Source organism: Camelus bactrianus, chromosome 10 (genome assembly GCF_048773025.1).
Source record: "Camelus bactrianus isolate YW-2024 breed Bactrian camel chromosome 10, ASM4877302v1, whole genome shotgun sequence".
NCBI lineage: Eukaryota > Metazoa > Chordata > Mammalia > Artiodactyla > Camelidae > Camelus > Camelus bactrianus.
In genome coordinates, this window is record NC_133548.1 from 60708559 (window position 1) to 60833757 (window position 125199).

General features: G+C 39.9%; 2 protein-coding genes, 1 long non-coding RNA gene and 1 other non-coding gene across 4 annotated transcripts; 1 reads left to right on the plus strand and 3 right to left on the minus strand.

Annotated features, from left to right (window-relative positions):
* Positions 1-21674: 21674 nt before the first annotated feature.
* On the minus strand, positions 21675-62364 carry LOC105083513 (aldehyde dehydrogenase 1A1). Its single transcript, XM_010973371.3, has 13 exons — positions 62207-62364; positions 49562-49666; positions 48570-48710; positions 45775-45904; positions 43620-43681; positions 42005-42133; positions 40604-40717; positions 39524-39626; positions 37763-37947; positions 33662-33826; positions 27276-27433; positions 26275-26349; positions 21675-22409 (listed from the first exon to the last, which is right to left on the minus strand). The coding sequence occupies exons 1-13, from the start codon at positions 62267-62269 to the stop codon at positions 22337-22339; spliced, it is 1503 nt and encodes a 500-aa protein (XP_010971673.1). The 5' UTR covers positions 62270-62364; the 3' UTR covers positions 21675-22336.
* LOC123613787 (uncharacterized) lies at positions 52222-112379 on the plus strand. The gene is made up of 6 exons (XR_012509775.1): positions 52222-53439; positions 65762-65916; positions 77408-77559; positions 98715-98855; positions 100624-100783; positions 107864-112379. It is a non-coding gene; the product is annotated as an uncharacterized LOC123613787 (long non-coding RNA).
* On the minus strand, positions 83869-85207 carry UBTFL1 (upstream binding transcription factor like 1). Its single transcript, XM_010973504.3, has one exon. The coding sequence runs from the start codon at positions 85072-85074 to the stop codon at positions 83869-83871; it is 1206 nt and encodes a 401-aa protein (XP_010971806.3). The 5' UTR covers positions 85075-85207.
* TRNAA-CGC (transfer RNA alanine (anticodon CGC)) lies at positions 107556-107629 on the minus strand. Its single transcript has one exon. It is a non-coding gene; the product is annotated as a tRNA-Ala (tRNA).
* Positions 112380-125199: the final 12820 nt, after the last annotated feature.

Genomic DNA, 125199 nt, shown 5'->3' on the forward strand with positions numbered 1-125199 from the left:
TGGAGGTACGGGGACGGCCGGGCCCCTCTCCCCGTCAGGCCCTTCGTCCGCACCGGCCGCGCGTGAGGAGGGCCCGGCCGGGCGCCCGGGACGCCTGCCCCGAGGGGCCCTTCCCCGTGGCCGCAGACCTAGGGTCCTCCGTAGCGTTGCAGCTCCTTCCTCGCTCACGTAGACTCCTCGTGTTGTTTTGTATGAAGAGCATGTCAAATGCACATTTTGGTTTTTCTTTCCATTTATTGGCAATAAAATCTTCCCTGTAGCCATGTGTCTGGAATATCTGATGTGGGTGTTCACCTGTTTTGTGAGCTTGCCGGACCCCCACAATATGAGGGTGTGCCTCCCGCTTCCTGGTCCCCAATCCGGGAACACAGGGCTTGCACAGCCTGGGCAGACTGGCCACCTACCAGACCTGGTCAGCCTGCAACCTGCTCCTCCTTCCTCTTGAGCCGGTCTGTCCTCACAGCCACTCACCCTCGGGGGAAACTGATTTGACAGGGAAATCTCCACTGACCCTGCGACTGGGATAAGCCTTTCTTTTGAAGAAACCAGAATCTGCAGGGCCTTTTATTTTACAATCGTATAAGGGACAAGAGGTAAACAGGGAGTGCCTCTTGTAGTCACTGCTGCCTTCTCAGCGCGTTACTCGTGGGCTGGGACATGAGGACCACTGAACCAATCTTTGGCTGAATCATTAATAAATGGATGAGACAATTATGTTACGGGAGAGGAGCTTTGAGGTCAAATTAGGGACCAGAATCTAAAGTTAAAATTTTCAGGATTTAAAGGTGGCTGTCAGACACTGAGCTTGAGCCTCATCAATTTTATTTTACTCTACTTATTTTTTTAATTTGCATGTATGTACTGTTCATTGTTTCTCAGAACTTTTATAGCTTTAGCTTTTTAAACTTACATAGTTATCAGAGGAATAAAGCCAACCACAAAATACGAATTAATTCAAAAAGATACATACACCCAGCTAATAACAGCAACATAATGTATAATTGCCAAGATACGGAAGCATCCTAAGTTCACATCAACAGCTGAATGGATAAAGAAGATGCAGCATATAAATGTGATGGACTACAACTCACCCATAAGAAAGAAGGATTCTGTGCTGAGTGGAGCTCTAAAATTTATTTTAACAACCCCTCTAGGTGTATTAGTGCCCAGAAACGTTCACTTACTCCTGTCTCTTTAGACTAACAGGGCTGATGAATAAAATTAGGTCCAAGAAGAGATGGAGTTAGAGGGACTATAAAATTGCTTGGACAGTTGAGCTTGTGCTAAGAATCTCAGTTGCCAGTGCTGTAGAACCTGTGCCAAATGGTCTCTACCATCAAGGTTATAAGAGAACGTTTCACATCATGAAATACTGCAAGTACTCTCCTCCGGAGAGGAACTGCTGCCTGACTTCCAGTGCAGTCGTGATTTGACAGAGTGGTAGCTGGGCTCGGCCGGAAGGTCCACTGGCTGGGATGCTTTGTAATGTTTTTAAGTCTCTCTGAGGTTTATATCATTGTAATTGCAACTCAGTATTTCTTTTTCCTTTCTTTTAATCTCTCCAAAGGCTGTTGCAACATCTACTTACATTTAACCATGTGTACAAAACCTGTGAAAACATGGTATATCAGAAGTAATAGGGTCCCTGAAATTCATGCTTGCTTTGAGCTATAAGCTGAAAGTAGAATTTGTTCCTAGATTAAACATCATATTTTTCAAAATGTGTATTCTATTTGATTCCTATAATTGAATATATAGTTAGAGGAAATAAAAAATTTCAAAATCTGATTCTGATATGTAAGGCCAATTTACAAAACCATGTTTACATAATTTGAGAAATGGAAAAGGAATGGGATTAACAGTGCTACAATTTTGGTATTATTTTCCTCCAGTTTTTAATCCATGTGTTTCATAATGTTGTCATAATAGTTCTAAATGCTACCTTTAAAATAATAAGCTTACAGCATAAATTTTTTTCATGTTGCTATACACTATTTTAAAAATATTTTTAATAGAGGGTTAATTTTCCGTCTAATGAATAAACTGTAATTTGCTTAACCAATTCCGTTTAAGTGGACATGCAGGTTGATTCTCATTTTTGTTGTTGTTGTTGTTTTGCTTCTTTTTCATTATTACTTAAGGCTGGATTCCTATAAGGACAGGCAAAGCTTATGAACATGTTTACAAAACATTGCTAACTTCAGTTCCAAGAGTTGCATCAATTTACTTTCCCATCAATAATACAGGAGCCATAGTTTCTGTCCTCCCTTTCCAGCATTTCCAGGATTCACAAAATGTTACCTTCTCAATAATTTATTCAAAAACAGTTATTTAACACTCTACTATGTGTCAGAGTCTGTATGTACAAAGAATGATATCTGAATGAGTTTCTGATTAAGTAGGAGAGACAGTTATTTTTAAAATAAATGTTCCAGTTCAATTTTAAAAGTCCAGTAAGAGAGATTTTCAATCAAGATGGCACTAGATAATCATGGATGGCAGTGCCCCATCTGCTCCACATATGTAACAACAATAGGTAAAATATAAAAATATAAAATTTAAAAGACATGGCTATTAAAAGCCAAATACAGCTGAAGTTCCAGCCTACTAGGCTCCTGGTCTCTGATAATTGTCTATGGTGTTGGTGCTGGAGGAGACTAACGTGTTGACAAGTCCCTCCCCCAGCCCCAGTGAAGAATGCATCCTTCTGTCAGTGTGTGATGTTCTACAGAGAGAGTCAGAGAGGTTCTTAGATCTTTTAGCTCCACCTTCTCCTTTTGCTTTGTTTAATGCTTAATTCATTACACTTAGAACCTTTTTGTTATAAACATTCTCTTAAACATGGAACGCTCACAGTCTCTCTAAATATTTTTATTCCACTTATGTCGACACTTACTGAGTTCAGTTAAAAATAACTCAAATATTTAAACAATTATGAATTTATTTAATTTTAGTCTTCTGAATATTTAATTGAAATCCAAACATGGAAATATGAAATTCTCCTAAAGACTTTAAACAGTTTGAAGAACAGAAAACCCACACATAAAATAGTACACCAATTACAAATATTACAGTAAAATTAAAATAGTTTTAAAAGTAAGGATGAAAACATGTAGCTACATTATTCATGATTTCATTTTATATTTATAGTCTTGTTTTTGGTCTTCCTCTTTACTGTCCCAATATTGCAGTAATTTTACCAGATGCTGACTTTTATACCTTTTTAAAGGTAGTAATAATCTTTCCAAACCCCAAATTAAAAGAATACTCTCTCAGACTTGCCAACGTCTAGGGTTACATTCTTGATAAGTTGATTCTTAGTTGAGTTGAAGAAGCCAAGCAGTTCAAAGTGATGAAAAAATACAAAACAAAACAAAACTAAGCCACTTACTGAGGATAGATCCTTTCTAATAATGCCTCTCCCTTGTTAGGTTATGAGCATTTAAGTCCATGAATTTTATAAAACGTTATGGTTTTGAAATTCCAGGAACAATGTGCACTTTAAAATGGACAATAATTACTAATTCATTATCCTGTCATTATGAGAATTTTTTGGCATCACTGGAAATATGTTTTTGTAAGTGTTTTGTTATCATTAATAGAGACAGTAGGGGTGTCAATTTCCAGAATGAAATAAATGAAGCAGTGTGGGAGGACCAAAACTTTGTTTTACATTTAGAATTTCTGAGAAGCACTTTTTTTTTAACATTTTTTATTGATTTATAATCATTTTACAATGTTGTGTCAAATTGCAGTGTAGAGCACAATTTTTCAATTATACATGAATATATATATATATACTCATTGTCACATTTTTTTTCTCTGTGAGCTACCGTAAGATCTTGTATATATTTCTCTGTGCTGTACCGTATAATCTTGTGTATCTATTCTACATTTTGAAATTCCAGTCTATCCCTTCCCACCCCCCACCCTCTTGGCAACCACAAGTTTGTGTTCTATGTCTATGAGTCTATTTCTGTTTTGTATTTATGTTTTGTTTGTTTTTTTGTTTTTAGATTCCACATATGAGTGATCTCATATGGTATTTTTCTTTCTCTTTCTGGCTTACTTCACTTAGAATGACATTCTTCAGGAACATCCATGTTGCTGCAAATGGCATTATGTTGTCATTTTTATGGCTGAGTAGTATTCCATTGTATAAATATAGCACATCTTCTTTATCCAGTCATCTGTTGACAGACATTTAGGCTGTTTCCATGTCTTGGCTATTGTAAATAGTGCTGCTATGAACATTGGGGTACAGGTGTCATTTTGAAGTAGGGTTCCTTCTGGATATATGCCCAGGAGTGGGATTCCTGGGTCATATGGTAAGTCTATTCCTAGTCTTTTGAGGAATCTCCATACTGTGTTCCACAGTGGCTTCACCAAACTGCATTCCCACCAGCAGTGTAGGAGGGTTCCCTGAGAAGCACTTTTTTTAAAATTCAGATTCATTTTAAGGAGTAGATATTTGGCAAAAACAGTATAATCCAGATTTACATAGACTTTTGTCTTCTCTATGGCTTGAAAAGAGCTGCCTCCAAGGGACGCTGTTATATTAAAGTCCACAATAATATTAAAGACCAAAAATTAGATTCTAGATATATCCGGGTGGTGGGGATAGGAAACAGGTTCTTTTAACCTCTCTGAATCGGTTATAGTCAGGTAACTCTATGCTAAGTAGCTGTTGGGAGCAGCAACAATTCCTCTGAAGGAATAAATGAAGGCAATGGGCTCACCAGACCCCAGGATCATGGAGAAGGGCCTGCTTGAGCCATTGTTGAAGTCACAACTGAAGCATCACCTAAAACAGGTGCTGGGACTGCTGAGAGGCTGATATTCAGCAAGTGATGAGACTCTTTGCTGCAGGTGACTGAAGTGCTGGAAGACAAAGATGGAGTGCCATCACTCTTGCTGCTGGAAAATGCTGACCGAATGCAGAACAAGAAGCAAATTCCTCTTCCGCATTCCTGCCTTCCAAACTCCTGTCAGTACTTCCCACTGGTAGAAACTAACCAGAAGCTTGCTAGCAAGTAACTAGGAAAATGGAATACGCTGGTCCCTGGGCTCTTAAAACACATGGCAGAAAGTAGAAGGGCAGAAGTGGGACCCAAGAGCGACAGGCAGATGATCGCTCCAGCCTTTTTCTCCTCAGGGACTGCCAGTGGGTAGAACACATCCCAGGAGGTCACCTGTTTCACTTTTTGAGCATAGATCTATTCTCTTTGAGAAATCAAGTAGGTGTGGTGCCTTTTTAGCCTCACTTGGACTGGTTTATTTCCATAGGTTTCCATATCTCCACCAGGTGGCGTTAGAGGCCAGTTTATCAAAGGGTTAAATTTAAGGAGTCAATTTGGTTGAGGGCTCCAGTTTCAGGATGGATGAAGCAAAGATAAACCATACCAAGAGGACTACTCCTTTTCTCTGCTGTTTCCTTTTGGAGATATTCCTTTTTGACTATTTATGCCAGTGTGTCCCATTCTCTGGCTGCGACTTAGCATATTTCTGTTGCAAGGAAGAGAGACTCATTCCAACAGGCTTGAAGGAGAAATAATAAAATGGATGCACTTAGGCTGACAAATTCTTGGCTTTCTGCTTGCTCTTAGAACAGTCAGCAAACCTGACCGACCCGTTACTCCTCCCAGCTCCAGGCCTATTGTTGAATCAAAAGTTATTGATTTACTGTTTTTACTTTACTCTGGCAATTAAAATTTATAATCATGTTTGGCTTCTGAGTTGTTCTCCAAGAAGAAGTTCATGGAACTGTAACCCTGCAAAATAGGCTAATTTTTCAAAAACAGACATGCCTCAAGATAAAAAGATTGGAAAAGTAACAACTACTAGTCTCTATAGAATTGTTGCCTGAAGACGTCCTGATGCCAAGAAATATTGTGACAAGAAAAATCATTTTGTTGATTGTTATTTTTGTTTGAGCTACGACTTTATAATCACCCCACCCCATCCCCAAGGTGGGTTCACAGTTTTGAAGGCACCAGCCTGCTGTGAGTCGCCTTTGCCCGGCAAAGCAACAAAGCTGCCTCTTTTCTTCTAAGCTCCAAGACCCTACCTCTGAGTTATTTGGTTTATCAGGGCTGGGGGCCGACTTTCCACAACAGGCTCAAGAAAAAAGAATACTATTGTAAACATACAAGAAGGAATATCACAGACATTTTTCGAAGAGAAACAATATACAGCCAAGGCCGACCAACAGCAAAGGCTGCTCTTTGCTTTCTCTTAGGGAAACCACAGTCGCTCTCATCTCTGCTTCTCTTTTATTCATTATTCATGCATTGAGTATACACTGAGTCTCCACTCTGGTGCTGAGCATTTGAAATGGCAGTGAGGAGGGGATCAGGCATTAAATGGGAAGAGAACCATTAGACAAATAAATATGCATGCATAAAAAATTATAAATTGTTATAAATGCTATGAATAAAACAGGCAGCCTTTAAGATAGAGTGTAACATGGAAGTTTAATTATAACTAAGAGGTTAAGGGAAAAAAATTTAAATGATATTTAAGTATAGACCTAAAAAGACGGCCAGTAATCAGCACAATCAGAGGGGAACAGAAAGTTTGCTCAGCTATAAAGTGCTTGAACGAGGAAGAATTTAGCTATTTCCTATGTGTACATGAACCCTGGGCTTATTATTTAAATAGCTTATTGTTTTAACATGAGTAAACATATCTGCGGTAAATGGGGGAATTCTACCAAGTCCAAACTTGCTCTGCTCACGGCACGACAGGCCAATAAATCAAGAGAAAAGGTATTGGGGCCACAAAGAATAACAACTTTATTTGGAAAGGCCACAGACCAAGAGGATGGCAGATAAATGTCCTGGAGAACCATCTTATCCAAGTCAGAGTTCAGGCACATTTTATACTAAAAATGGGAGGAGGTGGTTGTTGCAAACTTCTTCTTATCAGAATCCTTTGTTCTTGGGGCTGTCCACCTAAGTTGGGTCATGATGTTCCTGTAAATCTCCAACAAGACAAATGTTATTGTCTGTCCTGCAACTTTTAATCTGTATATGAATGGAAAAGTGTCACACCCTTAAAGGTGAGAGCCTTGAGAATAGGCTATCCAGGCTGTAGGCAACTGTCAGCTGAGGGAGACTGACATGGGGTTCTAGGAGGTGAGTGGCCCAAACGAAAAAATGCACGAGGAGTTGCCATACCGTCAGACAGACTTCAGCAGGAGACACCATGCGTACTTCTGTTTTCTTTGTTCTAAATCTTATATAATTGACACATGCGTACAGCAATTATTTACTGCATACTACAAACATGCTCTGATCGTGGACTTAGGTCCCACGGCCTTAACTCATCTCAAGGCCAGCTCACAGCAACATTCTTTTACAAAAGATGCAGAATCAGCATGACTCAGCACAGGAAACAGAGCACAGGGTCAGAGCCAAAGAAACGGATCTAATACAGAGGCTAATTTGTTATCCCCTATTCCAGGAAGTTGTCTCAGAATTAGTGGAAAACCTTAGTTGCGGAAAAAAGTGAAATATATGTAGTTCTCTTTCATTTAAATTGATTCTTCGTTTCATATTTGCTTTATATATAAACTGAAGGTAGAAATCATAAACTTGTTATTAGTGCAATGCTTCCCAATGTTCGTTCCTAAAGTAATTTAAAAGCACATGAAAATGCCTTGCATTTCACGTTGACCAAACTCCCTGCTTCTTAGGGGAGATTTGATATATTAAACTAGCTATTCTGGTTTTTTTTTTCCCTCTCCTGAAATGGCACAGAGGCAAACCTGAGCCAGGCATATAACCAATGTCCCACCTACAAGTGACTTTTCTTCTAAGTCAAGTTGTTGAGAGCCCCCAAACTCTCCCTGACATCCATCTGATATTGCTGTAGACGTGGCTGTCAGAGATCTGACGTAGGGTCCTTGTCCACCCTACCTCTCACGTGCAGCTGGCTAATTATGATTAGTGAGTTGGCCACCCTGAGTCAGAATGTTGCTGGTGGCTTTACTCCCCGGGTCCTGATTTTACAGAAAAGAATCTCAGTGAAATCCATTGATTGAATAAAGCTTCAGTGACAATTCTGATTCACAGGTTGATGTTTCTGTACTTACTAGAATCGGGGTAGTGTACTAATAGACCATAAATACAAAGGAAAAAAAAATACCAAAGAGAAAATCCTAGTAGTCTACCGGCGTAAAAGAATGGCTATAAAATGAACGCTATTCTTTCCTAGCTATCTAAGCCTCGCAAAAGGTCTATTTACAAACTTTCTATAAAGGAAATATTCCACTCAGAAAATTTCCGTTTCCTGAGAAACACCTAGAAATTATAACTAATGTAAATTTACTTGCATTGCTTGAATGATAGACTGGTGATGTAAACAAAAACTTATTTAAAGAGGAGGAGAATTCCAGGTCGCTTTTTTGCCTGTTGTGAAGCCATTCTGATGAAAATAGCTGAATGTCTTTAGTCTCAGTCAATATCATTTTATTATCTTCATGGATTTTTCTGATCTCCACTGAGTTAGAGATTGGACTGCCAAAAAGATACACCAAGATATGAAATCTGTTCTATTCTTCAGAATTAAAACATCTGTTCTGACAAGTTCTGAGAATGTCTGTGGTGCAGTAGTCAGAGTGCATGTTTTAGAGTCAGCAAGACCTAGGTTTGCATTCTGCCCTGAATTTACCATTTAGCCGGTGACTTTGACCAGTTATAAAAGCATCAGTAATCATTCATTCATTCTATGAACGCTATGAAGATTTCACAAGATAGGCAGTGTGAGGTGCCTTGTTCGGGACAGTGGCTCCTAGCAGCCAGGACATCCTATGACTTTGGGCTAGTGCCCATCCTCACTTCCTCAGCCCACAGCCACAGTCTTCATCTATAAATTGGAGATAATAACTTCCTTGCATGAGCTCAAGGAAGAAATGAAACCATGACGTTCTTAGCAGAATTTAATAAATAGTAACTATTATTATTATATTTTTATTTCAGTGGCAAAAAAACTCAAGAAAAGAGACAGTTCTCTCTCTCTCTTGTCCTTTTCGCTTCTGCCATCTCCTTCATTCATACTCCCTGAGAGTGCAGGAAGGAAACAAAACAAAAAAAAGGAAATCAAAGAGAGATATTTAAAAATATTTTGACACATTGCAAAATAGTGGATGAATTTAAAGTTTCTTCAAAAAAAGAGTTGAATGCCCTTGTTCTTGTAGCTACATCGATTGGAAAAGCACTGAGGATATGTGACAAGAAAAAAATTAAGTGTGATGATTACTGTCACCTCCTGCCCCTGTCTCTTTTTTTATGCATAGAAGAAGCTGCCAAAACATTGAGAAGTGGCATATTCCAAACACATGGCAGTGCAGAGGAGAACAAATAGTGTGGGAGCTTTGCAGCCGTATTTCCATCAATATAATATGGGAATATTTCCTATTTGTGAGTGTAGATGTGAGTGTGCAGGTGGGAGCCTGGGTGTGAGAAAGGGAGAAAGAGAGAGGGAGAAAGAACGAGAAAGAGTTTATGTTTTAATCGCTAGGTCAGAGCTGCAACTTAAAAAGAAACTTCTTGGCTCACTGAGCCGTACCTTAGGATGGACTCTGTTTGGGCTAGATTGAGTTTTATGTCAAACCTGGGGAAATCTCAAGGAAGTCGGATGGAATATTGTTTTCATCCCATCAGGAGACTGGAGTTCACCACTGTGCCCAGAGGGTCAGATACGTGGTAACTGCGAGTTCCCTCAGATCAATCCGCTTTTAACCCTTCTTTTCTCTTTTCTTTCTAATTTTGTTGTGGGATGAGACCCAGTTTATTATCTCTCCTATGGGATCTGTTCTTTGCAAGAAATGGGAAATTTTAAAACATCATAATTTATCAGTGCATCTAAGAAGCTTACTAAATGATACCACCAAGTTGCTTTTGGTGACTCTGAGGCCAGTGTCTAACACATGGAGTGGCCCTCAGGGACCCTGGGCTGCCCAGGCAGCCACAACAGCCACAAAGCTTCCTGAAAGAAACTTTTTAAAGGGACTTTGGGGGCCTAGAATCCAGTCCCTGGAAACCAATATTAAAAGATTCACACCAATGAGGGCAGATTTATATTACTCTGTCTTGTTTAGAGAAGACGTCCTGTTGGTCTCAGATTCACCTGCACGGTATGTTCTCAATAATTAATTGCCTGTTGATTGAAGGAAGACAGAGTGAAGCTAAAGTCATGACTCCAATTTGAGATGTGGGCTTGGGATGTAAATGGTCCTTTGGACACTGAGTCATGCCACTGTGAGCGTGCAAGTCTGTTTAATGGAGGGGGGCTGTCATTCCAGTTCAGAAGTATTCAGCCTTTTCTATACCTTTTGCAACTAAAAACCTCTTATTGAAGCACACTGTATAAACAGATGCAGCAGGATTTGTTCTGGCTGGAGCCTGAGGGAGTGGGAGGTGTTCTCCCAAGCTCCAAATCTGACTCATTCATGCCTTGCCATGCCCCAGAAACAGCCCCTGCCCTGCTCCACCGAGAGGGCATGTGGGCAGTTTGCACAAACCAGAACCAACCCACTAAAAAACAGGGTTGTCACTTTAAAACAAGACTCTATCCTAACAATAATCCCTTAGAAGCCAACATATCAAAATTGAGACCACAAGGCATTATACTAAAAATGCAAGACTGGTTCCGCACAGGGTGAGCAGTCACCTTCAACTGGACCAAAATTAAACAGGTTATCGGTGTAGGGACCACGGCAGTGGAGAAAGGGGTGGGGAACCAGGCGTATGCAGTAAGCAACTGTATGGGCACAGGGCTGACTTTTTAAGGCCATGGGGAAATAAGAACCAGGCAGACAGTGTGGGGAAATGTTAGTGGCTCCTGGGGCCTCAGGACTCACTAAAGGGTCCCTGAAGGCTGAACACTCCTGACAGGTGCCCCAGACAGAAGGAAGTGAGGGAGGAGATCAAGAGGCATTTTCTTTGTATAGGGAAACCTCACAAGGAGACACCAAGCAGGATGCAAGGGTGCCATCTTTATGTCCACATTACAAATGACAACTTTAAACTTAACTTGATCAAGGTCCCACGATCAGAACTGGTAGAACCAGGATTTGAACTCAGAGTTGCCTGGATTTAGAGCCTTCAGCCTTTTAATCTTACATTCTTATCTACAAAGTATCAACTGAATTAAAACCACTTTCTTGATGAAGAGACTCTTTCCAAGTGCTCTATTGCCATTTGGTTTTGTGCCACTCTCTTGCCGTAACACACGTAGTGGTTACGGTGGCTGGGGAGCTGGGTGTGGTGTGTGGGTCCAGACCCCTGAGGAACCAGAGGGCTGGGCAGGAAGATTCTTCTGAGCTCAAGAGTCCCTCTGGGTGTGGAGGTTTGAGTAAGGAGTGAGTAAACCAAAGGCTATTCAGAAGTAGGGCAAATAATAGCAGAACAAAAGAGCTGAGTTAACAAATGAGTGAGAACACAAACCCATGAATGAAGAAAGAAATGAAATTTGTTGGTGGAGGGAAAGCATGTAAGGACAGAGGGAGCGCATTGCTTCATTCTTAGTAACTGGGCAGGGTTCTTATTCAGGGCTCTGATGCCACAAGAGAAAAGCCTCAAGCCTCCCATCCTCTCATTATTTTTTTCAGCTTCCTAGAGGTATAACTGACAAATTGTATACCTAAGGTATACAGTGTGATGATTTGATATGTGTATACATTGTGAGCAGATGACCGCGTTCAAGTTAACACACCCACTACCTCACACAGCTGCTTTAACTACAGTCACCATGCTGTATGTTAGATCTCCAGGACTCGTTCATCTTATAACTGGAAGTTTGCACCCTTTGACCAGCATCCCCCCATTTCCCCACCCACCCCCAGCCCCTGGAAACTACCACCCTACTGTCTGGTTCTGTGAGTTCCCTCCACGCTGCACCCCCATTCTCTTGGCTTCCTTCCGCCACACGTTGGGTGGTCATGGTGGAACAGGGTAAGTCTGTTTGTGATGCTTTCAGAGGCTTTGGAGGAGGTCTTGTGCAACCCTTTTTCAATCTGGTGAGGAGGACTCCCTTTGAATTTATCCCAAATAGAGTCTGAATGCCAGCTTCACAAGCTACTAGACTTATGACCTGGAAGAACAAAGTGCTTAAACAGCAGGAGTCTATTTTCAACAGTTCTGGAGGCTGTGGTTAAGACGTGGACAGGTTTGGTTTCTCCTAAAGCCTCTCTCCTTGGCTTGCTGATGACTGCCTCCTTGGCTGTGTCCTCACAAGTTCTTCCCCTTGTGTGTCTGTCTCGCAATCTCCATTATAAGAAGACCAGTGATGTTCGCCCACCCTAACAGCCTCATTTTAACTTAGTTGCCTCTTTAAAGCCTCTTTCTTCAAATACAGTCACATTCTGAGGTACTAGGGGTTAGGACTTCAACATATGATTGCGAGGGGGTGGGAAGGGGGGCTGCAGGCACAATTCAGCCCATCACACAATGTGATGGGAGGGTTGTCAGGGCAGCTGTCTTAGATTCTATCAAAAAGAAAGGTTGACTTGCTGACATTTTATGGCTATGGGTAAGAATAACTTTCCAGGCATAAAGAAGATAACATTCATCTTGTTGAGGGCATGGGCAATCTGAGAACCCCAGCACTGGAGTTTTCTAAAGAACCCACAAAATGTCCACAAGAGAAAGTCAGAGGCAGAGACCGCAAAGCCAGAGAACCACAGTAGGAGGCAGGTGAGAACCTTCCTACTGCCACACTGCTCCCTCCTCCCTTCTTGCCCCATCCTGCCTCCATCACTAAGTAGTTATGACTTTGACTGACTAGCGGGCCTTAACATTCTAAATCCCGAATGTTTCTTAAAAATATAAAGATGGTTTTTTTTTTCTCTGAGAGGGAAAGAAATTCATCAGTCTCTTGAAGTTCTCATGCAGGATCAGAAGATCTTCTGCCACTAAATATATTTTCAGAGGAGAGTGGGAGAGTTAAAAAAAAAAAAGCTACACAGACTTAGATCCCTTGTCTCACTTAGTCTGCAGGCTACCTGTCTTAGGGATCATTCTCTAGTTCCAGCTATTGTCTCAGATAGAGGTCTGATTGGCTTCGCTGTGGACCAGGTATGTAACTTGACACCAGTCCCCAAGCCTAGGAAAATAAGAGCTTTGACTGACCAGACTTGGATTAATGCCCACCCGCGAAGTGAGAGGAAGTGCATGGCTTCCCACTTTCCCAAACCAGACGGAGAGTGGAGAAGAGTTACTTCTTCAAATACATACCAAGCTGGCAGAATGAAACAATGACCAGAAACTCGCAAGGCAGTGCCAACTGAAGATGCAAATATTTTATGGTTAGAATGTGACAAGCAGAATGAGAAATGTCCCCAGTCTACAAAGCAGCGATCCTGCTTTCAGTCGTGATGCTGAAGGAAGATTAATAAAATGGCCGCACTTAGGCTAACAGATTGCTTATTCTTATGCTTGCCCTTAAAATGGTCAACTAAGCTGACCGACTGGCTGCTATTCGCAACTGGAGGCCTGTTGTTAAAACTAAAGCTATTAATTTTACTTTTTCTACTTTATTCCGGTCATTGGAAGTATTAATCATGCTTGGTCTCTGCGGAGAAGTTCACGGGACTGTAACCTTACAAAATAGCCTGAATTACCAAGAAGACCACGCCTTGGATTCATTAGGTAAAGAGATCAAAAGAGCTACAATCACTAGCCTCTATGGACGTGGTCACCTGGAGACACCATGACACCACTCTGATCTTATGAGAAAAAAATGATTCTGTTGATTGTTATCGATGTTTTATTGTTTGAGCCATGGCTATGTAACCACCCCACCCCGTTCCCAAGACGGGTTCACAGTTTTGAAGGCACCAATCTGCTGTGAGCCCCCTTTGCCCCGCAAAGCAATAAAGCTGCCTCTTTTCCTCTAAGCTCTAAGACCCGGTCTCTGAGTTATTTGGCTCATCAGGGACGGGGGCAGATCTTCCGGCAACAACGCTGTCACTAACTAGCTGTGTGACAGCAGCCACCCCACTTAGCCTCTCTGAGCCTCAGTATCTTCACCTACACAGTAATAGGTATGTGCTAGATCCTTTCCCACTTACAACTCTATCTATGGCAGAAATGGAAAGATTTTGTTTCTGGAGGAAGGGGTCTGACTTTGCAGCCAATTTATGCTGACTCAAATCTGTGGCAAACAATCTGTCACAATCCAAAAATAAAACCACAAACTCTGGAAAGTTAACTGAAATGTGGATGACTTACAGAAATGTAATTTCAGTGCTTCCCTTTTACCTGTTGGATATAATCATGTCATAGCTGCCTACATTTTTTTCTTTTTTGCTTCTAAAACATTTTATAAACCAGGAGAAGGTCAGACACTTTTGTAAGCCCAGCAAAACCGCTGTCTTTCTTTAAATTGCATCATCTGTCCCCCTCCAGAATGTGATTCAAAATGACTGGAGAAAAAAAAAAAAAATAATGCAACAATGGAGAGAATATCCTATAATCTTTTAACACCCTCTGCACAGTCATTTTCTGCCTATTCCTGCATCACAGATTCTTGACACTTCATGCCATTAAGGCAGATACTGCCTTTTTGTTTGATATTGTTCGGAACATGCGATTTTCCCAAGGGCAGGTTGTAGCTAAACATTTTCATCTACCCCACCCTTTCTTCCTGAGAAAGGCTACGGCAGACCTCTCAGTTTCAGTTACATGAACTAGCCTGGGATTTGCAAGGTTCAGAGATTTTACCTTTCAGAATGCTCAATGCCGTAAATCCTGTTGGAGGAGGCTCTTTGGCTCTTCAGTAGTGACCATTTTGCTTCCAATATTTTTTTGGGTGAAAGATCCAGAAATGACTCTAGCTTCCCACCTCCATCACCATTTAAACTTTCTTTTGAAGCTTCTGTCCATCTTTTAGATATAAAGGTTTACGATCAGATTCTCAGGCCCCCAAGAAGGAGCTCTCTGTGGGATGGAGAGATGGCACTGTGCAACATGCTAGCCTTCCATTCTTACGCTGTCCTCACCCATCCTGATTATTATTAGAAATGGTAAGAGAACAAAAAGGAATTAGGAGGCCAGCCTTTTGAAGGGAAAACAAACATCCCTTTGGGAGTGATGTTATGGGGCTGTCATTCCCGTGGCACTGAGCCCTGTATCCCTTCCCCATGCGGAACTAACCCCACGCAGCCCTCCTTTGATGTTCATGGGCCAAATGAAGGAAGAATATCCCAGCGCCTCTGTGCAGAGGCCCCACCTTCCTCCTTTCCACCCTTTCCCCAACAGTGAACTACTGTTCTTTGCCACAGCTGCTTCTCTGGCAGCCTCTGACCTTAAAAGCACAGTGGGATATAGAAGGATTACTGATGTGAAGGTGCTGTTAGGGGCCTCAAGTACTTACATGGATTAATTTTCACAACTCTCTGAAGTTTTCACTTTTATGTCCCCGTTGCAGTCATGAGATGAAGAAAGTGAAAGCTAGACTCGTTATTCCACCCAAAGTAGCACGATTATTCACATCAGAGTTAGGAACTGGCTCTTTGATGCAAGTCTGAGTGATGCTAAAGTCAGCTCCCATGTGCAGGATCTTTATGGCATTTCTTGTGAGGGTTGGCGAGCCTGCCTGTGGTAAGGAGGCTGTATTTCTGATCTGCTTTGATGATTCTTCTCCACCTGCAGCCGTGCGATGAGCAGGGGTCTGGCTGTCTCCTGGCTTCCATCCCTGGATCACTGGTGTCCATACCTTTTCCGTGATCCCCAGATTTAGGACTGGGAAGAGCAAATGGCAAAGTCCAGTTGTGGCAAATCCAACATCAATGTTTTACACATAAAACACATTTTTTGAAGTATAACCAGGGCTTTCAAAAGACCAGGGAGACAAAGGGCAAATTCATTCTATAAGTTTTATTTGAATTCCAGATGAGTACTCAGCACCGTACTGGATCAAGGAATGTAAAATAAAAGCACAGCTTCAAATCTCAGGTTGCCATTTCTCAGTCCAGTGTGTGAAACAAGCAAGTAAGTGGCAGGGGGAGGGGGGCGGTTAACAATTGAAAACAATGCATTCTAAGTGAGAGATTCACTGACTGAGTAGCTACAGGACACATAGGAACCAACTGACTAGAAGAGTGGTAGAGAGATGTGTGTGGTAAGACTTCTGAATTGAGGCGACCACTGACTTACGTCGTAAAGAAACAATCACCAAAGTTAACATTATAAAAAAATATAGTTCTTCCTCCCCCTTCAGCGTCTGTGCCTACAATCTCCCTGGACTTTCATTCTTTATTTCTCCAAATCTTCCTTTGATTTTTCCCTTGGCCATAATTGCACTGTTAAAAATTTTTTAGATCTAAAGTTTTCTTCTTCTACCCTATTCCTTAAGATTTGATTTGCCTAAAAATGGGCATGTCCTTTGATGTTGGAGGACATGAGCCCTAATAAAACTATTTTATGTCTGAAAATCAGCTGAGAGTGGCTTAGAAATCTTGAAATGTTATAAAAGAAGCATAATCACTCCACTTGGTCCAACAAGACCTTGAACACCAGAGCTCAGGAGATCATGGATCTGATCATCACCAGGCAGAGAAATATTTGGGTAAATTTTTGGCTGGTAGGGCCAATGAATGAGCGAGATGACAGCTTCTTGATTGCCTGACTGAGCCTGGTGCCCAGTTATTATGGTTCACTGGTTCGGAATAAGGAGGATTCTGTAGCTAGACTGCCTGGCTGTGAATCTTCATGCTACTAGCTGTGTAACTTTGTCAAGTTAGTTACATTTTCTGAGCTTCAATTTTCTCACCTACAAGAAGGGGAAAGTCAAACTAGTCTTGTAGGGCTATTGAGAGAAGGAAATGAGATAAGTCATTGAGTGCGTTTAGAATAGTGCTTCGAGTGAACTAAATGTTCTTGGAGGGATGCTGCTGTCCTGTGGTGTTCTGTGGTGTATGATACTGTTCCGTGATATTCTGTGGTGCTCTGTGATGTCCTGTTGTCACCGAGTCCAAGCTTGTTCTGCTCACTGCCCGACAGGCCAATAAATAGGGAGACGAGGTGCTAGGGCAAGGAATAACGACTTTATTCCGAAAGCCAGCAGACTGAGATGGCAGACTAACACCCTGGAGTACCATCTTCTCCCAAGTCAGAATTTAGGCTCCTTTTATATCAAAAAGGGGGGGGAGTGTGGTTGACTGTTGCAAACTGCTTGATGTCAGAATCCTTTGTTCTTGCAGCTGTCCTTTTAGGTCAGATCCTGGTGTTCCTGCAAACCTCCAACAGGACAAGTGTTATTTTCTATTCTAAAACTTTTTATCTTTATATGAATGGGAAAGTGTTACACCCTTAAAGGTCAGAGCCTTGAGAATAGGCTATCCAGGCTGTAGGCAACATTTTTTTTTACAAAATGTGCAGAACCAGTATGACTCAGCACAGGAAACAGAGCACGGGGTTAAAGTCAAAGGAAGAGATTTACTATGGAGTCAGATTTGTTCTATTACACTCTGGTGCAAGTAAGTGATTGAAATTAATTTGCATCATTTGAGGGCTTTAAAAAAACTATCATTTAGAGTTTTTCCTTTAAAGACAAAAGAAATAAATTCCAATAAATAAAATACATACAAACAAAATGTCACAATGCATATTATATAACTTCATTTTTTTTAGACACAAGGAATAAAATATAATAAATGAAATAAAATAGTGTATGCTACTTTTTTAATCAAGTTTCAGTTAAACATCTACAATGCCACTTGGGACCCAGGCAGTAACACAGAACTGGGAGACAGAATACAGAGGACATTAGCCACACTCTGCCAATGGTAATTTAGCATCCATTCAAGTGTTTCCATTTCTTCATGCCTCTGGGAAATGAAGTTACTGGACTAGAAGATCACTAGGTCCTTTCCCAACTCTGACATTCTGTGGTTACATGAATTTGGGATGACTGAACATTCAACACAATGCTAAGCCATGTGCTCTTACGTCCACTAATTCTCACTGAATTCATACAGGCTGACTCTGAATCAATCACCAGGTAACCAATGTCACTGTGGGCTCCTGTCCTGCATTTGAAATCAGTCTTCTCTGTTTGTCCCTCTGTCCCTGACTATTAGCTTAAAGATTAATCATGATGTCTGGCAACTCAGGGGTGAAAGGCAATTTAGTTCATATAATTAGCACCAACTCCACTTTGGGATTAAATACATTCAAATTTCTAACCTCAGCTCTAAGCCAAGTTTTTTTTCACATTCTTCTCCATCCTGTTCTGTCATTGATGGCAAATTTTAACATTTATCTGATGGAAATGATTTTTTTTTAATAATGTAAGGGATGGGCAAATCATAACTATGGAGTTCTTAGATTAGCTATGTCACTGAAAGACTGAGAAAAAGAGCATATGGAAAATTCAAAGTCAAGGTCAAGAGAAAGATACTTTCTTTGCTGTCTAAAGATACTTTTGTTTTTTACAACAATGACAAAAAATAAAGACACTTTATTATTTTTGTTGATATTGTTATTATTAATCTAAGACATTCATTAGTAGATCAGAAATGTGATGGACACTCGTTACATCCTAGGAACCCTGTGAAGCATTTTACAAACATTATTTCATTTAAAGAGTAATGCAATTAGTTAAGTTTCACTATTAATTCCTTCTTAATGATAAAGAAACTGAAATTTAGAAAGATTGGCTACCTTGTACCAAATCACACGGTCAATGAATACAGAACAGGGATTTGAAACCAGATTGCTGGGTTTCAAGGGTTTATGTGATTATGTAGAACATTATGTTTGTTTTTGCTGTTTTTAATTTTATTGAGGTACAGTCAGTTACAGTGTGTCAATTTCTGGTGTATAGCACAATGTCCCAGTCATGTATATACATGCATATATTCATTTTCATATTCTTTTTCATTAAAGATTATTATAGGATATTCCCTGTGTTATGCAAAAGAAACTTTTTTAAAATCTATTTTAATATATAGTGGCTAATATTTGCAAATCTCAAACTCCTAAATTTATCCCTTCCCATCCCTTTTCCCCGGTAACCATAAGATTGTTTACTATGTCTGTGAGTCAGTTTCTGTTTTGTAGATGAGTTAATTAGTGTCCTTTTATTCTTTTTTTTTCAGATTCCACATATGAGTGATACCATGTGGTATTTTTCTTTCTCTTTCTGGCTTACTTCACTAAGAATGACGATCTCTAGGTCCATCCATGGTGCTGCAAATGAAAGTATTTTGTTCTTTTTTTATGACCAAGTAGTATTCCATTGTATAAATATACCACAACTTCTTTATCTAGTCATCTGTTGATGGACATTTAGGTTGCTTCCACGTCTTGGCTGTTGTATATAGTGCTGCTGTGAACATTGCGGTGCACATATCTTTTCGAATTAAAGTTCCCTCTGGATATATACTCAGAAGTGGGATTGCTGGATCATATTATGTAGAACATTATGTTGCTATCAATAGCCACCATCAGCTGTTTGAAAGATTGCTAAATGAGAAAAGTTTAAAAATTGATCTAAGATAATACCCTTAGTAAGCAGTGGAACCAGAATTTAGACTCTGACTCCAAAGGTCAAGAGCTTTATACCTTTGCACTTTGAAAGGGAAGTCATTTACAGTATTGCTATGTGGCAATGGATTTGTAACTAGTTAAAATTTAAGCACCTCCCCAGGTGTCATCAGAATGTAGGCAACCTGTTATTAAGGAAAAATATTCAAATAAGTAAGCTAGGAAGTAAAATGAAAAGGCACAATATTTCAAAAATACAGACAAGGGACAATCACTGATATCTTCAAGGGAACATAAGGCTTTTCTTCAAAATCGTCCAAGGGAGAAGGTATCGTTTTCAGCTTATAATATCCTTGTCAGTTTATCATGGAGGATGGTAATTAATAATCAAATCATGACGTACTCATTATTTAAAATTATTCAGCCTCCTTTTCTCTGGTTCTTGTTAATTCAGTAACTGAGTTTTGTGTGTCCTCTAGAATTCTCTCCAGGCCAACAACACAACTTGACTAAATATTAGGCACTTACAAAGTACAGTACCATTATTAAGAAACAGTAAGACAAAAGGAAACCATGGTAAATAAATACAATGCATGATCATGAATTAAGTTTTGGATCATGGGGGGGTGTCATAAGGGATATTAGAGGGACAATTGGAGAGAATTGCATATGGATTTTTCATATTAGATACTAGTATTTTATCAATTTAAGATTTTCTAAATGAAATAACTATACTGGGGCTTTGTGAAATAATTATATTGTTTTTAGGGAAAAGATACTGAAGTATTTTGGGGTAAAAGTGCATGATATTCAAGAGTTACTCTTATAAGTTTGTCTTAGAGAAGAAATGAATCTATACAGAGAATGAAAATGAAAATGACAATGTGGGAAAATGTTAAAAATCAGTGGGTAAAAGATATATGAGAGTTCCTTGTATTGCTATTAACAGTTCCCTAAAAAAGTTTGAAATTATTTTAAATAAGTTTAAAAAATTAGTTGGCAGCCTAATTAGACTTTTATTTTCATATTTAATATATTTTTCTAAACCTGATGAATCTTTAAATAAGTGACTTGAGCAAAAGTAAGAAAAAATTAAAATCCTGCAACTGTAGTGAAATCACTTCAGGCTAGTAGCATGTCAGCTTTCTACAAACATTTGTATAAAACTCAGAAATGTCCATTCAAAATAAAACTGATCAGAGAGGCCGGGGCTCACCTCCTCTCACAAACACACCAAAATCACAACTACAGAACAACTATCGATAAAAAAGACTGGAACCTACCAGAAAAGATCTTCCACAACTGAAAACATAAACAAACCACAACAAAATGGGTAGGAGGGGCTGACTGGTGATATAATCAAACCCCATACCCGCCCCCCTAGGGTGGGCAAGCCACAAGCTGGAGCATAATTAGATTGCAGAGCTCCTCCCACAGGAGTGAGAGTTCTGAGCCCCACACTAGGCTCCCCAGCCCAGGGTTCAGCGCTGGGAAGAGGAATCCCCAGAGTGTTTGGCTTTGAAGGCTAGCAGGGCTTAACTGCAGAACTGGGAGATGTAGACTTCACTCTTAAGGGAAACATGCAAAATCTCGCAGTCACCTGGACCAAGGGCAAAAGCAGTAATTTCAAAGGAACCTGGACCAAGTCTATCTTTTGTTCTTGGGGGGCCTCCTGGGGAGGTGAGAGGTGGCTGTTGCTCACCCCAGGGACGTAGACACAGTGGTGGACAGACTGGGGAGTATTCATCTGCATGAACTCTCCATCTTGGAAGCAGACATCTTGCTTGGGTCATTATCGCCAAGACTTGACCCCATCCAATAGCCTGCAGGATCCAGTGCTGAGACACTCCAGGCCAAACAACTAACGGTGAGAACACATCTCCACCCACAGCAGATAGGCTGCCTAAAGACTTCCTGAGCTCACAGCTGCCTCTAGACACGCCCTTAGACACAGCGGTGCCCACCAGAGGGTCAAGATTCAGCTCCACTCGACAGTGGTCAGACACCAGCCCCTCCCACCAGGAAACCTGCACAAGCCTCTAGACCAGCCTCACCCACTTAGTGCCCAGAACTTTTTAGGAATTTAATAAATGCTTGCTGTAGGACCGAAGTCGTCTCTCTGAAATGCTGGCTATTGTTTTCAAGAATTCCTCTAGAAAATAAAATTGGTTTCTTTACCCATTTGAGAATGAGTGGATTAGCCTTTTATTTTTAAACAGACATTTATGCTCAATTTAACACTTGTTTTGAGTAACAGGGAAAGTACATCACCATAACCAAATCTCCACTTTAAAAACTCACACTGAGTAAGAATCATGCAAGATTGTTATTAAGCTTTACGATCAGATTACAGCTAAGTGTCTCAGGCATTACTTCACTGACAAGCAGACAGGCCATTCTAGGAAGCATTTCAGCAAACTCCAAGGACCTCACAACTACGGGGAGTAGAGCACATCAACGCTGCAGTTAACAGGTACGGTGAGTACTCAAGGGGTCATCAAGGGAAAGACACTAAATGACAACTGGCCTTCTGTAAAATGATGCTCCTAGACAAGTAGCTGCAAAGAAAAGCACATGACTATGACAGAGCTAGAGAGATCTTTTATCCAAATCCATTCTTTTCATTACAGGTAGGACATGGGGGTCACATATCAGAAGGCAAATGATTCTTTCAGAATAGGCTACATGGCAAGTTTCTCTGTGTAGTATTAATGTTAATATGATTCTCTTAAGTTTAAAAAAATCAAGGAAGGATCAATTTGTCATTTAAAGCCCACTAATGACATATTAGCTACTGTAGAAGCTGCTTAGCCATTGAGGGGTCGTCTCTGCTCTCTTGTCGTTTATGAGTTCTTCTGAGAAATTTTCACGGTGACCGTCTTGATTTCTGTGTATTCGTGGAGACCATATTCTCCGCTAGAGAGAGGGGGGGAAATGCACAGAATTTAGCACAGCAGTGCAAATGTACTATGGTCAATGTTTTGGTACAAGTTTGTTCCTGCCTATCTGGCTAGGGTCAATGGAAAGTTATTTTCTGTGTCCAGAAGCATTTCAAATAGTAGCTGGCCAACGATAAGATATCTGGTCTTACATAAATACCCCTCTGGGAAAATTGTTGTTTTTGCATCTACTTTGGTTATTTCAACCTTCTAGTTATTTGATCTTCAGCATTCCAAGGGAAATGTGTTAGAAGCTGGGCCAGCAATAAACTAACTGTCCTTCAAAATAATCTAATCTTTGCTACAGTTTCTTGTACAAAATAATTAGTTCTGCCAAGGGACTCTCCAGTAATGGATATTATAAAGGAAAGGGACTAGGGAAGGGTGAAACCATTTGTTGAGTCGCCACTTTGTGACACTTGCAATGCTAGGGAATAAACATGCAGTATATACTTCAACTCTATAACCACTTTAAGAGAAATATTAACATCTTCATTTTAAATGTGAGAAAATAGAGGCTCAAAAGTTAGGCAACTTGAATGGGTCTGCATGGCTAGAAACTGGTAGAGTCAGAATTCAAATGCAGGTCAGTGAGTCTCCAATTATGCTTTCTTTACTATGCCTTGCACTTTTTTGGTTGTTGTTGAACTTAAATGTATTTTAATGTAGTCTAACTTCAGGTTTTTTTCTCTTTATTGAAACATTTTTAGATTTACAGTGTTGTCTTAGTTTCTGGTGTACAGCATAGTGGTTCAGTTATACATATATATAGCTTCCTTTTCATACTCTTTTTTCATTATAGGCTATTACAAGATATTGAATATAGTTCCCTGTGCTATACAGTAGGACCTTGTTGTTTATCTCTTTTATATATATTAGTTTGTATCTGCTAATCCCAAACTCCTAATTTATCCTTCCCCTCCTTTCCCCTTTGGTAACCAAACAAACCAAGTTTGTTTTCTATGTTTGTGAGTCTGTTTCTGCTTTGTAAATAAATTCATCTGTATCATTTTTTTTGGTTCCACATTTAAGTGATATCATATAATATTTGTCTTTCTCTGTCTGACTTACTTCACTTAGTATGATAATCTCTAGGTCCATCCATGTTGCTGCAAATGACATTATTTTATTCTTTTTTATGGCTGAGTAATAGTCCATTGTGTATATATACCACAACTTCTTTATCCAATCTTTTCTTTAATATCTTTTTGGGAGGGGGGGCAGTAATTAGATTTATTTATTTTTCTTGTCTTTTTTTTTAATGGAGATACTGGAGATTGAACCCAGGACCACATGCATGCTAATCATGTGCCTTACCCATGAGCTATACCCACCCCCCACCATCCAATCATCTGTTGATGGGCACTTAGGTTCCTTCCATCTTTTGACTATTGTAAATAGTGCTGCTGTGAGCACACAGGTACATGTATCTTTCTGAATTAGACTTTTCTTTGGATATATGCCCAGGAGTGGGATTGTTGGATCATATGGGAAGTCTATTTTTAGTTTTTTAAGGAAGCTCCGTACTGTTTTCCATAGTGGCTGCACCAAACTACATTCTCACAACAGTGTAGGAGGGTTCCCTTTTCTCCAAACCCTCTCCAACATTTATCATTTGTGGACTTCTTAATGATGGCCATTCTGACTGGTGTGAAGTGGAACCTCACTGCAGTTTGATTTTACTATGCCATGCACTTTGATGAATTGATCTTTTGCCACACTACCTCCCCAACAATATTGTAAAGCTCTCCATGGCTTTTCACTTGTCCACTAATAAAATGTAAGCTGGTTCTCTTGAATTCAAGGCTTGTTAATTTGTATCCTATTTAACTCTGAAATCACACTTCCTCCCCGTAAGTCCCTGCCAGCCTACCAAATTCACGAAGCCCTCCACATGCCACGTGAAATGTTCCTTCAAGAATGCCTTCTTCTCTACTTCCTAACATCTCACATTTGTTTCATGTCCTAGATCAAGTCCTATCTTTTCTGTTTGGTCTTCTCTTATTCCATCCACTGCCATTTAAGTTTTCATCCACTGAATTCCCACTGGGGTTCAAACCATAGAATCTAAAGCATCAAAAGGAGCTCATAGATCTTCTACTTTCTTCTCCCACACCTACCCCCACCACAAATGCTGACCTGGTCTGCCAGATGGAAATGAGTTAGAGACATGCCATAAACGTTACACTCTAGTGGTGCCCAGATTCTCTGTCCTCCAATAGTGTGCTCTGCAGTTTAACTCCTTCCTTCCCTCTATGAGGTGTGGACTCCCAGTCTGTTATTGTTTATTTCATCATGCATGTAGGTTATTTTGCACTATGTACCTTTAAAATTTTTTTTATTGAATGAAAGATTCTTTAAATTTTATAGTGCTTTACAATTTTCAAGTTTTATACATATGATTTCACATAATCCTTAATAACTCTTTTCTTTTCAAACCCCTACCAGTATATTGCCCCTCCTCTTCCCTCTCCCCACTGGTAACCACTAGTTTGTTCTCTATATCTGTGAATCTGCTTCTTTTCTGTTTTATTCACTAGTTTGTTATCGTTTTTAGATTCCACATACAAATGATATACAGTATTTTGTCTTTCTCTGTCTGACTGATTTCACTTAGCATAATGCCCTCCGAGTCTATCCGTGTTGTTGCAAATGGCAAAATTTCATTCTTTTTTGTTGCTGAGTAGTATTCCATCATGTATACATATATACACACATACTGCATCTTCTTTATCCATTAAATACCCTTCCTGCCACCACAATTATATGGAGGATAAGACATGGTATCGGGTCTCTGGGGCTCCTAGGGGCCTCATATACATAGTAACTTCCTAATGAATGTATACTGGGAAGGAGGTTGGACCATTTTAATAAACCCTCTTTTCACTGGCTCCCCAAAGATAGCTGTTTTATTGTAATTTTCCTGATTTAGTGAAATGACAAATACATGGCTATTTAATGTTCTTGTGACCTTTAAAAACTAAGATTCATTTTTACTTGCTATTTACAAAATGAATAGCTTCACTATGTTTGAATATAATGTCTTTTTATGACTAAATTTTTTAAATAAATATAAGAATATTTTAAGAAATAAAATGGTTGAAATTCCTTGAACAAAATTAAGCAATCATATTGTCACTACTTTCTCTGTATAAATATATCTGTGCACATTTTTTTAGTAAGTCAGTATGTCCTGGTTTGAAAAGCAACTGAAGGCTCATAAATGCTTATATATAATATATATGTTCTCAATCTAGTCATGACTATAAAACATGTTTCCCTCAGTCGAGTTCCCCTTTCAGTTTAGATTTTAATACCAAAAATAACTCATTCAGGTTATTTAAAATTTTAGAATTTACATCAAAAATATTTCTATATATGAGAATCATTTCTCCTACACTGAAACACTTTTTGAGATAAAGGCACTTAATTGATGTATGTAAGAGGCATATTCAAGTAGCTAAAGTGTTCTTATATTTGCACACTTCTTACAATCACCAATTTGTAGTTTCTACCTTCTTGCTGGAAACATTTCCCAAGTATATTACATTCATGTATACAGCAAACAATTCTAAAAGTAGGCAATATTTCAGCAACAATGTAAAGGGCTTAGAATGATCCCTTATTAATCATAGGAGCTTAATAAGTTATATTTCCCTCTGCCATCACCTTTTTGCACTTATGGGGTAAATCCAGCATTTAAAAAGCTTTTTGACAGTGTGAATCTTCAGGAAAAACCAAAGGCAGGTTCTAATTCAGACAGTAACGAAGGATTAATTCCCTGGGAATGATAACCATCTTTATCAAGATAATTATTTATCTTAATAGAAAGTTGTTCTTACAGTTCTCGTCCGTTGCCAGACATCTTGAATCCACCAAAGGGGCACTGGGTGGGGAGCATACTATAGCAATTCACCCTGAAAGGAGAAGGAGGACGTTACAGATCGTATTTAACCTATGAAACACTCCTAAATTTGGAATGTTTGAAATTCAGAGAGTTCTTTAACAACTCCATTAACTTTAATATTAACATACTCATTATGGAAAAAAGTAGCATTATAAATTAGAGGAGTGTAAGTGTATGTACTTTTTAGCTGACAAAGGTGTGACATTCTTGGGAAGGGAAAATAATCTTGGGCTATTGCCAGGGCTGAGGAGACAAAGTGAAGTTTGATGGAACAAAAAAATGACAACAAAGCATTTCAGAGACAGGGGGCTGGAAGGCGATGCAAGTTTGAGAGGCCCAGCCTTAGCATGTACATCCTCTGCATTAAAATACAAAAATCAGAGATATGAACCAGGTCAAAAATGAGACAGACATGCAGCTCAAGACTCAATACGTGCTTCCAAATCAAGACCTTCAGACATCTCTAGTAATCCCAGAGTGAAAACCTGATAGAAGAACTAAGTGTTTGTATATATAAGGGCCGTGAATAAATATTTTCTTACTATCTAATTACTTTGATTAAAATAGAACTTTTATCTTCCCTGTGTATAGCATGGTTCCAAGTGCCTAGAATTACTTAATAACACTCATATTACATTAGTCAAATATGAGTAAAATATTTTGGGCAAGCAATTTCAGAAGGCTGGATAGGGTTAAAATATATATAATATTAAAATATATACATATATTTTAATAATAATATATATATATATATATTTCCTTCTAAAAAGTCTTCCAATATAGCAGGGGTTTTAGTTTGTTTGATTTTTAAGATAACAACTGCTTTTCCAGCAGGTCATGTGATTACAAATGAAAGAATCAAAGTCCAGAAAGGTTCAAAGCAGCCTGTTAATGTGGTTAACACAGAAAAGATGACATTACATGGGTCTGACTTACCACACTACCCCGGCCTGCAGAGCATTGGAGACCGTGATGGCCTTATCAAGGTCTTTGGTAAAAACTCCTGCCGCCAAGCCATAGAAGGTATTGTTTGCTCTCTTGATCACATCATCTAAAGATTTAAACTTCATGATTTGCTGCACTGGTCCAAATATCTATACCACAAGAAATGAATGAAATAGATCAAAGTAGTAGGTTACAACTAAGTATTCTATATGATATTGCACTTTTCTTTTTAATCTACACACTGTTTTAAATTGGTTAAGATTTTACTTCTTATCTCAAACCTCTGTGGAAGAATCAAAATGGTAGCTGCTGGCATGGTAGGTTAGGACAGGCAATAGTCATATGTTAAATTCTCTTTGGAACAACATGGGATACAAACGAATTAGGCAATGATCATTTTCTAGAATTGAAATCTGGCTTCCAAGAACTTACAATTTTGCAGGAAATTATTAACTTCAGAATTTCTTTCCCATTTAGGAATATTGTAAATTATCTCCCTAGTTTTTCCTCATCTTCCAGGTCACTACATAAACAGTAAACCAGAGAAGGCGATGCTTTTTCTACTGGATAAATGAGGAGGCAATGACTGATAACAGTAACTATGCTTTAAATATCAGTGTACCATCAACTGAAATATCACTTATCCTACTGGACTTGGATCTTTTTATAATCAGCCAAGTTAGGTGAAACAGTATAATATTTTGTTCATATTCTACTCGTCAGCCAAATCTTATGCAATTCATAAATATCAAACAGAATGATCCATTACTGCAGGAGCTTAAGTCCTTAACCATCCTGTGCTAACTAAAGCATGAGTTCCTTGGCAGTGACTGTAATCACGGGACTGGAAACACAAATCCAAATTTGCTCATTCCAGCCTAAACCGCTCTTCCACTTTTGCTAGACCCTCTAGGTAGCACGGCTCAAACTCAATTTATCCTATATCTCATCCCCAGATGGGAGAAAAATAACAATTTTCTCCTAAAAATTATGCTCCTATATTATGTTTCCATAAAACATATATTAAAATTAAATAAGAGAGGGGCTTCTCTGAGTGTTACCAGAATTTCCTGGGAAGAAAAAATCAGAAAAGACAGTTTTCTGGTGTTCATCATTGATCTAAATCTAAATGCTGAGGGGAGGTGGGGGCTACCGTTCAATAGAGGTTGAGTACAAATCCTAGGGCTGCAAACCTAACCATGATACTGTAACCTGGGAACCAGGCATATAGCAGCTACTGTGTGAAATGTGTTACTGTCTTACATAATTTTAATTTGAGCACATCACATTACTCCAGGTTCCTTTAAAGTAGCAAACAATAAATGTTTCCTTGGTTAAAGATTTTTTTCCTCGTCCTTTCTATCTGGTGTTAATCAAAGCATGCAAGAACAACAGCTCTAATAAGACAAATATTTGTCAATAAGTGCAAAGCTGTAATTCAGTTGTAGGCTGAATCAATGTAGTAAAACTAAGTATGTTTGATTATCCATATCCATGTGCCTTCGCTTTTTGATCTTTCTCATTTTTTCTATGTATTTCCTGTTTGCAAATATGAATCTGTACTTTTCTCCTAGTTTGATGACTTTTTTGGGGGTGTAGGCAGTTAAAGAAAATAACCTTCTCAGATTCTCTGTTATATCACAGACTTGCAATACAAGTTTATTGAATGAAAAGATGACGGTTAAGTACATTTGAGTTAGTGCCTTTTTACTATGGTGCATTATGTAACATCTTCATAGCCCAAAGCCAATGAATCTATTCCTGTCTTTATTTAAATGCCTCCGTGCCTATGAGGTAGGTAATTTCTAGTTCCTAAAGGCAAACTAGCCTTTTCTAGTTATTTGTCAGATCTCTGGATAACATTCTTCCTGATGTTAATTAGTTTGTGTTCACCAAATATTTAGCTGCAATATATTTGTCTAAAAAAATTAGGAAGGGCAACAGCTGAAAAATACAGTGCCGAGAGCACATGGAGGGTGAAGAGTAGCATAGGAGACGAATGCTATTTTCAAACATATGGCTTTTATGTGGAAAAAGGCCATGAGGCAGATATGGGGCCAATAGGTAGAACCTAATGGGAGGGATTCCTAGGGAGCCAGAGGCAGAACTTTCTAATGCTTAGCACTGTCCAGACATGGAAATGACTAAGAAATAGTGAGTTATCTCTTGCTGATGTTGTTTAAAAAAATATTGGCTGACCACTGGTAGGAACAAACAGATGGATATGATGGGAGTTGGAGAGGTGAGCTTAAGTAATCATTCTAGTTTTACGATGCCTCTGTAATTCTGTAACAGTAGCAAGTCACTTAAGCTCTTTGGATCTTAATTACCTCATCTATAAATTTGACTTTTGGTCTGAATTATTCATAATGTTCCTTCTAGCACTAATATTCTATCAGTTTTTAATAGAATGGTTCTCAACCTAAATGGTTCCAATCCTAAAACATGGGATTCTCTCATGTTAGGTGGATTGAATGGAGAATAAAGTTAATATGAGCAACAGTAGGTCAAGTAGAAAAAGTTGGGGAATGTTAGTGCTGCAAAATAGGTGCTGATCCCAAGCTGCCTTTAACTAGACATGTGACCTAACCCCTTACTTCTCTGGGCCTTGGGTTTCTCTTCTATTATTTAGGATGATAACAAGAATATCTCTAAATTGTAGTTGACTTTGTGGCTCAAAAACGAATTAAAGACAAAAAGGTTGATAAAAGTTTGACATGTTATATTTACAAGAGTAATGAAATACATACAACATGAAGAGCTGAGAACTACCATGTCATTGTTTAGGAAAATTCTTGGATCAGAATATTATGCTTAATTTTATTTAGTTTCCAAATAACATAGGAAATTTAGACCTTATAAATGTTCTGAGATTTTCTCTGGAAAAATCATACCACCCTAGCTATGTGAAAATAATAAAAGAGAGTATTTGATTGTCTTTGGGAAGAGAAGACTCAATAAAGACTTTCTTCTAGTGTTGGAGAGATTTCATGAAAAGAAAAGAATATAATAATATTACTCTCAAGATGTTGTTGGGAGAATTAAATGAGAATGTTTAATATTTATAGAAAATATTTTATATTTTTATATAAATATATGTACATAATGTTATACATTATATAAACATGTATTTATTGATATATAAGATAAACTTTATACAAGTGAATATAAATTTTATAAATATAAATCTATATATAAAATATAAATGAAATATGTATATTTATTATATTTCATGTAAATGTTTGTATTATATTTCATGTAAATGTTTGCTTTATATTGCCTATAAGGCACTTGGCATATAGTGAGTTATCACTAAATGCCTTTTATTGTTATCAATAAAAAAAATAAAAACTACAGACCATATTCCTCAAATCAGAGACCAATATCAGCTACAGCAAATACTAAAAAAAATTAGCAAATAGTGTTTGGCAATATCTACAAAGAATTACGCACCATCACCAAGTAAAGTTCATTCTAGAGATGTAAGGCTGGTTCAGTATTCAAAAATCAATCAATATAATACACCACATTAATAGAATAAAGGAAAAATACCACATAATCATCTCAATTGATGCAGAAAAAGCATTTGACAAAATCCAACTTCCTTTCCCCCTCAAAAAATTAGAAATAGAAAGACACCTCCTAAACCTGATTAAAGGCATTTATGAAAATCTCACAGCTAACACCATACTCAGTGATAAAGACCGACGCTTGTCCCCTCACACAGGGAACAAAGCAAAGATGCCCACTTTTACTACTCTTATTCAACATAGCACTGGAGTTCCAGCAAGTGAAAAGGGCAAGAAAAGGAAATAAAAGGCTTACTTATTAGAAACAGAGGAACAAAACTGGCTCTATTTGCAGACTGTCTGCATACACATTCCCAAGGAACCTCTGAAAACCTCCTAGAATACCTGAGTTCAGTGATGTCACACGTTACAAGAAAATACACAAAAATCAAACGTACGTGTATATACTAGCAACGAACATTTGCCTTCAGAAATCGGAAATACCATTTACAATTACTCAAAAAATACTTAGGTACAAATCCAATAAAACATGTATGGGACTTATATACTGAAAATTAAAAAATGCTATTGAAAGAAATAAGAGAAGATATAAACAAATGAAGTGACGTACTCTGTTCACTAACTGGAAGATTTAACACAATAAAGATGCTAATTCTCCCCACACTGGTATATATATTTAACACAATTCCTTTCAAAATTCCAACAAGATTATTGAATATATATGGACAAGGTGATTCCAAAACTTATATGGAAAAGCAAAGAAATTAGCTTGGCTAAAACAATTTTGAAAAGAAGAATAAAATGAGAGGACTCAGGCGTCCCAATTTTAAGACTTCTTATACACCTACCATAATCAAGAGAGAATCTGTAGAGAAACAGACACATAGATCAACTGAACAGAGTGGAGAACCCAGAAACTGACACAAACATGCACAACTGAATTTTGACAAAGTTGCAGAATTAATGGAATGGAAGAAAAATTGCCTTTTCAACAAATGATACTGGAGCAATTGGACATCTATAGGCAAAAACAAACACACAGCCTTGACTTAAATCTCCCACCTTGTATAAAAATTAACCTAAATGGATCACAGACATAAAGGTAAAACATAGCTTTTAGAGAAAAATTTTAAATTACACAGAAAAAAAGTCTTTTGGATCTAGAAGTAAACAAGAGGTAGTTCGTAAAATTGATACCAAAAACACTACCCATAACAAGAAAAATGGACAAATTGAACTTCCTCAAAATTAAAACCTTTTGTCCTGAGAAAGACCTTGATAAGAAGATGAAAAGACAAGCTACAGCCTGGGAGAAAGTATTTGCAAAACACGTAGCCAACAAAAGATCAATATCTAGAATATATAAGGAACTTTTGAAACTCAATGGTAAAAAGCAAACAATCCCATTAGAACATGGGCAAAAGAAATGAAGAGATACATTATCAAGAAAGACATCAGATGGCAAATAAGCCCACGTAAAGATGTTCAACATCATCAGCCATTCGGGAAATGCAAATTTAAACCTCAAGGAGCTATTATACCTATCAGAATGGCTAGGGAAAAAAAAGAGTCACGTCAAATGTTAGCAAGGATGCAAAGAAACTGGGATCGTTCATACACTGCTAATGAGAATGTGAAACTGTTCAGCCACTCTGGAAATGTTTGGTAGTTTTAAAAAGTTGCAGTTACTATATGATCCAGCCAGCAATTGTAGGCACTTATCCCTCAGAAATGCAAACTGAAGTTCACACAAAAACCTGTATCCTGATGTTTATAGCAGCATTATTCAAAGTAGCCCCCAAATGGAAACAACCCAAAGTTCTTCAATGGGTGAACAGTTAAACAAACTGTTTACATGGTGCATCCATGCTATGGAATACTACTTACTCAATAATAAGTAGAAACAAGCTATCCTTACATGCAACAACCTAGATGAATCGATAGAGAATTATGCTGAGTGAACAAAAGCCAATTCCCAAAGGTTGCATGAAGTATGAGTTCACTTATTTAACTTTCTTGAAATGACAAAATAATAGAAATAATGAACCAATGAGTGGTTAAGTGAAAGCCAATGGTTGAAGATACAGTGGCACCGGAGGGGCATGAATTTGACTATCAAAGGGAAACATGAGAGATGCACGTGGTGATGAAATGTTCTGTGTCTTGTTCTGTGTCATCGATGATGACATACTTACTGTGATAGTATACTATAGTTTTGTAAGATGTTACCATTGAAGGAAACCGGGTAAAGAGTACACAGAATCTTTTTTATTATTTCTCACAATAGCAACTGAATCTACAATTTCCCAAAATAAGGACTTTAACTTAAAAAGAAAAACTGCATATCACTTTATTCTTTTCCAATTATTTTCAAATCTATTATTTCCAAAGGAGAAAAAGCAACAATGAATGTGGAATTTTATTTTCCATGAGTTTAAATACGTGAAGGAAGCACCTAGAAAATGTTAAGCATCCTGATCTGTGTTTGGTTGGAGATTTTCAGTCTGCCCAATGAATCCCTTACTATTTTTAGTCTTAATCAAAAATAACTAATCTTTTATCAGTATTAGAAATGAAGAGTAGTGGGGAGGGTATAGCTCAGTGGTAGAGCACATGTTCAGTATGCACGAGGTCCTGGGTTCAATCCCCCGTATCGCCATCAAACAAGCAAACAAACAAACAAACAAACTTAGTTACCACCCCCCACCATAAAAAAAAAGAAATGAAGAGTAACATTTACTGGAAAAGGGGTTCAAAGAGCTGAGAATGTTAAAGGGATATTTTGTACACATACATGCAGACAAAATATGGTAACAACAACAAAAATAACAGAATAAAACCATTTACCTCCTCTTTGGCAATGCGCATCTCATCGGTAACATTAGAGAAAACCGTGGGCTGGATAAAGTAGCCTTTATTCCCCCACGGGCCCCCGCCACACTCCAGTTTGGCCCCTTCTTTCTTCCCACTTTCAATGAGATCCAGAATTTTTTCATATTGTTCCTTGTTAATCTAATTGAAAAATACCACATTAAAAGGGGAAAAAATAGCAACTTGTAAAGATAATACATTTCCCTGCCTGTTACTAAGGGTTTCAATATGCTAGGATATTGTTACGAAGTCAAATATTCAGCCAAAACTGCTGACTGAGGCTCAGATTCATGCAGTTGAGTATATTTTATTCTCAGGACTTTTCAGGGAAGAAATCTTGGAGACAAATATTTGTATTTAGTGTTTGTTTAATGCAAAAAAAAAAAACTTATTGGCACAAGTACATGTAAACCTTTCACACAACTGTCATTTAGAAATAAATGGAAGAAATGCCAGTCAGTCATCAACCATACTTACCTTAACTGAAATAAAAAAGTGGATGAAGAAAAAGAGGACTTTGACCCTGGGTTTAATTAGACATGGCAGTTGGGAAGCAGATGCTTTGGAACTTTAGGAAGATCCCTGGACCTCTGATTCTCCTAATTTCTGACCACGCCCTGTGGCCAGGTCCATGCTGACCACAGCCTGGGTTCACACCCGGCTCAGGTCCCCTGGGGCAGTCAGTGCGTCTGGTTCCAACGTCTGACCTGTCCTGACTGTCGCCATCCTGCTTTGTTAAATGGGCCACATCTAAATATAAGAATTACAGAACTTCAATGGTTTGTTAAACAATATTTTAATAAGGAAAGAAATGACTTCAGAGTTCTCGCCTGGAACATCAGGAGCACGCACCTCTCCTCCATGCACTGGAACCAGGGTTACCTATTGCCTCAGTTCCTATTTGGGGAGGTTGAAGTATCGGGTGCCTTTTGGACTCTACATCACTGATGAAGGCTGCCTTGTCTCAGGTGTGGCTGGGGTTAACTTGTAAAGGAAAAACACTGAGATTCAAGATGAAGGTCGGGGCCTCTTGCCAATGTACCTTGTCTCTTCTCCCGACTTAAAGAGAGTTGTTCTTTATCTTCCTCTTTGACTTTGCAATCTCCTCTGTCTTCCAAGGCCCAGAAAAAAGTTTCATAAAGCTCCGACTGCACATAATCCAGCTCCCATATCCAATTAGATTAAGTGCTATTTGAAATCAGAAACTACTTTCTAAAATTTGGCACAATATTTGGTGCAATGCTGTTCAATGCTTCTAAGCACACCATATTTAATTGAACATTCAAAAAAAGTTTCCTTCATTTACAGCAGATTAAGGAAGTCGAACTGCTGGCTTAATAAAAAGTAATATTTAAATTACTGCATAATATTTAATACAACCAGACTAAGGGGTGGTGTTAGGTAGCTCTGCCTGGTCAAGATATTCTGGTTTGTCAGTAAATACACAGGGATCTGCATACTTCACACAAAGCTTCTCTGGCCTGTTCTGAGATATTAATCTGACTATGCCCTCAAAAATTAGGGTTTTTAATGTCTATTTCAAGGTGTGTTCCCCAAGTCATACCTTTTCCCTGCCTGTGACCAGAGTGGATACATGGTGACACTCCAATTCCTGCTTAAGCAGTGGGAGGTAGAGGCTCATAGGACCTGTTTTTTTGTTGGAAAACTTAGATGGTGACTAACTTCTAAAAACACAGGACTTCATATGTTAGTGTCTGGCTACTGACAATGTGGTCCTACAGTCAGCAGCTCCTGCATTACCTGGTAGGAAAACGTGCTTCTCAGGTCCCACCCCAAGCCTGCTGCATCAAAATGTGCATTTTTAACAAGATCCTCAGGTGATTCAAATGCACAGGAAAGACTGAGAACATCACACTAGAGTTGAGGACAAGTGATAGGAATTTTCAGTTATACTTAGGGACATACTCAGTTTGGTCTGCCTAATTTTGATTCACCATAAATACAGACCTTCTTCAGAAGGTCTCAGATTGACCATATCTGAACTTGGCCTTCTGTTGGCCCTCAGGAACCTCTTAGTAAAGCTAGAACGTAGCAGGGGTCTTTTCTGTGCGATGGGCCATTAGCTCATAGGCTAGTCTATGAAATGTAATAGGGTATGATATTGTTGTAACAGTCACAAAGTATACATTCTGAGGTGTCTGAATGTGCAAGATCTTTGATTCCTTAGAGTTAATGGATTGAAAAAGATAATTTTTTATGTGGCTATCATAACTTCTTTTTCAAATGAAAATACTGTTATTTCCAACTTCTCAAGGAAACGTACACTTTGGTCTATGAAATCAAACTAGAAAAGGACTTTACCGAAGAATGCATAAACATTTACATTATGTAAATTTACATTACACATTAGAATACTATTAAAGCTTAGTACATGAGCGTCTCTTCCCGTAAGCTCGCTCTCATGACAACAGATGGTATTTTGAAGGGTAAAGAAACCCCAGGGGCTTTTCAGTCTTCTGCTTCTCTAAGTCCCAGCATAGCTACTGATTCTACTTATTTGGTGCAACCTGTGATAAAAACCTGTTTACTTACAAAGATTAAAGTCTTATGTTAAGCAGTTAGGTCAATGGATTATTTACTTAAGAATTCTATGAACAGGAATTTCCTAAAGTCTATTTTAACCCCCTTCTCTTAGGAAAAATGAACTATTCTAGCTCAGTGTTTGAGCTCTGGTTAAATTTTGCAGATCTCCTGATGGGGGGAAATACTGCCCAATAATGTGTAATATTAAGTATTTTCCCTTCCTCTCTCTTCTTTCCTTTCCTCTTCACATATACATTTCTATCCACCCATGTATCTCTCTCTATATATATATATGTGTGTGCATATATACACCTCAAATGAGACAACTGCTTTTCCTTTACCCTGATAACTAGCTAGCTAGCCACAGCTTTCAACTCATCTAGGTTGTAAATGCCATGAGATCAGTAGTATATCCTCCTTGTTTCTTCTGGCATTGCCAGGTACCTATCCCAGGACTTTGCTGGTAGTAGTGTTCAATTAATGTTGGTTAATTCAATTTATTTTTTGCTTAGTGAATAAGTCAAGAATAGTGTTTGTTTCAAGTCAATAGCACTGAACAGTGTATAATCTTTAGTGTTAGAGAATAAAGACTCTAAGCTAAATGTCTAGATTGTAGAGCAGAATTTCTCAGCATAAGCAGCCTTACTGGCACTTTGTTGTGGGACTCTCTTTGTGCAGTGCAAGATGTTTAGAAGCATCTCTGGCCTCTACCCACTAGGTGACAATAGTATCACCTCCTTCTGCACTTGTGACAACCAAAAATGTCTTAGACATTGCCAGGCGTCCCCTTTTGGATAGAGTGAAAAACAGTCCCCTGCTGAGAAAGTCTGCTCTAGGTCAAGACCTCAAAGGGCAAGAGTAAATTTAAAACCAAAGTTCCAGGAGCTTGAAAACAGACAATGCACAGAGAACTGTGTAAGGAAGAGGGCCTTGGGATGAGAGAGACACTCTTACTGACAATGTTTGTAAGTAGACAGAAGAAAATGGGAACTCTGGGGAATAACTGGGTTTGACAACCAAAATGAGAAGTTTGCCACGAAGTTAGAAGCTCAAGACTTTTCGGGACATTCGTACATTAGAAGGTCAGAGTGACTAAAAACTTTGAGAGAATTTAGAGGCATGCCAGCTGCCTGTATCTGTGGGACAGAAGCTGAGACAAAGGATTGATTCTGAGGGAGAAATAAGTGGTAGGCTTATGTAAGAACTTCCAAGTGAACAGGAACTGTATACAGGAAACCAGAGACATACAGACTGTGGAGAACAAATTTACCGTCTATTATTTTTCCTCACATCTTTATTTTCAATATATTTCTTAAACTGTTTCTAGATATGAAAACTGGGCAACACAGAAACGGGAAGCTTTCTTTCCCATTGAGAGTTAGCGTCACTGTTTTTTAATCACCAAAGTGTTACAATATTGTCACCTAAGAAGATAGATGGATGGAAAAGAATTGCATTCGTTAAAAACCAGGCCTCTAGAGGATACTTTATTCTTGTGCCCTGTGAATGCTATTTCATCCATTTTATACTCACTTGGGGGCCTTGACTGACTCCTGGGGTCAGAGGATTTCCAAGAACATACTTCTTAGCCCGCTCAACACTCCTTCGAACAAACTCATCATAAATGGATTCTTCCACAAAGAGCCGGGATGCAGCTATGCAACACTGGCCCTGGTGGTAGAATACGCCACGGTGCGCAAATTCAATGGCATTGTCCACTGCAAAGGACATATTCACGTTAAAGAAGAAAGATTTTCTAAAGATTATGTATTTTTATAGCTATTTCTCAGACACAATATGGTGGTATAAAAAAGCATGAGTCGTATAGTTAGACATAGATTCAAAATATTCTATCTCTTACCAGCCAAGTGACAAATTAACCATTCTGATCCTTTATTTGCTACACAAATGATAGCAAAAATAGTAGAATTTGAAAAAAATAGTGGTTACTGTTACAGCTTTCATATGGGCAATATCAAGAATGTGGAAAGCGTCCTAAGATCAAATCTCACCACAAATGATCTTATAAATATCTCCATTCATAATTACTTAGATGACTGTGAATATTTCTTTCAGGCCTCAGGTTTTAACTAAATGACAAAGAAAATATTAATTATCCATTATATTAAATCAAAATTTCAAAACATTCTTAGATACCTTGATCAATAGAAAAAAATGATATTTCTGAGGGGAAAAAATCCAAAAAACTAATAACTAAGATTCAGAATTGCTCACCCACCTTACAAAGCTAGGAAAAACATTTTCAAAATTTATCTAAAATGTGCCATATCATTTCATATATAGCCATAAACTCTTCTTATTGGTTTATTTGAGATGGTAGAATGGGGCCTTAAAAGGAAGACACAGTTTGCTTCATTAGTAGATCCTAAATGACCAGGAGAAAGTTTTATTTGCATTTTAATTTCCTAAATGCAGAAGATTTCATTTTACATTCTAGCAGTTGGTTATTGTTCTTTATTTTGTGAACTAGTCACATCTGCGTATGTTGTAGCAGAAGCAGTTTATAGAAAGGTTTGGTACCATCAGAAATCTTGTCACATCGTGCTCTAAACAACTTCAGTTAAGATCGCAATACCAACACTGGCCAATTCCATGCACCATTTGTGTTTATCGCCTCATACCAATAATGCAGCTGCTAAAGAAAAAGTTGGATGAACGTTTGCCCTTCTTTTTCTGCTAACCAGCTCCCATTTAGGAGGGAAAAAATTGTGGGATTCTACTCGATAATATAATCAGAAGGGACCTAGGATATTACAGAGTGGAGTCACATCATAATTACAGATTTAATGTATGTAAATTCAACTATACCTGCTTAAAAAAATGAAGAAATCACTCAAATCCACCAGCCATTTCTTTCAATGAACGTGTGATCCAGAGAGAAGGGAGACGACAAATGGGCAACTTGCTGTCTCTCCTGTTGGTCTCAGTGCAACATGTCCGGGGGTACTTCACCATACTTAAGGTGATGCTAATATTTAAAGGTATGGAATTTTTAAAACAATATTGTGGCCCCTAAATGCAAAACAGTTAGCGTCTCCAGAGTTCAGCTGAGAAAACAGCAGTCTATTCCAAACAAGGAAGAAATCGAGTCTGTGTTAGACTTAAACTTACCCAGTGTTGCAACATTAGAACAATTTAAGATGTTTAAGAGTAATTTTGGACTCCAATTAGTGCCTTACACTTGGACATTAGAAGCAAACTCTTCACTGTATGACGTTACCAGACACCAAAAAGGATGAAGGGAGAGAAGTTAGCAGAGTGGCTTTTACTCACGGTCGGCATCAGCAAACACAATGCAAGGACTCTTCCCACCGAGTTCCAGGGTCACCCTCTTCAGATTGCTTTTCCCGGCAGCTTCTTTGATCACTTTGCCCACCTAAAATGGAGCGTTACAAAGGATGAGGCTTAATCTGCTCTCATGAAGGCAGGTTTACTTAGCACGTTAAATTTTTATGATGTTTGTGCCACAGTTACGTTTCATTTGGGAGAAATATTAAATGGCATTTTCCAGATTTTAGACTTTCAGGTATCAAAGTCTCCTCTACCCAAGCGTAAACATACAATGAATCAGAAAAACACTCAAGAAAACAGATACACTGAACACGCTAGCTGATCTTGATGCACATGGCTTGACAGGAGGTTATTTACCATTTTAATCAGAACGTCATCTTTCTTCTGGTCAATCTGACATACCATGATCCAACCATAACTGACCTATTTGTCTTTTCATCCCTCTATTGAAATCCAGAAACCTCTATATAGACAAACTGACACATTCACCACCGTCCCCCCATCTCATCTCTCCCTGCTGCTCATTATCTGCCCACCAACTGGGGGGGGCCTCCAATCCTACCCTCCTTTGGGGTCCAGCTCATATCTTAGCTTAGTTTCACCTCAATGACACCTGCTTATGTTCTAGAAACATGTGTGAAAACCAGAGTGAGGAATAAATTATTAAGAGAACTTTTGTTTTAAGGAAATGCCGGCTTAAAAATAGTAACATAAAGGGGGTGGGAAGGGATAACTGGGAGTTTGAGATTTGCAGATATTAACTACTATCTATAAAATAGATAAACAACAAGTTTCTTCTGTAGAGCACAGGGAACTATACCCAGTATCTTGTAGTAACCTATATTGAAAAAGAATATGAAAAGGAGTATATGTATGTGTCTGTATGACTGAAACACTATGCTGTACACCAGAAATTAACACAACATTGTAAACTGACTATACTTTAATAAAGAAAAGAAAAAAATAAAATACTCGGCCCATAAAAACAATAGTAACAAAGCATGCTTCCAAGAGTTAGAGACACAGATATTCTTAACTACTGGCCGGAGGAGATGGTCTTACCTGTGTGGATCCTGTGAAGGCCACCTTGTCTACGTCCATGTGAGAGGAAATGGCTGCCCCTGCAGTAGGTCCATAGCCTGGGACGATATTCACGACTCCGGGAGGAAACCCTACCTAAAAGGTAACAAGTGAAATCGTTATGACAGAACTGATGATTCAACTGCAGGGAGAAAAAGAGGAGAGGATGGGATCAAAGCTGCCTCTTATGCTCATTTTATGAGCTGCTCTACAATGAAAGATTCACATCAGCGGTTTTATTATTTATTGTTATATCATTGTTTTGCCCACTTAAGTTAACCTCCAGGGTTGCACTGTTGAGGAACTATTTCTCCACAGGTTAAGTTCACGTTTAACTCTTAGGAATCATCGCCTCCATGATGGCTGTCTTAAATTCCATAATAGTAACTCAGAAAGATAGTATGTGTGGAAGTGCTTGGTAAATTACTCACATAGGAGGAACACAATGCATTTATTATTCATCTAAAAATAAGAAACTAAAGAGATCTTATTATTTTCAGTTTCTACCTGTTGATTGCTCCGGGCATACCAAACTGGGTTGCAAATTCCTATTGGCATTAATTAATTGAAAAAAGTTAGGTAAGGGTGGTCACTTCAATCATGATTAAGCTTCAAAGATTGATTTCAATCCCGCGTAAAGTATTATCAAGTCTAAAGCAGTGTGGCAACTGAAATAACACATCAACATTTCACATTATTTGCATCAAAATGTCTCATTTTGACATCTCTTGTGCTTCCTTTTAGTCTGAAGTAAAGAATATTTTGAAGATGCACGTTCAAATTTCCTAAATTTTATATTTCTAGAGACTAGCGCTCATTTTTAAATTTTTGGTAAGATATGAAAGACAAAGAACAATAAGTTGTTTGCAAGAAAAAATATATTTAAAACTATCTGGATAGTTGATGAAAATAAATTTTATGTGCTCTTTTGCCAGTTTTTGAGCAAGAAGGTAAATGCAGAGGGAACCCTAATAGAAAAGAGGATATAGGTACATTCCGTCACAGGTGAATGTGTTCAGAAGTAACGTAGCCCAAAGCCACAAGCAAGTGTATTAGCTCCGACGCCTGCAGCCTTTGGACAGACAAGTTTAAACGAAATCTCAGAATTTCCAGGTCATTAGCAGCAGTTATAAACTAACTTACATTTTAACATTTGAAAGAAAACTATCAGTTTCAACATGAATTTGCACTTTTGAGAGTTGGGCAAAGGGAATAAAAAAGTGACTGTTTGATACGAAGCTTTTGAGTATGGCTTCCAAAAGCGTCCCTCCCAGACAGGAGCTATTGGCAGACAATGTCGTTTACAGCAGCACCAGATGAGGCGTTCCTGTTGTAAATTAGGACTCCTGACCTCTTGTGCGTATTTTGATTTAGGAAACTTACCTCTTTTATTAAAGACGCCACATGAAGAGCAGTGAGAGGAGTTTGCTCTGCCGGTTTGACAACCACTGTGTTTCCGCAGCTAAGGGCAGATCCTATCTTAGAAATGAGCAAGACCAGCGGGAAATTCCACTAGAAGGCAACAGATAACAAGAGATTCTTTGTATTGCTGAAAGCCACATTTGTTCATCTAACTTCTACATCACACACTCCTGGTACATGTTAAATAGGAATTGCAGTAGCTTTTATTTAATCATCTGGTTTTATTCTAATTAAGTACATCACTAACAGCAATTCATAAATGCTTAAAAAAAAACTTCAAATAAACTGGATACAAGAAGGGAGCAGGAGAAAGTCATAAAATTTTATCAAGTGCTGTTATTTTGAGTTCTTTCCCTATCAGGAAAAAAAAATCATCGCATGGTTTAGAAATCAAGCCTTTCTACTAAACATACTACAAATTATCTATAAGTGTTTCAAAAAAGGTAATTATTCCTCCCTCCCTGTTCATCTTTAATTATAACTATTACCCCAGGAATAATATTTAGTGGTATTTGTTTCCAAGGCAAGCATCTCGCTAAAGACAAAGATGTCTAGGGCCTGGAGGATGGCAGATTGGTTCAAAACTCAGCTCAGTCACGAGCAGCCCTGTGAGCTCAGACAAGCTGTGGGCGTTTGGGGCATGATTTCATCATCTGTAAGTGCTGATAAGAAGGCTCTCCTGAGGATTCACAGAGAAAGTGGGTCAAATGCTTAACACAGTGACTGGTTCATCACAGGACTGCAGTAAATATTAACAATTACTAGTATTCAGGATTGTGTCGTTTTTATGGATCTTATTGGAATTTCTGAATTAATGAGCAATTTCATTCAAAATGTGGATTTCAATCTCATTGGAGCAGAAGATACGTCATTTGCCACTTCCCCATCTGAGAACTTCAGGACACTTTACCATCTTTTGCCTGGCTTTGAATATGTCAGATAAGTGAAATCATTGATAGTCTCCTAGTTGTTATACTTTAACAGGAAATCTTCATGATTCTGCTTTAAAAAATGCTGCTTTGTGTAAGAAGAATTTGGAGCATCAAAGCTTCTTATCTAAGGCTAGGATAGATTCCATACTGTGCTCCAAATGTCTGTGGCACGGTTTCTTCCATTTAATTAAGAGCTTTCACTCCGGATTTGAGCACTCTGGTTGCTACTATTGTCCATGATGAGAAGTCCCAGTGAGGAGCAGAGGGTGTTACATTGGTGGCCGTATTACACTGACATGGCTGGTGTCCGCTTGCAGCAGATGGGCCAGCAAGGACCACTTTGCTATGTACATGGGTCTTAAAACAGAGTATATAATACAGCTGTTTAAAAACAAATCGTACAGTAAAAGATTAAGATTTGGTGATGCTGCGATACTGAAACACACACAAGAGAATATAGATTGGTTTCTGGACTACCTGGTTCATATGCAAGGGGTTCAGTCACACGGAGTTGAACAATTACTGTATTTGCTTCACATTTAGCAAAAGTCTAAGCATTCGTTTTTGCCTGAGAAAGCTCCATTATGAAATGAAATACAACTCATTATTTTTTTTAAGATTGAAAATTATATAGAACAACTTACAGGAATGATTTGGCCACACACACCAATAGGTTCACTTCTTGTGTAAGTAAAAACGTTTCCATCTGGAAAATAAAACACACGATCATTTACAGACAATTGTGCTTGACATTCACAGGATGGTGGTTTGGGGTTGATGTGAAAGAAACACATAGACAATAAGTTAACAGAAAAACATATCTCCAACCATTTACAAAATGAAAAACTGAGCCCTCAGATAGTAATTTGAAATGAGAAGAACCATAAAACTGAGTCAGGTCAAAGCAAAGGTGCAAAACTGGAAAAGATCTGTAAGATATTTACTCTATCTCTGGTCCTATAGGAGGGCTGTTTTCTCAATCATACTTATTTCCAAAGTTTTCTTTCTTTCATAAGAAAGAAAATAAAGGTGTGTGGCTAAGAAAGAAACTATTAAGAGTTCTGTTTCTGACAGTTTTAACTTCTACCAATAATGGTAACATGTTTTTAAAGTACATAAGATAATTTTAAAAATAGTAAAATTAAAAGTAGTAGAATTAAAAAAATACCTCCCCATGACTGATAAGCCTTTCCTACCGACTGGTTCTAACAAAGTTCTCTCTGTTTGCCAACCAACTGATAAAAGCAAACTCTCAATACACACACACACACACACACACAACAAATGCCAGAAGTAAAAGACATTACTTTCCCACCTGGATTTGGTTGATTCACATTCCTCACAGGCTGATGCGATCATCCTGAGGTTGCACTGTGCTCTGTTTTGTTCTTTTCTAATTTCCGCAAAAGCTTCCCGACTATCATAGCAAGAAAGCTCCTTAGCAAGATCTATTTGGCTTTAAGTGGCTTTTCCTATTTTGTCAAAGGATAAAGTAAAACTTTCTAAAATAGCCACAGTTCTTGGTCCCACTATGGTTTCACTCTCCCCCTTTCATTTCCTATCACTTCTAACCGGCTGGGTGCTCCAGCTAGACTGGAATTACTCATCAGGGCCAGTCCTGGAGGCTACGGTCAGTAAGTTTACATGAATTAAATTCCACTCTTAGTGTTTTCTAAATTGACCCTTTTTCGTATTCCTATTCCATTACACGCATACTCAATTAAAATACTAAAACACATACACATTCACTCACACAAATTCTTATACTGGACTATAAACACAGGCCCCTCTTTCTTCGAAGCTGTTTGAGATCAATGTGAATTCGTTTGTTTAATTAACTTGTTGCAATTACACTGAGGTGGACGAGGCACAGGTGACCATAACTGACTCATACTGGAACATACAAAGGGGCTTAAATAATTAAGTTATAGAAAGGATACAAATGTCCCCATTGGAATCAAACACAAATAAATAATTTCAGAGGCCAGACTTGGAAAGGTTGAGCCCTTGGAAAGAAAACTGCCTTAAATCAGTCGTTGTGGGCATACTAATGTTCACACTTTAAATATTTTCTAAAATATCTGTAGTGTTATCTCCTGCATGATTATGCTGAAACAATTCTAAAAGCCATCTGATGAATCTTCCAGGTTGAGAACTGCACTGTCTCAAAATCAAGAAGAAGATCATTTTGCCCTGTTTGGCTGACATCTTTAAAAGGGAGAGTTTGGGAGCATTCATTTCTACAGGAATCTCCTCAGCCCTGCAGCTCAACCTGGGGCCTGCCCTGCGACCCCTGTTCCTGGGCTCTCAGATGTCCCCCTGCAACCCCGCAACAGAACAAAGTGCACCTTTCCTGACGGGCATTTTCCTTAGCACGGGTAGCCGCCCTTGGAAATGACTGGCCTCACTGTAGCTCGGACTGACCTGTCTCGGCCTACTGTCCTCCTTATGGGAACATAAATTCCACCTTGCTCGTGTCAGCCCGTGTCTCCATTTACTGGAGTCCTAAATCCACTCTCCTCCCATATACCAAAGCCCCTTACCTCACTTACAGCCAATCAGTGTTCACAGCCCCTTTGTGTTCACAGCCCCTCCCCGGTAATAGACCTTGCACGCTCACACTCGGTGGACACGCAGGCACCTCTCGTCTGTGTAGCAGTGTACCTCTTAAACTTTCCTTTGTTCTTGAACTTTCCTTGCCTTCGGTAAATTCTTTTTACGAACCTGCGTCACCAACCCCACCAAGTGTCCCTCAACAACTTCGACCCTCACCCCTTGTGGTTCCCCAAAGCTACTTACCACTGGGTATGGTGCGGCCCTGGATCTTGTCGGCCCAGCCTGCACAGTAGCGTAATATATTGATGGAATTTCCTAAATCCATTCGATACGCATTGGGAAACAGTTTTCCACTGTTTATTGACTCCATTGTCTGAAAAAGGGATCACATCCCAAATCTAAACTTCCATAGAAATCTTACATGAAAAAAATAGTCAATACTTTGGGTAATTGTGTGCTAGAGAATTTTAGCAAATAGAAGAAATTCAGCAAGCAATCTTGTCTAACCTCCTTTTCTAAAAAAGATGACCGAAAAAGTTAAAATGACTTGTTTTAGAGCTTACTTGCTTGCAGACATAGCGAGATCTAGGTAGAAAGGGTAACGAGAGTTTGGTATCTAAACCCTACTGCTCCGTCTGTCTCATTCTGAATATCCCCAGCAAAGCAACTTCCTAGGAATTGGTCACAGTTTGATACACACACAGCTTGTAAGAGTGGCACTTAGTGACTTCTTAGTCAGATCAGAGTTCCAGCAAGATTTCACTTACTGTGTGATACAACTGTGGGTGACAATTTACTGTTACAGACCATTAATAATGCCTCAATAATTATTTTTACTTTTTAACCTTCCATCTGGATATAACCAATCAATTCACACAAAGTTAAGTGACCCCTGGGTTTTTTATCCATGAGCTTTTCTTTAGCAAAATTTTAAGTTGTGAAACTCCTAGTTTTGCCACTAATTTTGAAGGAGAAATAATAAAATGGCCGCACTTAGGCTAATAAATTCTTGGCTTTATGCTTACTGCTTGCTTTTGGAACGATCAGCAAACCTGACTGACCAGATGCTGCTCCAGCCCCAGGCCCACTGTGAAAGCTGTTGCTGCTACTGTTTGATTTTTACTTTGCTCTGATAATTAAAATTTACAATCTTGTTTGGCATCTGAGTTACTCCCCCGGAAGGGAGTCACGGGACGATAACCTCAGGAGAATGACCAGACCCCCCAGAGTTCCTCCGTAGCGCCAGATGACTCTGACCAGATAAGGAAGGTCATGGACTGATGACCTTCCAGATCACGTGAGGTCCCATGATGCCAGATGGACTCATCAAGATTCAGGAGGAAGTTTCATCTGAGACCCTTGTTGATCGTTACCACCTCTTACACTCCCACCGGTTGTTAGCATCACCTTTCATGCTCCACCTTGGTCATCTATGAAATCACTAAGCCCTAACCCCAAGGGAGTTCACAGTTTTGAAGGCATTAGCCTGCTGTGAGTCCCCTTTGCTGGCCAAAGTAATAAAGCTGCCTCTTTTCTTCTAAGACCCAGTCTCTGAGTTATTTGGGGGCCGAACTTTCAGCAACAATATCATAATTATTATTTGAATGGTCAGGCTGTAAAGTTCAATATTTTCTAGTCTAGTGCCCAATGGTTTTAGGATGACCTATCTCTTCTTTTCTTAAGCATAACTGTGAAGAGCTCTTTAGGTCATAATGTTCTGAAATTGGTTCCTTATCTACTGTAGTCTTCTGTCTCTGCATTACACTGTATGCCACTTCAAAACTTAATCAAACATGATTTGGGATGTTATTTTAAGAATTTTATTTTATTTTATTAAATGTCTATTTTATTAGATAACTTTATTTTACTGTGAGATAATTAGGTTTATTTATTTATTCATTAATGGAGATAATAGGGATTGAACCCAGGACCTCCTGCATGCTAGGCATGCACCTTACCACTGAGCTACACCCTTTCCCCCAGTATGCTTGCTCTTTTTTCCCCCTTAGGATCTTATGCTGACAGAGGCAGTCAGCATTCCGTAATCCACAGATCAGATAAACTGGCAAAGGAGAGTTTTAACAAATTCTGCTTTTTTCTGACAGGGCATTTTGGTTCAGGTTGTTGTGTTGTGCACAACTTCTAATTTCCTATTTTTGCATACTTTGAATTATGCTGTCCTTGGATAATAAATGACACTTTGATTAACTATAATTGCTAATGCTGATTTAAAAAAAAATAAGCCTCTGTTACTGCCAGTTAAGAGTCTAAAGGTGATACAAATTGGCTGAAGTCTGACGTCAGTGTGGCTTTAAGTTTAAGTGGCTTCCCTGCGATGCCCACTTGAGGGGAAAACGAGGCAGCACCTCCCCCACCGTTTCATGTGCTGATTCGTGTAATTGTTCTGCTGGAATTTTTTTTTAAAAACCAGTATGTGTAAAAATATAATTTTTATAAAGACATGAATGATTTTTCTTTATTCCTCACTCCTTCACCTATAAGAAGAACATGATTTAATCAAGACTATTGTGAACATGCACATTTTAGGAAGAGAAAAAGTGGTCATTTATGAAGTGTCTTGGTGGGCGAAATTACAGAGAAATAAGCTTCATTTTAAAGAAGTATTCTGGGTACCTCTAACAAACTCTATGAGAGTTTTCACTCAAAGGGTCAAGTAAGTTCAAGAAACCCAGTATGTTATTCTAGGATCTTCATACTGCATGTGGCTTTGTTAAAGGCTCAGAAATTCTAGAGTAAAGGAACAAAATTTGTTTAATCTGATTCAACTCAGGGTCTGCCCAAGTTCAGACTGCAGAATCTGTTCTGGGAGTAGATGTTGATGTCATCTGGAACCAGAATGCAGACTACTTACTGAGAATAAGCTCAATGATAACATTTATATACAAGAGCTGGTACAAGTCTTTTCATTCAGTTTGCAGAGAGTATGTAATGATCTCTAAAACCAAAACAACTCGCCAATCCAAGCCAAGAATGCTTTCTAGAGATTACGAGACCTGCCCGGTTTGGTTAATACTCACTGCCAGGAGCAGACAATCTCTTTCAATTAGATCAGCCAACTTGTATAACAGCCGTCCTCTCTCTGAAGCATCCATAGTTCGCCATGGAGACCCAATCTGAAAAGCTTCTCTTGCAGCCTTCACTGCTTTGTCAACATCCTCCTGCAAGTCACAGGGAGTTCAATTCATGAGCTAAATGTATTAGCAGGTCCAAAGGCAATAACCCTATACAGTCAGTAGACTGAAGCCCTTCATAAGGAAGTACTGTGTCTTCATCAGCTCGAAGTCTACCACATTGCACAAACTCAAATACCACATATTGGAATTACACCTGCTGCCTAATCTTTGGAATGATGTGTTCCATACACATAGTACATGCTGGATTTCCTAGAATAGTAATATATTTTAATAGTTGCTACCATTGGAGGGCTTACCATATATCAGGTAACATTCCAATTGCTTTACACACATTAACTCATTTAATTCCCAACGATTTTATGAGACAGACACATTCTGCCTTTTACAGATGAAGAAACCAAAGCAAACAAAGAGGAGATTTGCCCAAGCTCAATAGCGGAATTTTTAAAGGTATTGATTAATATTAATTCAATGATTTTTAATGAATAACTTGGCAATATATTGTTACAAAAGTTCTATATTAGGTTTTCTTTAGTTTCTCTTTGCATTTTAAGAAAAAAATTTATGAAGAAAGGATCTTTCTGCTTTTTTAAACCTATGACCAATCACTTCATATGCAGTCTGTTTGTACAATAAATATAGACAAGATTTTAACTGCAAAACAAGCTAGGAAAATAACATGATAAGAATCACCACACCCAGAAGCACCAGCTCATCATCATTACATGACTCCCGAGCGCCCTTTATGTACCAAGACGCCCTGGAAACCATATTTTCATGACACGTCTATTTGAACATGGAATGAGGGTTGGGAGCTCAGAATGGTAAGAAACAAAGAAACCTGGCATAAAATGGAACTGTGTTAGAAAACTCACCTTATCTCCTTCTTCCACCTCACAGAGTTTCTCCTCAGTTGCAGGATTAAAGACCGGAAATTTCTTGCCACTCACCGAATTATGCCACTCATTGTTTATGAAGATCTGTAGATACAGAGAGATGGTAAGTAAAAAGGCATTTAAACGTGCAGCAAGGTGGGGTGGGTATAGCTCAGTGGCACAGCGCGTGCTCAGCATGCACGAGGTCCTGGGTTCAACCCCTAGTCCTCCATTAAAAAGAGAAAAAGAACAATAAAAAACAATTAAAATTATGCAGCAAATTTTGGACACTCTTTTACAAACTAAAACACTACAGAACACCTAAGTGAAGCCAGTGTTACAACCTCACCTCCTTCACCTACATGCCCCCTCCAAGAGTTTTTTGGCTGTTGAAGATACTTTACACACACATACCCACACATCACACACTAAAATAAAAAAAATTCACTGAGATGTGAGGTTATTTAAAGAGCAGAAAATACAGACTGGAGAAAACAATCTAGAAGAGGATGCTGTTATCTGAAATAATTATGAATTTGAGGCAAAAGCAAAGGCTTAAGTGGGGTTGGTTTTTATGAATCACTGTTTTCTACTTCAGGTTCTGAACATGCTCATTTTCTGCTCCTGGTGATTTGGTAGCATAAGTGACTATTTTCTGATCCTTTATTTTACTGTCTTAAAAGTAGCCTGAGGGAGGATTTTAAAAGAAAATTTAAAAAAAAAAATAAAAGAAGATTGCTTGGGAAAAAAATTGGCTAGTGATATTTTTTTCATGGACCTTTTGAAGACACATGGGTTTCATTCTCCTTTTTAAAAGATTATCTAATAATTTATTTGTCTTCAGGTGAAATCAAGTACTAGATTTCTTAGTGATATCTGTGAGAAAGAGACATGCATCTAAAGAAACGGAGGTGTCCAGAAAATACTGGAGTTTTGTTCTGTGTACGCAATAAAACAACAGGAATATTAAGAAGTGTTAGTATAATTCAGCCATAAAAAAAAATGAAATTTTGCCATTTGCAGCAACATGGATGGACCTGGAGGGCATTAGGCTAAGTGAAATAAGTCAAAGAAACACAGATACTGTATGATATCACTTCTTTGTGGAATCTAAAAAATACAACACTCTAGTGAATAAAACAAAAATGAAGCAGACTCACAGATACAGAGGATAAACTAGTGGTTACCAGTTGGGGGGGAGGGGCAACATAGGAGTAGGGGATCAAGAAAAAGTTATCATGGGATTATATGAAATTATGTGTGTGAAACTGCTGAAAATTGTAAAGTACTATAGAATTTAAAGAACCTTTCATTCAATAAAATTTTTCTTTGAAAAAGAAGGGTTAGTATGTTATCTACAAAGTCTGCTTCAACTTTTGTAGCCCTGAATTTGCAAAATTTCATTATGGAGCCTGACAGAACTTTGATATCTCATTCATCTCTCCCTAGAGTAAAAATATTTAATGATGCCAAATTAAGAATTGCCCCTTTTGTTATAAACAAGGTTATACTTTGTTTCTGACAAAAGCTAGAACTTCTTCTCTGTCCTCTCATTCCATTATTTTTTGTTTATTTTCCTTTTTCTTGTTAAGTATTGAGTACAGTATTGAATAATATGTATTGTAACTTTCTGTTATATTTTTACAACATGAACTAGTTTTTTTAATTTTAAGCCACAAGTACTTGATCCACGTGGTTTTAAATGAAAGGTGACATATGCACTGGGTTTATAATATGTATCTTAATTCAGACACCTCCTCTTATTTAATTTTTAAAGATGTTACTAATAGTGCAATTTTGAGGGAGAATGTGTTGAAATACTGCCCTCTAAAGCTTAAATTTGTTGTTATACTAAATACAAATTATTTAGCTATTAAAAATTCCCCAGTGACAGCTATCAAGATTACACATTGTTAAATTACTTACATTGTGTATATTTGAAATAAAAGTAGTCTTTTAAAGTAAACTGTGAGTTTGCACTGACTTAGCTATTCCATTTTACAGTGTCCAAATTTAGCTTAAAATTCTGCCAAACTAATCAAATGTATATTACCATGCATCCCCAAATGCTTAAGTATAGTTAATTCTATATTCTGTGATTTACAAGATTATTACAAAAAATTTCCCTGGTCTCCTACATTTTTATTGTAAAATTTGTCAATTTTTAAAAAGTCATTTTTAAATGTCTGCCTTCCCTTCTAGGCTATAAGTTCTATAAAATAAGGTCAAGGACTGTTTTTCTGGTTTATCCTCAGTGTCCACCACAATCCCAGCCCTGAAATGATTTTAACCCCAGTAAAGAATGATTGAATAAATAACTTAAAATTGAATTAAAGAACTCAGAATTCAGCAGCTACACATGGGTAAGACCTATAATATACTACACATGAATATAATATACTGCACATGAGTACACGCTGATTTTTGTTTTGCTGAAACACAGAAGAAGGATATTTGCCTGTTCAAGCCAATACAACCCACTTATTTGGAGACATTCAGAAGAATTGTAGTGCTGACAGGAAAAAGATGTCAGCATGACTAAATAAAGGGGTAGGGGGTTCCAAGGCAGTTCAGATGAAGAGACTAGATGTTCAAAGACACATATATGGAGGCTTGAGAAAGTTAGAAGTATCAAGAAAATCCTTGTTTCTCTGATAGGGTAATGGGATACAAAGACTGTAAAACTCCTATTAGCCTTTAAGAAAGAAAAAAAAAAAAAATCCTGGCATCTTAGTTCAACTTGAAGAAAGATAAATTCAGATTAAAATACTGACCTGCCCAATGCCTCTTGGAGTGAATCAGCATTATAGCTATCAAAAACACATTTATGTATAAAATAGATAAACAACAAGGTCTTACTGTATAGCTCAGGGACCAGTAGCTACGTCCTACTGTACAGCACACACGTGTGTGTATATACATACACACACACACATATATACATATATATGAATCACACACACAAATGAATCACTATGCTGTACACCAGAAATTAATACAGCATTTTAAATCGACTATACCTCAAGTAAAAAAACAAAAACAAACACGTATTTGTTGCCTCAAATCCTGAGGCAACAAAACAAAATGTTGATACTCAAAGTAAAGTAAAAAAAAAAATCTAAAAGGAAATTAAGGAGGAAATAACGGAGGAGAGGAAAATATTTAACTGCAGTCAAAAGAATTAAAACAAAATGAGAAGGTGACCAAATCAAAAGCAAGAGAAATAAAATTTTCCTTCCATTTCTGTTTTATATTATAGTCTGACTTCAGTAACATGAGTCACTTCTCTTTTTTGCTGTTTGAAAAAGCCTTTCAACCTTTTTTAACTCAATAGGGGAAAAAGAAATGATGCTAAAGCATTTCTGTTTTGAGCCACACCTACGTTTTGTCCCACAGATGACAAACATGCTGGTCCACCATTCCCACGTATCATGTACACCCTATACAGCGCCGCGTGCTGCGCCCTGTGAGGGGCGCGGTCAGTCGCGTCGGACACTGGACTGGGACAGAGGTAGGGCGAGTGTTAAATAAACGGGAAAATGAATGTGTTCTCATTTCTAGCCGGAAGAGGACTCCCTGCTCCCGCTGGTCTCCGGTCCCTTTAAGGGTCGCACTCAGCGCGGCAGGCTCGGCGCGACCCTCCCAGCGCGGCGGGGGCGGGGCTGCGGAGGGCCCCGCGGGGAATAATTTAAAGGCGCCGCGCCTGAGGCGCTGAGCGGACGGCCGCGGAGTTGGTGCGGAGTGGGCCCCGGCGGCGAGCTCCGGGTGAGTCCCGGTTTCCTTCGCCCTCTCAGAGGCGTCCCTTAGAAGGTCGTTAGCGAGCCCTCCGCCAAAGGGAAAAAAAAAAAAAAGGCAGAAACATTAGAAAGTTAGATGAGGTAAGATGCAGAAGCACTAGAACGTTCTGTACATATTTACTGTTTAACAATATCAAGACCCAATAATATAATTGCTTGCATTTAAGGCTTCTTTCTAAAGAAAAGTGCCAAATGTTGAGTATAATTTAGTTGTTTGATATTTGTATTCCTCTGACTTCTGAGGAAGTATTGGGTGAGCAATAGAAATAGTGAATGTACCTAGGGGGAGGTAGCTGCTCAGGCGAAGTTTTAAGAAGTGTGCTATTGTGCAGATACGCAGACGAGAAATTTTCATTAACAACTCCAATATTACAAGAAAGGCATCTGATAGAGATATTATAATATGAGAGAACGAAATATTAGAACACTGCACACACCTTGCAATACCAGTATTTGTGGGAACTTCTGACTCACACACACAGCACGAGTGCACGTACATTCGCAAAATACCAGTATGATGAAATCCAGATTTACACAAATATTTACTTTTCTGATTTGTTTATTAGCAGAGGCTCTTAGTTAGATGTTTAATTATGAAGCAATTATTGCTCATGTTCCTTTGAACATGGCTCTGTGTTGCCACTGGAATCGGCTAAATGTGTAATGCGTTTGGCCACAATTATAATAGCGTCATGAAAACCCAAACCACTACCATCAGCACCACCACCCCAAGCCAGATAGTTGCTGTTCTGAGACAAGAGTATGGCTGTTTTATGAATGCCTGTATTTCCATGAGGTGCTTTTATGCTGATCTATCTGTATTACAACATCCCCATAGATTATCCGTGGCATTTCAGAGGCACTACTTTTTACTTGGGTTTGCTCTTCAAATGAGCTGTTTCTCATAATCTTCAAGAGGTTTTCTCACCCCGCTTCCTCATTCTGGTAAGTGGTTAATGGCAAATCCATTAGGTGTAGTCCAGTTTAAAGAAATCATCTGCACATTCGTAATACTGAGACGCCTTATGAAATGGGGATAGCACCCTCTTTTAAGATATGTGCTCTTTACCTTAGGATTCTTGTTGATTAGGTGTTCTTGAAGCCAGGAAAGTGCCAGAGAACAAAACAATTTGCCACGACACAGTCTTCAGAGATGAGCTAAAATATTGCATTCTTAGAGAATGTTTGTCTCCCAGGAGCAAAATCAGTGGTTGGCTCCATCACTGGTTTGTGGCCATGATCTAGTTCTTGCTGGACTCTGGCACTTTCTAAAGGAGAAAGTAAATGCTTCTGACCTGGCTGGGTGCGCGAGTGAGTTTCTGGGAGAAACAGGAAGTCAGATCCCTAAGTAATTAGATGGTGATCACTGTAGGTAAAGTTAGAAGGCTGACCTGAAACTGTTAGACAGTTGCTGCTGGCCAACAGACCATGCTTTGAGTAGCATCAGCAAAACTCGGAAGTCCATTAGAAATGCAGAATCTCAGACCTGCAGCATCAGAATCTGCATTTCAGCATGGTCCCTAAGTGATTCACTTGCACATTCAAATTTGAGATGTACTGCTTTAGAGTATCTTCTTTCTGCTGGTCCACCTGTTCAGGGATCTAGTGTCCAAATCACTTCTCTTCTCTTATCATCCAAATTTCTATTCTCTCAATCAGAGTAAAGGATGAATGGTATTAAGTAACACATGCGAAAGCCTTTGTTAGAGACAAGCCAATGAGATTCAAGTACTACTATTTTTAGTGTTTAAGGAAAAAATGAAATCATGTGGAAAAGGATCAGATCTGAAATGAGGAGATTCAGGAATCCAGTTGACTCTGTCTTTGCCTCCGAAAAGCTGTGTGACCTTAAGCGAGTCACTGAAGCTATCTGAGCTCAGGTTCATCAGTTTTAAAATGGGACATGAGTAATATCTTCCCTTGCTCTTCCCCAGTGGTTAATTATGAACTTCAAATGAGAGCAATAGATGAAAGTAGTTTTGAACTGTGACAAAGCAGTGCAAGTATTCGTTCCACTTACATCGGCAACTGAAAACAATTTAGAATTCTAGGAGTCATCTTGGGAAGGAGAGGGTTAAAGAGAGCCTGGACCAAGGAGCCAGTGCCTGGCACTTTCTACAAATTACCTCACTTAATTCTCACAGCCACTTATATCGTTAAATACATAAAAGAGCTGGAAATCGAAGCTGGATTTATCCTGTTAAGCCACTGCACCCTGTAGCCATCCAGCTATTTGTTCAACTGCTTCCAAGCCAAGAGCAAACAAAATACTGCTTTAGTCAGAAAGGAGCTAAAAAGATTTCCCTAATGAAAGCAGCATCACTGCACAATCAGCTTTGTCTTGGACCTAAGTCCTGTCCTGTTTTAAGCACCCCTCTGTGGTTTCTTTCTAATGAAATCCATCAGGTAGTCAGACTTCAGCCTCTATCTGCAGTCTCATCTCATCCACACTTTCTCTTTCTTACTTGATTCCAGCCATGTTAGCCTTTTGATGGGTCTTTGAACACACCAAGCTCTTGTCTGCAGACGTCCATGCATGTGCTGTTTATTACCTATAGATCTTGGTTTCCCCACATTCCATGGCCACCTTATGCTCTGATTCCCTCAGGCTTACCTCAGTTGTCCCCTCCTTAAAGAGATTGCCCTGATACCACATCAAAAGTAAGCTCTTCCCCTCACATTCTCTCAACTTTCAGTTTCCTTCTTTTTAGCATTTAGCATTTAGTCATTTGTGATTAAAGTATTCACTCACTTGCTGGTTTTCTTCCCACCCCACCCTCCACCCCCTCCAGGAATATAAGCTCCTTGTGGCAAGAATCGTACTAGCCTTTTTATATCAAAAGACCTAGCACAGGACAGCCATTCAGTGAACAATAAATAAAAGTAAGGGGAAATGGAAGGAAGGAAGGAAGGAAGGGAAAAGGGGAGAAAGGAATGCAGAGGCTGGGGTCTTTGTCAATGCACGTGGCCTGAATTTGTTGGTTGTAAGAATTTAAAAGGAGATAATGATGAGGAAAAACAAAAACAACACTTTAAATTGTGCCTAGCACATAGTATTCAATGATTTGTAACTCTCCTTTATCAAAAATAAATCTTTAACCCAGATGGGTTAAACAGTAATACCAGAAACCTGGGAAAGTATCTCCTCCTCCAACCAAAATTATTCCCTAGGAGTTCAAGAAATACTGTTCACGTAGAGATTGCACACCAATGTCAAAGTCCTCTGTACCACAGCCTCTCCCAGCCCAAACCCCACATTTTGATCAAAATATAAGGTCTGTTTGCTTCCAATCTTTATTACTGTTCTCTTTTTCGAAGTTGGTGGCAAACTTCCTTCCTGTTGGCCTGGAAACAGCTGAGCGACAGCTGGAAAGGCTCGTGGGCATGTCCCCTCTGGGAACCGATGAAAGTCAGAGTAAGGAAGACAGGATAGGATGCCAGCGACTCCACATCCCCAAGTCATGACATTGGTCTTAGACACGTCACTGTTGGTGTGGGGGCTGAGACTGCCGGCATTCCAAGTCTGTCTTTGTCATTTACTAGCTGTGGAACTCAAGTCCTGTCAGACAAAGTTCTTGACCCCTGAAATTTCCCTTTGCTCCAATGTGGTCCTTGTCAGGTGGGGCATGACTGTGCAAGAAAGAGTGACAGAAGAGCTAGGAGAAGAGCATGAGATGAGATGAGTCAGGAAACAGGACTAGGAAAGATTGAGTAAAAGAAGGTTCTGGAAAGGGGGAAAGAATTCAGAGAAATAAACAGGACTAGGAGGGTAGCTAACGTTAATCAATCACTTCCCATGTGGCAGGCACTATTTTAAGTGCTTTCTGTGGAGCCGGCTGGCGCTCTCTTGAGTCATAAAACCCCCCTCAGGGGCTCTTTGTGCTTTCAGGATTAAGGTTAGTGTGTTTTGGCATGGCCTCCACCAACCTGGAGTAGAAGAGGGCTGGATTTTCATCGGGTATCTGAGCAATCTCTCTTAGTCTGGTGTAATTCACAGGTTTTGTTATGGCCTTTTTCATTCCATTCAATTAAACAAGTAATCATATGATTACAGTATGTTCTCGCAGCGTCCCTTTCTTGATATGTCCATTGGGGATTTGAGTCGGGGACTGATTCTTTTCCAGACCTAGATATGTTTCTGGTGTCAGAATCTTGGCTGGCTCGAGTGTGGACCTCGTCAGCCCAGCACTGAGCCAAGGACCAAACACGAACTTTTTCAAGTACAACAGGTGGTGAAAATGACAAATATATCCTGCTAGGTCAAGTCAAAGGCTGCGGTGGGGGCCTGAAGTTCTTGTATAAAGCGGGAAGGGTCCTGGCTAAAAGAGCCCACCCTGGCATGTACTTGTGAGAGATAAGACACAGGGAAAGGGACATGGACCCGAAGGGTGCCCACCTGGCCGTCAGCAACCTCAGGAAGGGGTAATGTGTTTTCTTGTTTGGGGGCTTCAGAAATGGCAGTCTTAAGTGGGGATGCTGGTTCTGTTGTGTCGTAAATAGCACCTGGCCTAGTATGTGATGGGGAGAAAGGGCTCTGATAGGGACAGGGAACAGGGGATGGTACTCGGAGGTCCAGGAGCTGAAAGGGAGGGAGGTGGGGGAAGGAGAGGGGGAGGTTGGGGGTGTCCCAGTGCTGCAGGCACCCGAGGCAGCAGAGGCAATGAAGGCTATAGAGAAGGGGTCTGGTTGCTGTTGTTGTTAGGAACCCGGGAAAGGAGGGGGTCATCTAGAATATCAGGTTGGTCATCAGATATTAAAGATGGGTTTCCTAAAAATCCAGTGAGACACATGCGGCATCCTTTGGGGGTTCAGAATCTTGGTGTAGAGCCATAAAGACCTGTACGTAGGGAACCTCAGACCGCTTTCCCTGCTTGTGACAGAAGAGATCAAGCTGATGTATGGTGTTATAATTTAAGGTCCCTTTAAGGAGCCATGTCTCCTGATCTGGAACCTGACATTGCGGCCAAGCAGTGTTCCAGAATAAGACAAGCTGCCTTTTCGTTAATGACTGGGGGTGAACTTAGGCCGGTTTTTAAATACAACTCAGGGATGAGTCCCAGGGAATAGAGAGAGTGTTTCCCACAGTAGTTAAGGGGAAGAAAGAGGAAGAAACCGCCCACCTAGGGCACTTAAATACCACCCGCGACGGAGTGAACACCCACCAGGGGAAACGGGGCTGGATGGCTCACAAGGGAGGAATCAGGATCTATCCACTCGCTAAGGAAGCAGCCAGAAAAAGGCCACCAGGGCAGTCAGACTCTACTCCACGGGCGTCCCCACCCCACCCCCCAACCCCCACCTCATCCCTGAAGGAGAATGACAAGTTTCCAGCATTCCCTAACTCAGGGCATCCCCTGAGAAAGGGAAGCTGTCCCGGCAAAGAGGCCACTACTGGCCTGATGGCTGTGCCAGCACGAGGGCTGAAAAGGTGGCACAAGGGGCCTAGAAGCAAAGAAAGGAGGGAACTTTAAAGCTTTGTACCTGGCGCAGCGATCAGAGGCTGGTCCGGGTCACAGAGGCAGCGTGGGAGGGAGGCGCGGGAGGGGAGAGCCTGGCCGTTAGGCTCAGGAACAGAGGCCACAGGGAGCAAGAAGAGGGGAGTGTGGGGGGGGCCCGAGCGTACTGCTTGTGCGTAAGGCTTTTCAGCACTTTTACCTGCTGAGCCGGCCTGACCCTATTAAGTGTCTGGGGCAGACCAGGAGACAGGGTCCTGGGTGTCTCAAGGCACCGGATGACCAGTCCTTAGGTGTGGCCCTTCCCCAACGAGACACAGAGTCCCCTCTGACCCAGGGATGAGGTGTGTAGTAGAGGCATTAGAAGAGAAGAGGCGCTTTTCTGAAGTGCATCCACCAAACAGCTAAGAGTCACTTCTGTCTGTCAGACTTGAGTTTCAGAGCCCACCGGAAGCAGCCCAGCCAGGGTTCCTCAATCCTCAGCAAGACTCCTGGGAATTCCTGAATGCTAGGGAGTGGCAGGAAGGTATGAGAGAGGAAAGGAAAGCAGAGAGGGAAGAGGGAAACCTGCCCTGGCCACCTGGCTTCCAGAACGGAGCATCTGATCAAGCAGGGAGGGGAGGGGGAAGACAGAGAGATACCTAAAGGGCTCCCTTAGAGTTTGGCCACATACGGGCCAGTAAGTGCTGTGGGCAGACATTAAACTCAATTAATGCTTTTTCCCACCTTAGGAAATCCCCATGTTACACATCAGGAAACTGAAGCAGACAGAGGTAATGTAGTTTGCCCAAAGACCCCGAAACCAAAGAAGCTCTTCATTTAAAAGCTCAGTAAAATGGATGAGTTGGCAGATGTAGGGTTTGCTTAGAATCAGAAAGGCGGGAAAGTGCAGATAGACATGGAATCTGAGTTTATGTGGGTTTAGAATGATACTAGAGAGGTGTTATACTCTAAAGACTTTTGTATCATTTTAGAAAGTATTTCTTAAACTCCGATCTCTGTTTTATGCACCTTGAAAAATAACCAGATTGAACTAGAAAGTATGTCATAAAAGTATGCATCGATGACTTCTTTTGTTTGGATGAGAAGCAGTCTCAAGCTTGAGAGGATATAGTTGTAATAATCTTCTGATACTCAGCCTTGCTTGTGTCTCCCCTCCACCTTGCCCAACGACCAATATACTCTAGGGACAGTAAATGTGAACACTAAAATAGTGGAAGAAAAATAATTAAAGAGTTTAGGGGCTGGCCATAGGAGGCAATTTCTCAGACACTAATAAAATCCTTATTTGATTTGCAACAGGGAGGCTTAGCTATGAACCCTCATTTTCCAATTCCTCTGGCAAGAGTAAGTCCAATACAATTCTTCAGTGAGGCACAGGAAAAACAAAATGCAAAGGCATTTGGAAAAGCTCACCCGTTTAGATTTAATAACATATATAACTGGTGTCCTCCCGAGTGTGAAGCTACTGCAACCGATAAATCGGACTGAAAAATGCTGTCTGAGCAGAACAGATTTATAGAGAAGATGGGTGAGCAGTCAAAATTTACTGACCTGCATTGGGTGTTTTTATCCAGAAAAGTTCCTATACACGAGAGCAAATGCCTGCCCTTTTGACCACTTAGGTCATTTAGTTTCTCTAGAGGGTGTTCTTGGGTAATGACTTTTAAGTAAACAAGAGATTTTAATCTTAAAAACATCTCTCTGTGTTAAAGAATCACAGATTTGTGTTTCGATGTTGGATTTTTTAAGGACCAACTCATTTGTCTATTACTGTTTCTCACATTTTTAATTAATTACTAGTACATGAAGCTGAATTCAGTGGTAAGAGTGTTTCACACTAGGGCTTCCTGGAGATTCACACACAAGGAAGACTGCAAACCAAATTTTTTAAAAACATGACATTCAGCTTACCAAAATATCTTCCCAGGTATTATCATGGGGGGGGGGAAGACTCTGCAACAATAGTAATGGGATAATTCAATTACTGCAAATGGTTTTGATCTTTATGAAATGAATGTATTTTTTAATGTGCCTACTTTGGATTGAAATTTCTTGTGAATGACAGACTTCGAGTAAGAAAGTTGGGAAAATTGGAGTCTTGCTATCTTTTGGGCGTACCTTTGCCAAGGGTAAAATTTTTGGAGGATATGGGCTCATCACATTTTTCATGTTCCCATTGGGAATAAAAATCAAATGGAAAAAAATTTTTCCCTTTTAATAAAACCTTCTGAAAATAATACTTTGATACGGTTTATAGCTGCTGGTCAACTATGCTAAAGGCACAGTCTGATCTCTGCAGACACTTTCCTGTGAAAAAGAGCCAGTCAGCTAAACAACATCCTCATTTGTTGTGCTTATGAAACTAAAACTGTAACAGACTTGAGGATTTCAAAACCATCCATGATTACAAGCAAGGAAACAAATTAATAATAGTGGAGCTTTTACTTTATCATTATCTTATAACGCTCTTGGTTTTTTCACTGGTTAATTCAGAAAGCAAAGTGCCTCTCCCTGAGTTGGAATCGCTCCTTTCTTATCCTCCTTTCTGCTTCACACCATAAAGCTCGCTTTTTAAGTGATCTGGGTCAGATTGGTTTTGGTTGTTTCATTCGTTTTGGGGGGAGTTCTAGGCTTTGACTAGAAAGCAGGAATGTAACAGAGTGAAACTGTCAAAGTTTGGAGATACTCTTGATCGACTCAAAATGGATCCATTTCCTCCTCTGAGGGAGCTGTGGGTTTTTAAGTCTGGGTCTGGCTCCTGCTCTTGTTTCTCTAAGTATTTATTGGTTAACAATGACGCATAGGCTCCAATGGGAACAAATTTGGCTGCAGAAATGAATAAGAATGCTTTCTTTCCCTAAATATGCTAAATAATGCAAATCCAATGCAGTTTTTCGTAACTGGAGTTTTCTTCCTTTATCCAGTTACCAGACTCAGGTCCTTCAATTCGGACACTTGTTTAACATATGGAAAAATCATGGTCCTTCAGTATGCTCTGTTTCACTTCAGTATGCTCTGTTTCTCTCTCTCTTTTTTTTCTTTTTAAAAATCATTTCCCATTTGTCTCTTTATTGCCAGCAAGTTTCTATAGTAATTATTTGCCTCTCTTATCATACATGCTGGGCCCTGCTGAAGGTTAACAGAACTGCTTAGCAAAGTCCACTCAATCCTGGCACAGGACCTTTTACACCATAGAGAATTCCTTTCACTTAGAAATGTTTTAAGAAATAAATTTATGAAAAGTTGCCTGATACGATTTAGAATTCATTATTTATTGAATACACTAAACCTAGACCTGCATTTTGCAAGCCTTTTATTTTTGTATTTGCAAAGGGCTCGATACACAAGTTTACATAACCTGAGGCAAAGCAGCAAATCTAAATTGTACTAACCTTAGTATATTGAAACTTCAAATTGGTGAGTGGGGCAGGCACCTCCTGCATGTTTGAGGACATTTCTGGTCAGGCTTCTGGAACACCGGTGGCAGGCTCAGCGATTTGGTTCTGATAGAGCACTTGGCTTTATTTGTTCCTTTTTATCTGCACGGGCTAAGGTTTATTTGCATACTGGGATATGATTGGATGGACAAACTAGGGGCAGAAAGAAAACAGCACTACTTACTGTAGCACTGAGGGCAGAAAGCCCTTGATTTTAAACTTAAACCCTTAAGAATCCAGTATTGAAGATACATCTGGAGACAGCTTCAATTTGCAGATGAATTAATTTACAATACGAAACCTGTGATACAGATACAAAACACAGCTGCTCTGGCCACTGAGGCCAGTTACTCTTTTTTTTTGTCTTTTCATGCTTTTTATGCTACTGAAATTTTCCATTCTCTGACAAGTCTTGGAATCAGAGAATTTGAGGATTGAAAAAGAATCTCAAAGGGGACTTTTTCTCAGCAGAAGCTGGTGAGGAGAGGACCCAGGCCAGGTGACTTCAGGACAGTGCTGTCAGCAAATCAGTCCATGTCCCAGAAAAGCAGGGTGCTGTTTGTGGAAGAAAGGTTCAAAGTCAGCTTTGAAAAATCATACCCATCAAATGAATTTTCAGTGCTTGGAACGTAGACCTACTAGGATTTTTCAGGAGCTCTGAATTATCTCCCTTTTATAAATGGAAACAGAAAAGTCAGCAGAGTTTTTAGGGAACTCAGACCACACTGTCACGCACTGTCACCACAATAGTAACAGGGCAGTATCATCTGTTAAAACTCATTTAAAGTGATAGTAACCTCTGGTTTTGAAAGTTGACTGTACTTATCAATCCTTGATACAGGCAATTGCACAAAGAGTGAATTTAAACAGGACTCCCAAGTAATTCAAGTTCTTAAAATGCAATTAATGTTTCAAGTTGGGAACACTCAAAACGGACAATTCTTAACTGTACGACTCCCGTTTTAGGCACAATAGTTTATTTTACTGGAGCTCCAGCCAAAGTTATGGTCAGAACAAGATGGAAACCTTTGGATGCTCTTAACTGATTACTAAGATTAAAAATATGTATGTATTTTCCATTGAAAATTGCAAGCTCCCCCAAATACCAGATTTAACTCCAAATAAAGCTAAGGCTGAGGGAAGAGTTAACTCCAAATCAGGTGTGGGAACCTTACTTTCTCTTTCCAGCCTCACCTGGTTCCCCATTTTACAGAGACAGAGAAAGTAGCTTGCTTATGGTCACAGGTCTAACACAAGGGCAAGACAAAATTCCCTCTCAGACCAGTCGACTCCCAAACCCTGGCTCTGACTCTAGTGCACTCTCACTGCCCTGTTCTTCGATCGAGAATTCCCTGGTGGGTCTGAGAACTGGCTCTTTTAAGTCTCTCAGGGAGGCACCACCCTCCTAGACGAGTAAGTGTAGCCTTTTGATGGGAGTTGGCAAACCTTTTCTGTAAAGAGATACATAACATTTTCTGCTTTCTAGGCTAGATGGTTTCTGTTGTAATTTACTCAGCTCTGCTTGAAAGAAACTACAGTCGATAGGTGAATGGGTGTAGGTGGTCTGCAATACAATTTTATTTTCAAAAACAGGAGGCAGGCCAGGCCCCTAGATTTTAAGACAGTTACTTCCAGAGTCCTTGCCTCCCCTGTGCCTCCTGCCCGAATGCCAGATAGAAACTTCTGTGTTATTTCACCATCTGTCTCTCTCTCTTTCCCTCTTTCTTGCTCTCAATTTCATTCTTTTTGGAAAAAGCTAATTGTTTTCTCTTTTAAAAATGTCTTTTGAGTTAAATGCACAATTACGCAACCACTGTTACATAACTTGCAGAACTAGGCTCCGGCCAGGCCCAGCCAGCTGTGTTGTGCTGCTTTCTAAGGCGCCCAGCTTTGCAGTTGTTTGTGGATTCAAACCCTGGCTTATGTATATGAAATTACCAAGCCCATAAAAACAAACAACACTGCACCTCCTTGTCACTCTCTCTCTTGCCTTCTGAGACAGCCCGCACTCTATGGAGTGTGTATCTAAAGTTTTACTAAAAACCCTGCGCCTCTTGGTCTCTCTCCCTCTCACCTCTTGAGATGGCCCGCATTCTGCTCGTGGAATGTGTATCTCCTAAGCAGCTCTCCCTTCTGAGTGAGACGGACCGCACTCTGTCTGTGGAGTGTGTATCTCCCTGAATAAACTTGCTTTCACTTTAAAAAAAAAAAAAAGCCTGGTTTATTTGATGTCCAGGGAGGGAAATCTCAAAGCTTCATAGCATGCTTGGTGTGTTACCTCACTATTTCTGTGCTCACTCTTTGTCATACTTTATTGAGTAATTATATAAGAAGAGGTGCCTTTATGCCAGGCATTACTGAATGTAGGTAAAAGAAGCAACTTTGGAAACAGGTTACCACACCTGCGCATTTAATTTTAACAAATATTTACCAAGTATCCTCTATGAGTAAAGCATTGTGATTGGTGTATTGGGAACTCCGCAACCCTAGTCTTACTTGAAAGGCAGACCTTTTCTGTCCGGAAAGCACAGGGCCTGGAATCTGTGTTCCTGAAGGAAGCATCATCCTACCTCTGGAATAATATATTCTTGGGAGTGGTTGTGTTAGAGCAGGCAGGTAGCTAGATATGAGCAGAGAAAGGGGGACATGGACAAATGACAGAAAACTATTCATGTTGTGAATAATGACAGTCCTTGGACAGACCAAGAAAAACAGGATCCTCTGGGCTGATTAAAAAACCGTATCTTCTGGGTTGATAAGTGTCCTGGAGGCAGAAGGGTGGGACAGGACAGGAATCCCCACCATCCAAATGTAACCTTTTGCTTATGGTACCCCCATCCGATGTTACCTTTTATTCATTATGACCTGATCCAACTACCTGATCAAGACTAAATAAGGATGAAAAATCCCTCCCCCCGCCCCAACCTGAGAAGGTGGAGCTGGGATGGAGATCAGGGAAGACGACCCCCAACCCCTCCCACCAATGAATATTCTGTCCATTCATTTGTACACTCATGTAACAAGCTTGCCAAGGAAACTTGGAGCAGCCACCCGCCTGGGTCTGCCTGCTCTTTACTTGAGAGCGTACTACCCATCCCATAATAAATCCTTGCTTTGCTTTCTTAACCTCCGCTGTCTTGTCTCTGAATTCTTTCTGTGACAAGACAAGAACCTCTCGCCCCTAACAGCTCCATGGGTTAAAGGCCTAGGAAATCACTTCCCTCCCTTCCAAAGGGTAAATGGCTTTGGTGAGAGCACAGAGGCCAAGAAGGCTCACTTCAAGCCTGGACCCAAACGTGTGTGTGTGTGTGTGTGTGTGTGTGTGTGTGTGTGTAACATGCCAGGATTTTGCAGCCGAGTAGGGGCTAGAACTTGAACTTGGGAGTGATAGATGAAGGATATGTAATACAAGCTAGATTACACACACACTCACGTGCGCACACACACACACAGCAGTGGGGGGCAGAAAGGATCATAATTTCTTTTTCTCTTGAATCTGACTTCTTCCAGCCCTTTGTGAATGCTGTAACTGTACCAGGAATCGTATAGACCAAGTCTTCAACCATTGCTGAAGCTGCTGTCTCATTTTACTGGGACTCTCTCCAGAACTCTAAGCCTCCGTCACTGAAGAGCTGGCAGGGCCTAACCTTCTCCCACCCACGTGAGTAAGTGAAATAAAAACCATTCACTTTTACCAAACTTAATTTCATGGTGATGTTGCCAGAACTCGGCCACCGTACCCTGATTACCAAATTAAGACTCAAAGACAGAGTTTTGGATGAAGTAGGAAAGGCAGCTTTATTTCTTTGCCAAGCAAAGGAGGTCCCAGCGGGCTAATGCCTCCGAGACTGTGAGCCCCCTGGAGAGAAGGTAAAGGGTTTTATAGTAAGAGTTCAGTGGGCAGCACTGGTTTCCATAGACATCAACAAATGGCTGCAATGTTCTTGTTTTTGCAGATGCAGGGGCCCCCTTCCTTCTGCTGGGTTTGTTGTTTATCTTCAGCTTTGGGAGTCTCCTAATATTCTTGTGCCTAGAACAAAGGGTGTTTAGGAAGGCGGTCTGTGGAAAAGTGCTCCAAAGAAAAACTTGTTGGGGGAGAGTATAGCTCAGTGGTAGAGTACATGCTTAGCATGCACAAAGTCCTGGATTCAATCCCAGGACCGCTGCTAAAAAAAAAAAAAAAAAAAAAAAACTAACGAAAACAAACAAAAGTGTCCTATTTAAAGCCAGTTGATACACGTTTCTAGCACTGAGCAGGCTGAGATCTAGAACCTCTTGCTGCAGCACCTGCCCAGGCCAGGACCTGCACGACAAGCAACAAAATACAAAGAAACCACAAGGCACTAAAAACAAATGCATGAACAACAAGATACAGAAAACAGAAGCCCAGCTGCCACTTCTGAGGTGTCGGAGGCAAAGGCATGGCACTGCACCTGATCTCTCATGTGCAGCACCATGAGCGGGTTGGGCAGACCACCCAACCAGCCCCTCATCCAGCCCAACCCTGATGGGCAAAAGCAAGAGAAAAGCCATTTAAACCTTTGAACAGTTAAGCAGTTACAATTATCAGATGGTCACTGATGACAGTGAAACACAAAATAGCTTCTTTTCACATTTTCTGACTTCAAAATTCTGGATAGATTTGTTGAGCCAAACTTCTTTTGCTCAACACCATCCACCATCCCCAACTCTTCAGTGTTGCCTTCAGCACGACTGGGTGAGCCTGCTGGTTGGTTAACCCAGCTACGGGATATATCCCTTTGCATTTGACCACTGCAATTTCAGCAGACACCACATGGCTCTTATGGAAAAAGTGGATCTTGTGTGTATGTGATAAGAGACCTATGCTTTGTTGGCAAATTGGTGTTAAAAAATGAAGAGAAGGAGCATTTGAGTACTTGAACATAGGTGTTTATTAGCCAATTTCTGTTCCTCTGCCAGTCTTCTCCAATTAGCAAAATTTCTTTACTTCTGATTTCTCCTGCTCCTCACATGTCTTATCAATCACTCTTCTCTTTGTCTTGTGTTACCAAGAAAGGGCAGATGCCCCTCCTATCTGATAACAATCAGGACACTAACTAAGTAGTAGTGTCACTAAAAGAAACAGTAGATTAAAGCCTCAATAAGACAATTATTTTAGTTTAAATAGGTTTTTGCCAAACTTTATGGGCCAAAACCATTTCTTGGAACTGGGCCTGCTGTTAGAGTTTGAAATAACCTTGCACAAATTGTGTTCACATTGTTTTTGTTTCCTTAAAGTGCAAAAAAAAGTTAAAGACATTAAGACATCTTTGAGGCAATCTGAATGTAAACTTCTTTGAGATTTTTATGAATGTTCTCATTTAAAAAAAATTGTCTTAAGCACAGATTGTATAGCCAGTGTGTCAAATAACTTGATGAGACGGAGCATTTGTATAACACTCAGTTTAGTTTTCATAGAAATCACTTTCCCTTTCCTCCAAATAAAGCAACAACTTAACATTTAATTCAGTCATGCCATTGAAATCCTAGGTTCACATGAATGATCAGATTTTGGAGCAAAGCAGGGAAGACTGTGCCCAAAACTGAACGTTATGTAGACATGAGGGTCATAAGATTTTTTTTCTTTTTTATTTCTTATTAAATTTTTTTAAGTCAAATATATCATATAGAGAAAACTGCAAAAATCATAAGTGTACATCTCAGTAAATAGTCACAAAAGGAACAAAACAAAATAACCACCACTGGGGTCCAAGAACAGAACAATATCAGAGCCTCGCAGCCCTGGCTTTGTGCATCCTCTCTGTCACTGTCCTCTTCGTCCTTACCTCAAAAGACTAGTGTCTTAACTCCTAATGCCACACAGTCTTTTTTCCCTGATTTGGAATTTGTAAGCGAATTACACAGTCAGAATATTTTTACAAAGGAAATTCAGAGGTGCACGTTAATCTGGCAAGTGAGTTAAATGGTGGTTATAGGTAAAGAAAATTTCTCAGGGAATACTCCCTACCCCAGTTTTCTCCAATAAATGTAAATTATAAATGCAAAACACACAGCAAGAAGTTAGCATTTTTAATAGTTGAGGGACACTTTCAAATCCCAATCCCAGCACATGTAAGGCTGCAGAGAAAGGACTCTTCTCAGAGTTGAAGAGCACTTGGCAGATTGTATCAGAATATCAAAAATACCTTGATCTGATTATTCTACTTCCAGAAATTTACTTTAAGGAAACAATCAAATATGTGTAAATTAGAGACAGGTATCTTTAACATAATATTATGTATAAAATAAAGAAAAAGATAAATCATGGGTATGCAAAAAAAAATAAATACTTGAGGAAGGACCTGATGAACTTTTGTGATATATTGTAAATTAACAAAAAAGAAAGAAAAAGAAAAAAGAAACAGGGTTTAAACCTGTGTGCTGTGTGTAGGGATGCTAAGAAATTGTGTTTCACTCAATATTTGGCCAAAATCTGCAATTTGCCTTGACCTCGGCCTCAGCATGTGGAAAGCTAAATAGCTGAATTTTGACTACAGTGGCATTTCTGGCATTTTGAATTTATGCATGATAAATAAAAAAAGTCTCATAATTTACTTGATTATATTTTACATAACTTTCCCAGGCTGAATAATGACCCCCAAAATATCTCTGGAACCTATGAATGTTACCTTATATGGCAAAGGAAAGTTTGCATATGTGACTTAGTTAAGGATCCTGAGATTATTTTGGATGATCACGGTGGGCCCTAATGCAGTCACAGGTATCCTTATAAGAGGAAGACAAAAAAGATTTGAACACAGAAGCAGAAGGCAGGATGACCACTGACGCTGCTAGCTTTGACAACTCAGGGGCTAGGAGCCAAGGAATGCAAGGAACGCTGCTCCAGAAGCTGGAAAACACAAGGAAATGGGTCCTCCCCCAGGGCCTCTGAAGGGAGCTGGCTTTGCCCAGCCCTCAGATACTGATCAGTGAAACTGATATCAGCCCTCCTGTCTTTAGAATTGTAAGAGAATAAATGTTTACTGGGTTAAACCACCAAGTTTGTGGTAATTTTTTACAGTGGTCATGGGCACTAAACACACTAATCAGTGTAAGCAGGAGTTCAAGTTTGCCAAATAGTACGTGCTGTCACTGGTCACGCACTTTGCAAGTTTTTCTGGTTTATTGTTAGTATCTAAGTATTCACGTTCAAATAACAGAAAGCTTCCCCTCCTCCCCCATCTGCATCTCGGAATAAAAACTTCTCAGGTGCTTGTCATCTTGGAAACCTTCCAGTTTCAGTTGTAATGTAAGTGGATATTCATTCAATTGCAAAAATAAGATGCAATAGTAATGATATTTATGAAAGCTATAAGTTTTTTTTAAATGATCATTTTAGCTGGATGATATCAAACTTGGTTTGCATTTACTTGCTTGGATTTTTCCCCACGTTTTGAAGTTACACAGATGTACCCAGATCTCATAAGAGCAATCCAAATTTATCTTCCAGGCTCTGGCTTTACATTCTAGCTGCTTGTTGGGTACCTGAGCTACATGTCACGTCTGATCAGGTAGCTCTGGGTCTGAAAATTGAGAACCCACATATTTGTTTTAGGTGGACCATGTAATATGAGAAAAAATAGAAACATTTACATAAAAGTCCAGATTTTAACTTAAACAGCAGAAAACCCAAAGGGTGTTTTGTCCAGCCTGTTCACTGAAATCACCCAGGGAATTCAAAACAAAACAAAAGAGAATAAAACAAACATTCTGATTCACTAACAGTGGTCTGAGCCCAGATACTGGCATGCATGGAAAGTTCCTCCAGTAACTCTAATGTGTGGTCAGCTGTCAGAACCACTGAAGCGGCTCTGGCTCTGTTTCTTCCTGGTGCTTAAAGTTGGAGTGACATCCACATTACTGGAAAAGTTCTAGAAATGCGAACTCAGACCAGTAAATCAGAATCTTTGGAGACAGGGCCCAGCAATCTGTGTTTCGAGTCTTTTGGGTGATTCTGAGCCAAACTCAAGTTTGAGAAGCACTGCATAGACACAACTTACCTCTCTTCTTTAGTTCAGTCTATTCACTCAATTACATTAACTACCTAGTTGTTAGTTTACATTTTAAGACCCCCTAATTGAACTCATTATTATTTCACACAGTCAAGCCCGTTTTCTTGAATTTTCTGTTTCTAATTATGACAAAACAACACCAACCAAACGTCAGGCATTTGGGCTCTTTGCCTTTTCCTGTAAAATTATTAATTTTATTCATTGAAATAATTATTGCTTTCATCTTTCCAGCGTCCTGACATTTTAGGTCTGGGTTTTAAGGACCACATAGCTGTAATATTTTTCATTCCAGTCTAAGAGTCCGCCTATAACATGGATGTTTAGTGCATTCCTATCTATTTCTATCTGTTGTAATGACAGATGTACTTTCTGTTTCCTGTCTGTCCTTTTGTCAACTAGGATTAAGTCTGGCTGCCTGTCATGAAAAATGCAGAACAATACTCAAGATGGAAATGGATTTCTCTATCACATAAATACACATTGTAAACTGGTCATCTGGGGCATGCATGGGGACAGAGCTGAAAGACACAGACACTCCTTCAGCTCACTGGTCCAGCATCCATGAACTGACTTCATAATTATAATGATCCTAAATTAAATTAAAAAGTTAAAACAATACCATGTGATCACCAGGATTATGATACACACAATCTCTCTCTCACACACACACACACATCTGGTATCTACACCAATAAAGCATCCAACACACAGATGCATTTTTGAGAAGACAATTAAAAATCCACTGGGCTGAAGCTCAGTGAGGGTAATCTGATGAGTTATTGACATCCACCTTCACATATAGATTTTAGTCCCTAACTTTTACTGCAAAACTTCTTTCCAATAAGAACATTGTCCTATCTATTAACTTACTTATGCGAAGACTGGTTCAGGGGCCCTCATGTCCCAGCCCACAAGTAACGCGCTGAGAAGGCAGCAGTGACTACAAGAGGCACTCCCTGTTTACCTCTTGTCCCTTATACGATTGTAAAATAAAAGGCCCTGCAGATTCTGGTTTCTTCAAAAGAAAGGCTTATCCCAGTCGCAGGGTCAGTGGAGATTTCCCTGTCAAATCAGTTTCCCCCGAGGGTGAGTGGCTGTGAGGACAGACCGGCTCAAGAGGAAGGAGGAGCAGGTTGCAGGCTGACCAGGTCTGGTAGGTGGCCAATCTGCCCAGGCTGTGCAAGCCCTGTGTTCCCGGATTGGGGACCAGGAAGGGGGAGGCACACCCTCATATTGTGGGGGTCCGGCAAGCTCACAAAACAGGTGAACACCCACATCAGATATTCCAGACACATGGCTACAGGGAAGATTTTATTGCCAATAAATGGAAAGAAAAACCAAAATGTGCATTTGACATGCTCTTCATACAAAACAACACGAGGAGTCTACGTGAGCGAGGAAGGAGCTGCAACGCTACGGAGGACCCTAGGTCTGCGGCCACGGGGAAGGGCCCCTCGGGGCAGGCGTCCCGGGCGCCCGGCCGGGCCCTCCTCACGCGCGGCCGGTGCGGACGAAGGGCCTGACAGGGAGAGGGGCCCGGCCGTCCCCGTACCTCCAAGCGAGGGAGCGCTTGGCAGCGTCCACGAAGCTCGCCCCCCCGCTGTCGCAGTCCGGGAACTCGCCCGCGCGGCCCCGAGGCCGCTCCCCGTGCAGGGCGGTGGCCGGGGGCCCCCCTCACGCGCACGAGCAGGAAGCCGCCCCTGCCGGCGTCCCGCAGCCCGCGCGCGTCCGTCCTGAGCCCGGAGGCCTCGCAGGCGCCGCCACGTCCGGCTCCCAGCGGTGCTTGCCCGAGGGGGAGCCCGGGAGCCCCGGGCAGCGACGCACCGCGACGCCCCGACGGCCGAAGGCCCGGCCAGGCCGGCGAGCCGGTACCTCAGCCTCCGCGCTTCGTCCAGCGGCCTCATGTGCCGACTGCTGACCTCGCTGCTGAATGAAATGCTCACTGTGGAGAGGTGAGAGAACATTCCAGCAAAATCAGTCTTAAACATAGTTGTCTACTGCACACGAGGGTCCACCTAGAGTCTCACTGGAAAATAACCTTATGATTCAAAGGTCCTTTCTGACTGGAAAGCATTGAGTTCGAAAGTTGTCAGCATGTCTGAGGAAGCAGATAACTAGTTACCATGAAAAAACCTTCCTAAAAATTCAGAGATCATAAAGGAGGGGGAGGTCATAGTTACTTCTGATCGAAAAGCCTGGACACCTGGGCGTCGATCACCTTTAAGACCAGGGCAATATGATTACCTCCGCCTCCCCCACCCCTGCTCAGGGGACAAAAGTGCATCTTAGACTAAAGGACTGGTGATCGCCCTACCAGGGGTGCTGTGGTATTCCAGCTAAATTAGCAAATGGACACTGAAGAAACAAAACCTAGAAAAAAGAAAACCTCTTAAGAGAGGTTGCCTTGTAAGAATTTTCTGCCTTTGCTGTGTGTTTCCGACCTGAGGGCACTCCTTCCACTTCCTGCTACTTCACCCCCAGGGGTAGGTTTATCTCAGAGCTCTGTGTAGGGTCATCAACCACCAGTTTGCTTTCTTGTGGTTGTTTCCAAATTCCTGGTTTCTGCATTTAATTTTGGGGCCAAGTAGGGGTTTTTCTGATTTAATCATTAGGAAAGCACATCATACATTCAATTGCTCAGAAACATTCAAGCAAATACTAACTCTAAGTAACTCCACTTAAACTTTGACTTGGAATATCCTGGATTAGGAGTCAGTTTTGTAGGACTCAGGGAAGAGTTGACATTGTATGTGATGATATTTCTAAGGCTCAAGGAGCCATTTTTGGAGCATGTACTTTTTTCATTAAAACCTAGACCTAGCAATTCAATGTGTTTATGATTTTGAAATCTAAATGCAGACATAACTGGCCTTATAAAAACTTTTGCATTGAGCTTGATGATACACACCTCTCTCAGCCACAGGAGCAAAAAAATGCTAATTTCAGATTCAAGGAAAATCATACTCAGACACACAGGCACAGACACATACACCCAAGCAATGTAGGATTATCTAGTAAGTGATGTCGTCACTTTGTTAAATGTGCTTGATCTTTCACAGCCCTCACAGTGCCCCAGTTAGCATCCAAGAACAGACTTACCATTTCAGTTTGTCTCCTAATTCCTGTCAAGAAAAAAAGTTTAAAAAGATATGATTAGACTTTTTCATAAATAATCCACCAGTCTGTGGGCTGGGGAAGACTTGAGAAGAGTTCTAATCACCACCGCCAGAAAGCAGTCTGGGAAATCCATTTTCCTTCTCCTCCCTGAAGAAATTTCCAGCACAATATATTGACAGAATCTAAATTCTTAAAAAATTAACAAGCTTGAGTGTGAAATAGAGAAAGAGAGAGACAGAGAGGGAAAAGACAAGGGCAGTGACTCTGCTTTGCTGCTCCCCTCAGCTCTGTGTACGTTGGTCTTTACTGGGTCTGGTCCCTAAAGGGTAACATGCCTCAAACTAAAGACAACTAAGACCTAAAATATCCCAACAGGAAGTGGAAATATACATGAGCTTTCCCACAGTGTCTCCCACTGCACAATTGGAGACCAAAAAAACTGAATGACAGTCCATAAGTTGTACCTTTCTGGTGTTCACAGACAAGCTACAAAAGGAGAATTTGAGACAGGAGTGTTCCCTGGGGAATCTGCATAATCACAGTTCCTTAAAGCCTGCTCACCCGTGATTTGGATGGTTTGAAATTTATTTCTCATATTTCCAACTAGGGGAGACTCCCACCTTAAATGCAAGACATGAAGAAATGTAGGGCTGGTACCATCTGATGGAAGTCAAAGGTGTGAGCTTCAGATAATATATTTTCAGGCAATTGCTCCGTTCTTACCTGGAGCAGCTCCACATCTGGTTTGTAGCACATTTCCATGAGTTCTTTATGGATTGCTCTGAGGTCTGTCCTCTTCCCAGTCATTTCCTCTTCCCTTTTTCTGATCTGCAGACACATCTCTTGGCCTTCTCTTAGAAGGCTCTCTAGGTAGTAATCTTCTTCATCCTGGAGATCTAGAGGGAGCATCTGATACGTTTTCCTGATCGTGTCTCTATATCGATACACGTAATACTGCTGGGAGATGGTTTAGAAAACACTTAGTTTTCTTTGATTCATGTCCTCTTCCAAGGAGCTATATTCATCCTAAATTCATTTCCTCCCTCTTCTCAGAAACAAAATTCAATCCTCTTTCATTTTCATTCAATTGTGTTCCATTCTTTCCTACTGAATCCAGAGCCAAACCCACCCCTTCCACACACCACTTTCTTCTACTTCGAGAGTTCGTGAGACGCCCAGAGAAAAGCTTTGATGGGTCATTTCTTTTGTATACATCCTGTCAAATCTGAATGACCCCATGCAAGCGACTGAAATTTATGGGCAATTCACAGACTGTATGCAACCTCCTCATTTCAGTCTCACTATGTAAATTTGTCTCTCATCTCAAACCTCCCAGCTCCACAGGCTGACTTTCTCTCTTAGCAGCCACGGTCCAGTTTACTCTCAGAGGTAGAAGCCGTCAGCAAAGATCTTCCTAAGATTCTCACCCACCTGCCCTCAGGCAGATGTCCATCCTCGTAGCCCTTTCCCCCTGCCCTCCTTTCCTCTATGAACGGATTTCCACCTCCCCTCTAGGGCCACAGGCTCCTTCCCACCATGTCTGGAAGGTCCGTGGTCCTCACTCCCTGCATGTTCCCTCCCAGCGTGGATGGAGTCGCTCTCTCTCTCACTCTGCACCTCTGTCTTTCTCTTTCCCCTTTGGTTTTCGTTTTTGTTTTTTTAACACGTCTCTTTTCCTCCTACTTGAACCGATATCATTCTCTAGTTAGTGAGCTGCCACTTTTCACCATGACCGTCTCACTCCTCAAACTGCTGTTCACTTTCCGTTGCATCACCTGGGCTCGGGTACTAATCAGACTGAAATACTCATGGTTCTCAGGGATCTGCCCTTTTCTTTCTAGAATGTATGATCTACAGAAATCTCGACATTAAACAATCCATAGATTTTTAAACAACTATTTGAATTCCAGAATTGGGATGGATCTTAAGCCTGAGAAACTTCCCCGAGACCCTGAATCCTGCTTGTGGAATTGTCGCCATCCCTCGAGGCGCCTCCACCTTAGCACTTGTTGCACGTCCCCTAGTGGCCCTTTTGTTGCAGTTACTGCCCCATTAGAGTCTAAAAGCCCGCGAGGCTGCGAGCGTAGGCTGCAGTGGTGGATGGAATATGTATTTCCTGGTGATCAACCCATTCTCAGAATTTCACGGCACATCATGATTTCACATCAAATTATTAACAGATACGTTTCTGGCATGTCTGTCTCAACCTCCTGCAAAGAGAAATTCGTTCTCGTACTTACCATCCAGGGGTCAGCTCCTCTGCCAACTGTCGTGAGATTTTGTTCTATCTCTTGTATCTTTTCCCATAAAGATCTCATTTGGTTGGCCAGCTCCTCCTGTAACGATGAGAACTATGAATGTTAGCACCAGAAAAGCAAACAGATGGGGGTTTCAGAGCCCAAACGATGGGGTGAACCAAGGCCGTAGCGGCAGGTCCTTGCGGGAGACCGGAAGGGCCGCAGCGGGTCGCCACGCTTCCCTGCTCTCCCCCAGGGACGAGCGGTGTCAGGAAGGCCGCGCTGCAGAGCCACGGGCGTCGGGCGGCCCCCCCCCGGGAGGGGCCGGGCCGGCCGCGCCGCCCTCCCGCCTGCCGCGGGCTCCCGCGGGCCCGCTCACCCCGTGCTCCTCAGCAGCCTCGTGGCCGGGACGGCGTCCGTGAGCCCTGTGCGCCCGGGAGCCGGAGCGGAGCAGACAGAGCAGGCTCTTGTCGGCTTCACAGGAGACCGTCCTTGCCTCCCTGTGGCTCGCACACTCGTGCTCCTCAGAGCCCAGGCGCTGCCGGAGGCCGGCTCTTGTGGCGACGGACGCCAGGTTCCTCGGAAGGAGGCTGGTTCTGAGGTGTCTCTTCTCTGCCCGCTGCCTGCGCGCGGGGCAACTGGCGGGCTCTCCGGTTCGCTCCCGGCAAAGACAGAGGCAGGAGCAGCAGAAGCTGTGCCCGCAGCCTGTGGTCACCGGGTCTAGAAGGTAGTTGAGGCACACGGCGGAGCTGAGTTCCTTCTGGAAGGTTCCTGGGATGCCCGAGTCCATTCTCCTGAGGGAAGAAAATCCGGAGTTTATTCCTCTGCCCAAAGACAGAAGAGGCCTAAGCAAATGTGGACTCAGGCTCCGACTCAGTAACGCGCTGCGTCTGGGACAGAAGAGGCTTTGACACACTTTTGCTTTGACACAAATGGAAAACCGAGACGCAAGGAGGGCTCCCAAGCGCTTCGGAACGTTTTCCCCGCTGCCCCCTTAGCTCCTACCTGAGGTGGGGCCTTAGGTTTGCTGAGGTCATTTTCCTGCAGCAGCTTGAGCTTCAGGAGCTTGACCTACTCCATAGCTCCAGGTGGTGGGTCCTAAGTGTTCTAAAGGCACCAGTCACAATGCCCAGGGCCGGTCCCGGAGCACAGGACACCTGACTAAGGGTGTGTTTGTTATTTCTTGTAACTGACAGGCCTCTTCCTTGGATGTCCTTTTTCATCTCAGTCTGAATCCACATACGCAAACACTTTTTCTTTCCCAAAACCTTCCTGAATACATTCAGAGTTCATGAACAGGAAACTAAACGCCGTCACGTTGGCTCCTGTTCTAACCAGAATCTACCGACATGAATACACTCATCACCTGCATTTTCCCTCCTGTTCTTATTTTCAATACCACACTCATGAATGAAACCAAAAACTGAAGAGAACGTATACCGGCGCCTCCACTCTTAGGGTAGCCTGAAGTAGGTACTGCATATGGAGGCAAAGAGTCCTAAGAAGCGTTTTAGGTTCTACATCAAACAGAAAACTGTGAGACACCAGGCAACTGCTTTCTGAGTCTTTGCCGTGCACGGGAATAACTAAGAGATGAGTGAAGTCAGAGAACTAACACTAATCACCATACTAATTCCAACTCGCATGCCAAGACAAGATGACAAAATGGAAATGGAATCACTTCCAGTAAGTGGGCAAGCAAGGCTATTTCAATGAAACCACCTCAATTTTTTTGTAAAATTAGGAAATTTTGTTTTTGTTTCCCTCAGGAGAGTCTCAGGAACTGTTCTAAGATGAATGTTGTACCCACCTAAGAAGAGGCAGAAACACTCTATTGTGGGGAAGGCAGAGGACAAATCCAGCCCGGGGATCAAGGCTTCCAGATGTGGGAGCGGCAGCTTTCAGAAGCCGCCACAGCTAGGTGAGCTCCACTCACTCACTCTCAGTTCTGGAGAAAAATGAGTTTGGCTCCTTGAGTCTCTTTATTTGGACCCTCTGAAGACCATGCCCACGTGTTCAAAGCCTTTTGTTGGGTGTTAATATGAGTGATTAAATTTCCCCAGACCTAGGATGAGATTGATTTAACACCTTGGTTTATCTGCATAAACACATCTCTGCGACCGTTGTCTCATCAAGAGCCACTGATTCGACCACAAACCCGCCCTCAAATGGACCTTGTTATCTGAATTTCTGAATATCAAGGATTTTTATTTTTAACTTTCCAAAGAAGTTGGGAAGATTATTTCATCACTTAGAGAGTACAGCAAATTGGTCTTAGAAAACTTAGAAATATGTTTCCTGAGATTTGCTTAAATTTGTTCTGTCATGGAGAAAGTGCTTTACTTTAATGACTGGTTGATTTTTGAATTTTAAAGTAAGACTTTAATGTAGGACAGCCTGTGGCCACTACACTACTGGAGCATGGAGACTTCTTCATCCTCATCCTCACAGCCTCCTAGTAACAGCAGGATGGGTGATCCTCTGCCTGGTGTCCAGCTCAGGGTGGGGGGACAGTAGTGAAAGGCTCAGAGACCCCTTTGGGTTAACTTTATTTATTTATTTATTTATTTATTCATTTATTTACTTATTTATTATTGAAGTATAGTTGGTTTACAATGTTGTGTTAGTTTCTGGTGTACAGCATTGTGATTTAGTTAGTTAGTTAGTTAGACAGATAGATAGATAGATACATAGATACATAGATAGATAGATAGATAGATATTCCTTATACATACTAATTAGGATCTGCAAATCCCGAACTCCCAATTTATCCTTCCACCCTGTCTTTCCCCTGTAACCATTAAGTTTGTTTTCTACATCTATTAGTGTGTTTCTGTTTTGTAAATAAGTTCATTTGTGTCTTTTTTTTTAGATTCTGCCAACATCGTTTATAGTTTGCATTGTAGCAAAACAGAAACAACAATGAGCACAAAGGGAAAATTAGGATAAATAAATCTTTTTGAAGGAATGACACACATCCCCACCTCCCTTTCCTGATGTATTTCCCACCAAACAATCAACTTGAGAATGCAGAGTTTTTAGAAGGACTGGGAATCATGACCCCATCTTTAAGTCTTTTAAGACGCATATACTGTATGTGTGTGTGTGTGTGTCTGTATGTGTATATATATACACACATATATGTATACATATATATACATATATATGTATAGATATGAAATATATATATATATATATATTTCAAGAGGTTAATCCTCCTAAGTGTTTATGGACATGGTTTTAAAAATGACCTTGAATTGCAAAAGCACCAGCTCTCTCTCATGGGGGCCCGTTCTTGTTAAAAGCAACCCCAGAGCCTTTACTTCCCGATTCTTGCCCAGTTTCCCTAGCCCTTCCTTTCCTAAGTGAAGTATCACAGCATAGGTTGTTACTACAATATTTCTTTGTGTTCCAAATTAGTCATAAAGTGTTTTTAGGAATACTGATGTGAAAGTGATTTTATTTTATTTTTGTGTTTTTCTGTATTTTACAAAAATGATGTTTTTCCATTGATACAGTCAGAAAAATATACAAGCCTCAGAAATTTAGTGCAGAAACGAGGAATTCGTGAACAACCATGAGAAAGCAAGTTGGCTGATGAACCACATAGAGCCCCATGATAAACCTTCCCCTGGAGGGTGACGCGGCAGGAAGGGAAAGACATTGGCTGCAGCATGAGGGACATTGAACAAATCTTTGCCTGAATAAATTGATAAAAGGGTCGGATTGTTATGTTGTTGGAAAGGAGCTTTGAGGTAAAAGTTAGGGACTAGAATCCAAAGCTTAACTTCTCAGGATTTGAAGGCAGATGTCAAAACCTGATTTGATGACACACAGTGAGCTTGAGCCCAATCAATTTTTACTTCTCTTTGAAAAGTGTGTGCTTCAAAGGCTTATTAGATTTGATTCTAGATGTGTGTGTGATTGTGTATATTACAGTCATCGTGGTCATACATTATTGTTTTAAATTTTTCATATATATTTTATTTAGCATTTAACTATTTTATGTTTTACAGGGAGGTAGTTAGGTTTATTTATTTTTAGAGGCTGTACTGGGGATTGAACCCAGGACCTCATATATGCTAAGCATGTGCTCTGCCACTTGAGCTACACCATCCCCTTATTGTTTTGATTTAATTTAGGATCATCGCCTGGCCGATGAGAGATGGGATGGGAGGGCAGGGAACATTGTTCCCATTTTACCATCGTACAATAAAGCGTTTGTTTTTCACTTAAATGATTTTGTCCCACTATATATTACCACTGTATTTCCACCACTAAATATAGTTCCTGAATGTATTATTAGAAGTTAATCAATACTGGTTAGTTAAATTTACTCTCTAGTTAGGGTTATAGGCTTTACTACATCCCAGTACCAAGAGTCTCTGTTATTTAAACTAAAAAGAATCATGTCTTTGATGCTATTTTACAAATTTAATGTTGAGCAGGGAAGCAAGTGGTAAAATTTGCAACATGGTTTTCCAAATACCTTCAACATTTCAGCCATTTTGAATTCATTTAAATACAGATACGTCCTCACGGTCTAAGAGAATGAAAACGTATTTTTATATTTATCACAATACCAAAAGTGCCTACAAGAATCTAGAAGCCGGAAAAAGTATTTTAAGCACATTTAATATCATATGTACCTTTGCATCATTTGCCTTCTTGTTCAATATAAACTCAAAATAAGCTTTAATTAATATTTATTTCAAAAAGCAAAGATGTAAAGTCTACAGTATATATAGCTTCAAAAAATTTCTCTCTAAAAAGTTAAATTTTAAAAAATTTTATTTTCTCTTGTCAAACATTTATGAATCAACAAAAAAGAACTCTATTATCCTTTACTAATCTATCTTCTCTGCCTATTCTGTGTTTAATGACAGACAAAGTGCAGAGAAAAAGTAATTATTTAAAGTTACTTGTTGAAAACCTATTAGAGTGTGGAAGACCGAAGACTCTCGTCCAGGAGTTCAGATTTAAACTGTGTGTTGGGAAGAAAGATCACCTGCACTGCACTGGGGGAGACGGCGGGGTGGGCATTATTGAATGTAGGCTATTAAGGATTTGGGCAGCTAGGTGATGGGTGTGGTCACTGCTAAGGGAAGGTATACTCAAGGAAAGAGTTATGAATTATGATTTTTTAAAAGCAGTTTTAGATTGGTAATCAGGAGTAAATTGTGATGGAGATGATAAGGTAGTTTACTTTGTGATCAGAACTTCTATCTAAATATATGGACTTAGATGTTCATTTAGGAGTCATTAGGGTCAGACTGGTAGATTATGAAGTATGGTAAGTTTGTACTGGAAAAGTGTATGGACTCAGAGGAGAATATGCAGATCCCTACAAAAGAGAAAATAGCAAACAGGACCACAAGCCCAAGCTGGGAATTCAGGAGTTTAAAGACACCTGAAGAAAAGGAGTGTCTAATGATTAGCATGATGCCTAAGACATGAGGGGTATTCAAGAAGTGTGGTAAGTACAAGAATCTGATCCTTTGAGGGGAGGGTGTAACTCAGTGGTAGAGCACGTGCTTAGCGCGCACAAGGTCCAGGGCTCAATCACAGTGCCTCCAATGGAAAAGAGAAAGATTAATTAAAAATACATAAATAAACCTAATTACCTCCCCACTGAAAAAAAAAAGAAGAAGAATCTGACACTTTGGCCATCCTCTCTGGCTTGCTAGCTCCTTGAGGACTCAGCTCAAGCATCACTGAGAAAAAGGCTATCTACCCTTCCTCTGGTTTTTCATGCCGTCTTGCACAGGAAAACACCAAGGTTGCTCTTGCCATCTACCTTTTCACCAATTTTCTGCTACCTGAAGAAGAGTGAGTGTGACTTGCATCCAGTCTGTGTGTGGAACTGTCTGGGAGAGGTTTTTTTCCACGATTCTTCCCCCTTAAGGAATCCCCCCTTATGTTCAGACCTTCCATGGAAGCCTGAAACCATGAGCTGCACTGAACCCCATATATACTGAATTCCTTCTATACGTACATACCTATGATGATGTTTCATTTTTAATCAGTCACAGGAAGAGATTAATAACAATCTATCTCACGCTGTGGCTGTAACTTATGTAGTTTGAGGTGCAACAACAAAACTAGCATACATTCTTTTTCCATCTTCATAATTTCATGGGTAGAAGGTTTGTTCTTATTGTAGATCTTAGCAGCTTTAGCATATAATTTATTTTCTCTTCTTATTAAGTCAAGAACTTTCACCTTCAACTTCACTTAATGGAAGCACTTTATGGCTTCCCGTTGGCACATCCGTATTGCCAGCATCACTGCTGTTGAGCTTAGGAGCCATTATTAAATAAAATAAGGGTTACTTGAACACAAGCAGTGTGGTTTCTGGACAGTAGGTCTGACAACCCAGGAAGCTACTAAATGGCAGATGTGGGATAAGCCAAAGGGATGACTCATGTTCTTAGTGGATGGAGGGGGACAGTGCGGGATTTCGTCACACTATGCAGAATGGTGCACAACTGAAAAGGAATGAATTATTTATTTCTGGGGTTTTCCATTTAATATTTTTCAACCAAGGTTTTAATCACTGTAATCAAGAAAAGCAAAACTGCAGATAACGGAAGAATTACTGTACAGTTTCAAAAACATCAAGGGAAGGGAGTAACAGATGTGCTTGGACTTTAAGTCATTTCCATGTTTTCCCAGGGGTCATGTTACTCTGGGACACACAATTCACATCTAGGTCATCAAAAATAAATAGGAAGCTATGGTTTGTGTGTACCCAGAGGCCTTGCGTAAATGTGATTTCCCTGTTACAGAAAAGGCTGCATTTGCCCAAATTCGTCATATTGTCAATAAAGCACAAACGTGTGGGTTCATTTCTGGAATGCAACAGAGTTTATTAAGTAACCCATCAACACAGTTGCCTCAAATTAATACATTTGAGGAAAAACCAGATGGACAGATGATAAAAAGGATTTGAGAAACAAATTAATATCATCATGACTAAATACCTAAAATAAAATAAGTAAATAGGTATTGACTTAATATATTAAGAGTAAGTTAAACTCTATATAAATCAGCATCATTTTAATAGTGGGAAACCCTGCTTTAAAGCTTTGCAGCATCAGCTTTAAAGTCACAACCAGGACAATAACGTATCTTCACTCCTAACATTGTTCTAGACGTATGACACAACACACTGTGAAATAAATGTGAGGTATAAAAAGGGTAAATATTATCACTCCTGATATAATTGTTAACCCAAAAACATATTTATAAATGGTAAACATATCACTAAGATTCTTAGAAACAAAATTAACACTCAAAACCCATTTCTTTTTGGTACATAAAAGATGTATCTACTTAGTACATGCAAATGTTCATGAAAACAAAAAATGGAAAAAGCTAGGAACATGAAGGGGGAAAAAAAAGAAAGAATAATGAAGGGCATTACCTTAAACAGATTTTCAATGTACATATATAAATTTAGCAGTAGGATGGAGTTGGGGCCTCTGCTAAGAATTAATGCAGACACTGCCTGGAAAACAGGTGGAACACCTCATTTAAATGAAACTAATAAGTTTTTTTTTAATTTTAGTTTTTCTAAATCAGAAGGAAACACCAATAGGCAGGTCAGAGTTTAAATATACATACAGAAATACTGCTGCCCACGTGAATATTCAGCCTGTTTGAGAATCCCTACTCCTTACTTCAGGGAGTAAGGAAGAGTAATACTGAGATTTTGGCAATTTTCTTAAAGTCATCTAGCCTGCCTCCCATCAAATATTCCCCACTGCAGTTCCAGTACAGGGGTCCATGAAGAGGGTCCCACAGGACAAAAATGGGTCCTAGGCAGATGATGAAAACAACGCTTTTCACTCAAGGATAATCAGTCTAATGCATTGTGTCTGTACCCAATAGCTCAACCATCTCATTGTTTTGTTTGGTTTGATTTTCCAAGAACTTCAATTGCATGGATTTCCACTAGGAGGGGTGGGTGGTGTTGGAGGTGTAGAGTAGGGAGCAATACTAGTTCACTCAGTAATTCTCCCAGTGGTGTCCCCCCATCCCATCTCTGTGGACCCGATGCAGTGAATACTCCTCCAGTTCTCTTCTTCCTAGCCTGTCCTGCTTTATATGGAGGAGAAGAGGGAAGGAAGGAAGGAAGGAAGGAAGGGAGGAAAGGAAAGGAAGGAAGGGAGGAAAGGAAAGGAAGGAAGGGAGGAAAGGAAAGGAAGGAAGGGAGGAAGAATCCCCCTTAGGAAGATGAGTTGGAGCCACAGATGTCAACCTCACTGTCTTCATCTTCATCCCCACTGCTGTGGTCTGAGGAGTTACTGCCTTCCTCCTCTTCCCCATCTTCCTTGTTTTCTTCTGATCTCCATGAGTCATGAGAATTTTCTCCTCTGGAGTCTGATGATTCTGTCTCTTGAGCCTGAAGCTCCTGGTCCTCTCCAAGGCCTTCTTGCCCATTCTCTGCTGATGGGGACTGCAGATCCTTCCTTCTACTCTTGGAGCTGGGGCCTCCCGGCGGGATCATGTTCCTACGCTTGGTATAGGTGGCCTCTCTGTAAGCAACATATTCTTCAGGAGACAAACTCTTGAGCCAGAGATCAAGGTCCACCTTGTACTGTTTCTGCAGCTGCTCAGCCTGTTCCTTATAATGCTCCTTCTGTCTCTGTGGGACACGCTGCCAGCGCCTACTGATCTCCACCATGCGCTCCCTCAGGGGCACCTCCTGAAGCTCCCTGCTCGACCACAAATCCTGGTGGAACTTGTGATATCCATTCATGGGGGGCTTCGGGGGCTCGCCGGGGAATTTCCTCTTCATGGATAAATAGTTTCCTGGGGGAGACTTCACCTTTCGTACATTTCCCTGAAACTTCCTTTCAACTTTGACTTGGCTTCTTTTGGGGACATCAGACTTCTTGGCATTCTGGACTAGATCAGGGTGGCGTTCCCTGAATTGAGCCAGTTTATCGTCAAACTCCTGTTTCTCCTTCTGGAAATCTTGAATGTATTTCAGTTTCGTCTGTTCTGGCAGCTTCTTGTATTCCTCTGACAGAACCTTGGTCAGCTCCTGGTTGCTCAGCTTGGGGTATTTTTGGGAGTACTGGGGCCGCATCTCCTTGAAAAAGCGGAGGTAAGCTGTCAGGGGCCTCTTGGGTAAATCAGGATGCTTCTTGTGTTTTCTGCCTTTATAGGTATTGTTAACATTTTCCTTTGCTTCCACAATTAGCTCTGACAAAGTGCGAAACTTTCTCAAGTTGTAAGAAATCTCTAGCCATTTGAGTTTGCACATTTCCCCAGAATAACCTTTAAACGCTACTTTTTCCCAGTCCATCAGTGCCTGGGTTGTCTTGAACGTGTGCCTGTCATCGGATGGAACGTTATTCTCCATATATTCCAGTAACCTCACAATGTCTTCTTTGGACCAGTCATCTTTGCCATTGGGCAACACCATTTCTAGGTCTTTGAGACACCCGTATGGTCCCAGCAGTTCAGACGCCTCAGAAATATTCAATCAAAGTCCTTCACTCTCAAGACTCAGCAGATGTTATTTCTGGAGGTCCTGTAGTGTGTGTGATTCTGAGGAGAAAGAAAGGGAAAGTTACTCTCGCATGTGATACATGCAAGAAACACACCCCCTGGGGATACGTCTTGTCTGTCATTCAGCTTGCCCTTAAAAATGTAGATGAAAACTGGCCAGATTTCTGAGTTGAGCATTAAGAAGTTTCTCTTGCATAATTAAAAATCCTCAGGCTCCATCCCAACATGCCTTTCAGTCAATCTCATCACAGCGTGTTTTAGCTACAAATGAGCAAAACAAATGACTGGCTACTCACTCCAGAGGCAAAGGAGAAGAGAAAATGATGGTAAATTAAAAGGTTAAAATGAAAGATAAATGCCTGAAAAGGAAAGGACTTTAAAACAGCAGCGAGATACCATAACACGTCTATTAGAATGGCCAAAATCCCAAAAGGTGACATCACCAAATATTGGTGAGTGCGTGGAGGAAACAGAAACTCTTTAATTCATTGTTAATGAGAACGCAAATGGTGCAGACATTTTGGAAAAAAATACGACCGTTCCTTACAAAACTAGTTATCCTCTGCCCACACAATCCGGTTATCATGCTCTTCCGTATTTACCCACAGGAGTCCAAAACCTGCATCCATACAAATAGCTACACAGGGATGTTTATAGCAGTCTTATTCATAATTATCAAAACGTGAAAGCAACCAAGATGTTTTTCAGTAGGTGAATGGAATTATAAATGTGTACATCCGGATAATAGAATAAAATTCAGTGCTTAAAAAAAAAGTGATCCATCCAGCAAGAGACATGGGGTAAACTTAAATGCATATCACTAAGTGAAATAAGCTAATTTGAAAAGTCTACGTATTTCAGGAGTCCAACCATATGACATTTTGGGAAAAGGGAAATACAGAGACAGTAATATGATCTTTGGTTGCCAGGGGTTGGGTTGGGGGTATGGATGAATAGGCGATCAGAAAGATGTTTATCGCAGTGTAACTCCTCTGTATGTTATAACATCATTATACTTCAGTCACAGCTTATAGAATATACAACACCAAGCATGAACACTAATGCAAAACTACGGACTTTGAGTGATAATGAAGAGTCAGTGTGAGTTCACTAACTGTTACACATATACCACTCCGGCACAGTATGTGATAATGGGGGAAACGGTGTAGTTTACTGGGAGGCGGGAGGGGTTATATGGGAACTCTCAGTATTTTCTGCTCAATTTTACTGTGAATCTGAACTTCTCTGAAACAGTAACACTTCATAGGGTTCCCGAGCATGCCTACTTTCTAAGATGAGTCCAGATGTCCATGGACTGAATGTGCAATTGAGGAGCTAGAAATAGAAATGAGACAAGCCAAGGAGACCCTGCAGACTTGCATCCAGCTGTGAGCGCTTTACGGGGTAGTCATGAAAACTGGAACCTTAAGTATATGGCCGATTTATAGATTTTTCTGGACCATGTTGAGTAGAATAAATACATTCTACTCAACCATAATTTTTCTGCCTTTAAATAGCAAGAATTTAATAAGAACTACAGAACATTTGCAGTATTTATTTGGTTAACTTTACCAGTCTTTAAGACACACTGAAAGTAACACCCCCTCAGAACACTCCCCAAAAAACACCTGGTACTTACTAGAACTTAAACAAGTAGAAGAACTAATTACAACATCCAGTTTCCTCATGTACATTTATCCAATTAGTTGGGTAGAAAAAAAGCGATCTTTTCTAATCTGATATCTAGGGTACATGAATAAGATCTTGCTCCAAATACTCCTTGAACAGTCTCTTAGGCTATTCTTCTATTTTAAGACCAAGCCAGCTCAGACATATGCTAACCAGGAAGAAAGTGGGAAATTAGATAAAAATTGCCTTTACAAATAAGTGGAATATCTGAAATCTGAATGTAGAGAGGAGGATTTGCTCTCTTTCCTATTTCTCTGAAAGATAAGATGATGTGTTTGAAGCAATGAAGATAGAAATACAGTTGGGTTGTTGTTGACGGGGCACTTTTATGAGCCTGGTACTTTTCCCAAATGTTTTACACTTATTATTACCCCAGGACGTAGGTGAGGAAGCTAAAAACATTAAGAGGATTTCTGGTACTTACCTAAATTACGGAGGTGGTAAAAATGATATTAAAAGAAAAGACCTTAAAAAGAACTATTTAGGAAACAAAGGCGATCTTAAATAGTATATGATCTATTAACATGTTGTATTAGATGAAACAGAGCAGAAACTAAAACTCAGTAAAAGATGAGGAAAATACAGTTGAATTTTAAGTGTTTTCAAACAGATGCCATTAGTGGGGAAAGCGAGAAACAATTTGTCACAGATAGCTCAAGAGATTTTAACAAGAGGGTACAAGCAGTGTTATCAGCCTAATGAAGGAAACCTATGAGGAGCTGAGGTCCCTGAAGTCTTGTAACAACGAGAAGCTGAACTGAATGGGACAAACAACTTGTAGATGAAATTCAGGGATTACTGATGTATGTATAGATCCTGAGAAGAGCTTTTCAGTTCAGAGAGTCTGAAGTTGAGTGTGTGATAGGTTTAGAGAAAGCCAGAGAACTACGTAAACTGCAGAAATGTTATACGAAAAAGGAAATGTACTCACAGTACACCTTCTGGCTGAGCTACATCTTTTTTTTAAATCAAAAGTTAGTAACTGATACAATTCATCTAACACACATAACAGAAGTACAACGGGAAAATGAAGGGAAGAGAAGTATAAATATGTATATGGTAAGAGCCAAGGAGTTAAAGACCTGATACCTCATTTCTGGTCAAGCCAATATACATTATTTATATTAACGTATACTAAGTACAGTCGTATAGAGTAAGACAGGAGCTCTCTGTTTTGATAAAGATATAAAAATAAAGAAAATATATCTCTCATCAGAAGCTCACAGATATGAACAAATAAGGTATCAATAGAAAACAGCCATTATGGCGAAATGGGCAGTTGCTTTAGGAGCTGGCAGGGGGAAGCTCTTCTCTGCATTTTGTCTTCTGCCCTCATTCACAAAGTAGTCTTCTTACCAGTCATTGATAGGACAACTGAGAACCAATGATATGACACACACATACACACACAACACAGTATATCTATCCTAAACAGAAGTAGTTTAATATTCTACTTTATTCTACAAAAAATCTTAACTCCCACCTAACCCCAATAAAAATAATTTATTAGCATTATATTAATCTTTCCTTAACTACAACCTTCAGTTCTGAGAATTTTAACAATTGAATTTTTTCTTCTCTTTGATATTAACACCTTTGCATTTAAGTGACTTAAATATAGAGTATCTACTACTTAGACCAGGAGATCAATATACTCCCAATCATATCAGATTGACTATACTATCAAAAGTGTTTTCACTTTTGCAAATATGTAAATGCCAAGCTAGAATAAAAACCTGTGTCATCTAATGTAAATGACTGAAAGGAATCAAAATTCCCGCATCTAGATCAGAGTGAGGGCAGAATTTCCTCTGCTTTTGGATACTCACTGTGTCACCAGTGTTACATTTTCACAGCCACCATCAGTTTCTGGATTGTTACCGGGCACTTTAAAGACCCAACCTTTCCTGAGGAAATACTACTCTTCACATTCTACAACAGTTTCCCAATCAAGTTTTAGGTATCATGCCAATTGTATTATATCTAGGATTTCCCATCCAAAAATTCACGGTCTACTTCTACACCAAATAAATCATAAGCTAACAGAAACATGCATTTTCATTTATAAATGTCAAACAATTGTAGATATTAAAATTCTACAGCTCCACAGTGAACTGAAAGTAATTACATAATTTTTATTAACTAGGAATATTTCATCTGCTTCAGAAATGCTGAAGTCTGCTGACAGTGCAATTAAAAATTTTTTTATTTTTAAGAGAAAGAAATATGAATTCATCTACTCAGAACCCATACTCACCAGAAAAGTCTAAAATTGGTCTAATGGATCCAGGTAGGAAAATCCATCCAGTGGGTTCAGGGGTTCTGTTTTCTCTGGATGGGTCAGCAGCTGTAACTTCCAGTGCTTTCCACAGACCAGTCAATGCCACATGCCTCTAGATGGAAGAAGCACTGCTTCCCAGTTGCTGTACTTAAAGCCCCACCCTGATTAGGTTTCTGCAGTTCCCTTGGATACACCTATTCAGCATTGATTGGATTAATACCTTTCCTAATCTGTATAAACAGCCCACTACCAAAGTCCCCTACGGCTGGTTTGTCTTCATCATTGATTTTTATAATACCCACATGGCACATTCATATCTGTTTTTGAGGGTCCCACATTCTACTCCAATTTCCCCCATATTTGAGTATACTTCAGTATGGTATATGAATATGCATCCTCCCATTTCTTGACAGTTTCTGCCCTTTTTTCACTAGGATCTAGGATCTAATAACGTGTTTAGAATGGCCATTTAAATCCCTTCAGTTCTGATGAGTTCCTGCCATTCTATGGAAGAGATCAAAATATGAATGATTATTGTAGGTAGTTTGAAAACATGAGAAATAGAGGCCCAGAAGTCTGGCATCCTTGGCTGATTTAATTCTGAATTTAGGGTGATTAAATATGAGCATTACATTTAAAAAATTTCAGGTAATTTTGTTGAAAGCAATTTGATTAAACCCAAACTGGTCAAAAGTATGATTCCTTATTTGACCAAAGCATGTGTGACAATATTAGCCTTCATTTTTTTCTTAATTGGCTTCCTCACATTCAAAATTTATATATAAATATAGTTTCCAAATGGTAATTAAGTGACAGTATCTAACAATAGGATATTACTTGGAAAAACTAAATCAGTGAAATATTTAAGTATTTAGCTTTATAAAACAATAAATAAACATGACTTAAATTTGAATACACATTTTTAGTTATGGATTTACACAGGCAAAGCCAAAATCATGTACTGAAATATATGGCTGTTGGAAGAGGGGTGGGGGTTGTTAAAACACTTGTTGATTTCCATAGTAACTTGTTGGGATTTAAAAAAAAAAGTATCTTCTCTCTCAGTATATTTGATAATCTTTTGGTAATGAGAATGAACTGCTCCTGGAAAAGAAAAGCTATTTTTATTAGAATATACTGTCACATGCATACCCTCATATAACTCACATAAATAATATGAAGATGCTTATAGTTACAATCAGTTTTAGTGTGCTTTATCTGTAACAGTTAATTAAGGGAATCAATAAATGTTGCATTTTTATGTTTATAATACCAATTCAGATTAAACTTTTGCAGGTTCACTATTTTTGAAAATGAAGAACATTCATTACATTAATGAAGTTATTCAGTTCCTTTAGAAAGCAAATAAGTGAATTAAACTATTACTATGAATATTAAACATTATTAAACTATTGAATTGGCGAAAATAAAAAATGATAATACTCAATATTAATGTTAGCAAGAAATGTATACCCTCACATACTATTGTTATGTTGTATGAGGTTAATAGAGGCTATTTTGCAAATTTGCATTAAAATTATTTTTAAAAATATGTTTGCCTCTGACCCAGTAATTCTAGATCTAGAAAAGAATGCTAAGGACTTCATTGGGCAAAACCTGGCACATCTGAAGCCTTGCTTCAACAACTTCTGTCCCTGCTGCATAGAATCTACATATACAGCAAAGAAAAAAAAATTGAGGTTTTTAATACCCTCAGTAAAAACTGAAACCTCAAGATTTTCAGACAACAATCTTTCATCCATTGGATGGAGTATTGGGTTAAAAGTGGACCCCCCACCGCCAAACACATTATGTCCAAATTCCAACACTCAGTACCTCTAAATGTGACCTATTTTAGAAATAGAGTCTTTGCAGATGTAATCAAATTGAGGATGTCACAATGAGATCATGCTGGGTGGAGGGTGGGTCCTCAATTTACTGACTGATGTTCTGATGAGAGAAGGAAGTGGTTATTTTAGATGCAGGAAAAAAGGCCATGTGAAGAGGCAGAAATTAAAGTTAAGTTGCCACAAATTAAGGAATGCAGGAGCCACCAGACACTGGAACAGACAAAGAAGGATCTTTCAGAGTCTTTGAGGGGACTGTGGCTCTGCCAACACCTTTATTTCCAGCCTCCAGAACTGTCAGAGAATACATTGGTTTTAAGCTGTCCAATTTGTTGTAATTTGTTGTGGGAACCCTAGGAAATTGATAAAACAGGGTGACCTACACTGATAGTGGCTAGCTCTTCATTTTCTCCACCCTGTTTTCTGTGCCTCCAAGTACTATACTTAACACCCAAAGGAGACAGCGGGACCGTGAGACTCTTGCCTCTATCAGTAAGAAGAAAAAGATGTATAAAAATTATCTAGTGCTGCACTGACTTTTTTCATGCATGGCTACCTGTATTGTGAAATTTATAGCTTTATAGAGAAAGTGTAAATAACAATATTTAAAACAATAAGATCTTAACTCTAGCACAAGGATCTGTATGTTACTCCTTGAATAGAAAGAGAATATATCACTGAATTATACCTCTTCTCCCTTCTCCCCTCTCTGTGGAGATTGCCACTTGTGAAAACACTGCTTAAAATAATTGAGAATTATGGGTCCTATTTACAGAACTATTTTTTCCCTGTGATCTTTTGTTTGATGCTAAGGAGAAAGAAACCTCTGCCTAGCCTCTTTTGAAACACAGATTAGGTCTTGGCTTAAAGTCATATTTCCGTAATTTCATCAGCAGGATTCAATCACATGTACTGTAAGTGGATTATAAAAACCATAGAATAGGATCCTCCATCTCTCACTTTTCTATTGTAGAATGTAATATGTAAGGGGCATCCCTTTTTTTTTTTTTAAGACTTGTATCACCCAATATTATTGGTCAAATCAGATCCTATTGGCAGTAGTTATATTCCTTCGTGTTTTCTTCCTTCATAATTATTATTCAATAATGGGGTAATCTTTCTGGTGTGTCTCTTATCCTTCCTAGTAAATGATTCTTGGAGGAAAGTGTTGACTCTTCCTTTGTATATTGGTCTTTTGCAAATTAGAGACCCACTGATAGTATGGCTAGTATTTAAATTTTAAGGACCAGCGTTAATTCCCTGGGCACAGAGGACAGCTGATGTCAGAGCTGCTGCTTCTCATGGGAACTCACGAGGTTCTGCTCTTTCTTGCTTGTTTCACTTTACGCCACAGCAGCTCCCGCAGGACAGTACACAGTGCAGACATACAACTGTTCCTTCAGTTACCCTGGTATTAATGGGAGTCACTCTGCTCCTTAAGAAACAGAATTGTTTGGCTCCAAATGCTCCGTGCAGATAATGTTCTAAGTCCAGTGACCTCCATAACATTTGTGCTAAGTCTGTGGGATTCATCTTTTCTTGGACACAGAAGGCCTCCCACCTTAACAGAATTAGTTCAGGTTCTCGAACTTATCAGAGACTGAGTTAGCTGCAACCACTCAGAGTTCTCCCAGCTGCAGATACAATACGGTGCTATTTCGTTTATTTCAGCAATTAAAAATCACAAAAGGCTTGTATGCACATAAAATTAAAAGTACTGGCTGTGACAATTTTTATATTGTCCCCTTAAACTTTCCAGGGTCTTGGTACCCCCCATATGGTGCTTGGCTCTCTTTTCAAGTGCTCCCTCTGCTCCTTCTACAAACACTAATTCCCTCTCGTTTTATTTCTAGGCAGTTATGTTTGTTCTTACTTCACAGTCACCTATTCACAGTCACAACTAAACTATGACAGAACTAAAACATAGTACGGAATAGCCCACCGAAGACAATTCCGTACAAGATGTTAGGTCGGTTTCTTTTTCTGCAGAGGGAGTTGACTGATTCTCAAACGGGATAGGTCTAAGCTGGGCGCAGGGCATCCCTGAGAGCTTCGTGCCGAGGAGTGAGCTCTGAATCTGTCATCCGCTGAGGGTCTGCCCTCAGACCATCGCTGCAGACAACACTAAAGGCCACGTAGGTCCAGCATGAAAGGCTGCTCCTGCACCGACATCCTCAGTGTTGTTTCTTGCCCTTTCTTCGATCCAATGGCTCTTTTCAGTCACGTGCTGATAAGTATCAAGCTCCTTCCCACTTCAGGATCTCCACCCACCCCACGCTATTTACCCTTCAAGTTTGTCTTCAAATGCCACTCCCTTACACTGGCCTAAGTTTATACTTCATATAATTGTCTTTTTTTTTTTTTTTTTTTAGTGGAGGTACTGGGGATTGAACCCAGGACCTCGTGTATGCTAAGCATGCCCCCTACCACTGAACTATACCCTCTTTTTGTTTTTAAATGCCAATAAATGTCACTAATAAAGAGAGCGGGGCAAATTTTTAAACTTAGTATATTTATGTAAGAAGATCCTAGTTGAGGACAATATGGAATAAAGACATGACCTTGGCCAGTGGTTCTCAGAGTTTGGTTCCAGCTCCAATAGCAGCAGGACCACCTGAACCTTGTTAGAAATCAAATCCTGGACTCACACCCAAGACCTACTGATTCAAAGTTATGTAAGTGGGGCCTGAAAATTGTGGTTTGTCGGTCATTCCAGGTAATTCTGATGACTGCTAGCATTTGAGAAACACCGAACTAGGCTGACTTACAGAAACAGAGACTGGGTATTCTTTCTCCTTTTATTATTTGCGTATTAATTAGTTTCAGAAATAATCACTTCTTATTTATTGCCTATTTTTAGTTACTTTTAGGAGTAAGTTCATTATTTGCCTATGCCAGTCTTTCGTAACTGAATATACCCTTGTAATCCTATTTACAAGATGAAGAGTGAATTATAGTGGAAAACTATATGGCCCAGGCTCACTCAGAGTGAATTACATACTAGGCAAAAAGAATGACATAGGAAATGGGAAATTGAACTAGTGCCATCTCTTAAAAAAATTTTTTTTTTAGTTCTTTCTGAGGGGGAGGGGAAGAAAATTAGATTTACTTGTTTAATGGAGGTACTGGGCTTGAACCCAGACCCTCACGCATACTAAGCATTCACTCTATCACTTGAGCTGTACCCTCCCCTGACTAGTACCATCTTGCTGTTCCCACGTGGTTCGGCTTCCTGATTAGGCCTGGCCTTGGGTCAGGCATTGGAGAGAAAACAAGAAAAAACATGAGGCACCCCCCTTCCCCCCCACCCCCCGACCCAACACACTTTTCTGTTTGCAGGGGCCTCTTTCCTGGTCCTCTGACTAGAAGGAGAGGGTCTCCTGGGGTTTTCTGTGAGCGTATGCTGTGCAGTTTAGAGACTGGGGCCTTCTTTTGGTCTTGGGGTGAATCCAGGAAAAAAAAGAGCTCTAGGAAAACCTTTTTTGTTTCTGTTTTTGCTTTTGTTTTTGTTTTTTTGGTTACTCAGTTCTTTGAGATTATAATTCTTTAGACTAAATGTTTTATCTCTTATTAGTGGATATTAGTCCGGAACCTGATAAAACATTCCTTGAGAATTTCAGAATCATGAGGTTTATCACAGTCATAAAACCAGTGTCATAGAATTCCTAGGTATCCAAGGATGATGTTTGGGGAGATCAGCCTTTCTGCTGCAGCAGGAATCACTGGAAAGAATTATTGGAAAGAATTGGGAAACAGTTGGATGTGATGTGTAACAAGCATTTTTGTGTGACATTGTTGAAATCAAAGAAAGGAATTATTTTGTATCTGAATCTACATGACCTGAGTAGTTGCAGCTGATCTGAATCTGTGAAAAGAGCCAGAACTTGAACCAATATTATTAAGGTAGGTCAGGGAATTACATGACCAGTAGGACATGAATCCCTCAGAATTAGAGAAATGTAAGGGGAAAATGTCATTAGGTTTCAGACAAAATCCAGGTGAATGGTTCTTAGCCAAATGTTTCTATTTATTAAGGAGCAGAGTGACCTCAGTTAATATCTAGATAAGTGAAGACAAGCTTGTGAATCGGGTCCATGCCCCGTCCCGTGTGGGCTTCCGTGGGGCAGAGGGAAGAGGCAGAGGAAGCGTGAGCCCGGGGAGTTGTCATGACAACCAGCTGCCCGGACATCCTGTGTAGTGCACCAGGGTGATTTTTAAAAATTAAGTGCTAGCTAAAAGGGGGCCTCTAATGAGCAAACATCAGGCCAATGCAAAAAGGAAGAGTCAACATCCCCCGCCCCACTGCCCCCAGAGAATTAGAGATAATGACAGAAAGAAACTATATTTCTTGGAAGGATGAGACAGAAGCTCTCCACAAATACTCCCTGTTGCTCTTCATTCCCTTCCTTTCTCATCACAGCCTCCATTTCACACAAAATTCCTAGTGAACAGGGTTTCAGGAGAAAACACTTGGATTTGTAGACGAGTGGATAAGAAATGAGGTAAAATGAACAGTAAGAAAATTGAATGCTAACATTGTAAAATGATTATAAGTCAATAAAAAATGTTAAAAAATAAAAAAGAGAGAAAGAAAATCGAATGCTACTGGAAAAACACAGTTTGGGCTATTCAGAAACCAGGAAAAATAATAGAATTTATTATACAATAAACTAATTTTGATGAGTACAGAAAGGAACTCGTACAGTGTCACTTCCATGAGCAAATAAAACAACTAAGCAGCTAAAATTTCAAGGAAGTTATAAATATTGCCTTTAGAGAGGTATTCATCACAGAACCATTTTTGTCATGTTTTTAATTTCTCAAGAATTAAAGCCAGTTTCTCTAAATATCCAGGAAGAAGAGGCAGTTCACTAAGCCAGAAATACCTAACTTTTATTCCATCTTTCAATGAAAGCAACCTTTCCCAAATAATAAGTATTGTATAAGGGCCCGATTTGCAAAGAGAGCAAGAGAACACAGACTAGAGAGGAACCAGATGATCAGATACAGGATTACAGCTGGATGAAAAGCTTTTAGAGGTGGCTGAGAGGCACTACAATGGAAAGAGGAACCTCAAATCCAGAAAATCATATATATGCCTTTTCATATTCTTTTTCATTATAGGCTATTACGAGATACTGAATATAGTTCCCTGTGCTATACAGTAGGAACTTGTTGTTTATATATTTTATATATAGTAGTTCTGCTAATCCCAAACTCCTAATTTATCCCTCCCCTCCCTTTCCCTCTTTGGTAACCATATATTTGTTTTCTAGGTCTGTGAGTCTGCTTCTGTTTTGTAAATAAGCTCATTTATATCATTTTTTTTTTAGATTTCACATATAAGTGATATCATGTGATATTTGTCCTCTGTCAGACTTACTTCACTTAGTGTGATAATCTCTAGCCCATTTATGTTGCCACAAATGGCATTATTTCATTATTTTTTATGGCTGAGTAGTATTCCATCGTATATATAATAGCTCATCTCCTTTATACAGTCATCTGTCAATGGAAAATTAAGGTTGTTTCCATGTCTTGGCTATTGTAAATAGTACTTTAGAGAAGTGTTCTTTTATGGGTAAAACTATCAAGGATAATTCTCAGATTTTTATGACCTCAGGACACTGTGACAACTAAGCCATGGTCCATTGGCACAAAGAAGGAGAAAATGACCATAGAAATCAAAGGGAAATGATTGATGTCTTGGCAATGATTTTTTAGATATGATACCAAAAACACAGACAAAAAAAAGTAAAAAACAAACAAGATACATTAAACTCAAAGCTTCTGAACTGCAAAGAAAACAATGGGTAAAATGAAAAAGCAGTCTACCAAAGGGGAGGAAATATTTGTAAAACATAAATCTCAAAAGGGGTTAATATCCAAATATATAAGAAACTCATAGAACTGAACAGCAAAAAACACAAATTACCCAATTGAAAAATGGAGCAAAGAATCTGAATGGATAGTTTTCCAAATAAGATATACAAATGGTCAGGTACACAAAACGGTGCTCAGCATGACTAATTAGTAGGGAAATGCAAATCAAAACCAAAGTGACATATCAGCTTGTCAGGCTGGCTATTAACAAAACAGTAAGAGATAACAAATACTAGTGAGGGTGTGGAGAAAAGGGAAAACTTATACACTGTTGGTAGAAATAAAAATCGGTACAGCCATTATGGAAAATAGTTTGGTGGTTTCTTAAAAAATTAAAAATTAAGCTACAGTGTGACCCAGCAAGCCCACTTCCTGGGAATTAAAATTGATATTGAGAAAAGATGCCGTCACCCTCAGTAGTCACTGCGGCGACATTCACAATAGCCAAGACATGGGAGCAACCTCAGTGTGTGTGTTTTCTAAACAACAAGGAAGTCCTGCCATTTGCAACAACATGAATGTACCTTGAGGGCATCACATTAAGTGAAATAAGACAGACAGAAAGATACAAACACCACGTAGTATAATTATACGTTGAATTAAAAAAAAAAAAAAGTCAAACTCATGGGAACAGAGAATTGAATGTGATTTCCAGGGGCTAGGGTGTATGGGAAATGGGGAGATGCTGGCCAAAGGGTACAAACTTTCAGATACAAGATGAACAAGTTCTGAGGATCTGATGGACAGCAGGGTGACTCTAACACTTGAAATGTGCTAAGAGAGTAAATGTTGAGTTTTACCACACGCAAGTACATAAAAGGTAAATATGTGAGGTGATGGATATGTTAATTAACTTGATCATGGTAATCATTTCACAGTGTGTGTATATATACATATATATATAAATCATCACATTATACACTTTAAATATACATATTTATTTGTCAATTATATCTCAGTAAAGCTGGGAAATTTTTTTTAATCACAAAAACATAGTGTAATGAAAATTAATAAACTTTACTACATACCAGAAATCTGATCAATCTCAGAAAGGTAATGTTGAGGAAAAAATGGAAATCACAGAAGAATACACAGAATATGATAGTTCTATAAATTCCAAGCCTGCAAAACTGTAGAATATATTATTGAGGGTTAGAAACACAGATGTAAAGTGATAAAGGAAAGCAAGTGCATGAAACAGAACAAACTGCCAGGGAGCTGACGCTCATAGCGGCGAGATGGGAACAGGAAGGGGCACACATGGGGTTTGAGAGTCAAGGGCAATGCTTTATTCCTAATTTATACATATTCCATACATAGTCTTATATCTATTAAGTATTTAATAAAAATCTGTTAACATTGTAAATCAGTATAATCACAATAAACCAAATAAATCAACCCTGCAGCCCAGGAGCCCTGGTGTTCCCTCTTTGCTCCTGGGCTCTGCAAATGCTGGGAAATACATGCCGATCACCTGCTGGGCAGAGCAGGTCTGGAGGGCTGTGAAGTTTGGGGATGGGGCTTGGGTGCACTGGACAGAAGCTGCCCCAACTTGCCCTGAGAAAGAAGGGTGGGCAGAGGATGGAGAGCCCCTGGAGTACCAGATCCTGGAGAAAGGGCGACACCCTGGTGTCAGTGAGACTTCTACTGGGAGCCCGGTGGCCATGGGGTCCTTCAAAGGCACTGCATCCAACAGGGTGTAAAGTAGGAGCTGAAGCTTCCTGGCTTTGCTTTCCCCTGCCCCTAATTCAGGCAAATGCAGCAGGGAAACTGGAGGAGTTAGTGTCCACCTTCCCACTTTTCAATTACCTGTTAAAATATTTTTTCCCTTGTTCTGGCCTCATTGGCTTTTAGTACAGCATCTTATGCTGGACACACGCGGGACCATGGATTGCACCTCATGAAGCCCCAGCCACCACAGTAGCCCAGCACTGTGCTGAATGCTGGGTCAAGCCTGCAGGCTCCTCGGCCCATCACAGTGGGGGAAGTAATGAGGTAAGTAAGGTGGCTGGCACTGAGCACGTTTTGAAGCCTGTAGGTTGTATTCGTCTTCAAAGCGATGGTGCCTGGGGGCATCTGGTTTCTGGTACTTGGGGCACAGTGGGGAGAAAGGCCAGTGATACCCAAGAGAGCCTTTCAAGTTCCTTCCTGCGTAGGGCAGTGCTTAGGTGTTACCAGGGGTAACAGTGCTCAGAGGAATCAGGAAAGCTTTTATCCAGAGGCATGGGTAGTGCTTGGCAGTCCTGATTGCAGGCTTCTAAAACAGTGGACCCACACGAGTGAGGGGGACTCAACGCCGGCGTCCTTAGCCCTCGGAGGAGGAGGACACCTGGGGAGGCAGGGTCCTGATGGACCACAGTCACCATGATCCTGGAGCTCTCTGACCCCTCTTCCTTCTGACCCACCACTGACACGTTTGTCTCAAAGGTCATGGGATTCCTCCTCTTCGGAGTTAGATTTGTGCTTAGTAATCACCCAGAAGAGCTTCTCTTTCCACTTTCCACTGGGGACTTCCTGCCATGGGGATGGGATGGAGGGGACACACTCACCCCACATCACCCTTTGGTGGGGCCCATGCCTTACGGTGCAACAAGGGCTTAGAGTTTAGTTTCTGGGAACTCAGATGGAAGCCCCCACCCCAACACCATCAAAATGTGGCTGACATAATTTATTCAGCAAAACGAATATCTACCAAAGGCCAATGCTGACAAACTGGAGAGTTTAGATGACATGGGTAAATTCATTGAGAGATACACACTGCTAAATCTCACTGAAGATAGAAGTAAGTGAAATGAATAGCTGTATATATATTAACAGAATCAAATCTGCAACTTAATAAAATCCTCTCAGGCTTCTGTTTTGAACAAAAATGAAGCAGCAGGGATGGGATTTGCTCTTCTACCTTAAACAAGGAAAACTCAGAAATGTGATGCATGAAACAACAGTGGTCAGACATTTGACAGGAGAGTCAGCTTAGAGAGAGAGGGGCCAGCGGAGCGGAGCCCAGTGACGGTCCCAGTTCACTGCCTGCAGACCTCCAGACTCCACACAGGGATGGGGAGCCCAGACAGAGCCCAGTGGCCTCCCTGCGTTGACTCCTCAACTCCTCGGGGTTAGAAGTTCTGGAAAGTCGGGGTGGCTGGAGGTCCCAGGGCTGCGTACCAGTTGACGGGAGAGTGTCACAGAGAGAGCCGCTGTGCAGGGGGCCCCCCAGCTGGGACCCACGTCTGAGTACAGATCAGCGAATGCTTGTGAGGAAAACATCCAAGAATAAGGAAGGAACCACCCCAAAGAAGTAGTAGGAATAGTCCCCACCATCCAGAGTGAAGAATCCTCACAGGACAGGACCTGTGAGAGCACCAGGGTGGGGGCGGGTATCATCCCACCCATGGGGAAAATGCAGCCCATTACAGGCTTCTCTGGTTTCTCCTAATGATGTGTAAGCAAGCCGTGAAAACCAGAGATTCTCCCAGAGGTAAAGCCACTTTCTGGCCTGGGACTGTGAATGTCCCCAAGTCCAAGCAGAGACAGAACACACTTTGGACAACAGGGGACCTGTTTCTCCAGTTCCTCTGGCCTGAAAAAGGGGCTCTCTCTGGGGACAGGTGCCCGTGCCAAAGCTACCACGCCTGCCGTTTCCCTGTTGCCACTCACTGCACCTTTGTGACTGTGGCTGATCTTTTGGGGCAAGGCTGGAAGAGAAAAAAGGAAAAAAACATAAAAAGAAAAAAAATGACTTCCTCCCCCACTTTTTTGTTGGCAGGACCCTCTGGTTAGTCCTCTGGTGAGACACTGGGGGTTTATGTTTGAGTTTTTGCTGTAAAGCTCATGCTGAACGGATGAGAGCGTGGAGTCTCCCTTTGATTCAGCCAATGCCGGGAAAGAGAAGAAAAATAATTCCACGAAACTCACCTCCATTGTGGGTAATTACTCAAGTCTTAACTTCTCTCTTCGTTTTACCTTCTATTTTTAATTTTTCACAGTCTTCTCATGGTTATTTTTTATGGTCAGTTCAGAGTTTTCAGCTGTAATCTGCAGGTGAGATAGACTATGGAGAATTTATTCCATTTTGGCCAGTGCCAAAATCAATACAAAACTTAGAAGCACGTAGCAATTCTTGGACCCTCCCAAAGACGAGGGTGTTGTTAGATTACTTACTAATCCCTAAGCAAATATCTGAAAGTCTAGTTGTTTCTTTTCTACTACAACTGCATAGAAATAAATTTAATCCCCAGATTATTCCCCAACCAACTTTCTCTTAGAGCAAAAGATGGAGAGATGGTCATATTCTAATTGACCTAATCTATTCAGTAAACTGAGGACTAAGGGAGGAATAGGATTTAGCCAGATCACTGGAGGGAGAAGAGAATTCTACACTGCCCTTGAGTTTGACAGGGACTCTCTGGAAGGCGAGTCCTCTGTGCTTTGTGTTCATGCATTTGGCTGGATCTCCACACTGATGTATGTTTTCATCTCTAGCAAGTTCAGATAGCAAATGAAAAGTGCATATATCCTACCCAACATAATAAAAGAGATTACTTTTTTTTTAAATAAAATAGAAAAGACAACTGTACATAGTTAACACTCTCACCACTTAAAAAAAAATAATGCAACCAATATATCCCCTGAAGGTAAAATGAAGTTAAACACAGTGAGGTTCAATTGATCCTCCCCATTCTAGAAGTCAGCAGGATAGGAGCCCCCTCAGCTATTAGAATTCCCAAGACCTTGGTCAGGTTTGTGGCCTGTTCCTGGTCATCTGGGTCCACACCAAATGAAAGGTCTGAGAGGGGAAGTGAAAGGGCACGAGAGGAAAGTACAAATGAGGGCACTTTGGGCGACGTCAGTAACGCTTATTAAACCACAGTCGTAATCTAGAAACCCCCCTCTCCGGCCCCGGGGTCAGTTTCTGTTGTCATATATAATAGTCAGGGGTTCAACAAAAAAGTATGAGACATATCATATGGCAAAAAAAATTTCAGTTTGGACAGACAAAGCAGTCTTCAGGGCCAGATTTGGATACAACACAAATGTTAGAACTACCAAAGAATTTAAAATAACTATGATTAGTATGTTAAAGGCTTTTATGAAACATGTAGACAGCATGCAAGATAGGTAATTTCAGGAGAGAGCTTATAACAGTAAGAATGGGTTAGATTAGAAACAGCGGGGAGGGTACAGCTCAAATGGCACAATGAAGGGCTTGAGGGACAGGGATGGGGTTGGAACGTTTACTGAGCAGCGGCTGCCTCCCTCATTCATCCACAGCTCCAGGATTAAAGGGAACGCTGCATTTTTCTGCACACTCCTTTTTGTGTTTGTGAAAGGGGAGTGCGTGGATGAAAAAGGGATCTCAGGCAGGATGCGTCATTTTTGATAAAATCAATTGAACCACCACAAAACCTACAGAAGCAGCCAGGATTTGGTGAGGATTACCCGGCGCCTGCCCGGGCCTGGAGGGTCCCATTCCCCCCAAGGCTAAGACATCCTTGTTGACTGCGGAGGCGCAAAGCATCAGTGGAGGGTGCGGGTCTGCATCTTGCCAGAGCAAGAGAAAAGGTCAAAAGGCCTCGATCTGTAAATCAGCACCTCCTTTTCCAACTGGTATGGATTCAAATCTGACCTGGAATCCACCGGCTCAGGGGCGCACCGCCACCTCCTCCCTCCTGGGGTGGAGGCGGCCTAGCCCACAAGCCTGCAAATAGGGCTCCATCTCGTCCCACGTCCAAGGCCCTTTGCACAACAACTCTCTGGCGCTGACTAGTGATTTGGATCTCCTGTCGACAACCTGGAGAGGACGAGGAGTGTATTCGAGGGGCAGTTTGGGCAGACTCTTAATCTGGGCTTCATAGAAATAATCTGACATGGAATTTTTTTTAAAGACATGGAATTTTTAAATTAGATGACTATGTCAGGAATTCTACTGATGAAAAAATAGTTGTTTGGATTGAAGTTATGGCCTCATGGCTCCCCTATATGAAACCCCTAATTCCAGAACTCGTTGCTATAAATTACTTAATAAGAAAATGCATGAAAGAGTAAAGACAAAGTAGCAAGTTTTGTCCAAAATGACTTAAAAATGTCAGAGCCTGGAAATGAGTTAAATGAATTTGGGTTATGTAAAATTTGAGCACATTTCTACATGAGACATCTTTTTTCATAAAGAAGTAAATATCATTATCTTAAGAATATATAAAGATAAATTTATTTCAGACGGTCTTACTATGAACAATTTGTCTCCTCTTTCATGAATTTGATATTGTATGCTTTTCTTAAATCGATTCGATTATTTGTATTTATTCTTTACCTGTTTAGAAAGTTTTCACTGTATTGATTGCTACCTTTTAAAATATCAAGGAATTCTATCTTTTCACAATAACTATGATTTTTTTCTGTTAAAAAATCAATGTGTCTAGTAAAAAATGTAAGTGGTGCTACAGAAAAATATTGAATCAAAGATAGTAAATAAAGACTTCATGTCCACGGATCAGGCAAAAGCCGTTCAGGTGAACCCCTCCAGCCCAGAAGTCCTGGCCCCTGAGCAGAGGTGAGAAAAGAGGGCTGCCCTCAGACCCTTCTGCAGGTCTGGAGACTCCCAGCCCCAGCCTCTCCTCGGGTTCAAGGGCGCTGCATGGAGTCCCCGTGGGAGCTTAGGCTCTGCCCAGGTTCTGGCATCATCGCTGCCTGGAGCCGCCTCCTTCCCAAGAAACCCTCCCTCTCAGAAGAAGGCGTACATTTTCAGGAGAAGGTGTTCCAGCGGCGGCTGGGAGCGTCCAGGGCCATCGCAGGGGTCAGTGGGTGCCCGCCCGAGGGAGGAGCGCTGGGCGCGGCAGCGCTCGGGACACCCGGATCCCGGGAGCTACGCGAGGGATGCGTGCCGCCCCTTCAGCGTGCCAGATCCCACGCCGGCCTGGGAAAGATCTTAACTTCTGTCGGGCCAGGGGTCCCCGACGCAGGGAAGCGAGTTAGGAGGACGTGGATGGCCACGGAGGACAGTCATTTTCCAGGATGTGAAACGGGATGCTCTTAAGGAGCCCAGAAATCTTTTTGTCCCCAAGTGCCTGGAGGTGCCAAGGAGTCCCGGATGTCCCTTAGGACACTGGACGCGGGACTGAGATGATTCGAGTGTCAGAACAGAGGTCGGGTCTGTGGGTGGTGTCTGCGTGTCCTGGTGATATTTGATACTGGAAGCAGAGGCGCGGGACCATTAAATTGGCGGGGATTCGCCAGACCTTTGTGGCTGCGACCTCAGCTCGGGCTCCCTTATCTAGCTCTGCCGGCGCCTAAACCCTGAGGGTTCCGCGTGCCTTTCTGCTCTTCCTGGGCGAGGCTCCAGGCGGGATCCTTTCCCAGCGCGTCCCGCAGGCACAGGGAACCCCAGGGAGACGCCCGCGCAGGACAATGTCCCAGGCGAGGTGCGGCCGGCAGGGGGCAGGCGAGCGGCGGGAGGGTGCTCCCAGCGCAGGTCTTCCTCTCCGGTAAATACAGCGGGGATTTCCTGATTTAAAAAACAAACACAACAATCTCTGACTGTAATACTGTTTATCTTAATCTATTTCTTTAAATAATAATCTATTAACAAGTGCTGACTGCCATATAAAATATGAAGGAGAAGAAAACTTATGCCAAATGTTGGCAAGGATGTGGAGGAACAAACTCTTGTTCATTGCTGGTGGGAATGCGACATGGTACAGCCGCTTGGGAAGACAGTTTGGCGGTTCTTACAAAACCAAACATGCTTTTGTCCAGCAGTCTCTCTGTTATTTGCACAAAGGAGTAGAAAATAACCCTGCCAAAAACCTGTACACGGATGTTTGCAGCAGCTTTATTCATAATTGGTAAAACATGGAGGCCACCAAGATGTCCTTCAGTAGGTGCAGGGAAGAATAAACCATGGTACATCCAGACAACGGAATGTTACCAGTACTGAAAAGAAAGGTGCTAACAAGCCACAAAAAGATGCGGAGGAATCCTACTGCATACTACTAAGTGAAAAAAGCCAATCTGAAACGGCTACATGCTGTATGATTCCCACTTTATGACATTCTGGAAATGGCAAAACTATGGAGACAGTAAAAACTATCAGTGGTTACCAGTGGTTGGGGGAGGGAGGGTGGAGCACAGACAACTTTCAGGGCAGTGAAAACACTCTGTATATACTATGAAGGTGGATACATGTCAGTAAACATTTATTCAAACTCATAGGATGCATAGCAACAAGTAAGCCCTAATGCACACCATGGATTTGGTGATAATGTGTCAATGTAGTTTCATTGACTGTAACAAATGTACCTCTTCAGTGCAGAATGTTGCTTGTGGGGGAGGCTGTGCATGTGGGGGGGGGGGCAGGCAGGTTATGGGAATCTCCTTATTTCCACTCAATTTTGCTATGAACTTAAAACTGCTCTAAAAAAATTTTAAAATCTATTTTAAAAAAATTTAGAGGTTGCCTTTAGAAATCAAGTGTGTCAATGGCCTCAAAATTCTGGCCTATTTACAATAAAACATCCAAAATAATGATTTCCTTGAAGAGACAATGAGATTGAATATGATCAGTTAAAACAAAATCAACTTATTTTTCATATGTTTTTAAAAATGCATAACTACATATTTGCTTGGAAAATATCACCCAGATAGAAGTCATTGTTAATCTACAATATTTTCCAGTCTCCCATTGTTGCATCTTAATTTAATATTTTCTTAAGAATGTATGCCCCAAATGAGAAATCTAATTATTTTTATTCTCACCAGTCTTCCAGAAACAAGTAGTTAATATTTAAATACTGCAACAATAGAAAAAATAACAAAGTTAATTAAAAAACCAGTTTCTTTTAACTAAAAAAAACTTAATACTAGTTAAAGATAGAGAAAAAAAGACTTCTACTTCTTAAGATGGAGTAACGGAGACTGGGTTCACCCTCCTGAATGATGCAGAACTGCACGAATTTGTGTCTTATAGATACATACCCATGTTATAATGAATACATGAACATACACACACACACAAATGTGGAACACCAGAAGTTACAATTACATGGGTAAGTATGACTTTTTCTTGTGGTAAAACCCTTTTAAAATAACTGATTATTTAATCAAAAATCGTAACAGTGTTATGAAGGTTTCATAATTATGTAAATGTGAAATATATAACAAACGTTAAAAAGTTTGGGAGAGGGGAGGGTGTAGCTCAGTGGTAGAGTACTGCTTAGCTTTCTGACCTGACCAGCGACCCGGATACATTGTACAGTAACTCAGCGTGTACGGGGCAGTGTGAATGGTGTGAGCCCGTCTGAAAAGTACAGTCATAAAATGATACATGCCACATTGTTAAACCCTGGTTGCCACTGGGTGTCAAAATTATTGCTTTGTTTTATTTACTATTTTTATTTGGCTTTTTAATTTTCTTCTTTCTGTTTTTCTTCTTTCTTATTCATGTTTTCTTATTTTTATAAAAATGTAATCTATTTGTCTCTTTTTAAGGTTCTTTTTAAGAAGTGAAAGAAAAAAAATAGACAACAGGGTTTGGGGAAGCGATCCCCACTGACCAAGTATACTAAGGTCGAAGCAACCCTGACATGAGTAAACAGAGAGGGAAGTAGAACTTTGCTGCAGCAAACCCTCCCTTTGTGGGAACGCAGGCACAAGCCCTTTCTCCAGGTCGGGCTAGATGCTCACCGAGAATTGCTCTCCTGATTGCCCTCCAAGCATTAAACACCAATGAATTTAAAATATCCATGGAGGGGGAGGGTATAGCTCAGTGGTAGACTGCATGCCTAGCATGCATGAGGTCGTGCGTTTAAATCCCAGTACCTCCATTAAATCAATCAATAAACCTAATTACCTCCCCCCATTTAAAAAAATTAAATTAAAAAAATTAAACATCAATGGAACCCAAAATCTCCAAGTATCTATATTGTTAAATTTAATTCCACAAATTTGATGATTTGATTGGGCTGAACACTCAATATGTTCCAGGTAAGATTTTGTTTACAAACATTGTCTTGAGCCTCCCAAGCCCTCTCTGGGCCAGAGTTACGTACCCTTGTTACTAATAAGGAAATAGAGCCAGTGAATTTTAAAACACTTTCTAGAGGCCCTCCACCAATAAGTGGCCTCCTTTAACTTTCAGACTCGAAAGCACACATTTTAACTTAAGCACATAACAATTTAAAGTATTTGAAGTCAGGGCAAACACTTCCATAAGCTTCACTTTTAGTAGAGGCCTGATCTTCCAACAAAAGGTGGGTCAAATTCAATTATCCAATTCCCACTGTAAATATCCAGACCCACTGCCTCTCCCCTCTTCTTCCATGCTCTCTAGTCTGAAATGCAGTTGTTATGACATAATGCATTCTAAAGCATATTTACCTGCTATTTTCAGATTTTTCTGTTCTCTTCTGGACCCAAGCTACCTGGGTCCAGACCTGGTAGGCTCCCAGGTCAATTACTTAATAGCTGTGTGACTTTGGACAAGTTGCTGACCCTCTCTGTACCTTCTCTCCTCCTTGGTAAAGCTTATTATTTGTAATAATAACAGGACCTCTTTCTTCAATGGATTGAGATAATTAAATTAGTCAATGCTCAACTCGTGCTACCTTCTTCATCATTTTGTTTCTCACCTATACTGATGTGGGTTTTTTGTTTGCTTGTTTTTGCTGATGGGGGAAGGTAATTAGATTTGTTTGTTCGTTTGTCTGGAGGAGCTGGGGATTGAACCCAGCACCTTGTGCATGCGGAGCACGCACTCTACCACTGAGCTGTACCCTCCCCCACTGAGCTGTACCCTCCCCCATAGTGTTTATTTTTAATGCATTCAAAATCTGGTAAAGTAACTTCCCCCTTATGACTTCTTTTCAAAAATTTCCTGGTCATTCATGTACCTTCTCCCATAATGATTAGCTGAACACATTTTTTTAGAATCCCTGACCCATAGAAGGCTGAGAGCCCATCTAGATAGCCTCCTGAGAACCTCTTCTTCACCCGCACCCCTCTCTTCCCTCCAGGGAATTACCTTCATCGGACAAGTTCCCCCGAGGGAGTCCTGCCCCACCCGCACTGCCCCATGAAGGCTTCTTGAAGGCCCCAGGGTAAGCACCTCCGGGGAGATTTGTCAGATTTGTCGAATGTCTATCTGCATAGTCGGGGTGCTGGTAGCTGTTGGAGTCTCGTCCTTTGGCTCCTTCTTTGGGTTCACAGAACTGTTGGGAGACAGATGCCTGACAGAAAAAAAAAATATCTGACTTCCTGGGTAGACTTACCTGCAAAATGAGCAAACTTATTGTATTAAAATATTAGACAATAAAAGACAAAGATAGTAAAATGATAGTGACACACACAGAACTCCAGTGGTCACTGTTAAGAGTGTGAAAGAAGGGGATGTAAGCAGCGAAGCTGACACACAAAAGTACTGCATGTGGAGATTCATTGTCGTACAACGGAATCAAGTTACAGATCCTTCTGTCTCAAGGATCCCTTGTTCTACACTTTTGAGCCACAGCCAACGCCGTCATCCTTCCTGTGCCTAACCCCTCGCCACTACTCATCTGCTCTCCCTCTCTACAAATTTGTCATTTCAAGAAGTTTTGATAAATGGGAATATATAGTATGAAACATTTTGAGACTGACTTTTTAACTCAGCATAATTCCCTTGTGATCCACCTGAGTTTTGCATGTATTTATACTCTGTTCCTTTTTATTGCTGAGTAGTCTTTCATGGTATGGAGGTACCATGGTTGGTTTGACCGCTCACCCGTTGAAGGACAGTTGAGTTGCTTCCAGTTTACGGCTATTGTGAAGATAAACTATATACTATACACATTCATATATGTGTGTGTGTCTGTGTTTGTGCAAACATAAACCTATTTCATAGCTCCAGAATAAATGTCCAGGAGTTCCAAAAATGGGTTGTAGTTTTGTCAGAAACTGCCATCCTCTTTTCCAGACACACTGTACCATTTTGCATTCCCACCAACAACGTGTGAGTGATCTGGTTCCCTTACATCCTTGCCAGCATTTGGTGGTGGTACTATTTTAGCCATTCTGAAAGATGTGCTGTGACATCTCACTGTGGTTTCACCGTGCACTTCCGTAATGGCTAATGATTTTTACTATATTTTTCTGTGCTTATTTAAGCATCTGTATCATTTTCAGTAAAATGTCCATTCATGCCTTTCGCCTAGTTTCTAATTGAATAGCTTGTTTTCTTACTGTTGAGTTTTTAGAACTCTTCATGTGTTCTAAATTCAAGTCCCTTGTCAGATATGTGGTGTGCAAAATGATTTATCCTAGTCTGTAATTTGTCTTTTCAAAATATCTACAGGGTCTTTCCCAGGGCAGAGTTTTTAATTTTGATGAAGTCCAATTTAATTTTTTTTTCCTTTCTGTGGATTGTGATTTTTGTTGTCAAGCCTAAAATTTTGCTGAGCATTGGCTCCCCAGGATAGTTTTTCTTTTTTTTTTTCTTAAAAGTTTTATAGTCTTACATTTTGCATTTAAGACTGTGATCCATTTAAGTTATTTTTTGTACAAGGTGTGAATTTAGGTCAAGGTTCATTTTTGTGCCTATGAAAACCCAGTTGCTCCAGCACCATTTTTTGAAAAGGCTATTCATCCCCCTTTGATTGGTTTATGCACCCTTTTAAGAAATCAGTTGGGTATTTGTATGGACCCTTTTTTTTTTAATAAAATTAAAACTTAATATTTATCAATTATGGAAGTTTAGTATTTTTAAATAAAACATACTTCTGAAAATAGAATAAAACACTTTCCCAGGTCTAATGGGCCAATATGCATAGTGCTGCTTCCTTTAAAATATTAAAATGGAAAATAATTTAAGCCACTAAAATGATCAGCCAAGACTATACGTACTAAAAACCTATTGAGTTATATTGCTTTTTTCTATACATTAGAATTTGTTTTAAAATGCCCATTGTAATCCTTGAATAAACAGTGTCTTAGTTCAGCGGCTGAAATTGATGCACTACCGCCACCTGGTGGAAATAACCTCCTTTTACAGGCTATTATTAAAAACACTGAAGGTGTGTAATCCTTGCAGGAGCCATTTTCTGCTTTCGCAGTTTCTTAAATCTGTTGTAACTTCAGATCTTTTTTCCTTTCTTAAAAATAGTCGTAGATGTTTGCCTCAAGAAATTTTATTTGTGGTGATATATTTTAATAGATAGTTTAATTTATTAAATAATGTGTCAGATATTAATCATTCTGATTAAAATTAAAACTACAAGCAGAATTTTTTCCTATGAAAATAAAAGTTGATTCTAAAAGTTATATAAACATTAGAAGTGTTAAAAAAATATACCAATTAATCTTGAAGAACATATTTTGAAGGAATACACAATCAAGTAATATTTGACAAGGGACTGAAGAATACTCAATGGAAAAGAGCGTTTCTTTAAATAAATGGTGCTGGGGAACCGTGTTCAATATCTTGTAACTTATGGTGAAGGAGAATGTGAACACAAATATATGTATGTTCATGTATGACTGAGCATTGTGCTGTACACCAGAAATTGGCACAATATTGTAAACTGACTATACTTCAATAAATACACACACACACACACACACACACACACATATATATACAAGAAAAATCCTTTTAAATGGTGCTGGGGAAATTGGACACTCACATGTAAAAGAATGAAACTGGACCCTTGCCTCACACCACTCATAAAAACTAACTAGGAATGGATTAAAGACATAAATATAAGACCTGAAACTCCTAGAAAGAAACACTAATAAAAAGTTCCTTGACGTGAGTCTTGGCAGTGATTTTTTTTTTTTTCTTTTTTTTTGGCTATGACACCTAAAACACAAGCAACAAAATAGAAAACAAGTGGGACTACATCAAACTAAAAAGCTTCTACACAGCAAAAGAAACAATCAACAAAGTGAAAAGACAACTACAGAATGGGAAAGTATATTTGCCAACCATGTATCTAATAAGGGGGTTAACATCCAAAATACATCATAAACTTAACAGCAAAAAATAATAACAACAATAATCAAATTAAAAATGGACAAAAGACTTGAATAGACATTTTTCCAAATAAAATATATGAATGACCAACAGGTACAATATGAAAAGAAGCTTAACTTCACTAGTCATTAGGAAAATGCAAATCAGAAGCCATAATGAGATACCACCTCATGCCTGTTAGACTGGCCATCAGCAAAAGATAAGAGAACAAGTCCTGGCCAGGATGTGAAGAAAAGGGGACCCTTGTGTCCTGTTGGTGGGATTGTGAACTGGGTACAGCTACTGTGGAAAACAGTACAGAGAAAGAGATCAGATTTGTAGTTACCAGAGGCGGCGGGTGGGGAGCAGGGGGAACTGGAAGAAGATGGCCAAAAGCTGCAAACTTCCAATTATAAAGAAGTACTAGGGATGTAATGAACCATACGATGTAGTTAACACGGCTGTGTGATATACAGGAAATTTAAGGGAGTAAATCCTAAGAGTTCTCATCACACGGAAAAACATTTTTCTTTCTTTCTTTTTTTTTTTTTTTTTTTGGTGTAGTCTATTCTACAATTTTGAAATCCCAGTCTATCCCTTCCCACCCTCCACCCCCCTGGTAACCACAAGTCTGTATTCTCTGTCTGTGAGTCTATTTCTGTCCTTTATTTACGCTTTGTTTTTTGTTTGTTTGTTTGTTTTTGTTTTTGTTTTTTAGATTCCACATATGAGCGATCTCATATGGTATTTTTCTTTCTCTTTCTGGCTTACTTCACTTAGAATGACATTCTCCAGGAGCATCCATGTTGCTGCAAATGGCATTATGTTGTCGGTTTTTATGGCTGAGTAGTATTCCATTGTATAAATATACCACCTCTTCTTTATCCAGTCACCTGTTGATGGACATTTAGGCTGTTTCCATGTTTTGGCTATGGTAAATAGTGCTGCTATGAACATTGGGGTGCAGGTGTCATCCTGAAGTAGATTTCCTTCTGGATACAAGCCCAGGAGTGGGATTCCTGGGTCATATGGTAAGTCTATTCCTAGTCTTTTGAGGAATCTCCACACTGTTTTCCATAGTGGCTGCACCAAACTGCATTCCCACCAGCAGTGGAGGAGGGTTCCCCTTTCTCCACAGCCTCTCCAGCATTTGTCATTTTTGAATGACGGCCATTCTGACTGGTGTGAGGTGATACCTCATTGTAGTTTTGATTTGCATTTCTCTGATAATTAGTGATATTGAGCATTTTTTCATGTGCTTTTTGATCATTTGTATGTCTTCCTTGGAGAATTGCTTGTTTAGGTCTTCTGCCCATTTTTGGATTGGGTTGTTTATTTTTTTCTTATTGAGTCGTATGAGCTGCTTATATATTCTGGAGATCAAGCCTTTGTCGGTTTCACTTGCAAAAATTTTCTCCCATTCCGTAGGTTTTCTTCTTGTTTTATTTCTGGTTTCCTTTGCTGTGCAGAAGCTTGTAAGTTTCATTAGGTCCCATTTGTTTATTCTTGCTTTTATTTCTTCTAGGAGAAAATTTTTGAGATGTATGTCAGATAATGTTTTGCCTATGTTTTCCTCTAGGAGGTTTATTGTATCTTGTCTTATGTTTAAGTCTTTAATCCATTTTGAGTTGATTTTTGTATATGGTGTAAGGGAGTGTTCTAGCTTCATTGTTTTACATGCTGCTGTCCAGTTTTCCCAACACCATTTGCTGAAGAGACTGTCTTTATTCCAATGTATATTCTTGACTCCTTTGTCAAAGATGAGTTGACCAAAAGTTTGTGGGTTCATTCCTGGGCTCTCTATTCTGTTCCATTGGTCTATATGTCTGTTTTGGTACCAATACCATGCTGTCTTGATGACTGTAGCTCTATAGTATTGTCTGAAGTCTGGGAGAGTTATTCCTCCAGCCTCTTTCTTTCTCTTCAGTAATGCTTTGGCAATTCTAGGTCTTTGATGGTTCCATATGAATTTTATTATGATTTTTTCTAGTTCTGTGAAATATGTCCTGGGTAATTGGATAGGGATTGCATTAAATCTGTAGATTGCCTTGGGCAGTGTGACCATTTTAACAATATTGATTCTTCCAATCCAAGAGCATGGAATATCTTTCCATTTTTTAAAGTCTTCTTTAATTTCCTTCATCAATGGTTTATAGTTTTCTGTGTATAATTCTTTCACCTCCTTGGTTAGATTTATTCCCAGATATTTTATTACTTTGGTTGCTATTTTAAAGGGGATTGTTTCTTTACTTTCTTCTTCTGTTGATTTGTCGTTAGTGTAAAGAAATGCAACTGATTTTTGAACGTTAATTTTGTAACCTGCTACCTTGCTGAATTCTTCAATCAGCTCTAGTAGCTTTTGTGTGGACCTTTTTAGGGTTTTCTATATATAGTAACATGTCATCAGCATATAATGACACTTTTACCTCTTCTTTTCAAATTTGGATCCCTTTTATTTCTTTCTCTTGCCTGACTGCTGTGGCTAGGACTTCCAGGACTATGTTGAATAGGAGTGGTGATAGTGGGCATCCTTGTCTTGTCCCAGATTTTAGTGGGAAGCTTTTGAGTTTTTCACCGTTGAGTACTATGCTGGCTGTAGGTTTGTCATATATAGCTTTTATTATGTTGAGATATGTTCCCTCTATACCCACTTTGGCGAGAGTTTTTATCATAAATTGGTGTTGAATTTTATCAAATGCTTTTTCTGCATCGATTGAGATGATCATGTGGTTTTTGTCCTTTCTCTTGTTGATGTGATGTATTACACTGATTGATTTGCGTATGTTGAACCAGCCTTGTGTCCCTGGGATGAACCCCACTTGGTCATGATGTATAATCTTTTTTATGTGTTGTTGGATTCTATGAATACTTTGAATATCTTATTTCAATCTACCCAAATTTAGAGTAAATACAACACTATCTTTATCCCCTTGGTATTTTCTATCATTAAAAAAAAAACACTTCACCTTCTTTTCTTTCTTTTTTTTGCTTTTTTTTTTATTGCATCTGTATGAGATAATTGATGCTAACTAAACTTATTGTAGTAGTCATCTTACAAATATGGATTTTTCACCTTGAACTTATGCAGTGATATATGTCAATTATATTTCAATAAAACTGGGGTGGGGAAGCAAAGGATGGGAAGTTATGTAAACCTATTTTGAAATCATTTAAAAACTCAAGGCTTTGTGCTAACAAATTCTTAAACATGATATACATGTATTTTCTGATTAAGTTATATTAAAATTTTTTAATTAAAAAATAATAATAAAGTCTACCTTTTCGATAAAGCAAGGCAAAGGCTTCTTGGCCAGTCTGGATGGGGCCTGTGAACACCATGCTCAGGGACCATGTGGTGGATGAAGTAGTTCCTGTGTGGCAAGAATTGTCTGCATGGCTTGTTCTGAGTAGGGTTTAAGATTTCTGGGGCAAGAAGCAAGAAAAAAGTCAGTGTTCATCCAAGAAGAAAAATGTCCTCTGAATTTTCCTACTTGGATTCTGTGAACTCAAGCCTGAAATGTATTATAACATAACTACTTATTATAATTATTATAATAAATGTTAACATTTGAGTAATAATATTGCCAAATATGAAAGGGAGAAAGTACTGTTTTAACATGACACGTTTTGGGAAATAGAGGCTCATGTGTATAAGCCTCTCTTCCAATTAACCTTTCAGGTTACTTACCCTCAAATCCATTCCATTAAAAAATACGTGTGTGCTAATTGAGATATAACTTCTAACCCGATAGAGAAAGACAGTGGATCTTGGCTGAGTCCACGGTTTCTGGCTCAAGTGACTGTGCCTGAAACGTAGGAAGGAAAGCAACTATCTTTTTTCCTTTTTCTTCTTTTTAAACAGCATTGTTGAAGCATGATTGACATACACTCAACTGCCCATTTTTAAACTGCACAATTCGGTAAGCTTTGACATGTGTATACGTGGTAAACACATCACCGCAATCAGTATAGCACACACCCATCACCTAAAAGCTCCCCCGGCCCTCCACGTTGCTCTTTGCAGGCAGCCACTGATCTGCTTTCTGTCACTAGAGACTAGTTTGTATTTTCTAGAACTGTATATAAATGGGTCAATCAGCGAATGTTGCTTGCAGAATAGAACCTAACAGATACCAAAAGCTGGGCCAATAATGATGTAGGTTACAGGTGATACGGTGCACAATGGAAGTGTTTTTTTTTTTAAATACAGCAGTATTTTGTTATACTCTGTATTGCAGATTAAATTACATGGTACCTCATTTTTTTTTCTTTTGGTATAAAAAACACTAAATTATACTGTGGATATGAATGTCAGTGCCTTCATACACTTTTAGTTATCATATTTCTGAAAATTCTTACTGATATTTATCCCTTTAAAAAGAAACACCAAAAGAACCCTACTTTGATAGAGAAGGAATTTGAAAATGAAAAAAAAAAAGCCAAATCAACTTTTAAAGGACTTTTAACTGTTTAGAAATATGGAATAGAGAATAATCAACTTCTAAGACATCCAAACTTTTCCACACTGGAAATAAAATTGTATGAAATTATTATTACTCTAAGTTTGTAAATATTTGCAAATTGGACACAGAAGTTTGCAAAATTGTCGGTTTACATTTTTTATCTAAATTGGACAGATTTGGGTAACTCACTCTAATTTTCTCCTCTAGTGAGGAGTCTCTCTAATTTTCTTCTAAATGTATACAATGTGTATATATGATTGTGTGTATCGTGCTTTTTCCACCAATTAAAAGTAGACTGAATGGGAAGTGAATTGCTTTGTCTCTTCAAAATGAATGGAGTTGCACTTCAGTTAAATTCCTGTCTAGAGTCTGCCACCCAGGCTTTGTGAATGAGGCAGACCGGGATTCCATCCAGTTCAATGGCTTGAGCCCCTGACAATGACTTTCCCGACCCAGAGATCATTCTGTGAAGGCATGCTACCTGCTGCTCCCCGGAAGAGCCGAAACCACTGAATCCCTGTCATTTGACGTCTTCTAAATACAGGACTTCAAAAAGTCAACAACATGAGTAAGTTGAGAAGAATAAACCCTCACTTTTAATTAAATTTTGCACAGTTTGCGTGACTGTATTCTTATAGGACAAATGCCAGTAACTATAAATCCCTACCCACTAGGGTATTAGTAGAAAAACCCTCAGTTCAGGTGTCCTGAGGACTGTCTTGTCGGCTGGGTTTCTGGTTCAGGCCCTCTTCCTTTGTTTGATCTGTTTGTCCTGGTACTCTGGTCTCCTTCTGTGTCCATATGATATGCCCTAAGCTGGCGATAAAACTGTATCAGAGCTGATATACTAATTGCAGAGGTGATTGTAATAGAAGATTCACGTAGAACAATTTAATTGAATGTTGAAAGGCTCACAAACTTGCAAAAAGTTGCAATCTAGTGCAAAGATTATTTCTTTTTCCAAAACCATTGAAGAGTAAGTTGTTGACCCCAAAACCATGACCACTGAATACTGTAGCAGGTATTTCCTACAAATAAGGGATTATTCCCACATAACCACAATACAACCATCAAGGTCAGAAATTTAACACTGATGCCTTCCTGTCACTTTATCCTTAGACCCTAATCCGTAGTTGCCAGTTATCCCAATAATGTCCTTTACAACAAAAGCATTCAATTCAGAAGCTCGAGTTCCATTTATTTGTCATGTCTCTTTAGTTCATTTATTTCAGAACAGTTCAAATCTTAACTTTCACACCCTTAATAATTTTGAAAATGAAGGGCCAGATATTTTGTAGAATCTCTTAAAATGATTTTGTCTGTTTCCTCATAATTATAAATAGATTATGCATCTTTGGCCAGAAAGTCACAAAAGTGGTGCTGTCTAATGGTGCATGATTTTGATGGACCCATTATTGGTGATGTTTATTTAGGTCACTTGTTTAAGGTGGTGTCTGCCAGGTTTCCCCACTTTAAAGTTACTTTTTCCCTTTTGATTTAAATATATAAGTGGCTAGGTATTTGGAAGCTATGGAAATAGCATATTTCTCATTAAATTTATTCAGTTATTTATTATTATTTCAATTTATTCATTGATAACCATTTGGACTCATGATTTCCAGTTTTATTCAGTGAGTTATAATTAGCTACATGCACTGTTTATTTTGATGTCAAATTATCCCAGATTTGATCAATGGCAGTGCCTTCAGGATGCTCTCCCTGTCCTTTTGTCATGTCTCCATCATTTCTTGAGCATTTCCTTAATTAATGGCACAACACGATGTTCCAGACTTATCTTGCATTTCCTGTGCCACAGCTCTGGAATAAACCATTTCTCCAAAGATCCTTGATCCATTGAGTGGAAAATGATATTTAGAAGCCAAGATATAGAAGATTAATGTGTTCACTGCTACTGGAATATGGTTCTGCCAGGTCCTCTCAGCAGACAAAGCTGAAGAACATATGTGTATATGTTTTTTGTTCGTTTGTTTTTTTAGATTCCACATAAGTGAGATTATATGGTATTTAACTTTTCCTGTGTGACTTACTGACTTACTTCACTTAGCATGATGTCCTCAAGGTCCATCTATGTTGTCACAAATGACAAGATTTCGTTCTTTTTATGGCTTAATTATATATATGTGTGTATAGATATATATATGTGCGTGTATATATATATATGTTTTCTTTATCCATTTATTCATCGATGTACATTTTAGTTGCTTCCATATTTTGGCTACTGAAAATAATGCTGCAGTGGACATGGGGGTGCAGATGTCTTTTCAAATTAATGTTTTTGTTTCTTTGGCTAGATACAGAAGTGGAATTGCTGGATCATATGGTAATTCTATTTTTAATTTTTTGAAGAGTTGTCATTACAGGTGAACACCCTTTCCCAATGACTGCAAAGCAAGTATCCAAAGCAATTTTTAAAGTCAAAGGTGAATAGTAATCACCTCACTCTAAATTCTGAATTTATAGATGAGTTTTAAATTTGATTTCACCAAAACTTATCAAATAAGAAAAGATATAAAATTTAGGAAAGCTGATTGCCCAAGAGGGTAGAGTCTTTCTCTTTGGCTGTATTTTGATGGGGAGGGGGTGGGGGGTTTCCTACAAGCCAATAAATTGCAAGGACAGACTCTTTCTTCTCTAAGTAATATAGAAAATGCAACATTTTGATGGTAAGATGCTGGCTTTAGAGGATACCTGCTCACCACACGAAGATGACGAGGAGAATGACCTGGATAACGGTCCTGGGATCTATCTTTCCATGTTGATTGGAACTGATGCTTTTTAAATCTTTTTGAGGAGAAACTTGTGACAATTTCTACAGTTGGCTACAATCACCCTTTGATTTTTTTGGACAGTTAGTCCACCTTTACTTACTTACTTAGTTCCAAGGTCTTTTATCGTATTTTCAATATCCAAGCTACACTAAGATATTTTGTTCCAGCTTAAAGGAATTTTTATAAAATATGCTAATAACATTCTTATTTATGAAGAAAAGAATTTAAGGAGAAGTGAATTAACTGCCTCTGTTGATGTATGGCCAGCCCACCCAAGATGGCCGTCCTCTTGCTCTCTGTGCATCCCCTGTTCGACCAGGGCCTGCTTCACCTGCACCCTACTGATGGGACTGCCTTCCTGCATTCCTGCCCCAGGCCCCAGCTGGTGATTGTCCTTATCAAAGGGGCAGTGAGGGGTGTGTCCTTCTGCTGGTTTCCCTGGTAACTAATGAGCCAACCTGATGCCTTCTGGCCACACACAGTGGGGAGTCACTCCAGGACCTTGTGTCAGACCTGTAAGCTCCCCCACCTCCTAAACCACCGATGTCTCTGTCACTACTCCGGGCTCTTTCTCTGGTCCTGAAGCTGGGCCGGTACAGGCCTCTTGCACCTGTGAGGTGCAGCCCAACGGTTTGTTAGAGATTTCCTTTTGCTCTGGAAGAATGACCTGTGTTTTCGGAAATGGGGTAAATTGGTTGTTAAAATTTTGGTCTCCGTGAAAGCCAGAGAGCATCCACGGAGCATTATCTCACACCCCCTTGGACCGCACCGTGGGACTCCTACCCTTTGTCTCTTCTTCCCTTGATCTTTCTCACCCTCTTTCTCTGTGTGAATCAGAGTCAGCAATAACTTCACCACTCGGTCATCTGAAAACCTCTTTCACTTACTCAGGAATAGCCTTACTTGATTGGAGCCAAGAAAAAAGAAAAAGGCATTCTGCGTGAGAGCAGGTCGCAGTGAGAAGCCTGGCAAATGTCTGGCATCCTTTCTTAGGGTCTGAGATTCAGAGAGCAGAGAATAAGCACCGCATCGTAAATACGGGCAGTGCAGTTTAGGGAATGATAGGGTTGAAACTTATTATGGGTGGGGCTTGCAAAATGGGACTTATATTTTATATAATTCTAATATACAATTCTATCATTATGAATTATATTGCCTTTGTAAAATAGGAATTATATTTTATACAATTCTAATATAGAATTCTATTATAAATTATACTGCCCTTGGTCACTCTAGCTGGTCAAGGAGAGGTACCAGTTAATAAAAGAGTCTCAGCTCACTGGAGTAAAAACATGAAATAATATCAGCTTTTCCAATAACTGCGTCCAATTATAAAATTGTTGAATTCCCTTTTCTTGCCATTGTGTCTTGTTAGCAAGCCATGGATAGTACTGTGGGAGAAGGCCAGGAATTTTCTCGGCCACTGGCCATTTACCGATGCCTTCTCCATCTGTAGGCATACGGGTGTACCGCACTGGCACTGGGAGAGCATGGTACCACAGCCGCCCTCTGGTGTTGTCTGCTTCTTTGTGATGCTAGTGGCCTCTGCTGATGAGGTTGTTTCCTGGTCTCTGTGCATTTGGTTTGCATGTGTGTCCTTAGTCTCTTCCCTTGAAGGGAGGTGAGGTTCAAAGGCTAGATCAAGCAAGTTTAGTTGCCACTCTAAGGAATCTGAATTTCATTTTTTAGTTTAATGAGAAAGCTTTGAAGGATTTTTAATAATAGCGTGATCTGACTGCCACTTTAGGAAGCAAGCTCCACTGAGTCAAAGATTGTCACTACAGGAGCAACACTGGGGGAAGAGGCCAGTTAGGGGTCTGTTGCAGAAGTCTAGATGAGAGATGACTGTGGTTAGGGTTACATGAATACTGACTGGTGAAGCGGCTGGATTCATGATATATTTTGATTGCAGAAGCAACAGAACTTTTTGGTGGATTGGATGCCAGGTGTGAAAGAAAAAGAAGAGTGAAGGGCCAGAGGTGCACCAAAAATCTACATGACAGCCATTAAAACCACTGCAGAAGGTGGGAGAATATGCTCAGCTGGGGACAATGATGGGAATAGAAAGCAAATGATGCAATCAGAGGGTAGCAATGTCAAAAGGGAACACGCAGCGAATAATGATGGCAAAGCAAAGGTCCATCCTTCCTCTCTGACCCCATGGGTCTTTATGAGACTCATTTCTACCTCCCCATGAGGTGGGAATTTTTTTGGTTTTAGGGAAAAAGGTATCCTCATGTAAAAATAGGAGGCAGGTAAGATGGAATAGAGAAAGGGCTATAGGAAGAAAGCTCAAGAATCTAGAGAGATTGACTCATAATCTAATGATACTGAAGGTACACAGGGACTGAGGATGTAAATGAGGACAGGCAATGGGAGTGTTGGAAGAAAAAGCACGAGGGGTCCCCTGATCCTAGCACTGTTAGGTAAAGGCTGTCATGGAAAATAGGCTGAAGGTACCTGTTAATGGTAAGGGATGAGGAATACTGAAAAGGAAAACTTGGTTTAAAAGCCAAATAGTATAGCTTACCAGTGCCAAGGTTCCACCTGGAATGTTAGCATCATGGTACACACACCTGGATGGATAGGAGGACAAGAGTTGGGGTCCTCTCTGTTTTACCCTTTACCTTGGTGGGTCTTTTCTAATTTCTACATTTGCTGTTGAGTAGAGTAATTGTGACATCAGAAGGAAGTCATCCAATCATGGTTTTCTGCTTTTCTTTGAAAATTTCTTCTCACTTACTTTTAATAGTTTTTTATACTTTTCCCCCCTGTACTTCTGTCTCACTTCTCACCTGTTTGGTAGGTTATGGTATACCATACAATATCCTAACATTCTAACATCTTTTTTTTTTTTTCTTCTTTTTTTCTAATGTCTTATTTTAAGTTTGAAGCTAATTTGGGCGGGTTTTGGTGCCAGGATTTTAGAAATACTCAGCTGGAATGTGTCAGTTGTCATGAATCTCAGCCATCATGACATCAACCTTTCACGTTTTTGGAAGGTGAACACCGCTGTGTGGATGACCTTGCAATATCAGTAATGGCATCATGTCTATATCTGTACAGTTAGCATCTAGATGATCCCTTTTTTGTGAAAGATAAGGCAACATCTTCAGATAAAACATGAAATTTGACACTAGACATTATTTCTTCTACATTAAATCTTAATTATTGGCGTGTTTATTAAGAAATTGACATACCCTGCTTTATTAGTACATACGTTTTCAGACGTTGCTGTGACCCATTTGTTGGTGATTTGAACTTAAAAGTTACAAGAATGCCTCTTCTAGGATGTGAGAAGTGGTGGGGGGAAGATTATATAAGAACAGTTTAACTTTATGAATGGAGAAGACAGTGAGTTCTGTCTTGCCCTTGTTGACTAAAATAAATGCACAGCCTAAAAGTTGAGAGTTATGTTTTATTTGGTGGGAGGACTCGAGCCGGGATGACAGCCTCTCAGATCGCTTGGAGGGACTGCTCCAAAGAGATAGGGGAGGAGCCAGGATATATAGGAGCTTTACAACAGACCAGGTAGTTGGAACAATAAAAGGTTACTTGTTATCTAAAGAAAACCAGGCATCTCAAGTGAAAGAATTTAGTGCTTTTCTATGTATGGGAGGAAATAAACATATGGGCTCATCAATTTCATTCCTTTGACAAGCACCCAGCTATCTAGGGCCAGTCTCCTGTCCTTTCTTATCCTGAGTACCCTCAGAGTGCACCATTGTGAGTGGCTGCAGAGGCTGGGCTGCAGGCTTGTCTTCACTGGGGGGTGGCAGCTGCAGCTGATGACTTGATGGCTTCAGCATTCTTTGTTTGCCGATGTGGTTTACAGTATTTTTTGTTCACACTCTGAATAATGAGCAAGTCAAATGTGTTAAACAGCTTCACTGAAAGATTGATTTTCCAATACTAAAAGTTTCCTATGCATTTTTTAGCTTTGAAGACTGAAAGTGGTTGGCATAAATCAACAATGTTGCTTTGTAAAGTGTGCTTTCTAAGATGCAAATATCTTCTAAGGTGCTAATAATTAGAAACTCTGATAGCAGCCTTCTGTTATAAGCTTAGCTAAGAAGATGGAATAATTCATCTGTATCTATATTTTAAATAAGGCCAAAGACTTGCTGAACCAACTAACTGGACTTTTTATAATGGATTTTCAAGCTAAAGATGGCAGATGCCACCTGTTAAGGCAGCGACAACCTTCACATTTAAGGTAATACTGCTCCTTCTTAGGACTTCTTACATTTAACTCTTACATTTTTTATTACATTTTAATAATTCAATACTTGCCTTCTCATTGTGTTTCTCATTGTATTAGGAAGGCCACACAACACATTGTGTTATACTTCCCTTTGGACTAGGAAGCCTACAGGCTTCCTAAAGGCAAGAACCATATCTTCAGAATTTTTCACAATGTCTGGAATTCTATAGCCTCTCAATAAATATTGAATAAATCAATAATCTAATTTTAATTCGGGAAGATAAATCAAATTGGGAAACTGTGCTAATTAATACACTGATTTCTTCTATTAGTCAACATTTAATTAGCTATAAAAATTGGGACAGTAGTAAAAAACAAATTTCACAAATAATTTAGGCTTCTTTTTTTTAAACATGAGAAAATCAAGCAAAATTTAATCACACGTATACGTGAGAGAGACCCAAAAGAACTGAATAACCACCCAAAATGGCCAAAACCCTTTCTGTAAATACCATCTTTAGCTAAAGACAAAACAGAATGTTGGGACTGGTGGTTTGGGACTTCAAAGGGAAGAAAGGCAATTCACACTGAGATAGAAAGTAAATGTTTGATTGAAAAAATGTTTGCTGGGCCGTGCAGAGACGATGGGACAGAGAGGAATTTTAAGACTTTGTTAGCCCCCTCCCTTCCTACCACACCTAGTTCGTACTATACTATCTACAGTGACAGCTCCAATCCAGGAACAGGTCCTCTGTCTACGTTCTTTTAGGCAGTTACAGGGAAGATCCGTTTATTCCTGAGTCTTTGAGGTTAATTGTTCTCACCTAGAAATAGTACACAAGCCAAAGAGTCAGTTTGGGGTGGCAAATCTTACTCTTCTACAGTCCTGCCTTTGAAACATCTTTTGAGAAGTTTCACAGTCCACATGTTGAGTTGATAGATTGCTTTATCTCTTCAAGCCACTTTCTTAGTTCTGACAATAGGTCAGATCACGTACTTATTTCAGGAGGAGCAATCAAGTATTTAATCAGATGCATTTTTATTTCCAGAGAGCAATCAAGAAATAGATGCATTTCTAGAGACAAAAGAAAAACAAAGGTTAATAGTTGAAGCACATTGCAAACCCGGTGTCTGAGTCCAGAGAGTTGCCAGTTGAGAAGATTTCTACATGTTACTTAGGGTTGAAGCGTCTTTTGTAGGTTGAGATGTCTCTCATGATGTCATCAGGTGTTCAGGTAATGTTCTGAATGTTTACACAGCGACAGGCACAGCGAGGGTCAAGCACGGGCTATTGTGGTGAGCTCCCTTGCGTTTATATCAGGCTGTTCAGCTTCAGTTTGTAGGGCTTCAGGGAAAGGGCAGCTTTAGTTCTTAATGATTCTGAGTGAAAAGTGGGAGAAAAATTGTTAATGTTCGTTTGAAGAAACAAGAAGAATTCAGGACTCAGTCTAGTTTTCAGATGAAAGAACAAAACCTCAAAGCTGATGAACAGAACTTTGAATCTCATATTCATAACTGTGTGTTACAGTTTCTACTGAAACACAATTTTTTTCCCTTCTAAAATCAGCCTCATTTCTACCAAAGAAAGCCAAATTAAAACGAATTTGTTTGCAAAGTAAGTTTAGTTTCATTAATATTGCCAGATTATGTACGTAAGTCCAGGAAGAATAGCCATTGACCACATAGGCTCTTTTAAACCCTCTGCTGGAACTTCTCATAAGGAATCTCCAGACTGAATTTTTAATAGCCTATCAAGGCCAGCAAGCCAGGCCACGGATTCACCATCAGACCTGTGTGTAGTAGTATCCATAGATTTGGATAAATTTCTCTCTTCTTGAGATTCCAAACCCCAAATATCCTGAGGTTCTTGCATCTGCCAGGAAGTGACCTTCCTTACTCACCTAAAGCTGCTGGGAACCTGTAAAGCAAGGTACCTGATTTTCTAAGAGAATTTGTGTCTCCATAAAGTCAATGTCAGTTCCTTAAAGCTGTCTGGTCATATCTCATTTGATGCATATTCTCAAATATGACATTCTAGGCGAAGCCTTGGTAATATAACGAACATCTCCAATTGTGTCCTTTCACAAGGAGAACAGATTATTAATGAATTTATGTACATAGCTATATTGACATAAAAATAAGAATACTCAGTATGACTTTCCAAATTCTGGAGGGATCAGGTAGGGAGAACAAAGATAAATGCTTCAATTCTGCTTACAAAAGTGTAACTTACCAGATTGCTGTATGTCACTACGTAAGAGGAAAAGTTTCCTCATATCTGGAAAATAAAGACTAAAAAGCCAGTAATATTTCAGACGAAAGTCATAAAAATTATAATCATCTTTATCAGTTCATTCAGTCATTGATGTAACTAATTCTTCTTGCTCTTGGCCTTTTGTTACCCGTTTTAGGAAGCCATCAGTTTTTACATTTCAGTTCTCTAATTTGTTACCTAGTTCGGTGGCATGGCCTGAAGGTTATCAGAAACCTACCTTTCTCCTACAACACTTCTACAAAAGTCCTGAAGGAAAAAAATGTCAGCTATGCCCATCAACAATTACACTGCAAAAAAAGAAATCAGACTTTTCTAGCAACTTGTTAGGAGCAAAGAAAAGTGCCTTTGTTGCTGGTGGATCCAACCGGTGTTCCAGGTTCTTGTCCCGTCCCAGAAAGAATTCAGGGACAAGACTTAGAGGTTGAAAAAAGTAAAGTAAGGATTTATTAAAGAATAGACAGTTGAGTCTCAAGGGGAGAGCGGGCAGGCTCAGGTGAGTGGCTGCCCACAGTTTCTTTGGCAAGTTGATTACACAGGATGTAAAAATGAATGGGCGGAATATTTACTGGGGAGGGAAGAGCCTGATTATCATCCCAACTCCACCTTCCCAAAGGGAGGAGGGATTTTCGTCCT

Coding starts and splice junctions, on each gene's coding strand:
- LOC105083513 (XM_010973371.3), bottom strand. CDS start 62,269: ATGTCCTCAAACATGCAGGAGGTGCCTGCCCCACTCACCAATTTGAAG. Junction 48,711..49,561: donor AGGTGGAAGAAGGAGATAAG/GTGAGTTTTCTA, acceptor TGTGACTTGCAG/GAGGATGTTGACAAAGCAGT. Junction 22,410..26,274: donor TCTGGCAACGGACGAGAACT/GTAAGAACAACT, acceptor CCCTCTCTCTAG/CGGAGAATATGGTCTCCACG.
- UBTFL1 (XM_010973504.3), bottom strand. CDS start 85,074: ATGGTGTTGCCCAATGGCAAAGATGACTGGTCCAAAGAAGACATTGTG.